General features: G+C 36.0%; 13 protein-coding genes and 1 long non-coding RNA gene across 23 annotated transcripts in view; 5 read left to right on the top strand and 9 right to left on the bottom strand.

The window, feature by feature from the left end:
- LOC140795664 (uncharacterized) overlaps positions 1–5621 on the bottom strand; it is a 7446-nt gene extending 1825 nt beyond the window's left edge. The window contains exons 1-4 of the mRNA XM_073148357.1: positions 5239–5621; positions 3666–3877; positions 2648–2929; positions 2182–2304 (exon numbers count right to left, since the gene is read on the bottom strand). Coding sequence (XP_073004458.1) covers positions 2182–2304; positions 2648–2929; positions 3666–3877; positions 5239–5569 — 948 coding nt within the window. The 5' untranslated portion in view covers positions 5570–5621. The remainder of the gene's footprint in view (positions 1–2181; positions 2305–2647; positions 2930–3665; positions 3878–5238) is intronic.
- Positions 5622–25085: 19464 nt separating this feature from the next.
- LOC140795752 (putative receptor protein kinase ZmPK1) lies at positions 25086–28113 on the top strand. Its single transcript, XM_073148508.1, has one exon. It carries the CDS (start codon positions 25555–25557, stop codon positions 27961–27963), a length of 2409 nt encoding a protein of 802 aa, XP_073004609.1. The 5' UTR covers positions 25086–25554; the 3' UTR covers positions 27964–28113.
- Positions 28114–29555: 1442 nt separating this feature from the next.
- On the bottom strand, positions 29556–32790 carry LOC140795745 (uncharacterized). The gene is made up of 2 exons (XR_012110348.1): positions 31821–32790; positions 29556–29832 (listed from the first exon to the last, which is right to left on the bottom strand). It is a non-coding gene; the product is annotated as an uncharacterized lncRNA (long non-coding RNA).
- Positions 32791–39200: 6410 nt separating this feature from the next.
- Positions 39201–40501, bottom strand: LOC140795053 (galactolipase DONGLE, chloroplastic-like). The gene has a single exon (XM_073147412.1). It carries the CDS (start codon positions 40499–40501, stop codon positions 39284–39286), a length of 1218 nt encoding a protein of 405 aa, XP_073003513.1. The 3' UTR covers positions 39201–39283.
- A 6473-nt stretch (positions 40502–46974) lies between these two features.
- LOC140795725 (DNA repair protein recA homolog 3, mitochondrial) lies at positions 46975–56393 on the bottom strand. The gene is made up of 8 exons (XM_073148462.1): positions 56099–56393; positions 54055–54112; positions 51948–52165; positions 51423–51510; positions 50198–50370; positions 49517–49663; positions 48302–48436; positions 46975–47723 (listed from the first exon to the last, which is right to left on the bottom strand). Exons 1-8 carry the CDS (start codon positions 56150–56152, stop codon positions 47334–47336), a joined length of 1263 nt encoding a protein of 420 aa, XP_073004563.1. The 5' UTR covers positions 56153–56393; the 3' UTR covers positions 46975–47333.
- Positions 56394–59924: 3531 nt separating this feature from the next.
- Positions 59925–64547, top strand: LOC140795719 (probable adenylate kinase 7, mitochondrial). The gene is made up of 4 exons (XM_073148446.1): positions 59925–60456; positions 61298–61438; positions 61677–61928; positions 64108–64547. The coding sequence occupies exons 1-4, from the start codon at positions 60103–60105 to the stop codon at positions 64258–64260; spliced, it is 900 nt and encodes a 299-aa protein (XP_073004547.1). The 5' UTR covers positions 59925–60102; the 3' UTR covers positions 64261–64547.
- A 1734-nt stretch (positions 64548–66281) lies between these two features.
- On the top strand, positions 66282–70363 carry LOC140794598 (uncharacterized). 2 transcript variants are annotated; one of them, XM_073146692.1, is made up of 4 exons: positions 66282–66861; positions 67633–68070; positions 68155–68455; positions 69772–70363. In XM_073146692.1, the coding sequence occupies exons 1-4, from the start codon at positions 66427–66429 to the stop codon at positions 69909–69911; spliced, it is 1314 nt and encodes a 437-aa protein (XP_073002793.1). In that variant the 5' UTR covers positions 66282–66426; the 3' UTR covers positions 69912–70363. The 2 variants fall into 2 exon arrangements, with proteins under 2 accessions (XP_073002793.1, XP_073002794.1); XM_073146693.1 differs by having other exon boundaries at positions 66283–66861; positions 67633–68061.
- Positions 70364–73217: 2854 nt separating this feature from the next.
- LOC140795579 (uncharacterized) lies at positions 73218–81919 on the top strand. The gene is made up of 11 exons (XM_073148251.1): positions 73218–73565; positions 76570–76652; positions 76778–76913; positions 77025–77518; positions 77687–77734; positions 78265–78439; positions 80045–80157; positions 80254–80350; positions 80437–80656; positions 80892–81054; positions 81162–81919. Exons 1-11 carry the CDS (start codon positions 73358–73360, stop codon positions 81567–81569), a joined length of 2145 nt encoding a protein of 714 aa, XP_073004352.1. The 5' UTR covers positions 73218–73357; the 3' UTR covers positions 81570–81919.
- A 499-nt stretch (positions 81920–82418) lies between these two features.
- On the bottom strand, positions 82419–93919 carry LOC140795108 (uncharacterized). Of its 4 annotated transcripts, none has more exons than XM_073147491.1 (8): positions 93796–93918; positions 93460–93697; positions 91977–92329; positions 91747–91852; positions 91385–91508; positions 90523–91266; positions 86607–88488; positions 82419–83195 (listed from the first exon to the last, which is right to left on the bottom strand). In XM_073147491.1, exons 3-8 carry the CDS (start codon positions 92173–92175, stop codon positions 82726–82728), a joined length of 3525 nt encoding a protein of 1174 aa, XP_073003592.1. In that variant the 5' UTR covers positions 92176–92329; positions 93460–93697; positions 93796–93918; the 3' UTR covers positions 82419–82725. The 4 variants fall into 4 exon arrangements, with proteins under 4 accessions (XP_073003592.1, XP_073003591.1, XP_073003594.1 ...); XM_073147490.1 differs by having other exon boundaries at positions 93460–93728; positions 93796–93894; XM_073147493.1 differs by having other exon boundaries at positions 82419–83192; positions 93460–93919.
- An 8805-nt stretch (positions 93920–102724) lies between these two features.
- Positions 102725–110531, top strand: LOC140795482 (serine/threonine protein phosphatase 2A 57 kDa regulatory subunit B' theta isoform-like). Of its 2 annotated transcripts, XM_073148053.1 has the most exons (4): positions 102725–102880; positions 103093–103263; positions 103357–104744; positions 109723–110531. In XM_073148053.1, exons 3-4 carry the CDS (start codon positions 103542–103544, stop codon positions 110077–110079), a joined length of 1560 nt encoding a protein of 519 aa, XP_073004154.1. In that variant the 5' UTR covers positions 102725–102880; positions 103093–103263; positions 103357–103541; the 3' UTR covers positions 110080–110531. The 2 variants fall into 2 exon arrangements, with proteins under 2 accessions (XP_073004154.1, XP_073004153.1); XM_073148052.1 differs by having other exon boundaries at positions 102729–102993; positions 103093–104744.
- Positions 110532–111713: 1182 nt separating this feature from the next.
- On the bottom strand, positions 111714–124841 carry LOC140795443 (uncharacterized). 4 transcript variants are annotated; one of them, XM_073147995.1, is made up of 12 exons: positions 124371–124841; positions 124104–124232; positions 123250–123444; positions 121816–121863; positions 121601–121729; positions 120703–120827; positions 119085–119195; positions 117212–117320; positions 116935–117053; positions 116602–116755; positions 112230–112374; positions 111714–112060 (listed from the first exon to the last, which is right to left on the bottom strand). In XM_073147995.1, the coding sequence occupies exons 1-12, from the start codon at positions 124482–124484 to the stop codon at positions 111981–111983; spliced, it is 1458 nt and encodes a 485-aa protein (XP_073004096.1). In that variant the 5' UTR covers positions 124485–124841; the 3' UTR covers positions 111714–111980. The 4 variants fall into 4 exon arrangements, 2 of the variants coding, with proteins under 2 accessions (XP_073004096.1, XP_073004097.1); XR_012110298.1 differs by lacking the exon at positions 111714–112060 and adding an exon at positions 113202–113329 and having other exon boundaries at positions 112242–112374; positions 124371–124806; XR_012110299.1 differs by lacking the exon at positions 111714–112060 and adding an exon at positions 113202–113326 and having other exon boundaries at positions 112242–112374; positions 124371–124806.
- Positions 124842–127066: 2225 nt separating this feature from the next.
- On the bottom strand, positions 127067–127855 carry LOC140795052 (uncharacterized). Its single transcript, XM_073147411.1, has one exon. The coding sequence runs from the start codon at positions 127853–127855 to the stop codon at positions 127067–127069; it is 789 nt and encodes a 262-aa protein (XP_073003512.1).
- Positions 127856–131760: 3905 nt separating this feature from the next.
- LOC140795618 (peptidyl serine alpha-galactosyltransferase) lies at positions 131761–140867 on the bottom strand. Of its 2 annotated transcripts, XM_073148297.1 has the most exons (9): positions 140267–140401; positions 139749–140068; positions 139446–139616; positions 137952–138195; positions 137635–137835; positions 137034–137506; positions 135437–135601; positions 135098–135341; positions 131761–132795 (listed from the first exon to the last, which is right to left on the bottom strand). In XM_073148297.1, exons 2-9 carry the CDS (start codon positions 139787–139789, stop codon positions 132133–132135), a joined length of 2202 nt encoding a protein of 733 aa, XP_073004398.1. In that variant the 5' UTR covers positions 139790–140068; positions 140267–140401; the 3' UTR covers positions 131761–132132. The 2 variants fall into 2 exon arrangements, with proteins under 2 accessions (XP_073004398.1, XP_073004397.1); XM_073148296.1 differs by lacking the exon at positions 139749–140068 and having other exon boundaries at positions 140267–140867.
- Positions 140868–142600: 1733 nt separating this feature from the next.
- Positions 142601–143278, bottom strand: LOC140795459 (uncharacterized). Its single transcript, XM_073148014.1, has one exon. It carries the CDS (start codon positions 143226–143228, stop codon positions 142890–142892), a length of 339 nt encoding a protein of 112 aa, XP_073004115.1. The 5' UTR covers positions 143229–143278; the 3' UTR covers positions 142601–142889.
- Positions 143279–144179: the final 901 nt, after the last annotated feature.

The following is a 144179-nucleotide window of genomic DNA, read 5'->3' as shown; positions in this document are numbered from 1 at the left end:
GTGCTAAAGCCAGATCTCACTCCCATGTATACTTACATGAAAAAAGAAATATAGTTAACCACCAAAGAATGTTGATAGTATACATATAGGGAAAGAAATAGCTAGAATACAAGCATTATGTTAAATTCTGGAAAAAAAATATTCAACATAATATCTTTAATTTATTAAACTCTAAAATATGATATAAAGTACACAAATCCTAATTGCTAAAAACAATGGAAGAAAATTATGAAAATTTAAATTACCCAAAGAATGTGGAACATAATATGAAGAGTAAAAATACTCAATATTATCAAAGGCCGAGTAAATATACTAAATAACCCTACTAATTATTGTCGTCATCTCAATGATGGAGAGTGGCATTGGGAATACCACAGGGAGTCTAGGTGAGCGAAATATAGAGAAAAACACAAAAGCAATCATATAAGAGGCACATGATTTTTATGTGGTTCACTCAGTGTGAGCTATGTTCATGAAAATCTTGCCAGTTTCACTATGTAGATCATAAGAAGAGAAAATATAAGGGAGAAATTACTCTCAACCCAACCCAAGAACTAATATTCTCTCTCTTCTCTCTCTACAAAACTCATACCTCTCTATATTTACACCTCAGCCCTCTACAAGGTCCCTCACAAGCTCTTGTAATAATAGGCTGTGTTGTGAGTTGTACATTAAACCCCCTAGCATCCTCTTATATATCTATAGGCTCTCATCAAGAAGGGATGTAGGGGTCCCAATAGAATTAGAACAAACCACATAAGATAGATACTTCATTCCCAAGGATAATCTGCAAAGAAAAATAATACCAATAGGAAAGCCTCCAATTAATAATCCTAATTAAATTAGCATTCCCAAATATTTCTAAGGCCTCTATGAATTAATGATTAGCTTTGGCAAGTCCAAGTCCAATTAGGTCTCCACTCCATAACATTTGGGAGATCCCTTTACTAGAGGAGGTCAACAACAATCTTTGCTAGAGAGGTGATGGAAAGGCACCTCTAGGACAAAAGTGAGTGTAAGTGGTGATAAAAGAAAGATAAAAAAAAGAACAAACAAGCAGAGAGAAAGAGAGAAAGGCGAGAGAGAAGATAGGGAGCCTACCTCACTGAAGAGCACCTCCCAGAGCTTCGCTATGCTTAGTATGCTAATAATTAATGTCCAAAGTTGCATTTGGATCGGATCCAACTAATGATCCAAACACATATCTAGCCCGCATAAAAATAAAATTCAAAATTTTCATTTACCATAATGAATCCCAAATCAGCTGATATGGCTAATACAAGGCCAATAATGAGTGGTTTCGGCTCTTGTTATGGATTGACAATGGTCAATATCGATACATATTAATCAATACTTCAAAACATGCTCCAAGCCTATCTCTTCGAGCTCCATCTTTTCACACCCCGACCAATAAAAGTTTATGCTAATACTACACCAAAATCCTGGGGTTTTTCAAGAACCAAATGGAATAAGGGCATCCAATAGAACTTATTAATTGCAATGGCATGGTATCCACTTCACAAAAGGATGGGCAAATACAACCAATGGACTTCTCAATTTAATCAGACGAAACGACTTGATTCAAGTAGCTTAAGAACCAATTCATTCCAAATAGTTAAAGTGAATGTAAAATAATGGAATTATTAGCCTTTTTGGTTGCTTAATATATAAAAGGGAAATTTATATGAAAATTACCCATCAAGGAGAGTTCAAAATCTGACAAGAAATAAAATTCTATTTCTAGGCTAAGTTTAATTGGAAGTTTCCACAAAAATAGACAAGTAAGAATTTATGGCTTTCCACAGCCTGAAAAGAATTGCTAAAAGAAACTTATTAATTTATTTCACTTCAAAAGGGGCTTTATAGCAAGAACATTCACTGAAGATAAAGCAAAATCTATATCTAGGCTAAGGCATATTGAGAGTTCCCAGGAATGTATAAATAAAGGAGTTTAAGGCTAAAATAGCAAGTCAACAAAGATGGCATGTACCCATAAAATATATCAGAAGAAATATTAATTATAAACTTCAAAAATGTAGCGACAATGCAGCACAAGTTTTAAAAATCAAAATCGTAGAAGTAACATGCTACGAAACTCCACAAAATCATATACCTGGAACTTATGGCTAACCATATATTTCAGATAAAAAGAAGAGAATATCACAAGCTAAAAGGACATACCTCCATTGCTCGGATTGATACCCCAATTAGTGATAGAGGATAACTCACAATTTTAAATCCAATCTCCTCAAGTTCAACAGGGTTCAATATGGGCGTCTTTCCCCCACCTTCAAGCATGTTGGCCTACAAGAACAATCACAAAGCTCTGACTGAGATTTAATGAGGGCATTATTACTAAAATTGTAAAATAGGCAAGTGACATTGCATAAAACAAGTGGACATTATCTGTGAAAATTGCAACCACATTTATTTCAGATGTGTAGTCAGAATATAAATATAGGAGTAAGTTGCAAAAGACTTGAATCAATTCCTATATGATTGTGAGGCAGTGCTAAACAAGGAGAAAGAGATAAATCACATTACTTACTATACAATCTGCTGCCACAAGAGCAAGAGAATCATATAAATTGATAGGAAATTACCAATTTCATCCATTACCCGAAAAATGGAGAATGAAAAGCATTACCATTTTTGGAAGCAAAGGAGAAATGTCACATAAGGCCTTCATTTCTTCTCTAGAAGCAAGAGCATCAATAAATAGAACATCGGCTCCAGCATCAGCAAAGGCTCGCGATCTCCCTAGGGATTCCTCTAGGGACACAGCTTGACGAGAATCAGTTCTTGCTATGATCACAATGTCAGAGCCACTCTCCATTCGTGCATCTATAGCTGCTTTAATACTCATGACTGCCTCCTCTCTTGGGACCACTTTTCTCCCACGAGTATGGCCACAGGCTTTTGGTGAGACCTTTAAGGAGAAATGCTAAAACCATGAAAAATTTCTAAGGAGAAATAAAGAATCTGACTTTAATAAAACACCAGTTTCTTTTTCATGAACTTGTTGATGTCAGCATCACAGGTGCATGAAGAATGTGCAGAAAATCTTTTACTTGCAAACTGATAAATATAGAAAGTTAAACCTACCAATGGGTAGAAAAATTACAGCGAAATAAACCTGAGCAATTCAATCTGAGATATGATGTTGAACATTGCCGAACAACTGAGTATGTCTATTTCTGAAGTCACATCGATAAAGAGTGAGAGGCTGCTCAAAGCGAGCTATGGTTCTCAAATACTCATCAGTTTTAGACAGTTAAATATTAATAACAAGCTTCCTGAGCAAGAAACCATAAACCTCAGCCAAATCAACCTGAGCAATTCAATCTGATATCCTGATATACGATGTGAACATTGCCCAATAACCTATTCTGAAGTCACCTCAGTCTGGATCCGCAGAGACTGCTCAAAGCAAGCTATGGTTCTCAAGTACTCATCAGTTTTAGACTGTTAAATGGTAATAATAAGCCTCCTGGGAAAGAACCGTAAAGCTTAGGACTTGAAAATATAAAGTATAAATTTCATTATCTAGACAGGTTCCAAATTCAAGTAAAAGAAGTGTTTGGATCAGTGATTTTCAACACCCAATGATGCAAAGTTTACCTAATAGAAGTTGTTGCTATCAACTCTGCAATTCATGGACATACCTGATCTTCAAGAATTATCCCAGCAAAACCAGCTTTTATAAAACCTTTTACTGTCCTCTTGACATTCATGGGATTCCCATATCCATTGTCTGCATCACCAATAACGGGAATGGATACAGCTTGAGTAATTTGTTGACCTTGATCTACCATTTCTCCATATGAAATAAAACCGACATCTGGCAACCCCAGCCGAGCAGCTGAAATAGAGAACCCTGAAGATGACCAATTTTGATTAAAATTTGATAAGATACATCATTTTTTTTCCAGATACAAGATGAATAGCAGTCACCCACATGCATCAATCTCATTTCCGAGGTCTGAGATAAGTTATATTCTAAAATCTATTTCTATGTTAAGTTTATCATAAGATTGGAGAGTAAAAAATATTTAGTTGACACCAAAACGATGGTGCATTCTATAGAATGAAGTACTTTCTGGTTTTAAATGCCAAACAAGAGTCACTGCTGGAACTTTCTTTGATGAACAAGAGGAACAAAAATACTTAGTAAAAACATATTACAAATATCATGTAAATGAGCTAAACCCAAAATAAAATTCTTACTCAACCATTACCATGACATTAGGCAATGTTAGCACATGTCAACCATGTTGACCCCACTTTTCTCAATATGTTACATGCTGGCATGCCGACATGAAAGAGGCTCCTATTGGGAGCATACAACTATGCTTCCTCTCCTTACACCCAGGCATGGCCTTGTCATGCACAAGCCACCGGACTAAGTACAAAGTTATACTTTCATTTTCTATTTGAATTAACAGATTATTGATGGTTGGAGACGTTATTGAGATACAGACCAATGTCTCAAAAGAGCCAAGTAAAAGGAGTTATATACACTTCTCTACTCAAAATAAACTGAAGTACAATTAGCAGTTAGAAACAGCTGAATGATCATGTATTTGTAAAAGAAGAGCATTTACCATAACAGGGCTGCAAGAACAAGTAACCTAAGAAATCAAAAGGAAAAGAGGGCCCACATTAACAGCCTATTTGGAAACCCAAATCCATGGAATTTAGTTGATTTTGAATTCTAGCTTTCCGAATCCGTTGTTCAGAACCATTAACACCCTGTTTGGAAACTCCAAATCCATGGAATTCAATTGATTTGGAATTCTATTTTCTCCAAATCCACTCTTTCAAGTTCCAATTGTTTTTAGTGGATTTGGATGGACTTCAGTAAGTGTAATAGAATTCGAAGATTTGAGGTCGGATTTGGACATAATTCATTTGCCACTTAAGTTAAGTTATCCAAATTTCAAAACTGACCTTGTTTTGTTATATCCTTATCGATGCCCAAGGATAAAATAGGAAAATGAAACACAATAAAATGAATTCCTACCTCATTCCAAACAAAGTTTAGATGGATTTCATTTCAATTCCATTATATTCCAAACAGCGTAATTCGTTCCCAAATGAAATCAATTGAAATCCATCTGAAATCGGTTCCAAACAAACCCAATCTACAGAAAGATCATCATTTACTTGCTTATCAATCCGTTTTCCTCGTTCCAGTTATCCAAAACTATTTACTGAGACCAGAGAACAAACACCTACCGCTCGTGAAGCAGAACTCGAACCCGGCCCTCTCCACCAGCCTAGCACTCAGCGCGTCAAAGCAGGCGGGTCCCTGGTGGATCCCAGGAGAGCCCAGAATCCTCCGGAGCTGCTTCGCCGGCGACTCCCCGGCTGAAGCACGAGCACCATGAACGGGGTAGCTCTTCGGGTAGTTAATCTTGATGGGTCTAGGGATCGTAGAGGTGGCGGGGAAGGCGAAGCGCTGGGTTTGGGATATCAAAAGCGAGGAGGAGTGTTTTGAGATCGGGAAGGAGAGGGCGGGGGAGAGGAGAGCGTTGTTACGGGGGTGGAGTTGCATGGCGAAACCCATCAGCTTTATGTTCGACTTTTTGCCTCATAGAAGTGTGAGGGAGATATAAAAGAGCCTGGATTAAATTTTCTTGAAGGCGTTAAACACAAACGATGCGGGTTTGGATCTACAATTAGACCCGTTTAGAGAACCAGCTGGGTTTCGGAGATTTGAGCAATCAAGCTGCCCGCATCCGAACCATACATACATAATGTTATAAACAAACACACAGTCACACACATATAGAACAATTGACAAGTTTAGTATATAGTGAATGTTGATTAAAAGTTTTTTTTTTTTTCAAATAAAGATGGATTGCCTTAGAAACCAATTTGGTTTTTTATTTCTTTCTTTTAACATCCATACCAATTTTAAATTAAAAATAAATATGGCCCTTTTTAATTTATTTAGAATCTTTTGTTTAAAAGAAAAAATTTTCCTTGATCAATTGCCACGATTACAAAAAGTTCCACTAACATCGAAACACAATCGACCCAAAAGCTAGGAAGAGACGACTCCAACCTAAGTACACAGTAACTCAAAATCTTATCCATATTGACAAGATAATCAATAGCTTTGTTGGCTTTTTGATATACTCGGTTGATTTTATAATTGTGAAATTTTTGTAAGAGATGAAAGGTGTTGTCCAAGGTGGTTTGTGAATCCTATTAAAGAATTTATCTAGTAATAAAGAGTTTGTTTCAATCCAAACATTTTGGACTAGGTAATTCTTCAAAGTTAGCAGCCCTTCTCTATAGCCATAGGTAGGGGTGTAAACGAGCCGAGCCTGGGTGAGCTAGTTGCTCAGGCTCGGCTAGAAATTAATTTCGAGCCTCTTTATTGGGCTCAGGCTCGGCTCGCCTCAGCTCGAGCTGAGCCTGAAATGAGCTTATTATTAAGCCTCATTCAAACCGAGCTGGACCGAGCCAATTCGAGCCCAAGCCGAGCCACAACCTATTTAAAAGAAAAGCTGAGATTGAATAACAAATTTAATATGTAAATAAAATAAAAGCCAACCAAATTGACTATAAATTTTAAAGTTAATCAGTGATTAGCAATCACACCAATTTCAAAAATTTTACCAGTAAATATAACAAAAGCTAACCAAATGAACTTAACTTAAATTATACAAAACTTTACTAAAGACAACCAAATTATCACACCAATTGTAAAATATTAACATAGCACCGTTCATCAAAATTTGGCTCAAAACAATCACCCGAATTTCAAAAATTTTACTAGTAAATATAACAAAAGCCAACCAAATGAACTTAACTTAAATAATACAAAATTTTACTAAAGCCAACCAAATTATCACACCAATTGCAAAATATTAACATAGTACCATTCATCAAAATTTGGCTCAAAGCAATCACACCAATTTCAAAATTTTTACCGGTAAATATAACAGAAGCCAACCAAATGAACTTAACTTAAATTATACAAAACTTTACTAAAGCCAACTAAATTATCACACCAATTTCAAAATATTAACATAGTACCATTCATCAAAATTTGGCTCAAAGCAATCACACCAATTTCAAAATTTTTACCGGTAAATATAACAAAAGCCAACCAAATGAATTTAACTTAAATTATACAAAACTTTACTAAAACCAACCAAATTATCACACCAATTGCAAAATATTAACATAGTACTATTCATCAAAATTTGGCTCAAAGCAAATCCAAATTTTGACATCCAAATCATAAGTCTATCACTTGCTAAATATTACAATATAAAGTACTTAACTTATATCTTGCCAAATATTACAATAAAATATGATAGCATGTCAAATATTACAACTAAATTTATTTGGCACTCTCAAGTCTCAACACCAAAAAGAAGCTTCATCCTATAACTGCAAAAAAAAAAGAGGAAACAAATTAATTGCAGCTTAAACATCATTGCAACCAGTATAAACAAATAATGATGGGAAAATTCAAAAAATTTAGTTGTTAATTAACTTAAACATCATTGCTCTCAATTCAAAATATTTTTAATATATCCTTGCCTCTTCTATCATCTATGCAAATGAAAATGCTATACAAATATAAAAGACATACAATGTATGATACCTAAATATCAAACTACATTTGGAATCTTCACAAACACATTTTCCATCGCCGATACCTAAAGAAAATAAGATTATAAAAAAGAAGTTAGCAATAGTTTATAAAAGCATAAAATGAGAAAATTTTATTATGAGAAGTATAGTACACATACCCTACAGGAGCTAATTTGTTTTTTTTTTTTTATGATTCTCTAATCCAATTCCCTCCACATATCAAAGCCTCCACTGTCTCTGAAGATAAAGAGCTTCGAAAATCATTTAAAGCCCTACCACTAGCGCTAAAAACTTATTTAGATGCAACAGTAGTAACAGGAACCGAAAGGATATCTTGAGCCATCTTGGAAAGAATAGGGAATTTCAACATGTTTAGTCTCCACCATTCTAGAGCATCAAACTTATCAATCAAACTTGTAGTCTGCCCCTCTAAATATATTTCTAATTCAAATTTCAGAGGTTCAACTGCATTTGTTGATTCCAAAAAAATTTTAAACTCTGCTTGACCTTCTGATTCTTTAGCACTAATCAAGTCATCACTCTTATCAAGTTGAGATCTATCATTCATTCCATTATTTTCGCCTGATGCATTCTCAAGTTTATATGATTCAAAAATAGTATATAACACTATGTGGACCCTTTGTATGTTTATTTGAGCTTCTGCAAAGCAATATATTTTTAGAAAACAAAAATTAATAAGCTTTATTTTGTATTAGGGATCTAATACTTTTGCAGATTCATATACTTTCATAACATCACTTCTCATTATGTTTCTAGAAATTCGTTCATAACATGGATTAAGAACCTTCAGAAGAATATTTTACCATGTATGCTCAACCATATTAAAAGGATACTCATGTACCATCATCATTTTTGCCATTATTTCTCTCACCATATTTTGGTTGTATCCTAATAAAATAGTTTTGAGATAATTTTATTCTATAGTTAAAGCCCCAGTAACAATAGATACAGAAGCAAAAGAAATTTTTTTTGTCCTTTGCCTACCAAACTAGTGTAAAATTTCACGTCTTTTTATGTGTGAAATAGTGCCTTGCTTAGGAACATTAAATAATGACGGGTAATTATTACACCGATACTTTTCTACCTCTTCTTCATTTTCTTTCACCTTAACTTGCTTGACATACAACCATACATCAGAAGTTCTTCTCCTCCCTTTCTTTTGACTATTACTTTCTTCTTCCTTGTTAGTTTCATTATCCTCTTCACCAATATCAATTTCAATAGGTTCATTTTCACTAACAGTATTAGAAAGATTCTTAGTTTCTGACTCTGACATCTACATATAAAAACAAAAAACAAAAACAAAAGTACTACTTAAATTTTATAATACTTAATTAGTACAAAACAAAAATAGATATGACAGATACAACAATGGACAATTAATAGAATAAAATAAATTACTACCTTGATGTTCATAATTGGAAGACTTAGGAGTAGCAAAGCAATTTAATAGGCAGTTGTAAACTCTATTCTAACAAACTTGACAAATTAAAGTCACTGTTCTACAAATTAAAGCCACTGTTCTACCATAGACCATGTTCAATAAGTGGGAAAAAAAATCGGAAAAAGGATCTGGACCCTATTTTTTGTATCTTAGATATTATCTGGTTCAAATCAATGATTGTAAATAAAAAAAAGTCAATAAGTAGGGATTCATCCAATATATCTGAACCCACGAATCTAGAGCTGTTTGGCGTTCAAGCTCAGGCACAGCAGCATTTTGATACCACTAGAAACAGAAAAAAAAACTCTAAGGAATAAATGGACTGATGGAGAAGGACGATAGAGGATACCTCTTACCGGCCGATGGAGGAGGATGACGCGGCGGCGGCGGCTTGGAGAAGGAAGGTGAGGCGGAGCTTAGAGGACAAGGCAGCACCGTGGGTCCGTAGCAGCTTGACGAGGTGCAACTCGAGGAGACAGAGGGGGGCATGCACTTAATTACCGATTGCCGAAGGAGGAGGAAGAGGCGACGGCAACTCGAGGGGATGAGCACGAGGATATTAGATTTGGGGTAGGAGGCGGGGAGGGGATGTGGGACTGGGATATTAGATTTGGGGATTATAGTTTTATAATTTAGTTTTATACCGAGCCTATCAAGCCGAGTTTGAGCGAGCCGGCTTCAGCTCAGGCTCGGCTCGATATTGATTTCGAGCCTCTTTCAGCGGCTCGAGCTCAGCTCAACTCTGATCGAGCCGAGCCGGACTCGAGCTCCAATCGAGTTGAGCCCGAGCCGCTTGTCAAGTTTGACGCCCTAGCCATAGCCCTCCACAGCAATGATTGAATGTAGTCTCTCATACTGGCACTCTGTAAATATAGGAGCTTCATTAGACTCTTAGGCTGTCAGGCCACAAAACCTAACCCTGCCACCTATACTGGCCCAGTGAAAGAGCCATCCGAATTTAGTTTTATCAACCCAAGTGGTGGGCATGCACTTAATTATTTAGAATTTAACTTTCATACTTCACTAAACAGTTTTATCTTTTAGCATTTTTCTGTCACATATCTTATTATAAGACTACCTAGTCAGTTTTTGATCAAAAGTCACCTCTTGAATTCCTTATATTAAGAGTCCAAAAATTGTCATCTCTCATTTGAAAGTTTTGTGCAATCAAATTGGTTATTTTGTTATTCAACAGTTCATATCCCGTGATGTACCTTTTGTTGAGCATTAGCTCTATTTGACTCAATCTCTTGATGACACTAGCTTCCATTACTATGCCTCAGGGGAGTGTTATATGTCTTCAAATGCCAAGGAAACATTGCTTGAGCATGACCAGAATTTATTTGTCCAAGAAGGTGCTGATAATGTTGATCTTTTTGTATCACATACCTATGGCTCCAACCTTTTTTTTAGATCCTAATTTTTAAAAAAAAAAAGTCCATAGACTATCATCTTGCAAATTGTAACAACTTGATACAAAAATATAAAAAAGGGAAATAGAACATTTTTAACAAGCCCTACACTTGGCTGACAAGCAGACTAACCAAACAAGTAGGCACATTATCAAGCTTTGAACATAACACAAGCAATTTTGTAGGAAAACAGAGGACATAGGACATCCGTCCTGGAAATAAGCCTCTCACTTGACCAAATTCAAGCAGCACCATGACTAGGAGCATCAAGAAGCTTAGGAGAAGGCGCAGGTATAAGCGATTTAGCATCATATGGTGTAATTAATAGCACAATAGAGCTGAAAGAGCAATTTGCATACCAAACTAAAACCCTAAAAATAAAAGAGGAGCTCGATTGCATAATAGATCCAGCCTCTCACAACTGTAGAAAACCCACAACAAGCATAGCTTAAATAGAAACATGCAGAAAATGTAAAAGGAGGCAAATAGAGCCTAGCTTGATAAAAAAAGAGAGAATACCAAAACGTCACCGACAACAGCTGCTGTCACTAGCGTCCCCAATGGTGGGCCTGGCAAGAGTTCTGCACTGACAAAGTCAACGAGGCTGAAGGAGTAGCAGCGGTGCGAAGTGGCGGTAGTCGAGCGCGCAGCGCACGAATCAAGGGCTGGGTGCAGTGGGGAGTGGATCCGTAGTGGGGGTGTGTGGCAATTGATGAGGAACAATGACGACGATGGTCAGAGGGATGGCGGCGCCAAGAGTTGAGGATGCAACAACAGTTGAGCTAGTTGAAACTGAGGGTGGGCTGCGTCGAGGAGTAAGCTAGCTTGGTCGTGGATAGGAGTGGTCTAGGGGAGTGGAGAGGCGGAGGTGTGGTCAATGCACGACGGTAATGAGGGGGAGCAAAGAGATAGCTATGGAGAGCAGCCATGGAGCTACAAAAAAACAATAGATTTTAGGGGGATAAGAAGGGAAAGAGAGAGGGAAAAGGAAAGGGAAAGGGAAAGGGGATTTGCTCCCCTCCCCTAGTCCATGGCTAGGGTATGGACTAGGGGAGGGGAGGAGAAGATCTTGTCGACAACGTGAGGAGGATAATCCCTCTTAGAGGGAGGGAAGAGCCCCTGCGCCAAACCCTAGCAGAGCGTCAACGCAATCAAGCATAGAGTCCTATGGCTCCTAAAAATCTTAGACAAATCTATTTGTCAATCGCCACCACTAGCTAGATTTTAGGACTTTTACACTTATCGTAAAACCATATAGCCCATACAAAACTATGTGTTCTATCCTCATTTGACTGTTTTTTGAGCTCTATCTCTAATGTCAAAGAACCTACCACCTTTTAAGAAGCTAATTCTACAATCTGGAAACAAGTTATGAATGAAAAACTTTTTTCTCTTAAAAAAAATTACTCTTGGGACATTGTTAGACTACCTAAAGGGAAAAGAACTATAGGATACGAGTGGATTTATAAAGTCGAACATCACAGTAATAGAACAACAAAAATATATAAAGTTAAACTTCTTTTTAAAAAAATTTACTTAGATTTATGGAATAGATTATAAAAAAAAACTTTTGCTCTGATAGCAAAAATAAACACATTTAAAGTACTTTTGTCGATAGTTGTCAATTATAAATGTCTTTTATTTCAAATGGATAATAAAAGATACTTTCTTGCATAGGGATTTAGAAGAGGAAGCATATATGGATCTACCCACTAGGATATCCTAAAGAATCTGCCAAGAGCTTAGTTTGCAAATTAGAAAAGGCTTTCTATGGATTCAAACAATCTCTTTGTAACTTGATATGCAAAACTTATCTCAACACTAATCATAGGCGTGTTCAATGAATTGTAACTGTCGTTCTTATTTATGTCAATGACATTATTATTAAAGAAAATGATAGTAGAGAAATCAGTAAATTTAAGACTATATAAAGGCTTGGTATCAAAGATTTGGAAATTTTAAAATATTTCCTTGGGATAGAAGCTGTTCATTAAAAAAAAATTGTTTATAAGTCAAAGAAAGTATGCACTTGATCTATTGAATGAAACTAGAAAGGTATGTGCGAAGTAGATCTACTAGAGCTCCAACATATGACCTATGGAAAGCAAGCAAAGAAGGAGAGCCTTATTTATTTGATATCTAAAGACTTTTTTAACTATTACAAGACCTTATATCATATATGTAGTTGGCCTAGCTAGCTAATTTGTGAATGCTCTTGAGACTGTACATACAAATGGTGTTAATAGAATTCTTCAATAATATTTAAAATCTTCTCTAGGATATAGTCTATGGATGAGAAAGAATGGTCACGCTAGAATCAAAGGTTTTTCAGATGCAAATTAGAGCCAAAAGTTTACTTGATAGAGGGTTGACCATAAGTTATTGCACATTTGTTGGAGGTAACTTAACCAATGGAAGAGCAAAAAAAGTAAAATGTAGTGCCACATTCAAGTGCTGAAAATGAATATAGAACTATGGCCTCGACATGTTGGAAAATATTTCATTTCGAGTCCTTGTGGTTGCATAGATTGTTTGCTCTCCTGTCTGTTGTATCTAATATACCTATTTATGCTCTCATGGCTAAGAAGCATGAATGAGAAGACATTCTCTCCTATTCCCCTGGATGTTGGATATAGGCATAGCCAACCACGTTAAATCATATCTATCTTGGTTCTTAATTTTGACAATGTAGCGTTACCCAATCTCTTAGTCCTTTTAACTTATTTCGATTTAAACTTTCTTTGAGGACTTTTAACATTTAATTAGCCCATTTATTATGGTTCTTAATTTTGCTATCCAGTAATGAGAATCTGGACCATAATTAGTAGTCTTAAAATAGAATGTATCTGTGGATTCTCACTGTTCTTATATCATTCTGCAAATGGATGGTATTTCTTACGAATTTCTCTGTGTTTGTAAATTAAGCAAAAATAAATATGGATCCGTAGAAATATTTTTTGGATTATGAAAAATTATCGATGGACTATGTAAAATCATAGATAGATCTATTACGAAAATGTTATATATAAAAATATTTGTGGGTCGTGCAAAACTATATTTGAAGGTACTATAAAATATATATTCAAAACATGCAATGAATGATTGTTTCAAATTAGAACACAACAGAAAATGTGCTTGATTTTTTCCCTATTAATTATTTTTCTTTCATGGAAGCATATATTGTTGTTTAGTGATCGACTAGCTTCATTCTTTTTTCACTTTAAGATGGGAGTTTCTTTTAGAGAAAAAAAGAGGGTAATGGAATCTTCTTCCATTAATTTAAAACCTCCACATTACTCATAGTTACCTTGGGATGGTTTATGAGAATAAAGATAAAACATGGAGCTCGAGGATGTAGGGTGTACACCATAAGTTTGCAAAAATGTCAGGCACAAAATGTAGTTTTTTTTTCCTAAATAATATCTTGGTAAACCCAGTTTCTTGTAGATGTGATACCGTAAGTAATGTTTTTGATGTAATTTTTTTTTTTCATCCAAGCAACCTTGTAATTTGTGTTCCAAATCCAAAAACCGAGTTCCAGAAGTCCCTTAGGGCTTTCGAAAAGATTGAAGTGTGTTGCAGTTCTAGAAGAAAACAATTAAAGAAAGGTTGACAATAATTAACTATGGAGTTTCTTTGGTCCATTACATTTAATGCATACTAAAGAAATTCGATAAATGCATTGAGATGTCTTGACTCATCTTTTCTCCAGTAATTGAACGTATGAATTTGACAAAATATATACTCCTTAATATTATAATAATTATGTTAAAAATATGGAAGTAGCTAGCAATCTACACAGACATTAGGAAGCCTCTCTATCTTCACTTGAACTTTGATTTCTACATCATTCGTGTAAAACATGTCAAGTATTCCATAATTTAGGCCCACTAAGTACTGTAATAATGGTTTTTGTTTTCAAACAAAAGAAGAAGAAGAAGTAGAAATTGTGGTAGATCGAGAATAATGGTTGATTTAAAACTTGCACCATTTTGTGTAAGTGCCAATTTTAAGGATGAAATCGAGATTTTGTAATTTCTTTGGAGCAAAACCTTGCAAATTCTACAATCATACAGTGTGGATTAGCTACCAATCTTTGGTAACATCATTTGTAGCCACCCTATACATGTAGCTTCACAAATATTAATTCCATAACAACCACTTAATTATCAATTATATATAACTCCTTAACTCAGTTTATTATTTATGTAATCCCTGCCATGCCTTTCTATCCTCAGAAGTTCTGAAAGAAACATTCAGTAGTGTCTCATGCCACGAAACCCAAATTTATATTTCAGAAATATAAAGCTGCAGGTGCAAAGAGCATTCTTTTAGAAAGAGAATAAAGGAAAATACATGCAGAGAAAAGTCGATTGATAAGAAAGTGTTAAACAAAGTCCATAAGAAAGTTGTTGAACAAACTCGTCGCAGAAACTGACTAATCAGTATATTAACATTACTGCCAGAAAGACTTATACTAGGTTAGTGATCAAACTTGATTCTGCAACCTCTTTGGAATGAAACGTCGAGCCCATAAGTGCCTTCCTTTCGTCATGAATTTTACTCTTCGATTCCCATCAAGGACTTGAAGGACTGTCTCTAATGAGTAGAAGGAGACGTGAGCAAAGAGTGGTGCCCTGTCTGTCATCGGTTTCTCAACAGTTATGAGCTCCACATCTCCGTAATGCCTGTTATATTGAGGGGTTGCATAACATTCGTGTGTATATTCTATTAGAAAAGATATAATTATAACAATACTAGATGTGTCTAAACTGCAGAAGTACGCAAATTTTTTGTTGAATCGTTATTCTATCTTTACAGGAGAAACTGGGAACTACATCTGACTAATTAAGGAGCTAAGTATATTGTCACATTAATTTCTGCAATGCCTAGATGTGGCCTTATCTGGTTGGGAAGCATAGATACTATTAACCTTAAACCAAGAGGTTAGCTTTTCATAAGAAGTAAGATAAGCAAAAGAACGACGAAACCCTAAGAATATCTGATAGGCTAGAGTTTAACTGCAATGAAAAAGGTACAATAGTCGACTTCCTATACTTCCATAACTCGTGCATCAAGAATTTTCAACCGAAATTTTTAAATGAAATTAGCATTCTCAATGATGAGAATGATACACATTTTGTATCTTAGATTAATTACGATATAAGGAAATAAGAACATGGGAGATATAAATCACCACTAGATCGAAAAGCATGTAAGAAATTTTGCTTCTAAATGATTAAACTTACACAAAGTTATCCTGAAGCATATTCTTAGTATGCTTATAACTCTAATTCTATGTGATTGAACGAATGAAAGATAGCTTAGTTTTTCGTGTTTAATCATAACTTTCATGTATTTTTGAGAATAAATCATAACTTTCATGTTTACTCCTATATGTATGTTATTGTCTTCCTATTTATGGTAGATATAAATGTAAATGTAACTACTTATGACATATGATAGAAAGAGTTAGTGGTACAGTAAAAGCTTTACTCATCTTTCTCGGGTCAAACTTTCCTTCATGAAGCACAAACGCATAAGAATTCTTGTTAAGAACTATACGCATGAAAATGTAACTACACAGTTCTTTATAGTATCCCAAGTCAATTATATCAACAATCTCAGACATGAGGATTAAATATACGTTACTGTTTTGTCTGTTCATTTATTTAACACTAAACGGAGGTAATAAACGAAACTATGAAGTGCATTACCGCCTAGGGGTGGCACAGGAAGTTTGTCTACTTTCTTCTACCTTGTCATTTGGATGGGATAGAATAATAAAATATAAAATGCTTGACATCTATATTTGCAGTGAATATTGAAACATTTGAAAAATAGAGGAAATCAGCAATACTTATGGTCATGAGTCTTAGTGGTATGCATTATCAAATAAACTATGAAAAACTCTTTTCTTTTTCACGATATTCCTATTATATAATTATATACTAGAACATATAGCAGATATTAATACCTAGACAAAAGGATGAACAAAAAGAAGATCTGAATTTTCTTTTTATCTTTTTTCTTTGTTATTCACAAATTGATAGGTATTGACAGTTTTTATTTCATTAAACCAATTAAAATCACGTAATGTCTTCTCATCGTCTTATAGCTAAATATATATATATATATATATATATATATATATTCTAGATATAACTTATAAGAAGGTCTGCCATATTTTCCACCTTAAGAAGATAAAGATATTTACCATATAACAAATAGTGATAAATTTGATACATAATTACATGAAAGTTCCACAATCTAGTTGACACAAGTTCCCATTGCTGGGACAAAAACGGAGATGGATAAGGTAAGTAAGTTCCGAAGTGGAAAATTAGCAATGTTTATGCTTTAATTTGCAAAAGATAATAATAATACTATAAAGAACTACTACCTTTCTCTTACTAATAATCAGTAAGGAAAAGAAGTGGAAAAGAGCAGAATTAAGAAAACTCCAAATTAATTAAGATATTTTTGTTTCGTTATCTTGTTGCCTTCTATATTTTTTTATAAGTTCTTTTAGCAAGTCCTTTTATTCTATAATTCTATTATAGCAGTTACTTTCATAATTTAATTATATTAACTAGACAAAAATGCAACAATAATACAAAAACTAAGGAAAAAATTGCGATCATTTCACGTTGTTAGTAACCTAGAGAAACTACCAAAATGTCTAAATATTTAGCGCTACACTTCATGATGTGAAAAACACTATGTAGGCTAAAGGATTATATAGTGGCGTTTCCCGTTACAACTTTATAATAAGTACTTAAAATAAATTAGGATATAATCTATATAATTGCATTATATCATAGTTCTCATCCTCACATTGGAAGTCAATAGTTACTATACTTAGTAATTCGAATGATGATATAAAAATAAAACACATGCACTATCCTATGATTAATTGTTACTGAGACTGGTTGGTTGCTTATTCAAGGGATAAATATATATAATTTCTTCAAACAAGTTTTGAAACACATGCTCTCTTAGAAAAATAAAACCCCATTTACTGTTTTCTTCATGTACATATAATCAAACCCTAGCATCTTTTGAACAATTCTAAATGTCATATAATTGCTAACAAAAAGAACAACAAATTGAATCTATAGATACATAATTAAGTTACATTTGCCTTTATTTCTAAACATAATCAAAGACATATATATAATTATCCCATTTTTCCACAGTACAATAAAGATAACCTAGTGAATTCTATTCTAGTTTCAAACATTTGCACTCTAAATCATTACATGACAACTATAACCTCTATAAATTAGCAATCACAAAATAATTTGCAACCCATGCCAGTATATATCTTGATTTGAATTACAAAACCAACTGCTTTAGCACAAGAAGAAGCTAACTCTCTACATCTTGCCGTCCGTGTGGTAGAGTCTCTTGCACATTGACACCTTTTCTCTAAATCTCTCATAAGAAAAGGTTATTCTCTAGTACTAAGTGAATCTATCGATTCATTAACTACTAATTTTTCAAACTTCTATTAATTTAGCAATTTATGCAAATAGTGTTTGAAAATTAGTATAGATGATAACTCAAAGTAGTCATTAGACGATAATCATGTTTTTGGCCCAAGTTTTATATATTTGATATTTAAGGGCAAGCTATAAAATTTTGAATTTCCTAATTGATTTGTACTAGAGGAGAAAAACAATATCAAAATTTAATCTTAAAATTTCTGGAGATTCTTCACTCTACTATTTCAAGAAGGGATGAAGATGATATTCTATCCTTTAATGCAACATCTATCAATTAAAATATGCCTATTCCTTCACTCAACCATATAATAGTTTACCCAGATTCAATACAGCTATGCTTAATAATTTTGACAACTTAGCTAAGATTGGTTACTTATCAAATACAACATATATTGACAAATTAGAGATGAGCATTGTTATATATCATGCTAAACATGCTATTAACTTTGTCTATTATGAACATATTTACCATGTCAAATACTCTTGAAGTATGTCTTATCTTAGATGCTGCCTTCCAAGTTAATGAACTTTTTCCATTTGAAATTTTAATTATAGTTGTTAAAAGTTATAGTTGTTAAACAATTTCTTTTATTTATATCAAATCTTGCTCATCTTTTTCAAAGTTAATAGACATCCTCCCTTTCAAATGTGAATCAAGTCATTACAATAAACAACTTATATTGAATTATGCAAAGAGAAAGAACATACCTCATGAAAAATTCATATAGTTCTTCCTCAGTTAACGGGTAGCCGTTAGAGAAGGTAACGAATAATGTCCTTTCGTCCCGTGGAATGTTGCCACGTGGGAGGAGTTGTGGTAGCGGTGGCGGTGGCGGACAAAGACTAGAATTTATGTCAGATCTCAGCAAATAATTTTGTAAAAGAGTGTTGCCTCCTACTGTCAGATGATCATTTAGGATAGCCCTTTGATTAGGATGTTCCTCCACATTAGCAATGCTAGCCCTATATAACATTGGCACATCAACACTAGACAGAGGTTGTGACATGCCCATATTTTTCAATAAACCCCTCAGGGGATAGATAGATTCCAGTGCATGCGCTACTTCCATCATGTTTGGAATCCTCCTGCTGGTATTCCTACTAGTACCCTCCCCATGGGGTACATAGGATTGAATAGAAGCAGTTCTTGTCAAGCGAGAGGTATGTTCTCCAATTGAAGGTATCTCTTGGAGGTTAAGCATGTTATCTCTATGAGAATTGACTGATGTATTACCAGCTTGGTGTAGCCCCAATCTAACACTATTTAGAGTAGCTCTACTCACATTCATGTAGTCTAGGTAAGCTTGACTCATCTGATGAACAAGCGTCTCCACTTCACGATTTTGTGCCTCCGCCTCCGCCTTTGCTCGGATGTCATCAAAGGCCTTGAGGCAGACATTGTTGAGGTAGTAACTGATCCCGTGTATCGCTGCTTGACGGAAGTGATTGTTGGAATTTGATTCAGTAGAGGGTTGATCATCGAGGCTTGGCAAGGGGTTGAGATGAAGGGACTCTATGAAGTTCTGGCCAACAGTAGCGATGGCTAGAACAACATCATCGTCGAAGGAGCTTATGCGGCGGATGATGTCAGCATGCCCGTTCTCTTCAAGCCATAACCAGAAGGCGATAATTAGCATGGAACGAGATGGATCGATTCCGAGGGCAAACACCATGCGAGCAAAGAGCTGGCGCTCCTTAGCGTGGTAGGAATGGACAATGTTAATAGGGGTAGAGATGTCCATGGATGAGTAGGGTAGGGTTGAGGGGAGAGGGGTACAGGAAGGCAGGAGGAGAAGCTTGCTTTGCTATTCTTGGAACACAAGAGAGTAGAAGAGGACACCATACAAGTGTATACAAGGAAATGCATTAAAGCATGACACTCACTAGGTGGGCATCCGACCAAGTGCAATGCCTGGCAACTGTTCAATGGTAACGACGAGATAGAGTTGCGGGTAGTGCAATGAAATGTTGAGCCACTCATTTATTACAGACACATTATACACGCACTAATCAAATTTTTAAAAATTAATTCAAGTTTTGTCTTGCTCGTAATCATTTTGAATTTGAATTAGTTTCTTTTTGGGAAAGAGACACTCTCTTTTGTCATCATATATAACAGACAAAGTTCATACTGTATATATGTATGAATACGCATAAACCTATACATATATTCATGTATCTGGAATAAGATACGTGAATATTCATCTACTCTGAACATATATGTCTATAAGTAATATATATCCATGATATCTGTATTTTCCAACATTCTTTTTTCATATATTTACGTAACACAACACCCTATTTCGGCGAGGACATGTCCAAACACTTTGTTGTATGTCTTGTTCCTCTTTCTTTGACCAAGGATCGAATGTGTGCTTCTTAAATATGGAAGTACTACAAGAGTAATTTAGAATATTCTTGGTTTACAACCATTACTGATGACTTGATTAGTTTTGTATTGTATCAATTGTCATACAAGGCTACCTATGTATGGCAGTATATACTAAGCTATTTAGAGTGCAAAATATAAACACATATCTATATAATAATATCGGAACAATCTTTGTTTTGAGAAAGACGATGTTGCAATAATAGTTAAGAATAATTAGTTCAGGAATATGTAAGGATGGCCATAGTTTAAAAACAAGTCTAGTTGGTCCTACAAACATGCAGTTCAATTTTGCCTTTCTTTGAAGCAAATTGTGTGATGAATAAAATGTGCAAATTAATATAGATTGCATTACAAATACGCATGTAATGAGTCATGTCAATGATATATCACTGCAGACCATTGCATTGACTTTCACATGTTCCACACTCTTGAATCAAATTATTTTTTTTTTCTTTGGGCACTACTACTCTCTCATGAATGCATGGATCAAATGATACAATGCTCATAGCCCATGATTCCTATAAATTCCAACAAGAAATATTCATTCAGGTCAGATGGAGTACGAGTATATATTTGCTATAAAATTGATGGACTCCATTAATTGCAGACAAGAAAGACAAAATTAACTCGTTTTAGCAAAGAAAGATTCTTAAACCATGAGAACTACATTCTACCAGTCTCAGAGAAGCATACTATATAGGAATATTTTTCATTGACATGTATGGGAGATGTCCATTGCATGGGCTGACGTAGTGTTGAGTGCTGCCTAGGCATTTTGTTTTAGGGTTTGATAAAGTTATAATAACAATCATTCGACTACGCTCGGTTAATTTATCTAGTAAGAAGTATATATGTTAAAGATGCTAACGGCCACAAAATAACGAACTAGGGAGGTTTTGCTAGTAAGTTGAGCATAGGATTAATAACACTTAGGCCCCTAAATTATCACCATTTTTATACGCCTCATCTTTAACTTTTTTATGACAGACTTTCTCTATTAAAAATCTCTAAAATACCCCCTTACATTAAGTTCCCTTTATGTTCTCTATCCATAAAGTTATCATATGACATATTTACTCTTATATTTTAGAAAAAAAAAAAAGAAATTATAATTTATAAAATCTCTTACATTCTTATGCGAATACTTTCGTCTTTTTAACTTTTCCATCTACGACACCAAGAGAAGAGGAGATATTTTCAGTAGTTCGGGGCCCGAGTCTATGCCTCACAAAAAATATTCAAATGAGGTATGTAAAAAATAGTGATCGTTCACGAGGATCTGAGTGTAATTACCTCTAGGATATATATACAAAAATATACCTACTGAGAATCACTGAAAAAGGGGAAAGAGAATCAAAGAGTTGTATTTTATAAAAAAAAATTACATGTATACCTCTCTAGAATCCCTTTTTTATGTATATATCCTTCTAAAGTTGTTATTTATATGTATACTTTCCTTGAAATTTTGTATAGATACTTATGAAAATTAGTCGACAATTAAATCTTGATATATTTGGATATATTGTTCTCAAATAAGAGCATCATTGTTATTTTATCTATTAAATTCTTCGGATTTGAATGTATTGGTGTCTTAAAATTTATCCATACAAAAACAATAGGTTTTGAAGGGCTCACATAAATACAAAATTTAGATAGGTATACAAGCAAATAAGGAGCTTTTGAGGGGTATACATGTAAAAACCCCTAAATAGTTTATGTTAGGTTTTTTGTACAGGTAATTTGCGTACAAAAAAACTTATTTGGATGTATTTAGGATATTATGTAAGAACATGACTATAGAAGAGGTTTGATTTTTATGTAGCACATACTTTATAAGATTTGAAATGAGTTAAAGATGTCTTCTAGATAAGTGGAAGGTTGTTCCAAAGACCTGTTAGGCGAACAAACACTCGGTGTTTGAATGCTTAAGATGAGAAAGTTGAGTTCTAGTCCAACCTAAATTAGTTTTTAAAATCTTTTTCTCTATACTTTATATCAAACAACCCTAGGTTGAGAGTTAACATTGATTGAAGATATTTGGAGCACCAGAAGAGTCATGAGATTTTAGAGAGATGGGATTCATTGGAGATTTATGATTGTTACTATTGCATCCTTCCTTGGAGTGGGTTGTTTGTCTTGAGGATCACCCAGATAGGACATGTCATATCAAGGAATATTGAGATCGGTTGATCAACTACTTGAATCAATTCATCGTTGCAACATTATTACTAATTGATTTGATCCTAGAAAAAGGATATGTAATTATTACTCGTGGGTTTGTATTTCTTTGTTTTTCTAGTTATTTTTATATATTTGTATTTCCGCATTAGGCTGTCGTTATGTCATAGATTAGGATTATCATTAAATTTGAATTCAAAATTTAATTAGTGGTTAATTTTCTTAGATATCTATGTAAAAACAAATGTTTCAAGGTACCCATGCAAAAAATCAAAGTGTTTTAGAGGGATATATAAATAAGAGAATATTAGAGGGATATACATGAACAATAAAATAAGAAAATAAAAAACCTTGACTTTCTAATTATTTGTGAGCTGGAATGTTTGTTTGATATGCAAGGCTTGTTGAATGAGCCAGAAAAGAAATGGCATATTGTTGTGTATATAGATAATGAGGATGATTTGATGTGAGTTGGAGATGATCCTTGGCATTTGTTATGCATCAATGATCGATGCTGCCATCATCGATCACTGATTCAAGATTAATTCTGATGTTTCTGCAGGCACTTTAGCAACATATATATGCCTCAAAAGTACTCATAATTAAACGCAGGACGAAGAGGATAATGTCTATGGTTAAATAGTTAGATGAATGTAACCTGCGAGCATCTTATGACCAAAACCAAACTAATATCATGTATCAGACTTTGTTGATTGCTTCAATAGCAACTTGCATTCCTCTATCACTACTGGAGCATGTGAGAAATTATTTCCTCAGTAAATAGCAACAAAATTCGTCTAGAAATTAGTAATAAATTCATGACCGAATCAGCCCGGCAATTATTTTAGGGTTCGGATCGAAGTTTTTTTTTTTTTTTTTTTAACCTAATGGTCCAAGAAGTTTAAGCTCGATTGAACTACGGGTCAGGCTTGGGCCGATGATATTTTCATAAACCCGACTTAGACCCTGCTCACTATTATACATTTTTTTATAATATATGTATTTTTATTTATATTAAAATTTAATTATATGTTGTCTAAACATTTATAATAGAGTTTTATAAAGCTTATTTAATCTCATTAGTTCTTTCTTGAACTCAGTTGTTTGCATAGGTTTAGTTTTAGGAGCCATTTAGTTAGACCTAATGAGAGCCATATTCCATATTAAACCTCCTTTATTTCGGAATAAAGATCCCAAACAGTGAATAAGATTTTGGAATAGGAAAATAAAATAAACCTCAAAGTTTGGAATATTTCTATTATATGTTTTGGTTGTAATAGAGTTATTCTAAAATTTTGGAATAACTTCACCTCCTCTCAAATAGCACATTTGTCCCCATTTCAATTTAACAAATTTTGAATAACTTCACCTAATCTCAAAAATACACTTTTTTATGATTTTATATTTTGCTAATTTATGAAAGTTAAATTATTTTTTTGGCCAAGAATTATAAAAATAATCATGAGAAGATAATACAATAGTTGTAAAATAAAATTATAAATAATTCTTTGAGTAATTCATCCACTTATTCCAAAACTCAAATAACTCATTCGCCATCTTAGTAATATATTATTTGTGATTTAGATTCATGTTGAATAATATGGCATGACTATAATATATTTAGAGTGAGAAAATATTATAATATGGGATGTCCATTTGTGATGTTGCTTCTAATAGTATTCATATTCTATAAATTAGGATAAATTAAGTTAATTTTTTTTCGCCAAGAATTGTTAAAAAATCATGAAAATATAATATAAAAGTTGTAAAACAAAATTACACTATCTTCCTCAAAAGAAATAATAATAATAATAATAATAACAAATGCCTATTTATATTCAACTAGGAAAAAGATAATAAGGTCAACTTAGATCACTTTTATTCCTTATTCAAACTATCACAACCAAACACCATCTTACACCCCATATATTTATTTCAACACTTACCATTTTTTACATCGAAACTCAAAAATTAGAATTAAAATACTCTTTTACTCCAATAAATCCTCTTGTTATTCTAATTCTAATTTTAAAACCCACCAAACAGGCATTAAAAAGTTTGCCATGCCCCAATCTATACACCACGTTAAATAACAATGGGAATTTGCTGGCGGACTTGACCACAGAATTCTGAATCTGGGGTCAAAACCCGTTCGCCAAATCAGCATACAGTCAACTGTGATAGATAAATAATTTTAAAAGTATAAATAATTACAGACCGTCACGTCAGTACTCTTAAATTATAAAATAAAATAAAAATCTCACAAGCGAATCATTTTACCCTCAACTTTGTGCGTTCTTTTCTCTAAAATGTAAATAAGTTTTAATCAAAAAATATAACAAATAACTAAGAGAGAGAGAGAGAGAGAGAGAGAGAGAGAGTTAAATATGTCATGAAAAATAAATAACGAGCTTTAAGTGTAATTATGTCAGAAAAATTATTTATGTAAAGCCAATTGCATTCTTCCAATTCCTGCAATCAATTGCCCAAATACCTACCATTCAAACCTTTTTCTTTCTTTTTCTTGTCTTTCTTCTTTTCTCCTACTTCGTAGTCGTTCAATTTCCACAATTGCATGGCGACTAAGTCCGTGATGCACGCACAACCACCCAACTTTTGACGAAGGCATCCTTATCGAATCATTGACGAAGCAAGAGAGAGATAGGATTTGTATATCTTATCTAAAATTCGCCTCTTGAAGCAGGCCCCTAGTGCGAGAAATTCCTGCATTTGGGTACTTGGCAGCCTTTGCTTAGCTGCCAGATTCGTTGGCGGGTAAGACTGCAGCAAGTTCCTGCAATTGCGGCTGCAGATGATCTGGTCACCGTTTTGTTTCCTTTTCATCTTGGACGGGCATGAGGCGTCCTATGATTGAGTTCCTACTGATCGGAAATACGGATAAAATCAGAAGCATTGGAGAAGAAATCCGGAAAACCAATACACCCACCAAGATATATCTCTGTTTGTGGCCTTAATTTAGAGATGAGGAGCTCATTTCTCTCTTTAATCCTTATCTCCTTCTTCCTATGCTCCTCTGCAGCATCTCAAGCCACTTTGAGAAGGGGCTCATCCCTGAGGGTAGAACAACATGATCAGGATTTCCTCATCTCACCAGACAAGACCTTCTCTTGTGGATTCTACCAGGTCGGCACAAACGCCTACAGCTTCTCCATCTGGTTCACAAATGCCACGGATAAAGCTGTCGTCTGGACTGCAAACCGTGACTCACTGGTGAACGGCCGTGCCTCAGAGATCTCACTGCTCAAAGATGGCAACTTGGTCCTCACTGACGTCGATGGATCGCCTGTCTGGAATGCAAACACTAGCTCGACCAGTGTCTCTATGGCAGAGCTCCTCAACACCGGAAACCTCGTATTGAAGGACAGAGGTGGTAAAATAGTATGGGAGAGTTTTGCCTCACTGACAGACACATTGCTCCCTTCCCAGCCACTAACCAAAGGTAAGAGACTGATCTCGCCGATCGACAAGGGTGCTCTTGGGTCGGGCTACTATAGCCTTTACTTCGACAATGATAATATCCTCCGACTTATGTATGATGGTCCTGAGATCTCAAGCATCTACTGGCCTAGCACAGATTACAATGTGTACCAGAATGGTCGGACCAATTACAACAGCACCAGGATCGCAGTTCTCGATGACACTGGCCGGTTTCTCTCAAGTGACGGACTGGATGTTCGAGCTTCTGATTCAGGTTCCAGGATCAAACGGAGGCTGACCATGGATTATGACGGCATCCTCAGAATGTATAGCTTGAATGAGTCAAATGGAAGCTGGATCATTACCTGGGAAGCTATAATACAACAGTGTAACGTGCATGGGATTTGCGGTAGAAATGGTATCTGTGAGTACTCGCCACAGCTCAGGTGTTCTTGTCCTCCGGGCTATGAGATGAGCAATCCTGGTGATTGGAGCAAAGGTTGCAAGCCTAACTTCACCACCAGTTGCAACCAACCACCAGAGCAATCAAAGTTCATAGAGCTCCCTCAAACAGATTTCTATGGGTTTGATTTGGCTTTCGCCTCGCCTATTTCATTTGAATCATGTAAAAAGCTTTGCTTACAGAACTGCTCATGCATGGGTTTTGGGTATCGGTTGACAGGAACCGGTGTCTGCTACCCAAAGGGCTCACTATTCAATGGCTACAAGTCCCCAAATTTCCCAGGAAGCACTTATCTTAGACTACCCAATCATGTCAATGTCTCAGCATCGTCCTTGGTCTCCACACAATCTGGCCTCACCTGCAGCCATGTTAGTTCTGAAATTGTAGTAGGATCAGTGGATTTGTATGGGAAGAACAGAAACACCACAAAGTGGCCATACCTCTATGTGTTTGCATCAGTGCTGGGAGGTCTGGAGCTGCTCTTTATCATAACAGGCTGGTGGTTCCTTTTCAGGAAGAATAGCACACCCAAGTCGGTGGAAGAAGGATACAAGATGATATCAAATCAATTTAGAAGGTTTACGTATAGAGAGCTAAAGGAAGCAACAGCAAAGTTCAAGGAAGAGCTTGGAAGAGGTGGCTCTGGTGCTGTTTATAGGGGAGTATTGGAGGACAAGAAAGTGGTGGCAGTGAAGAAGCTTACAGATGTGACGCAAGGAGAGGAAGAATTCTGGGCAGAAGTGAGTGTGATTGGTAATATCAACCACATGAATTTGGTTAGAATGTGGGGATTTTGCTCAGAAGGTCAGCACAGGCTCTTGGTCTATGAGTACGTGGAAAACCAGTCATTGGACAAGTACCTCTTTGATAGCAACAATAATGATAGATCACTTGGATGGCAGCAAAGGTTCAGTATTGCACTGGGCACAGCAAAAGGACTGGCTTATCTCCATCATGAATGCCTTGAGTGGGTCATTCACTGTGATATAAAGCCTGAGAACATACTCCTGACCAGAGATTTCGAAGCCAAGATAGCAGATTTTGGACTGGCAAAACTATCCAAAAGAGATGGTTCGGGTTTTAACTTCTCTAAAATAAGAGGAACAATGGGATACATGGCTCCAGAATGGGCACTAAACTTGCCAATCACTGCAAAGGTAGATGTCTATAGTTACGGAGTTGTGCTCCTAGAGATAGTGACCGGAAGAAGGATTTTCAGCTGGATGACAGAGAATGGAAAACAGACGGATATCAGGGGTTTTATCAAGGAGGTAAAGCAAGTATTTTCCAGCGGAGAGATCTCGTCGATGACAGATATTGTAGATGTCAGACTACGGGGACAGATCAATCACAAGCAAGCAGAGGCAATGGTAAGGATATCAATCTCCTGTCTAGAAGAAGAAAGAAGCAATAGGCCATCGATGGATGAAATAGTCAAAGCTCTTATGGCATGTGAGGAACAAGATCACCATCCAGCCTATTCAATGTGATCTGCACATGAATCAAAGATGTTAGCTTATGTAGGCGACTACAAGTTTGTTGTCCACCTTATCAATGCAAGAAAAATATGAATAATTAGACTTCCTCATTTGTGCAAATGTAAGCCTGTATATGAATAATTAAAAATATTGTTTTTCTCATACCGAATGTATGAAAGTTGAGCCATGAACTCGGCAGAGACCAGAATGTGCAAAGTTATGTTCTGAAAGCATGAAAATCTAGGGCATAATGAAATAATCAATTACGATCTAAAGATACACACCATGACAGTTAGAAATCTCTACTCATTACAAGAAGTTACAATAAAACATTGAAGCTCCAGTAACTCGATTCCTGTAACAGCACTCAGGACATGTGTCGCTTTTCCGAATAGTAATTTCACCACCGCTAGCACCATACAAGTATGTCATATTTCGAATTTCTCCATTAAGATGTTGATGGTCTATTGCTATAACAAGGAATTCTTAAGAAAGAATTAGAATATTAGTAAACCTACAGATCGTAAACATGCTCGACCACCAGTCCTAAATTAATGAATTAAGAACACGAGCATCTAATAAAGTTACTGCTCACAGTATTTGGCAATTTAAAAGAAGGATAGGTAGACATCATTTCTACGAAGTGATAAAAGATTCTAGGGATAAATGCAGCAATGTCTACTTCTAGTGAGGCATCTGAATGAGGGGTTGTCCGAGTTTACGCCTCTTTCCGCCATTTACCACCGGAGAGGACGTCGTCGTAGCCGCCTTTGTATCGGAGGAAGGCATGGGAGAGTAAGAAAGGAAGAAACCCAGACCGAGCGCAAGTTGAAGGAAGGGTTGACGACGAAATGATCCAGAGAGAAGAGGGTATTTTTGCATGTATACCCCTCAAAAGGTCCTCATTTGCTTTTATACCCTCTAAATGTCCTATTTACGTGAATACCATTACAAACCCGTTGTTTTTGCATAAACACCCTTCTAGCTACTTTCTGATGGATATTAAGTTAGATAAAAAGTAACAACTATGTCCTTTTTTTAATTAAAATATATCTAAAGCAAATTAAGGTACTTAAAAAAAGTTACTTTTGTCCTTTTTCTTATAAGCTTTATCTTTGTTGATAGTGGAGATTTTAAGATGGAGTTAATTTCTGTAATTTTTCTCACATATTGAAGGATTTTTCATGTAAAATTTATTGTCTCTTAATTACAATTTATTTTAATTGATTATTATTGTGTTTAATTTCATTAAAAAAGAAGAAGTTAATTATTTTGATTTTGAGTTCTGTCTTAAAAAAATAGCGAATCATCCTCAAAATGTATCCCAACCTTATCTTTCAAGGACGATTCTGAAAACTTTAAATAGACTTAGATTTGGGCCATTAATGGATAATCTAAGTATAGTCTTTCTTAAAAGACTAGATTCAAATTGTACCTCCAATGGTACATTTCTGATCAAAAGTATATTTGGGATATCTCTAAGTTCTTCAGAAAAGAAAGGGCAGTGGAGTTATTGTATACTATAAAGTTTATTCTAATATCTGATACATTTTAACTTACTAACATCCTTTTATGCACTTATGATGGATGAGAAACACTTGGAATGAGAAGTATAAAAATTTGAAGCACCATTTAATGAAAGAAATTAACTCTCACAAAAACCAAACTAGAACACATAAAAAGATGTATATGGTCATCTGCTTAGAATCTTAACCCAAATATCTAAAGCCTCCAATTTAGATGGCTGATAAAGATAATTAAGCTGAAGACTGGAGCAATATATTGGAGCCAATTTAGACAATTCTCTGCCACTGGAGAGGTAGATGAAGCAATTTGCTTGAGCTCCAGGTTGACCTTGCAAATTTCTCACAGCCACCAATTCTACAAACCAAATTGGAAAAGGAGAGGAGTCAATATGCAAATCAATCCATCATCATATAGTAATAGAACTGTAGGTATAGTGTACTAAGTGCAAAGCATCTATAAAAGATGGCAAGTGATCACCAAACCAAGGAAATGAACCACTAGAAAGGGAAAAGGAGAACCAAAGAGAGTTCTACTAGGCACCAGAAAGAATAATGAACAAGTACATCTAACAGCATGAAAAAAGAAAGGTTGCTAAAAAAGAAAGATACTTTCACATACCTGCATGCAATAGAAACCAGTAATCACATAAAAAGGCTGGGGTTAGAAAGATGGAAAAAGAGGGGCACTTAATTATCATTTGTATACAGGAAAAACAATTTGCCACAGTCTGATGGTTCTGACTGAAGGACAATGAAACATTTCAAACAATCTTTTTCTTGCGCTAGTCAAACACATAGTAATATTGGCCATCTCGACTTAGATAATTCAAGAACATAGAGAATGAATTACATATACTTGTATGTACTTAGGTAGAAGCACTTAAAGTACTCAGTAAAACGGGAGTTATATCAGTATGAAACACCTATGTATGATCTATTGATACTTCATGGGCAAGCATCAGTACTTTCTAGAATTAATGAATACATATTAGTTGGTGCTAGATACATCGATGGAAATAGTTAACTGCATCATAATGTTGGCAGTATCATGAAGAGGTGGGATGTTTTGTCCATTTATCAAGAAATATCATGATAAGAAGCTCATAATCCTTTGATATTGCTATTTTACTCTCATTCACAATTACTCACATAATTATTGTGACTTACTCGCTTTAGAGTTTACCATTACTATGCTACTAAAACCACCCCTTCCCCCAAGGAGTGAGGACAGATAAAACATTGAAAGAATTCATAACCCAAAAATCCAATGGAGTTCTAATTGCTCCAGGGCTGAATCGATTCTGGCTACCTCTCCTATTTTGGCACCCCTAGGCTGGAGCAGGGATGAGAGCATCTATCACCTCGTAGAAAGATTGCATCCATAGGAGACCACTCAGCATTATTAACATACTCAAACAAGGTAAAAGATGCATAACATAAATGAGTACATCCAGATTTTGGGCAATTCTGGAAGGGTAAATTGGATGTGTTTATAGGCACTATGTCATTGTTGCCTGATTAACCACAAAATTTAGTACGAGAGAGGGTGAAAGATTATTGTTTAAAAAATTAAAAAATAAAAACTTCCACCTTACAGCCTAGCCACCAGCCTTTGACAGAATATACTTGGGCTCTGATTAAGTCCCTCCTAGTTAACCACCTTTGTATCTTGTCTCATGTTTTAGGCTTTTAGCATGTAGGTTGATCTTGAAATTAAAATCGCAGTAGATGTCGATAAACTTTTGGATACAAATAGCTTTGTATGGTTCTTAACAGAAACGAGTTATTCAGTTTTTAGATTGTATGTATTAATTTTAATTTTTCTCTAACTATTGTTTATCTAATTTGTTTATTTTTCAACTGTCTCAAATTCTGGGCACTGACCTAAGCACCTGTCTAGCACCTATCCGTTCTATGATCCCTTGTCCGCTGTCTACCGCCTACATTCTTCTAAAACGTCGTAGTAGATGCATCTGGAGCTTATACAGCCTAAAGAATGGTTAACTACTTCAGCATTATTATAACAAAAAGGGGAAAAGAAAAACACTCAAGGCTTCACATCACAATTCATAGAGAAAGAAAATTAAGAAATAAATCAAAGAGCAAGAAGACCTGATCCTCAACACAACAGTAAAAAGCCAGAGAGCACAATGAGATGCAAATGAAAGCGATGCAGCAGTTACCAAAGTATAACTATATTCAATTTATATCATCTAAACACCACAAGACATCAACTGGACTACAACACACAAGTTTGCAGTAAAGATAGAGCATTTAACCAAACATAATGCAATGCTCTATAGCAGCAAAGATAAATCTTTCCAAGGAAATAAAAGTAACCACCTCAGATCTTGATGATCTTAGCAGCTCTAACAACAGGGTTGTTCTTGGCAATCTCCTCCCTACCATAAGCCTTGTAATCGAAGGAGCAATCGTGGGTCTCGGAATATCGGTGGAGGGCGCAGAAGAGCTCCCCGCACCTGCATCGGAAGCCGGTGAGCCCAACCCTTTTCCTGCAACTACAGCATCTATTAATGAATCTAACTGGAGGTTGGGATTCTTCATTGTGCTCCGGGGTGCGGGCAACATCGGCGGCAGCTTCGGCTGCTGGAGTCTCCGGTCTCTGAGCTGAGAATTCGTGGGACGCGTTAAGGAAAAGAGAAGGTGGAGTCGTTGACGATGATGGAGGAGGAGGAGGAGAAGGAGAAGAAGTAGGGGGAGGAGGAGGAGGAGAAGGAGAAGAAGAGGTAGGAGGAGGAGGAGGATTAGAAGAAGAGGGTTTGAGGATCTCAGCCTCATCTTTGTCAAGGTTGCACCTTTCCCCTGCCATCTTTTTGATCTATGAACAACTACAAGGAACAACGCAAAGATCTAAAATTTCTAAAATCCAACAAAAATAGAAGGAAATTAATAGATTGCAGACAACAGAACAATCCTGGAAGCCAACAAAAATAAAAATAGATTTATTAAAAGAGAAAAAATTAGAAGAAAAAATTGAAGGGAAGTCTAAGAATCGAGAAAGCTGAGATTTTTCTCCATGAAATCGAACGAAAGCAAAAACCCCCCAAGGATTTGACTCACGGATTCGAAGGATGTGATCATTATGTGACGAGAAACCTAATCAAGATCGATCGGACAAAACCCAACGCTGGAGGATGAGAAATTCGTTGGATTTCACAGGAAATCACAGAGGCTCCCTCCGATTTCGACCGATCTAGATCGCGGAATCGAAGGGAAAGGCGTGGTAATTGGAGAAATGGAAGAGGAGAAGGGGAAAGGTGCAGAGGACTTTGGGAGGTGGTGGAAAGAATATAATAAAAAGGAGCAATAAATAAGATAAATTAAAATAATGGCGAAAAAGAAATGGTACATGGAACAAGAGAAATCTATGGTACATATGAGTTCATGTTACATGTGGTGATGGTACAGTGACGACATGAGCGCTTGATGAAAGATCTAACGGTTGGGATTCGGTGAACACTTAACGTAGCCATCAGACAAAACAAAAAGTAAAAGAAGATCAATTCAACGGTAAATTGCAAGTAATTTTGTGTAAATTCAAACTACTCCTAAACTTCCGTTTGTATTAATCTGCCGCATTATGAATCAGACTTATATATTTTTAAAAAAAAAACTTTAAGTTATTTAGAGTAAATTTTCTCACCACAATAAATATTCAAATATCAGAATTGTTGTTCTCATTCCATTCAATTTACCAATTGCATTCTATTCTTCAAATTTAAGATAAAATACATTTTTAACCTCTTTTATCTTCTCCAATTTAATATTACAACTCTCAAATTTTAGTTATTATTTAATTATCACAATATACATCCCTTTAAGTATATAATCATAGAATAAAAAACTACTGTCAGTCTTAAAATATGGGTAGAAGTTTCATATTTACTCAAATAAATGAAATTGTTAATATCATAGAAGTATTATGATAATTTATATTTTCTCTATTAAGTTTCAATTGAGTTTCCGCCGTTGCGGCTTCACTTCAGTGGTGGTGCCTGCAGCACCGTTCGCAGCCACCAGAGGTTGACGAGACCGTCGAAGACCCATCGTGGCCGCCCATGCAACAAGTTTAGCCCCAGTTCGGCCACTACGAGGACCTATCGGACAACGACCGCCATCTGCTAAGGACCTTGCCCGGCCGCCATGGAAGCTACAATGGCCTGTGGTAGTGCCATTATGTGGAAACACATTTTCAACCTTAAAGTTAGGATAATTCTATGGAGGAGACAAAGTGCACAAATCTCAAGGTAGGTTGAATCCTCATGAATTGGTTCGACCACCTCGTGCAAGTCAGTTCTCGACTCATGAGCACGATGTAGGGCTCGAGTACGAGCCTGAGGATGACTAATTAATTAATTATGCTTATTACTTTTAATTTTAAATTAAAGCGGATAAATCTGTAGATTAAGCTCAATATGGCATATTGGATCTAACTCACTATAACTCTACTCCTATAAATAAGAGGGTTCATAGTTTTTTATTGTCGCGGTATGAATATCGAGTTAAGTTAATTTTATTATCTTTCTTTTATCTTTAATCGTAGCCATTTATTTTCTATAAGTAGATCTAATCTAAAATCCTAATCCTTCTTCCAAATCTTAGCCGTCATCTTCCTCCACGAGCCACTCATACGGCCAACCTCTACCCTTCGACGACCATCACAACATCGGTATTTCTAGTTTTGTCTAGTAAGCTTATTCTAGAACAAGCCTCCTTATTATAGTGTAGTAACTAAACAAACACTTATATTATTATGGTATAGTAATTTAAAATTCTCTCTCATCTTATTACATACAACTTTAAAAAATAATTTAATAATAATTCATAATTACTATTTTGCTCTTAGATTAGACAACACATAATTATACATCATCTCAGCTACACTTAAGATTCTCTCTTATCTATCTCTTATCTTAAATACCAATCCTCTCAGCTACAATTTAGATTTTTTTTCTCTCTCTTCTCTATCTCTTCTTTTAAATATTGGTCATATCACTTATCGGTGAGATTCCATTTTTTCTTTTTACTAGTGAATTCTGCAAAAATAAATATTAAGCTAGCACTCTTTTCCCACAGTGTGGGCTTATGACCCCACATTACCCCGCAATGCATGGTTTTTTTTGCATAAAGTGCGAGACTTTTTCATAGTGCGAGCTTAAACCTTATATTACCCCCACAATGCATAATTATTTTATATAGAGTGGAGGGTTATTTTCTAATAGTGTAGGATTATAACCCCATATTACCTAACCCCGCATTTGCCCTGTCTGGTTATTTTGTATAAAGTGTGGGGTTTTCTTCATATTGCGAGCTTAAACCTTACATTACCCCGTAATGTATGATTATTTTATATAGAGTGGAGGGTTATTTTTTCGTAGTGCGGAGTTATAACCCTACATTATCTCATAGTGCCTCTTATTTTCTTGTAGTGCATAATTATTTTATATGGAGTGTAGAGTTATTTCCCAATAGTGTGGGCGTATAATACCACATTATCCCACAGTGCATGATTTTTTTATACATAGTGCAGGATTATTCCAATATGTGGGCTTAAACTCTATGCTATCCCGTAGTGCATAATTATTTTACATAGAGTATGAGATTATTTCTTTATAATGCGGGCTTATAACTTCGTAGTGCCTCTTTTTATTTTCTTATGGTGCATGATTATTTTACATATAATGCAGGATTATTTTCTCACACTGCGAGCTTATAACCCTACATTATTCTATAGTGTATGATTATTTTCTCATAGAATGATATATAGAGTATTTTAAATTTGTAGTTATAATAAAAGATATTATAATTTTAAATAAATATATATTAGTGCTGCTACTTTATATCCGATCGATAGTATCTTTATCATTTGGTATAAAACAACACTAATTCAGTACAAATTTATTATTTTCTAATACTTTAATATCAACTTTATGTCACATTAAATATAATTACTATTCCTTATACTAATATTGAACTAGACATTAGAAGAACTTATACTAATATTAGTTTTATTCTTCTCCTATTCAAAATTAGAATAATAATACTATTCTAATCTTATTCCATAAGTGAATACAAATCAGGAAAGATAATCATATTATAGGAATATTTGGATGTAGTATTTTTGTTTAAATTTTATAACTTGATATTCAATTTTAGTGGAGCTTTTCGTAAGGTGGTGACTACCTTACAAATTTTAGTTTTTTTTTTTTTTTTTTTTTTTTTTTTGCTTTAAGAAAAACTTCATGATCTATCTAATGGGCTTTGTACTTTTCTTTTTCTTTTTAATTAAAAGAATACTTAGTCTATCTGAAAATCTTCTCCACAATATTTTAGTTATGATGTAACATTATCCTCTTAATTAATGGAAAGTTATCTAATAAACAAATATTATAAAATTATTTGTTAGATATTTAATGTAAGCGATGTAGAAAATATTCTATGTGACAAACTCATAACCGACTATATAACTTAATTAATAATCATCATTATATATTATACATAGTACCCACAGTCTTTTGATGTATTATATTTTTACTCATGTCACATAGTACATCCTATAAATCTATATCATTCAATTATTATCAACTTTGGTCCTATGGTGTACAAAGACAATTTAAAATAAGGAAACTCCGAAGTAATATATGAAAATGAGGAATCAATTAACAAGGACATTAGTTGATTTGAGGTAATCTTCAATTATTAAGAAGTTGCATCCCAATAAATGGTATATTATAAGAAAACTTAGGAAAGGGAAGAGCATTGTGCCCACCAAATTAAAGTTGCATTGAATTAAAAGTATCAAATAAGTGATAGTGATGACATCCACGAAGCCTTCTCTTTTGGAAAGATTCAAACAATAAAGCATTTGCCTCCACCTGTCTCAGTGTGTAATTAGTGTTAGTTTAGGAGAGTAGAAGAGAATTATTAGATCCTGCTCGAGGTTGGATGCTTGGATGTAGATACGCAGGACAGATGGCTAGAGATACTGGAATTAAAGCTTTGTTGATTCTTTTAACAAGGAATTGTAGGAACTATTATATGTAAGTTTATCCTAGTGGAATAAATCTTCATGGCCTAACTGTAAGAGAGAAACTAGTTCTTCTATTTTGTTAGATATAAATTGACTTTAATACTATGTTAGATCACAAGTTAACTAAATATCTAAGTTGTTAGGTAACAGACCATGGAGATGTAACACAAATCTTGTAATCTAAAATTCAACTAAAAAACGTAAGCCCAAAAGATTAAGTGATTGCAACTTCCTTTCTATTGCCTATGTTGATATTGAAAAGCATTTCCTAAGAAATTATTTCCATAAGAAATGACTCATTCCGAAGGGAAAAAGAAAACCTCATCTACTTTTATTTAATTTGGTCAAAAACCTTGTATTAGTTTCATGGCATGCATGCTATTTCCATGCTTGACATATGACAAGATTATGTTTAGAATAATAATTTCTTCTCTACTTGACCAGTTCATAGTAATCTAATTCATCAACTCCATTCAAACATCTTGTAGTTTACCAAAGTATTACGTTTAAACAATTTGAGAAAGATCTTTCTTCTTTCTCCTTCCTCCTTTCTATGTACAATATAATCTTAGAAAATAATCTCAAATTTGGATGAGAAGGATATGGAAGCCAGCAGTCAGGTCTTAGTCTTAGATATATAGTCAACCTTTGTATCATATTATTTAACATTATCTTCTTTTTTTTAAAAGCTTAGGATCTTTGAAGTAGTAGCACAAGATATACACATCACATAAATTGATATAAAATTTATAACCGACTAAAACAAGATACCTTCTCATCACCAGCCTTAACACAGCTTGGAACTCATTAAATCATTTCCAAAAATTTAGCCTTGAAGACTTATATTTGCTTACTTTCCCACTATTATTAATTCATACTGGAAGCAATTGACACAAGAGATGCAATAATTTGCTTCCTTTCCCACTACCAATATAAATATATATTAAAAATATGAGTAATGCTATGCTCGTAAATACTTTATACACATTCCATAAATAAAATGATCATAGTTATTAACTTACTTTTTCCCAATTAGATGTTAGTATATATTTATGAGTCAAAGTGATGCGATCATTTTTTTTTTAAGGGATAGCACATAGGCGACAGCACTTCATTAATTTTCATAAATTTTATTGGTGCAAAGAGCCTCGGGTCAACTTGTGCTTCCGTCACAATCAATAGTCTCACATATAATCTCATAAAATTTCAAAGACTAGAAGATGAAAGAGATTACCAACTAAAATTAAAAAATAAATACCAAACAATACACAAACTGTACGACGACTAAATAAAGAAATTCAAAGTAAAAATTTTGATGCGAACCGATCTGACCCAATTACGCACACAGTTAAGACCATGATATGTGTTGTTGATCGATGGAAACGGCGCCGAATTCACACCTGTGTCCTTAGTAACTACATGCCCACTAGCTTACAAACTTTGTGATCATATTCTACATATTTTTCTACAACCTCATGTTCCAGTTAGCCATATCAAGCATCATATCTTCAGGGGGAGGGCCCACGTATTTAGACCTAATCCCCCAGAAGACACGTGTCGCGACGAGCGCCATCGAATGCGACGAGGCCAGTGTCGACCACCGTCACACGAATCGTACGGCTGACATTTAATCCCGCTCGCATCGACGGCCGATGCGAGCCCTTTAGCCCGCGTATGAAAACGATATTAACTGACTCAATTTCCGAGGAACAGAGAAAGTATGGCGCGAAAGGATGAGGAATTTTTGCAAATAAACCCATTCAAAATCCCTTATTTATTTACGTGTGTCGGTGTGTGTGTGTGTGTGTGTGTGTGTGTGTGTGTGTGTGTGTGTGTGTGTGTGTGTGTGTGTGTGTTTATATATGTATATTTATATTCCTCTAGCAACTATAAATTAAAATCTGAACCGTTTAACAGTTAAAAAGTCAATATATACCCCCCCTCCCCCCAACCCAAAAAAAAAAAAAAAAAAGAAGAAGAACTTCTAGAGATTAGTTTAATTTCTATTGCTTTCTGGTTGATTTAATTTATTCTTCTAACTTTTTATGGTCCTTGAAACTTAGCAGCAAAATAAATTGCAAGCAGCCAAAAAAGTGGGATGGAACCCAACCAACCCATTTAATTTATAGCCCAAAAGCAATAATCTTTGGTCAATCTTTGGCCAACCATTGCCATCTTATAAGCCACATAAAATGTTGCAATATTAGTCTCCATCAACGTATGTCTTTGTGTTGACTTCAAATTAATGTCTCCCACCAACCTTTCCACCCTACTAACATGTCCATATTTTTCCATACACACTTCCTTTCTCTATCCACTCCACCTCCCTTTTTGCCTCTTAATTCCTCCTACCATCTCATTCTTAAATCACCCTGCATTTTCTTGCTACAGATAACATATATAATTAATTTAAGATCAATAATAATTAGACAAAGACCACTGTTTTATGTTGCTATATATTTGTTTTATTTTTCTTTTCTTTTCGGAGAACTATATTTTACACTACTCTCTTCTTTTGTTTTTGTTGTTATTTACACCTTTTCCATTCGGACAATAGAGTTCTCCAAATAAGAATAAGAATTGTTCTTCTACATATATATATATATATCGGTGAAGAAAGAAAGAATAATTCAATTAATCTCGTGTAAAAGAATAATTCAATTAATCTCGTGTATCTGTCTACAATTACAAATATTACAAAACCGTTAAGCCTCAAGAAATATACAAGGATTAATGGTTCATCTTCTTTGTATCATCAAAATCCAAGAGACTGCACCATGCTACCAACTTGCATTGCAGCATCCTGCCATGGCCATGCATCAAACTTATTCTTGCCAAGAAATCCTCTTCTATCCTTTTGATGAGCTTGTAGTAGTACCCCTTCTTGAGGGCACTTAAGTAGTCTTATATAAGTCTCCAAGTCATGAACACAAGCAGGATCTTTCATGTTAAAGAAGTCCAGAGGCAGCTCCACCCCAACATGAGCATACCCGTACCTCCCTCCCAGAATCCTAAAGCTCTCGTTCAGCAAAACCCCGGGGAGCTTCGTCACCGGATCCCGGGCGTTGGCGACTCGCAGGACCTTCACGCCGAGCTCCTCACACCGCACCTTGAACCCAGCGTTCCCGACCCTCGGGCCGCCGAATGAGTACACCGTCACCGGGGTCTTCCCGGAATTCCGGCGCCGGGAGACGTTGAGCCCGAGTTCGGCGACGTCGTATGCAAGTAAGAGGGCAAGAGCACTCCCCATGCTGTGTCCGGCCAATGTGATGCTCATCTCTTCATTCGTGTACTTCTTTATAATCCTCGACAGCTCCTTGAGAAGTTGATCTCGGCAACTCCTTTGGCTAAATTTAGAGGTGGTATCGTAGGAGGTGTAGAGGTTTAGGAATCCGGACTCGACCTTCACGTCGGGGCGGGGATCGCTCGGGTCGAGCCTCGCCGGGGTTAGTGAGCTCATGAGGTTTGCGATCCACTCGGCGGCCGTCGCCGTCCCACGGAACGTGACGACAACGTCCCGCCGCCCGAGATGCCGGGCCTCCTCGTCGGACGCCACCGCCACATAGCCGATCCACCGTGGCCCGGCAATGCCCGCCGGGAAGGGGACGTCCGGCGTCGCGTAGATGTACTTGGTCACGTCGTAGCCGCAGCTGCCGATGCCGGCCGCCGTTAGGATCGTCGCCTTGCCATACTTGCAGCTCAGGTGGCGCTTCGAGGTCACGTCGAGGTCGAAAGCGTCGTAGCAGGCGGCGACGAACTCGCCGTATCGGACGAGCTCCGACCGGAGGAGAGGGTTTAACGGGTCGATCAGGCCGCGCCAGTCATCCGAGCCTTGGATTTCCCGCCACGTGGAAGGTAGAGAAGAAGAAGAAGAAGTAGCTGCCACCGCCGTCCGACGAGCAAATGGCAGCGGACGGCGAAGCCGCCTTTTCGTTAAGAGAGGTTGGTTTAGTAGTGAAATGGAAGAAGCCATTAAATCTCAAAAATCTTACTAAGTTGATAGAGAGGGAGAGTGCATGCATGAAGAATATATAGAGAGAGGCAGTGAGTAAGTTTGGCGAGGGATTGACCATAGACCCTCACTCTTTTGGAAGATTGATTAATGCGTAAATTTGGTTGGTTTCATCCCACTTCCTAGGCTGCTACTTAGTTAATTGCAATTATAAAATTATCTAATCCATAAGGAGAAAAGACCAAGAGGAAAGAGATGTAATTAGGAGAAGGAGATCGTTACGAACGCCGACATTTGCCTCTTTCCTCGTGATGGAGTTCGTAGTTCGTAGTTCGTAGTTCGTTAGATTTGTTATCTGACGTCAACGCGCCTGAGGATGGCTTCGTATCGGCCGTCGATGGTACCGGCATTAAATTAGGGCCGTCCGATTTAGGTGACGGTGGCGTCGAACCCCAAAAGGCGCGCGTTGCTATCGATCCAACTGGATTTTGGTACGGATGTCAAATCTCCGACAGGGGGAGCGGGACAAGAGCGGCTCCCGGAGGTCGACACGTGTGCCTTTTGGTTCGTGTGTATGTGGCTTGGTGATGCACCACATAGATATTAGGTGTAACATAGAAAGGATTACTACCACCAGGCCAGTGATATGTGTTAGTTCTCCGTTGGCTGAGTTCACGCAAGTGTTAAATTATTTTATAAGAAGAATTTGTATCCATAGGTGTGCAAATCTATCTATGACCTCTTGCACTACTATCATGTACTGTAGTGGTGGTCATAGCTAGCCTCACAGTACTGTTTGAGTTTGCTTGTTAGAGGAGTGCTCGGTCTTTCAAAACTCAGGATGTTTTCGGCCTAGAGCTTGTCCATTGGCTAAGGCGGAGGCCTTGCTCTAGATCTCCTCTATTTTATTATACTTGAGTGTTTGTTTAGATACATGCTTTAATTATTAGTTAAGTTTAAGGCTTCTTCGTAGGGTTCTTACCCTATTCTTTTTTTTCTTCTCTTATCTCACTTTGTAATTAATTATTTGAAATGAATAAAAAAGTGCTTGTTGTAACGAAAATGAATAGTTCTATTTTTACGCATATAAGCATATAACCTACGTTAAATTTTATATAATAGTCTCTTATGCAATTATTATCTTACACCTTGTGAAATATTGTCCGTTTTCACTGACACCCATAAACTATTTTGTTTCTTACAACGCCATCCTAATAGGTTTAATAGATTTAAGTGAAAGCTATAACAACATTGGAGAAAAAGGCCTGGTTACTACTATACCCCACTTATGAAAGTGCCACCTCATTATGTTCTAGAATGAGTTGATAAAAAATATAAAACTGGCATGGAGGAAGATATATAAAAGAAGTTAATGTGGGAGTGTGAGATTGAGTAAGGGCATAATCCATTTATTGATATGACATAATTTTTATAGGTTGTAGGAATACTTTACAAGCTGGAATGTATAGCATCCTGTAGTTTTGACCTTGGAAGGGAGATGCATGGGCTCCAGTGGTATTTGAGACAGGAAGCAATCCTGTTCCCCAGATTGGCCCACTGTTTCCTCTATATAATATGTATTAATCCTAAAGCTTCTCTTCCTCTTGTACTACTTTGAAGGTTCAAAGCTTATAAAGTATGTTAAATATATATGATTACAAAAAGGAAGAGCATTAACTGGCTTCCATATTATTCAAGATTCAGATTGTTTTCCAGTGTATTTTATTCAGAAAATAGATAAGAGTAGATCAAGTTCTTCATGAGGTACCACTGAATTGAATGAAGAGATTAACATCTAACACCGTTTAGCAGATTACAATGACTGAAATGCTCTTATCTTCCTCTTCCGACTTATTAGGATGATAAATGCAAATCAAATCCTATTATTATCCTAATAATCTTGTTGGCAAGAACGGCAATTACTAATTTAATTTTGATTGCTTTACCGTGAAAGATGGCAAGGTTTTCCATAGATCTCTGATTCTTTTTCTACTCATTTGTTTGTTGTTATGTATTGCCACTGGAGATCTAATTCAATGTTCTCTATCAATCTATCTACTTGTGGATATATGGCTGCAGTTATCCATCATACAAGTAAGGATGTCAATGCTTACTCTTCTTAGGTTCATAAAATTATCCAATTTCGGCTACTTTACCAATTAAATAATAAGCTTCCATGCTACTGATGAGTAATATTGATAACAACCAAGCTCGATCAGCCTCTCTATTTCTCAGCACCCATAAAAATAATCACTTCCTGCAGTGACAGACAAGGAAAGACAGCTTGAAGTTGCTATGTAACATTATTTTAATCGCTGTTTGTTACTGCTATCATGAATAGAGAGCCGATATTTTGGGCTTTTTTATCTCTCTCTCTCTCTCTCTCTCTTATGCTCTCTTGTTTTGAGGCTGAGTTTGTGCATGAGCAACGTGTGAAGAGATATCTTATTGCATGATATTTAGTGTTGGTTTATTGTTTAAAAGCTTAAGCAGTTGGTGAGTCGATATATTTTGATCTATGTTAATATATTTATAAATGTAGACAGTCAGAAAAACTTCTTTAAGAAGTAGCTAGCGAGTCAAATGCAATTTAGTCTTTCTACTCAACGATTTGATACATACTAGAATTGCTAAAATAAAACTTATATTCCCTAGATCTATTAGGAGATAAAACTGTCATTTTGTATATATATATCACTTGTAATTTAGTCCCAAAACTTGAGCGACGATCATTTCATTGGATATCTTGAAGATAAAAGAAGTTTGGTTAGGTTGTTTTAATCTATGAACCAAGTAAGAGGTAAGAAAAGAGAATAAAGAGACTAATTTACTCTTAAAAAGTGAAAGCCATATTCTTCCAGTCAATTTTGTAGAACATCATATAATTTCAACCATTAGATGAAGACAGAGAAATTAGACGTCAAATCAGACCCTTTTTTAATATTATTATAATAAAAAAATTATAGTTTTACTAGTGGGTATAAATAATTTGTAAATTTTGGTTTCTTTCTACCCAGGTATGAGAGACAACAAAGCATCGTGGCAATTCTAATTATAAAAGCTGAAACTTTTAGCATCTTTATAGATGTTGAAAGTTGAAAAACTTTTATAGTTTCTTTAAGTATCTATACCATATAAAAATGTCGTAACTTTTATAAGTACTTCGAAAACAAACACACTAAAAGAAACATTAAAAGTTACAGCGTTTTAAATACATACGTCCGAAAAGAAAAACCTAAAATTTATAATACATTAAACTCACTTTTAGAAATATATTCTTCTATGAAAATTATATTAAATCCAACAAAAAAAAAAAGAACATCAAAGCGTTTGTCTTTCTACAAATGCAAGCAAACAAATAGGGCAGTAATACTCGTAAATAAAAAAGAAAAAGAAAAGGAAAAATGCATGCCTGAAACCCACCAAAAAGCTACTAATAAAAATACAAATGCTGTCTTCCATGATCTCTCTCTTATCCCAAGCAGCCCTTGTCTAACTTCTACCTTTAATTTACTCTAATATTTTGCCATCCTCTTTCTCCATTAAGAGCAGTCAAGCAGCCATGAATTAGGCCGGTTTGAGTCCTCCACTACATCTAGTCCAGGATTCAATTGCTCTGGTCTTCACCAGACTGCTTTAATTACTGACCTATGAATGTGTCATTATCCAAGCGTGCAATATAAATTCTTTTGAACCCCACTAACTAAACCCTTTTTTAATTAAGTCATGGCCCACATTAATTCATCCAACCAAATCAGAAACATCTTCCTAGATCTAATCACTTTACAATACCCCCAATAAAGGGTAATTTAAATATTTTAGAAATTATATTTAGTATTCTAACTAAATACTCCTTGTTTGATACTCTTTCATTTGAAAATGATTGAATTAATTAAGTCAGGGTGTCGTATGAAAATTAAAGAGCAAAAAGAGAGGTCGGATTATACTCCTCAAATAATAATGTTAATAAAATAATATATAGAGTGTTATTTAAGAATTTATTTTTATTTATTTATTTATTTCAGTGAATGCAAGCATGGGGTATATTAGAAGGGCAGTAGAAGAGTTCAAAGAAGGATTGAGGATGTCTTTAAGCATATATATGTCATTTTTTGTCTATTGACTGCAATTTTTGTTGTTGTTGTAACTGGCTATTCCTTCTTACGATATAAATGTTAAGATATATTTAATGAATCCCTATTTATTGACTTTTTTTAGTAGAAACTTTTAAAGTTACAAAGAGGATGACTTTGTTGTACCAAAGAAATCGTGACTCATGAGTCATGAACTTTTGTCGTGGAAATGAGATCTTTTATAAGGCTCTATAGATGAGTTTTGACCGATCTACCGGTCTTTTATATTTTATTTATTCAAATAAATTATACATCAAGTTTAATATTAAAATGGGTCTATTCTATTATACTCTTAAATAAAATACTGATAAGTTTAATATTTTATTTTAGATAAAAATACTAAAAACACTATTTTATAAAATGCTAAACTTTTACGTTTTCGAAACACTAAAAAATTAGGCATTTTATCATTTTCTAAAATAAAAAATATATTTTTACAATTATGAGCACAGTTGGCTGCGAAATGATTACATTATTCTTTTTTATATCTTCACATCGATATATTTTATGACTAAAATAGATAACTGAGACAAAATTCTCATTTGAGATCTAAATAAGCTTTGATCAATAATATTATATTTAATAAATTTATTTTTATAACGATATATCATATTTCCAAAATGGACTATGAGTTAGAAAGTTATGATATGTGTAGATAAGCAGCTCAGCTTCTTAGTTTAGTGTTTTTAATAATAAAATATTTAATTATTCGACATTTTATGTGTATCATCTTTCATTAGTAAAGCGCTAAATTTTTTAGCATTTTTTTTCTTTTAATTAAAATGCTGATTATATTAAAATGCTTAAGTGTTGGGTGTAACCTATTTCGACAAATGAAATTTAAAAAAGGTCTAGTTTGATCAAAAACTCCTCTATTAATTGCCCTTGCCCTTTTCATAACCCTAATTTTTTCCCTATAGTCTAGAAGATGAGGGTGATACTTAGGTTTGATAACTAGGCAAAACCATCCGATAACTCCAATCACAGCTGAATCAAAGCAAGAAAAAAAAAATTTCATGTCATTTCAGATATTTGAAATTCTTTCTAGCAAGAAAATTCTCCTCACGTCATTTCTGATATTTAAAATTCTCTCTTATGATAGTGGTTGAGCCTAAACTCTGCATTGATATAAACAAATGCAAACATATTTTAGCTAATTAGGTCCATTTTCCAAATCCATTGGCAAATCTTTGACGGCGAATATGATATTTTAAAGAATACAACAAAATTTGACCCTTTAATAGAACATGGGAAGGGGTGAGAGCTCGAAAAAAATTGAACTCAACTCAAGCTTAAGCTCAATTCGAGCGGGAAAGGTTGAGCTCGGCTCCGCTCGATGAGGCTCGAGCTGTGCTCTATGGCTCGTGGGCTTAATAGGCTCACATGAGCTGGCCTATAACTTAGATAAAAAAATCAGTCTTATATGGGAAAAATAGCAAATAAATAGTGAAGGATAAGATTCAAATCTAGGTTGGTTAGGTTAATAGAAGCTGTTTTAACTAACCATACTATATAACATCTTTATATTTATTTTGTATGTCTATATATATAATATCATCTGACATATTATATATTGAGCCTATTCAAACCGAGCCGACTCTAGCTTGGCTCGGCTCGATTAACATTTCGAGCTTAAAAATCTAATTCAGCTCTGCTCATTAGAGCTCAGGCCAAATTTCGTAAAAGTTTGTTCATCTCATCGCTAGTCCAGCTAGCCTAGAACTCCTTTGAGTTCGTATACCCCAGTTGATATTCTTAATTTTCAGTGCCAATTAATATAAAAAAATCAAAACTTCAAATAATGTTGAATGTCTGATAGGCAGATATGATTGACAATCTAATTCTTCAATTGGTGTACAGTTTTTCTATCGATCACAAGGCCAGACAAAGTGCTAGACAAAGTGATTAACTATATAAATAGGACAATTAAATCAACCCTCCAAATCCCAACCATGCATGTATAGGTACTCTAATAAAAAAAATCCATCAAAATATCAACCCCTATATCCACAAAGGGAATCCAACTCATAATCTCCATAAGGTTGATAATACCAAAACACTAAGATACAGTGATAACTTAAATTAGTGTACATTACCGGCTTATCACAAAGAAGCTATAAAAGTAGTCCAGTACAATAACAACAGAAGCACTGGCTTTGCATATAAGCCAATAAGGATCACCTGCATAACTGCTTGGTATTTGGTCAAAGTGAAGTAAAACTACAGATAGAAAGCTTCTTTAAAGACTTTCTTGTATTTGTCATCAAGTAGCAGATTTCAGTGGAAACACAAAGTATAGATCATAAGCAGACCAATGTTGAGGTTTATCCGTTTATGCAATAAATATATAACTATTGAGAATTATAACTTGAATAGTGCTGCATTATATTGTCAGAATTTAAAACAGCTGACTGACCTATTAAGGATTCTCATTTCCCAAATCACTCGGGTAAAAGCCGAGATCAAACTCATCACTGATCATATGTCGTCGACTATAGACACAATGTACATGCACCAAAAAGGATTGCTGAAAAGTAAATAATCCAAGATCAGCCAGCCACTACTGGTATTGCCACCAGGTTGAATACTGTTGTTGCAATCCTCTACCCAAAATCTTCGAACTGGAAGGCCACATTTTGGAATTCAATTTCCTGAAGCCATAATTAGTGTGACCTGTAACTTCTTCAATGAGTTATATCACAGAAGCACTCGATGATGCATCATGCCTCAACTGCAGCAACCATCTCCTCATCCGTTGCGTCAGATGTGACGATCTCTTCAGGATCATCTGGTGTTTCTCTTTCTTGTTGATGTTTTTTATCTATATCATTGTGCATCAATTTTTCCTTCAGTTTCATCATCAGTTCTTCCCTGATACCTTCATTCTCAGCAAAATAGCGTTTAATGGCATCTTTGCCACGAAAGCTCTGACCATTCAAACTGTAAAAAGCACCTCCCCCTTTTGTAATGAACTTGTGCTTACATCCTAGGTCTATTATCTCTGAATCACGGCATATTCCCTTGCCAAACTCAAGCTCAAACTGTGCAGTCTTGAATGGTGGGGCATGCTTATTCTTTACTATCTTCACTAGAACTTGGCTACCTACAGTCTGCAAACAAAAAAAAAATTGTTATGGTTACCGTTATGGTTATCAAGAACAAGTAAAGAATTAGCTGAATGTGGATCAACTGACACTCCCATAAGGTGATTGACTGAGATAGCAGATTGTTTCTAGCATGCAAAGGAAAAGAGCTAGACAAACATTTAAAAATTTCTGGCACATGACTAGAAAATTACTGATATAAGCATAAGTGAGCATTCATTATTAATCCCATGATGCCTCATAGAAAATTTAAATAGTATGGGGATTAACTTTAGCAGTGTCTAGTCATAGTTCACGTATATGGATTACTTTTCTATGGTCTTCAAACAGGAACATGTAAAATGATACATAAACAAGTGTTTTCTTTAGGGGAACACAAAAAATAAGTGGTTTCTTTAGGGGGACACACCAATAAGTAAACATGCTCTAAATGTTACTAGATGCTTATGTTTCTATACTTTTCAGCACATTGCACTTGGCATATACTTCATTCTACGAGGTTCATCGGTAATTATCATGCACCACTTACATCTCAAAGAGGCTTCGTTAAAGAAACAGTAAACACATAGATTATTTTTATTTACCTCTTCACCCTTTTTTACCAATCCAATTCGTTTGATATTCAAGCGGACAGAGGAATAAAACTTCAAGGCATTACCCCCAGAGGTAACTTCAGTTGGTCCCCCAAATCCTCCAAATGTGCTTAGCTTTGATCTCACCTACAAACACGTGCATACCAGATGCTGCATTAGGATTTAGGACAAATTAATTTGATGAATTCTATTGCCAACTATTAAAAAATTGCCATAGGAATGGTCTGGCAAGATATCAGGTAGATGCAGCATAAAAATGGATTTCCGCATATACAAGAAATTTTAGATGTTCATGTCCCTAAAACCAATTGTTAGTATTCCTTTATTTTACTAGCATTAATTAATATGTAGAAATCTGAAAGCAGCATTCTCATTCAAGCACAAACAAGTGTGTGTATGTATAACAAATATGCATGACAGCATGACATAATGCATCGTTCCATAGAAATAGTATTAATATTCAGAAAGGAAATTGCTAGAAGAACTGAGGAAAAGATCAAGAGGCTCGTCAATAGGCTCTAATAAGTGTAAAATATATAAGTTAGGGATTTTACATAATTGCCACAAAAAAAAGCTTCTAAATTATCATATTTACCACATTCTTCAAAATATCATAATTGCCACTGAAATCATTGCACTCTTTCAAAAATGCTATTCCGTTAGCTAAATCCAACTAATCACCATTAGAACCAAACTTAGATTCAGAAAGACCATTTTGCCCTTGTATAAATTGTTTAAGATGGTTCAAAAACTATCCTGTTAACCAAATATCATAGTACAAGAAAAAAGAAATTTCATGGTCTTGTAACAGCAGCAAAACTAATATATAAGAAATATCCATCTGGATTAGTACAGTACAGTGGACTGTGGGGAAGGATATGGTGTGAAAATGTGAAAATAAAGAAATCAAACAATGACACAATGTGAGATATTTGTATCTAAAAGAGTGCAGCATTCTAGACAAGAAATCCTTCATGAGATCTCAAAGAAACAAAATTATTTCTATGCAGAAGACCAAGAAAATAGTTGGGAAAAATCATTTGTGCAGATGTTGATATGTTTGTCTAATTTCAATATTTCAGATACATCAACATAATAAGATCAGATGATCTAATGGAATCCATAAAGCACCATAAACTAGGTTAAGGTTTATATAATCCAGAACTCTGTAAATTGTATCTCAAAAAGATGCTAAATGTTCAATACCTGATTAATGAATAGCAAAATAGTCTGGGAAAGAGAGAGAGAATGGCTCAGCTTGCGAAGAGCCTGGCTCATCAACCTTGCCTGGAGGGCCATATGTGCATCTCCCATTTCACCATCCAGTTCACTTTTAGGGACAAGTGCTGCAACCTGCATTTCAGAATTCACAATAAAGAAGCATTTTGAATTGTGCATAAAAGTGAGATGCAGACACATATTACAAAGCAGAAAAAAAAAATAGTAGGAAGCAAAGTTATTCATCATGGAAGAGAACATTCCCAACTTTACTACAAAGCACATACTAGAAAAAGGAAAGTAAGAAGAGCAACAGAAGGATGATATGTCAAATTCTTCTCAGATCTATTTAATCCACTATAGTTGAGATTTGATGATTTTGCAATTATGTGGTTGCTATTTAATATGTACAAATTGCCAATATGATCAGTTCTACTTCAATCATAAAATAATTGAACATAAATGAGGCCAGGTACTTGTATGCTTGCCGCAATTGTTTGACAGAGCAGTTTATAACAACCTAAATGGTACATTACATATAATCCTTTGAAGTAAATACAGAACCATTGAAAAGGAAAACACATATACACACACACTCATATATATATAATATACAGCATGTGTGTGTCAGGTGCACAGGGAAAAAGAGATAAGGTATAAGGGATTTACACTGTCTACAACCACAACATCAATAGAACCACTTCGAATCAGGGTGTCAACAAGGCTAAGTGCCTGCTCACCACAATCTGGCTGAGAAAGAAGCAAATTATCAGTTTTTACACCAATAGACTCCGCCAGTGCTGGATCCAGAGCATGCTCAGCATCTACAAAGGCACAGTAACCTAGGAAAATAAGAGGAAAAAAAATGTTAACAAGTTAAGAATGAAATTATGAAAATTTTGTGAAAATATAGAAGATAAAAGTCTCCCAAAGGACAATTAGAAAGTAAAATGAAGTATACTTTCTGTTTCTCAAGAAAAGTTTAAAGGATTACTACTACTGACCAACATTTTAAGGGTTGTGGGCAATATATGGGCAGCCAAGAGGCCCACCTAATACCAAGGTGTTAAGAAGGTACATACCCAGACTCCTAAAATCCAAGGCGGTTTATAAATAAACATATGATGGACTAATAGTAGAACAAAAGATTAACTCATAAAATTAACAAAATAAATTATTGCCCTTCTACTGAGATCCATAATGAGCCATTCAAATCAACAAACCTAATGACATCTACTATGTTTTTGAATTTCAAGGTCAACCTACATACTAAGACACTGTTAAAAAAAACTAACACGGACACCTTGACAGACCTAAGGTAGAGCCTAGGCATACTCCATCTGTGGCAGGTGCCTAAGTAATTTTTAAATAGTGCTAGTGACATGAACTGAAATTGCACTAACAAGACATACTACCCTAACTGCCAGATAGAGTACAAGTTTCATGTGAAGTTCTGTCTTGCTAAACTTTTCCCTATCAAGGACTTACCTAAGTTAACATCAAATAAAAACATTGTAATAACTAGTTAGAGTTTTGTCTTCTTCTGTGGAGCATTCTCAGTTACGAGTGTAATCTAGTTGACCAAGTATGAAAACCATGGGAGGACTACAAGCATCACAAATTTAGAAGAGAAACACTAAATAATTTTACGAAAAAAAGGTCACCTGGTTCCTGTATCACATTGGAAAGCTGTTACAGAGTACATAACATCATCATTCATATGCATCTCATTTCTTTTTTATCATGTCATCAATTTCTCTGCTCTTAGTTTCTAAAATGAATTATTCTCCAAATATGTAACTTTCATCTGGATCATCTTGTTCCTACTTATTAATATAGAGGATGGAATGGATGTAGGGAAACGGAAATGAACAAAAAAAATCCTCAATATTACCTCCACTTTTTTGTGCTTCAGCAATAACATGAAGAGCAAGTGTAGTTTTTCCTGAAGCCTCTGGTCCATATATCTCCACAACACGTCCCTGGCAAAGTCATAACCTCATTTATATAACAATTCCAAATTAAGTAGATAAAGTCTCAAAATATAGAGTAATTATCTATGAAAATCACCAAAATAGGCAATTGAGGACAAGGAGATGCAATAGTACATGAGTTCCTAACTCAGAGGTGAACTAAACTAGGGTGGAGGATACAAAGAATTTAAGGACATAATTTGCAATAAGAAGCATTTGGTTCCAGTTCATTAAATCTCGTTCAAAAGAAACACAGTTTACAAATGCAGCATGTAGTAAGATGGTAATAGAGCACGCATCTCTGATGGCTTAAAGTTTCAAGATGTCACAATTCATTACCCTAGAACACGATGTATTACATAAAAGCATGTCTTAGCATCAAGGGGAATTCAATGGAGAAGAATGCCATGTCCAAAACGCAATTAAAGATCAACATAATCAATTACCTTTGGTAGTCCACCAATTCCAAGTGCCAAGTCTAAAGAGAACGAACCCGTTGACACAACAGGAACTTCTCTAGGCCCATTAGAGCGACCAAGCCACATTATTGCCCCCTTTCCAAATGACGCTGTAATTTGTTCCAGGGCTTGGTGTAGAGCCAAGTCTTTCTTAGAGAGGTTCTCCTCACTAGAGTCGGTTTCATCTGACCTTGACTTTCTTCTCCCTAACATGACCAGATTCACAAGATAGTTCACTCAGCCATATGTAATATTTTTGTACTTATGCACAAAAAGAAATCAAGCATCCAGAGAGGTCTTGCTGATTATTATTCATCTAACTTGTAAAAAAGATGGGTACCCCTTGTCGCGTAAAGAGGAAGAACAAAACCTCAAAATAACCTCCGCCTATATCTGAGGTGGTGCATCTAAATAGAAGCTAATGAAGTCAATAAAGATCACCTCTTAATTTCTGTCTCATAAGGAATTATGAAAACCCTGCCATCAAAAGGAAGGCTCGTTGTACATAATATAAGTTAGGATGTTGCAGATAACTTTTACAACTGAAAGATAATAATATGTGATGATTGGTTTAAATTAAGGAAGCTCAAAATTACCAAAAGCAAAAGATATCCAGCAGTTTTTTTGAGTAAACTGATTAAAAGGTTTCCTCGCATAAGATGAAACCTTGGATTTCAGAAACACAGAAAAAAGTAAGATCAAAGTAAAAAAGGGAATTGAAGAAAAATTATGATGAAGGATGTGGGACTTGCAACAACCAGTGTGATCACTTCTATACCCAGATCATGATGAAGGATTTGGGTCTTCCCCAGTTTTCTTGGTTTGGCTATAAATCTGATCCAACTAATGGCTCATATCTCATCCCATTAGTAGTTAGATACTGGGATCATATGTCAGAGAGAGAGATCCACCTACTATGGGTGGTAGAGAGAGAGAGAGAGAGAGAGAGAGGTTAAATGAAAGATTGACAGAGAGAAGAAAGGAATATGATTCAGGATTTGGAATTTAGGATTTAGAAATTTTTTTTCCTTAGTGGATATGGGTACCTAACTTAAGGCATCATAAAGGGATGCATGATTTGATCAAATCTAATATGCAACAAATCGTGGATAAAATGCATAAATGAACATGTAGCAAACTGCAAATTGCCAAAACCAAGCCATGAATGGAGTAGCTAAGATGTAGCTCCTTTGGTAATCTAAAGACTGCATATTGACATGCAATCTAAGTGGCATCAGCACCTATGCAACCATATACTCCACTTTTTCAGAACACTGATCATGATGCATTTGTCGGCACACATAACATGAGTATGATATATACTAGATCAAGAGTCATATTTATAGTATGATATACTAGTTAAGAACCTTCTTTAGAAGGGAAGAAGGGTGCCTTGCCCCTTACCCTACCTTGTAGGAGTCTTATTTCATTCTCCAGTTCGTTTTTATCATGCTCCAGTTCATTTTTATCATGAGCAAAGAGGCATAAGTAAGATCATGCCTACATCCTCCACTAGGTTAAGATTATATTAAGTGAGGACAACTCTTATCCTCAAGTAGCATGCCCTCTTGGTATTTTCTGCAACTGAAAATCAACTATGTCTACTTATATTTGATTACATGTATAAGACTTTATGGCATATATAAGTAAGAATTTGTATATCAGCATCCGCATCATAGCATAAAGTCAAGCTTAGGCAAATCAACATTGTGAGACAAATAGATGCACAACAATCCTCAACTCAACAAACAGGTGTGCCTATGAGTCTATAGATATAGATGTATAGGATCCTTGATCTGTAGAACTACCAGACAACTAGCCATGAATGGAAAAGGATAACAAAAACGCAAAGTAACTCAACCACTTATCTTCGGAGGAATTATTGAGATCCATTAGGGTCACTCCAACTGCTGATGTTTCAAAATGCAAATTGTGTTCCATGACATTCTAGCATGATATAGATCGCAAAATCTTGCTAAAGTCTAAAAACGTATAGTTCGAACTTATTAATGACTGGAGAAATTAGTTTACTTAGCCAACTTCTAATGTTTTCAAATAAAAAGATCAGGAGTATTGGAGAAGGAAATTTAATCACCTTTAGCTGAGAAGGTGCGAAAATGAAAAGCAGAACCACCAATCCCATGCCTGCAACCCTGCAAATAAAAGCATTTGTAAGGACATGTCATTCAGATAAAGACAAATGTTCTATCTTTCAGAAGTTGTTATTTATCAGTGTGAAAGTGTAGAGGGATTATATGTAAAAGGTGCTTCTATAAGAGTATGAAATGTATTAGGATTCAGGATTCTTGCATAAAAGTCTATCAGTGCAATCTTTCTTAATAATATTGATCATGACTTTTTTTGCAATATTATATAAGAGAATCCAAATTCACACCTAATCCCCTAAAGATTACAAAAACATGCCAAACCAAGAAAATTAATTTGCTAAAAAAAAAATTCAGCTTCTCTCCAAATAAGAGAGCTCCAATCAAGTCAATAAGATTTTCCCATTGACATTAATAACATCAGGCACCTAAGATTTGCACCACATGGTAAGAGTTAGTTATCAAATAGAAATGAGGGATATGGAGCTTGGTTCTCTATCAAGTATCCTCACGCAGTGGCGAGGTCCTTGTTGTCGATGATTGACACAAGCGACACTAATCCAATAATGTTGAGGATGTCCATTACCCTCCCCTACGCTCCTCTGGATCCACTACCTCCTTATTCTCCTGACAAAAAGCACTGGAAACAACACTAAGCTTGATGTTACGCATAACCAACCTTAAGTACCATTTTTCTTGCCTCAAGGCCTTCCCTAGGAGACCATTAGGAAGAGCGAATGAGTCCCTTTGCAGTTTCAACAACTCCACTCTGTCAAGCAAGTTTTCTACTGACCTTGGTGTCATTGCGACCTCCCTCTAGAACAATTTCTCAACCTTCTTTAGTGTTTTCTAATCTCGAGAAGTTACCACCTAGAGTCCCTTCCAGTCCAACTTTGCTAGCACATCATATATGCTCAACTCTATAACCTAGCTACCCTTGATGAAAGGCAGCAAGTACAAACCCAAATCCCAAAAGATAAACGCTACCTTCACATAATCATGTCGCTATCTCAGGCATATTCCAAAACTAGGATGATTTTGCTGCCTTGCAGCTCAATTAAAATTAGGTGTTGGGGAGGATAAGGTACACATTGTCAGAAGGTCAACAGAGAATCGCTAGTTCAAGGAGTTAGGCTCTCTCATACTCTTGATTCCTTACCTTATCTCATGATCTTGTAACATGGAACAAATTCCAACAGCATGATCTAATTAACAATACTCGGAAGCATCCTATTTTAGTTGATTGGAGACTCTGAAGCTTCTTATTAGCCTTTCACTAGACTAATCTACTGACAAGTCAAAGTGGTACTTTGCCCCACAGATAGCCATATTTTACTAAATGTAAAGCAAGTTCAAATTTTTTTTTAATTGCAGCTTTCTCAATCATCATATCCAGCTAGCATTATTTTCCTATGAAAACATGATATAAGGAAAGGTGGTAGATTAATTACATCTTTAGCACTAATTCATGGAATATTTCTCCATTAGCACGGTGTATTTAAATCTAGTGTTGAACTTGCATAAACACATCAATATCAAGTTCGGTATGCAATTATATAAAAGAAAAGCAACCAAAATAATGGAAAAGTTAAGAGTCTATGCAAATTCCGATCGCAAGCTTACCTCGATTAAGATTACTATCATAAACGAGGACGTAAATCTGATATACCCATAAAGAAGCATAAAGAAACAGTAAACAAATCACCAAGCGGACGGTCTAACTTAAGACCATGTCTAGCTAAACCTTTTAAACCATCTATACCATATCGCGTAAAGCTTGTTTTAACAAAATCAAAACATTTACAACACAAACGAATGGTTAATTCAGAAAGTTATTTTGGTCACATCAGCATCTATTTATTCCTTGGTATTAATCACTCGTACGCTATAAAAACCCTCAACTTGGTCAATCAACAAAGCAGCCTTTTTAACCAAGACACCATTTTTACAATCCTACTGCAGAAATCGGGTCTTCCGAGCTAAGAGATAGACATGGAGAAGCTCAAGAAGTATAAAGAGAGCTCGGTCAAGGACCTCGTGCAAGAAAAGAGCTCGCTTCAGAGAAGCGCTCCGGAGGAGCCTAGCCATGGCTTCCGAGGTCGAAGCAGCCTCCTCCTCTGCGAAGCCTCGTCGCTGATAGAGAAGAGAAGAGAAGAGAAAAGGGAGGAAGAGAAGGCGGGCTCAAAGGAGGAGCTTCAGATCACCGCATGTCTCTGGTTCTAGGGTTTAGGGATTTGGGAGTTTTGTCCCGCCTTTTCCTTGGGCTTCCTCCTCGCGTCGGGAAGGGGGTGGCAATCGGTCGGATTAGCCGGGTCGGGTCGGGTCGGGCAAAAGGTAATACGAACACCGATCCGTTCCTTTTATTAAATCGGTCGAAATTTTTAAGTATGAATTCCACCTATTTATTAAACGGATGACACAAATTATTTAAATATTTAGATATAAATTAATTCATTTAGGTTATAAATAGATTTTTTGTATTATAATAAGATTATTTTAGTGATAAAAAACAAATATCACATTATAAACAAATTAGCATGGTCGAGTAAAAGATTGTAGTAATAGATATGAACACAATCCATTTGATAATTAAATTAGATGGGTCAATCTATTTAGATAAATACAAATATTATTTAATCCTACCATTAAATAACCTAATTAGAACCAAATTATTTATCTAAGAGATCTTAGAGAGAACCCAAAATAGGATCAATAAAGCATCCAAAGCACTATAAAATCACATTTAAAATTGAATTCTCTAGAATTAGTGGATTCAAAGCTAATATTTTTTTATTTCAAATATCATATTAGATAATTGATATTAAGAGTTTTTTTTTATGAAAAGAGATATATTTTACAGTTATTTTATTATTTAGGTGCATATTAATTTTAATTTAACTCCAAGGGTTTATGGGGCATTTGCATAAAAAGTCAGTTTTCTTTTCAAAATAGTAAAATTAGGCTCTACATTTATGTGTATTTTTTGTGTAAATTATACGCATTTTATTATAAAATATATTTAGTATAAGAAAATAAATACGTTCAATTTCAAAAGCCTATTCTTGTTATTACTAAAACTTATAAACTATTCTAGTATCGGTGGTTATTCGATATTCTTTAGCAAATAAGAGGTTTATTTATAAAGAATAAAAATATATAATTTTATTTATAATGTAGTCAAAATATACGATATTATTCATACTTTATTTAACAATTTTTACTTGCAATATAATTGGACTCTATATTCATATTATAGAACATATAAATATAGATTAAAAGTATAGGAATAATTACTCTACGACTCCGTGAACAATTGCTCATTCTCACATGCACCATCTCATCTTTTTCTTTTTATATATATATATATATATATATATATATATATTAACTTTTTTAGTCGTGGAAAATCTCTCAATCTCTTGATAGTAAAAACAAAAGGTTTCAAATTATCATTTTATCCTCGACTTCTTTTTCCTCTGTTTTTCATCTTAAATAAGGGTAAAATAATTCCGAGATAACCTAACATTAATTGATCACATAATACATATTCTTTTAACAGAAATAAAGGAAGAGACATTTAGAAGATTTTTCATAGTTAAATGTCAATATATCACGAGAAAAAGAAAGCCTACATATAAATGAATAATAAATCATAGGGGTGTAGATATAATTATTTCTAAAATAAATAGTATTATTTAGAATCTAAGGCTAATTTGTCTTCACACACCACACTTATTTTTTATGACTAGCTTATTTGTATAAATAATATATTTTATTTTTTATGATTTAGTGTGAGCCTAAGTGTGTGTTAGCTTCAATTGTCTTTAAAAGGGAACATATGGTCTATAAGATTTGAACAAGTGTAATTTGAGCCATCAGATACATACTATCGATATATTAATATATATTTGAGGGTGTACTTCGATCAACCCGTATAGGGAGCATTATTGAATCCAACCCAATTTTTTAATTGTAGTATCATAATATGTAAATCATTATACCAAGTGCACACTTTTTTATTTATATATTTGTATATCTTTTTTAAAATGATATTTTAGTGGTGTCCTAATTAAATCGATATTATTAGAATTCGAACCCAAAAATATTCAGAACAATTTGAATCATTTAAACAAACTAAGCCTTAGAATAGAAGTAACATGAGTTCCTGACTTCCTATACATATTTATTCATATAATTATAAAATAGAATTAATCTAAAATCTATCTACAGTGCAATATATAATCTTTCTAAAACATTAATTCTCTTTTGAAATGTATAAAAGATAATTTAAGTTCTATTACATAACTAAAATTATTATAATGTGAATGGTAAATGCTATTGATTTGTAACTATCTTTATTCTTTGTTAATCCTATGAATTCCTATTTCATCCTAAATATACGTAAATATATAACTATATATATATATGTATGTATGTATTAACGGTGAATTGTATATATGTTCTATCAAAACCCAAAGTTTTATATATTTCTATTGGTAACATTAAATTATGTGCATTTTATTATAACAAAATATGTATCAACTACAATTGAATCATTGAAGCGCAAAATCCTTTCTCTTGTAAATTAAAAGTCTAGATCTCTTCTTTCACTAGGCTTTCAAAAGAAAGGAAAAAAAATAATATTATGTGATTACCCTATGTGTGACCAAAAGCATATAAACCTTTCCATCCACACCACTCAAAATCATCAGTCTAGCAATTGATATGCCAACCTACCATGCAACCCATCCATACTCCATCCATATCACACTCTATAACCATAAGTTCTTCCCCTCTTATCTAATTTCTTTTCTAAAGGAAAACAAAAATTTTGGATTAGTTAATTGCCATGAACATTAAAAAAATCCAAAAAAACCCTTCATTAGGAGCACAAAAACTGAAAAAAAAATTTCCAATAGAAGGCAATTTTAGATATAAATAAACCAAAATTCGAAGTAACTTTCGAATTAACAAGTCAATCTACAACTCAATTAGCTTTCTTAAATACATGGGAATCAAGGAAACCCAAGGTAATAATATGCATCTTATTCGCTTGTCGTATGTTTTATATTTGGCATCTAATGCGGAACATTTTGTTTCATATTTGGTATGTAATGCATAACAAATATTTGAGAAGATTATACACCTCATAACTATTTGTTACACAACAATATTATTTACGCGCAACAAAGAAAATAAAAAACTTATATATATATATATATTTAATAAAACTCATAAATTGTTAATCACTTCTAATCATCCATCTACTGCACCATTGTAGAATATCTAATCCAATGTAAAAGAATCATCCACTATTTATTATTCCACCTAGCATTTGAAATAAATTTATAAAAGCTCAAACCTTACTTGATTTCTTCTATTTCTACTTAAAATCCAATCATTCTTTGATATCCATATCCACCCACAACTATAACCAAAGTTTTTTTTTTCTCGTTGCATTTCATTTTTATGGAATTTGTAGAGAATCAGATGTTTCAAGTAATAAATTATTTTATTTTTTATAGCATAGATACATTGGACATGATATCCACGTAACATAATTTTAGTTCGATCGGTAACTATTCGATTCAATCATATGGCGTATCAGCAGATGTGTATCAACGCATGAATCGTAACAATATTTAAAATTAATAATTTTTACCGTCCAATACCTACACGTGTCACCAATTTCGCACGTGCGGTGAATAACAATGTAGGATTAAAATAGAAATTTCCGAATAGTGACCGTTATAACGGTAGTTTTAACGGTCAGTCAGACTCTCGAGCCCTTCTTTTAACGGTCCCAACCGTAAAACCCTATAAAAACCACCGCACCTCACCCAGTCCCATCCTCGTAATTACTTCAAAGACAAGGGGTATTTGCAGAATTTTTCAACCCAACCCCAGAACCCTTCTTCCTCTTTTTGGCAGCTGCCTCCCTTCGAATAGTGGAAGAGCAGAGAAACCAAAACCAAAGCCCCTTCTCGATCGCCGCAATATTCGAATCCGAAACTCGAAACCCTGCCTTTCTCGGCGCCATGGCAGGACTTTTCCGGAGCTCCGTCGCCCGATCCCTAGCTCGCCGGATCTCCGGCGCGCCGCGGAGCCGGCACTTCGCCGCCGCCGCGGCTGTGGTTGAGGAGGAGGAGGTGGAGTACTGGACCGAGTGGGAGGAGGATGAGGCGGCGGGGCGCCGCCAAGTAGGATCGGCGGCGGAGGATACGTGGGAAAAGAGGGAGGGGAGGGGTCCGCAGTGGGTGTTCATGGGGAGCCCCGGGGCGCAGAAGCACGTGTATGCCACGCGCGTCGCGGAGCTACTCGAGGTCCCTTACATCTCCATGGGGACGCTAGTTCGTCAGGAGCTTAATCCTAGATCATCTCTCTACAAGAAGGTTACTCTCTCTTTCTCTCTCTGTATCTCTCTCCCCTCTTCTTCTTCTCTCTTTGTTGCTCTGATCTTGAGCCGTTTTCCTTTTGTTTGAATTCTCGGGAGGTTTAATCGATTACAATGGCACTAAAATGGACGAATTCTTATTAATTTTAAGCGGATCGAGCTTTTTCTGTATTTTGGTGTATTTTTCGCCAAAATTTGTTTCTAGGATGCCTTTTTCTGGTTAAAAGTTTCCTTTTTTTCTTTCCTAATCGTTTTTCTAGCTTCATTGGAGTATAAAAGTTTTGATAAGTTTTGATTTTTAGCAGTTCCACTCGTTAATTTATGGCATCTCCCGAATATTCAACGGTGGCTATGGCAGTGGCTGTGGCTGTGGCTGTGGCTGGGATGGTTGTTCTTAGAAATGGGCACATTTGAATGTGGCTATCACGAGTCCAGGGTTATTTCAGGAAATTCCCTGATGCTAGGGTTTGTGATTGTGGAACTTTCCATCACAAGCATCCTACTCTGGAATCACGTGGGGTCCATGGCGGCTTTGTCTCGTTGTTTCCGTTTTTGCCCCTGAAATTTCCTGCAATATCGGATTTATTCTTTTTTGTTTTCGAGAGCTGACTCCAGAGAATATGACCAGCCTGTCACTGGTTAATTTATAAGTATAGAGAAATGAGAGATTTTATTTTGTTATTGCCAAACACACCACGTAATTTTGCAGAAATGGTCATTGTGCAGTCTGTAGAATATGTTTTACTCTCAGACTTGTGAGCCTAGCTCCACTTGTGGAGATACATTATGTAGATTTGTTTGTTCTACTAAAATTTTTCTTGGTTTTGGTGTTGTTAAAGATTTCGAATGCTGTGAATGATGGAAAGCTTGTTCCGGAAGATATCATATTTGGTCTGTTGTCAAAACGGTTGGAGGAGGGATATCATAGGGGTGAAACTGGCTTTATTCTCGATGGAATCCCACGAACTCGGATTCAAGCTGTAAGTCTAAGCTGTAACTTCTTTCTCTGAGATATGGTTGTTTTTAATGCACTTCATATTGTAATGCTAGGAAGTTAGGAAAGTGATACTTTAAACTGGTTTGCTCTAGTAATGTACCCAATTTTCTAGTAGAACTACCATAGCAGCTGGGATTGTATCTGATTATTCATTGAGAAGTATGTCATTTGGATTGCATTGGTGCTGCGGTCTGTCTAATTTCTTCTTTGGTTTATTTCAGGAAATTCTTGATCAGATAGCAGAGATTGACTTGGTAGTGAATTTCAAGTGCATGGATGATTGTTTGGTGAACCAAAGGTTTAAAACTGATATATGTTCCCACTGCGGAAGGACCTTCAATGCAACCAGTTCGGAGTCTACTAGCCTCAATCCATGTTTAGCTACACGAACTCGGCATGCTTTGCTAAAACCTTCTGCTGCAGTGGATTTGGATGATGGTCATGTTGAGAAATTTCGAGCTTATTCTGAGCAGGTACTTTTTAAAAAATATTATCGATAAAGTTCTAGAAGATCCTTGAGCTTTTTATGCACTGATGTTAGCATGGTTTAGCAGTCTGATAGGTTTGTATTCCTTTATCAACCAAATGACAATGAAGATAAAGAAAGATAACCAATAGAGGGATATTAAGATAGAGGAGAGGGAGAGCATTTTTAACAGGGGAAGACCCTCTGGCTCTAAGAAGGTGTGTAGCTATGTGCTTTGGCTACCTCTAGTGGTTTCCAAGGTCATAGGGTGCATCCTGGGCCAAAATCAGCTTTAGTTCTTACTGTATTAGACGTTGACAGGTTGCTGTCATATGCTTTTGTGGGTCTTTTTTTCATAGGTTGGTGTTTCTTCTCTTGTGCTATCTAGATAATGTTATTTTTAATACATGAAATTTACTTTAAGATTGTACTTTGTCCGCCGAGGGATTAACGATTATACTTTCACAATATATGATGTTTAGTAATTTAAGTTAAAATATATTTTAAAAACTTGATTTAGTCTCATGGCACCAGCTCCCACAGAGAACTATAACTGTCATACACCTGCCAAACACATTTTGTAATATTGGTGCTTGCTAAATGATAGATGGGAAAGTGTAGAGAAAAGAAAAGATCAACATATGATACTTACTGACTTAGAAAAATCACACGGCAGTTATTTTCGAATGAATTTGTTGGATTTAGAGAAGATTGGGGAGCCATTAAAACATTGATATCATTAGCATGTGGGTAATGGATGGAGAGAGAATGCTCTACAAGAAGTATCTAAGAGGGTTCTTTTAGTATCTTGAGTTTATAGTTCTGATGAGGGTATTGCACATAGAGTTAGGGAGGAATGCATCTAATGTGTTGTGATATCAGCATATACACCTCAATCTAAAAGGAACTTTTTACAACAAGTCTCAGATTAAAATTGAATTATGAATCAGAATGATCTGTAACTAGGAAATACTATATGCATAAGTTGAGTATTGCCAAGATGAGTAACTCCTTTCACCCATAGGGGATAAATTATGTGAGTTCACACTTCACTCATGTTCAAGTATGGAGGAGTGAATTTATTAATGAAGGTTTATTTCTTTAAGAGAGAGGGACCCAAAGTGGCATGAGAGGGAATAGTAAGAAAGGGCATGTAGGATTTGATTTGACAGCCTCTTTGCATGGAGACATGAGTTCATTCAACTAGAAGGTTTTCAGAGAGAGAGAGAGAGAGAGATACCAAAACTGTCGTAGGAGAGCATAGTAAGGAAGACTTAATGGGACTTGATTTGAATGAATCTTTCACTAAATGGAGATGAATTGAGAAAGGTGATTTCTCTAGACATTATTAATCTTCTTGCTTGGGCTAATATGACCTAGAAAAGTTAATCATCTTGCTAGTATGGAATCGACTCAATTAAGGGCTGTTTTGGCTGGCTGCCCTTTGTCATGGTATAAAATGCTTTGGAGGTTTTGACAGCTTTGGTTGTTTTGACAGCTTTTGGTTGTTTCTATACCAATTCCTATTTACAATCTTATTAACTTTAGTGATGTAATCTCTTCTACAAGAAGAGAAGTCTGGAAGCCAAGGCCTAAAGCTCTATATGAATATACCGGAGAGGCAGAGTCATCCTTCAAAGAATTAAGCTTTGAGACCTCCTACCTTCCTTTTCTGTAGAGAAGATTGCTTATATATATACAGGATTTCATACAGGTCTGCGAAAAATCTGAAGAATGTGAAGGATCTATTATCATAGCAAATGTGTTATAAACTTGGTATTGATTTATTGTACCTGGCTGATCTATTTTGACTTTCATCTATGATATCTAATCAATGATGCAAATAAAAATTCTAACTACAGATTTCCCCACTTTCCCAGAAAACATAAAAAGAAGAATGATTCATATAGCCAACCCAAGTTGTATGGGCTAAAGGCTTGATTCTGGTTGTCCCCTCACTCTGAACATTTTGTAACAATTGTGAATTGTAATTACTACAACCTATCTACTTTGCGACAAAGTTATTACAAAGTCTTGTCTTGAGGAAATAGAATTAAATGGCTTGATTGTCAAAGGACCTTCCTATCATTTGTGATTTTCATCAGAGATAGTATTAAAGGACTCGATCCTGAAAGGATTTTCCAAATCCTCACTAACACTTGAGTTTTCTTTTTCTCTTTTTGCAGAGCAAGCTGCTGGAAGAATACTACAGGAAGCAGCAGAAGCTTTTGGACTTTCAAGTATCTGGTGGACCAGGTGAAATCTGGCGAGGCCTCTTAGCTGCATTGCACCTCCAGCATATGGATGCCCCGAATTCACCACAGAAACTCACTGCATGACCTAGTGTCATTGCTACTGGAATTCCGTATCTCTATGCAATTGTTCTAAAATTTGGTCGGAGAACCACAAGGTTCCACAAGTTCTTTCTGGCCTGCGGCATATAAATCATCAACGTTTGTGGGTTTCTAAGAGTTCCATTTTCTGAGTTTTTTGTTAGATAAATGTAACCGGTTTTGCAGACGCGTTAAGTCTGTAACATAGAACTTGAATGAGGGAGAAATGTGAGAAGAATCTTTCTTTCTGGTTTATTTCTTCTATACCAGAGTTGCTGGTTCTTGTTTATGAATTTTGCTGTGCTTTTAGGTTCTATGCATAAAAATTCAGCTGGTAAACATATACCAGCATGATTTCTCGAAAAGAAAAAGTGAGAAAAAAAACATGCCAGCCAGAGCTTACACAGCTGAGCAAATTGTTATTTTTTTAATAGGATTTCTTTTGCATATTGTACTGCCTGTTTTAGCTTTATTATGGAAAACTCTCCTTTTGCTATATTGCATAATCTTTTGCAGTATATTTGCAATAAATCACCTCCTGCCCATTCATAAAGTAATATCTTCAATGGTTTGCACATTTTCTTAAACTAAAATCCCTTTCAGGTAGGGAGAGGGAATAAGATAATTTTAGTCAAAGAAGAAAAGAATATTAGCATATCATACTTTATTAATGATCAGATGTAGGTTTCTTCTTTATGCAAATATACTTGGAGAAATGGAGTAAACTTGACATCATGGGTGCCAGCCTAGAGGCTAGAGAATGCCAGATTTTTTTTTTTTTCTTTCATGTGTTTATCCCTAAAATCTCTTATTTATAAATATACTCATAGTTACCTACTAAATTTCGATGCTGCTGAGATTTAAAAATTTGAACTTGGAAACTCTAATACAAATGAGCATTTTAACCACATGAGCACTATCCCTATACTCATCTAAAGTTGATATTTATTATATATATATATCTCAAAATACTTATGGGTTTTTTTTTTTTTTTGCATGGGTGCTAAGTAAAACTTTTTTTATTTTTTGTATAGATCTCTCCAAATGCTAACTAACAGCTAATTTTGATCTATTTAATAATAAAAAGTTAAAAATACTCTTGTTCGTTTTTGAATACATTGCTATCAAATAAGGGCATATTTATTATTAACAGAAAGTAACTAGAAGGGCAGCCATGCAAAAATAATAGGTTTTGAAGGGTATTCACATAAATACGAAATTAGAGGATATTACAGCCAATAAGAGCTAGGCATGACTCTAAAATATTCGAGACAAATACTTCAAAACCCCTTAAAAATTTATAATATTAATCTAACAGAAGATTTGATTACCTGTCCCTATTTTCTTCCATTAAGATATTTTTCTCTCTTAGATATAATTATAATAGATATAATTATGCCTTAATTAGGAGATATTATTGAATATAAACCATATAAATTTAATTCTTTAGAAATAGACTTCAATTTAAATATGATTGTCTATGTCTATATGTTATTAAATTTAATTTAAATTAATCTTAAACTAATGAGAGATATATGTAAATAATTAAATAGATAAAATTTAATTAAACTTTCATCAAGTTAATTGTAAAAATACATCAATATCATTATTATGACATAATATACTCCTAATTAAGAATATATATGTTTTTATTTGATAAATTATTAAAATAATATAATTACCTATTGAATCAATAATATCTTTTAAATTTATTGCATTCCTATTATATTCTTAAGGATCTTAATTATTAGATCTTTATCAAATTAATTGATAAACAATTACCTCTACGGAAGTCTCAGTATTTAAAGCTTTTAATTGACTATTAAAATTTGCTAAATTTCCTACAACTTTAATATCAGATCCCCCACGTGGCAGGTTTCAATTTGGTTTACCCAGTACAAGTTCGGCTGGAGAGGGTATCAGATCCCGTCGCTTTACACCTAACAGTCTCTTCGACCAGTCAAATCCCTCCACGCGTTAGTCGTTACCATCCAAAACATAAATATAGGAAAAGAAATCCACCGTCCGTTCTCCTTTTCTAGTTCACACGTCGAGACAAATCCCTGAAACTAAGAGAACCCGAATCCCATTTTGACTCCCTTCCTCCTCCATCTCCCGCCTCTTCTTCTCCCATCCTCCCTCCTCCACTTCAAGTTCAATCTCCTCCCCTCGATGGAATCCGACCACCTCGCCGGACACCTAACCCCAACGCCGGACCGTCTTCCTCCTCCTCCCTCTCGATCTTCTCTCCTTCTCCCTCGCGATCTCCCCGTCGACCGCTCCATCCGCCGCCTCGAGTCCGTCCTCGGCCTCCTCGGCTTCCCCCTCTCCTCCGCCCCACTCGATATCTTCCTTTCCGTGGGCGAGTTTCTCGTCCTCGGAGTCGCCTTCCCCTCGGCCGCTGTCTTTCTCCTCTCCAGGTGCGACGGATCTCGGATCGAGCGGTTCGACGTCGTCGTCCTGGTCTCCCAGGGCGTTGCGGCCGCGATCTCGCTCGTCTGTGTTTCTCGGAATCTCCTCAAGTACGGGATCCGACGGTTGCTATTCGTCAGCGAGCGCTACGGGCGGGTGGATAGGTTCCAGAAGGAGTACATTCGCAAGATCCAGGTCAGGGTAACATCTTTTTACCAAGTACCTGTGTGTTGTGCTCGCTTTTAATCATCAATTGCGATTTTTTGCAAGAGTATATCATTGTAAAGGTGGTTGAGAAGTTGTTTTACCTGCTCAAAAATTATATCTTGGTTGAGTGTAACGAGGAACATGCTTAGATTCTGTCACATAGATTCTGTTGCGAGCTTCCCTAAACCAGTTAGAAATTCATCAAGACCATATACCTAGTATAAAAAATTTATGATTACTGTTCTCTATATCTTGTTCTAAGGCAAATTCAGGATACACTTACATTTTTGCACAATTCTTTAACTGTTTTTAACTTATATAAAAGGAAAGTCATCATCAAGGGCTATGATCCCTTTCCTCTACTATGAAACTCACAAAGTAGTTTGTAGATTGATTGAACTGTGCGAAAGGATTTATACTTGAAATTTATTTCGTGACCTGTTGAAGGGAGGTGTCAATGAAATGGCCTTAACAAATCTGATGAGGAAAAGCACATTATGATGAAGGTTTCTAGCCTTTGTGGTTTTACCGTGATCTGTGATATTTTCCTAATAATCCGAACTTTCTTTCTGCATTGAATGTTCTTATTTACTCTTTTTTGTCCTTAAAAGTTAAACAAATATAAATGAATTGCAATGTATTTCCTTTATTTATCAGTCTCACATCTTGAATTACTGAAGCTCTGTGAAGTTTATAACTTTATATCTTCTAAATTATTATCCTTCATATGTAAACTGAGAGTATTCACCATATTCCCAGGACTTCTTCTTACTCTCTTGGTGGATATTGCCATGTTTTCTGGTGAAGACTGCTTGTGAAATTTATCGCTTTATATACATCTCCCATGAGTCAGTATGGAGATCTGTTGCTGCTTCAGTAGCGTCCATTACTTCATGGACTTACTTGACCACAATATATTTATCATCTTGCACTTTTTTCAACTTGATTTGCAATGTACAAATTGTTCACCTTGAGGATTATGGTAAAATATTGGAACAAGATGCAGATACTTTAATGTATGTGGAAGAACATTTACAATTACGCTACAATCTCTCAAAAATCAGTCATAGGTTTCGCATATTTCTTCTACTACTGTTCGTGTCTGTTACAGCAAGTCAATTTGTCATTCTTTTTGAGACTACAGGATATGGTGGGACAATCAATTTCACTATTGCTGGAGATTTAGCTGTAAGTAGGGTATGCATTTTTCTTTCTTGAAGAGAATTCTCATTTATTTTATTCTTTCAGTGACCTTGATAGAATCCTTCTTGACATTGGTAGGCAACTTCTTTTATCCAAGTTGCTGGCGTTGTCCTTTATCTGCATGCAGCTGCTAAAATATCTCACAGAGCACAGGGCATTGCATCATTAGCTAGTAGATGGCATGCATTAGTAACCTGCAGTTCTAGTGATCCTACTCTTACAAGATGCACAAATAGCTCTGAAAATTTGGAGGCCTTTCCAGCAAATCTATTGCGGACAGATTATTCGGAAAGTGATGTGGAATCATTTGATAATTTGATGGTGCATAAGAATTCTCAGTTAGCTTCTTTTTTGCCATATCACAAGAGAAATGCACTTGGTATGTAATTCTAACCAAATCCTACATATGTTATGACCAGATTCATTTTACTTTCTCCCATTCTTCTGATGTTTTTAACAATTGAAAGGTTTGTTAGACTGGTTCACTTGACAACGTTCTTTCTTTGATAGTATTAGGAACTAGGAAGACATGATACCGTGAAACTAGATGGAGTTTATCCAGTTACTAAGAAGTACCACTAGGTTTTCGTAGGGTTGATGAAGTGTTCATTCCCATGTTCTAGCTTCTCCTTCACTTAGCCAATTAACGAATCAAAAAGTGTAACGTTTACTTGAGGCATAGGAAAATCATCTAGAACAACCATGAAGGTAACCTTACATAACCTTACATAACTCCCATCATTGTTAACTAATTTGTAAAATTTATGGTGTGTTGCTTCATGGATTTCCTGCTTAACTCTCAAGGGTTTGTGCATATGCAACTTTAATCCTATATTCCTATCCATCATAATGTTACCTCTAGTTGACTTTCATATTTTTTCCCCTTTTAAAAATGTAAGCATAACAAAACTTGAACACGAGAGACATATAAAGGTTAATGAAGTTTATGAAAGATTTACCTTGAACTTTGTTCAGCAAAACAGACCCCAAAGCATATGAAATTCAAAGTACCAAAATGTACCTCAAATTGAACAATTAATTTAATGTCACGCAGATGTCCATGTTCAAAATGCATGTTATGCTAGATAAGCTATTTAAGATTATGTAACCCATTGAGGATGTTTTTCATGATAGAATCACATAATACATCATTTGACACTTCGACAATAACCTAGCTAGTTAATGGAACTTGTGATAAGGAATGTTAACATTAAGCTGTTTTAGATTAGATGTTTTTTTCACGATGGAATCACATAATAGATAATTTGACACTTTGGCATTAATTTAGCTGGTTGAGTAAATGTAACTTGTGATAAGGAATGCCAACTTTAATCTGCATAAGATAACAACTTATATCTACACATAGAAATATATATGCAGATAAGATGAAGACTAAGAACTAATTGTAATATGCAGTGGTCTATATAATATTCTCTTTTCAAGTTCCTCTTTTTGTAGCTTTTTCTAATTCTTTTGATTTTCTATATATATATATATAGTACAAATACATATACAGCAGAATTGTCCGAGGCTATATTGCTTTCTAAGATCATCTAGTTCTGCATGACCACTCCCACCATCCACATTAATCCTGTAATGCACTCTGCTTTATATATATTGTTAAAGAGTTCTTTGTGCTACATCTTAACTCATGAATATCTCATCTTTCTTCCATTTATGGTTCTGGCTTTGCAGTTATGTACTTGATGTCTAACCCTGGTGGAATAACTATTTTCGGGTTGATGGTTGGCCGTGCGTTAGTTAGCACAATATTCTCCCTTGAGCTCACTCTCGTGCTTTTTGTTCTTGGTGAAACCATGAGTGTTTCCTCCTAAATGAGCAGTACTTTTCATCAGATTTTGTTGATAGAAAGCGATCAATCCACTAATGCAAAAGTCAAGAAGCTCACATGATCTTGTATCTGACTATTCCAATCCTCATGTTTGACATCACGGTGGACATTGAGCATTTCAGTGAGAAATGCTAATTGCAGAAGACCACCAGAGATCGCTCCTAAAATGAAACTTGTGGAGATAAGCAACCACGCTATTTCAAGAAGGTGAACTTTCTAAGCTTGACGCCATTTAACAGAATTAATACCACGCTAACTTCATGCATGGAAAGTTCTTTTGTCCGGTGTGTATATGATCAATATCAGGTTGTCATCATTTAAATTTGTTCTTGTTTCTTCAATCAGAGCTAATGGTTTTTTTTTTGTTGTACCTTGATAGTTTCTAACTAATGAGGGCTGGCAGGTAACATCAAAGGTCTTGCTGTTGCCTTCTCATACTGTATTCTTGATTTCTTCTGCATTTTTTTTTTCGTAGTTTAATGTCGTGCATCTTTTGCTGCCCCTTTATGAGCAGTTTTATCTGTTTCTTTTTGTTAAATTTCTGAATATATATATATATATGATATGCGAAACTCATGGTCCAAAAGATAAATTGCATATATGTACAACTTTGCGATTTGTACGCTTGCTGCTGTATCTCTAAACAGGCAGCCTCATACTCAGATAAAAGAAGTATTTTACATTGCCCAGCAACAGTCATCAGTCGTAAAACTTCTGTCAAAAAGGCACCTTTACGCTCAACAAACTCAATACACGTAGGAAAAAGGTGATGGCCAACAACGTAATAATGGATTTCGAACTATCGCCGTCACTTGTATAATTGAAAGAAAAAATAAAAAATAAAAAAACACAAGTTGTCTGGAGATCATAATAAATTGATGTGATCCTAGTTTTATCAGCAACCAAAAGACAAAACTTTCCCCATCTTAGTCGGGGCTTTCTAATCCATATTGATTCAAAAGCATGAGTTTACTATATTTCAACTTTCACATGGTTGCAATAATTTACAAGTTCACTGACTCATTGAATGAACAAATAAATATTGAAACCTACATTCAAATGTATCCTTTCTTTCCTTGGTTTCTTTGCTTTAGCCCTTCTTCCTAATACATAACCTACATTCTCACTTACACAGGTATAATTGCCTTAATAAGTGAATAGATAACTACATGCAAGTTAACAAAGATATATACACATAATATGATACGCAACAAAATAAGTGACTTAACTATCTCACATGCATCATGTCGACTAGTATGACATAGCTCCCATTAAATTATTGCTAGCGCAACACTCCCCTAAGTAATTATGCTTATATGCTTGAAGTCATGTAAGAGAGGATGCACTATATCTCTACTTATTTGTAAAATTTAAGCCCCTTATAATTATCAAAATGTAAGTCCTGTTGGAGGTTAGTCTCAATCAATTATTAATATGTATTCCAGTGAAACAATATATAAAGTAATATCTAATATGTACTAAGATATCAACTATCTATGGATTAGGCTCCCACTGTCTCACAATATATGATGCCTATAAGTCAAAATACGAAGTCCTAAGAATGAACACGTGAAATATTAATAACAATACTGAATACCCTAAAATGTAAGACATAATCATAAATCTAAATTTCTCCCGTCCATATCGCTAAGAATCTCTATTGTCTCTACAAAACTCAATGCTAATATATCAATAGTGCTTGACTCCTCTGGATAACACAAGTAAATAATAAGTTAACACATTTAAAATAATAAGTTAAGTAAAAGTAATTATATTATAAATTAAAAAGAGACCTAATCTAACACCTTACTCTTATTTAGATAGGCCCATTAGCTATATTTTTACACTTATGACTATGTTAGTTATGCTCTTACCCATAGAGGCCGCACAAGTTCTTTTTGCAAGTTTCTGCTCATTCATATTGTTGACATTTTTGGTCTCTTCGCAATTACCCCATTTGTAGCTAGATAAGGTAGTAATGTTGGATCACCATAATCTGATCATTAATCTTTATCATGAAGAGGATGAAAGCTAAGCTCCCATGTACTTAAGTATGTGTACACAATGTACATTATTCATCCCGCTAATCTAAGTTCTGAGTTTTGCATGCAACAAGTATATATGTGTATAGGCTTTGTATTATTGCATTTTGTCGCACATGCAACTGTAGCTATTTAATTCAACGGATTGATATTATTCATGTCCTAAGGTGCTCAAATTAGAGCATGCCTGGCATCCCAAGCCTTGTTTGCTTTGAGTTTAGGGACCATCTTTGAACTGATTCAAGAACTATTAAATTTGTTTAGTAACTAAATATTTTTTTATCTTTTTCATATCTAATATAGTTTACTTTTCAAAAAATCAAGATTAAAAAATGAGACTAACTAATCGAGTTTGAGCTTAGTCTCGAACTAAACAAGACTCCAAAAACACTGCAACGATGATTAGATTAATAGATTATATGTAATCTAGAATTTTCGTTGAAACTAGCCATAATAGCAATAATAGGAGTATATTTTTGATACTTGGGTATTGTTTCATCTGCCAATTTTTATGAAGTATATGAAAGGCCACATCTAGATAAAATGATCTTTCTACCAAAAACTTTATTGGCAAGCCATGAGCACCTTGCATTATTTTGTTAATATTTTTAAAAGATTAATAATAGTGATCCCGATGACCCTGGTAATGAGCTAGAGATCATTTTTCTAGCGAAATATTATCAAACCATTTTTTTTTTTTTTTGCATTTAGAATATTATCAAACCATTAACTCACATGGAAGTTAAACTTTAGAATATAATTTTGCAGAGTAGTCGTGTTAAATATAGTTATTTAAGCTTATATCCTAGAATATCTTAATGAAGTTGCTAACTATATGTTAAACACAAAAATGGTGGTAGGCTAATGGCTTATTCCATCAATTTACTTTAGTATTGATTGCTGTTATAAGTCTAGCGTAACAATCCGAAGCCAAACATATGTCTTCTCTCTAAAGTATAACCCTAAAGCAAGCAAATGAGTAGTAGGAGAGGTTGTTTTTAGAATAAATTTAATCAAAGTAAGAGTAAAATTATACTTGGGCTCATAGGTGAAATAATTTAATAGCAAGAAGTGGACTTTTGAAACTATGCTTATTTTTAATACTATATGCATATATATATATTTTTATATATATAATAGAGTGCTCATAATTAAGGGTAAGATGCGTATAAGATTTTTTTTTTACTCCCAATATCTTTTTCGCCACTCACGTCCAAGACCGGAGAAGCCACCTGCGTCTCGGATCCCAAAACGAATTCAAAACTCAACCCAACCCAATAGCCTTAACTTACCAGTTACCCCCTCTCCTCCTCCCCCTCCCCCTCTCCCATACGTGGAACCGCCGATTCCGAGTGCAATCGGCTCGATCGACTTCTCCGTGGAGGCCATGAGGACAGCGGCGGCGGCAGCGGCAGCGGTCGGATTCAATCGGCTGACAGCGGGGCTCCTTCGCCGTCCCTGTGCGAGAGGTGACATCACCGTCTTCCCCTTCTCATCGTGTGCCGCCTCCGGCGGCGGAGTGCCGCACGTGCCGGTCTTGATCGTTGGGGCCGGGCCCGTGGGCCTCGTCCTCTCCTTTCTCCTCACCAAAATGGGTAGTTCCTCTTTGCTCTTCTTTGTTTCTTGATGCTTAAATTTCCGATTACTCTTTTTGCTCCGGAATGCTTCGTAGTACTTAATTCGTCGATTTGATTGTAGGAAATCTAGAGCTTAATAGTCTTTGAATTCTGATGTGAGTAGATGTTCAGTTCTTAGTTCTTCTTTTTGGTGTCGACAAAGTGGTGTGCATATTGAATTTCGTTGTTTTTGATGAGTCCATGTTCGGAATGGAAAAAAGAAACAAAAACTACTGTTTGTAATATTTGGAAGCCGGGAAGAACCAAAGAAGCATTTTTCTCGGGTTCAATTAGAGCTCTATTTGGATAGATTTGTGGGAATCTAAGTGGCATATGTTGTTAGTGTCGAGCTACCTTTCATGGTTAATTCTTTGTCTCATTGGAGTACGAAGCATGATTTTGTTACAGCCACATTGTTCTTTTGTGTACTACTTGTGCTCAAGAGCAGTCAGTTGATTTTCTGATGAAGGTAATTTGAGTGAATCCTGTATAGTTTAGGAGACTTTTGTTTGTTATTTACTTATTTTGTATGAAATAAGTTCCATCATTCATAATCTTCCTAAGAAACATTTAAAACATTCTTTGCACATTTTCCTGTGTGATTGGTTGTCTCAAGGTTTTCAATTTTTTTTTTTACTAAAAGGCTGCAGCCCTATTTCATTGAAACTTAAAACATAGTACCTGGGATTACCCATAACACCAGACAGCAAATCGACCCAACATAACAAGATATCATCCTCCACCTCCCAAAATTACATAGGGCCGAAAACAAGAAAAACATCGCAAAATTTTAGGGCAGACCTACCCGTACAAAATAACAATTCTACCAAATATACCAATTACATCATAACTACCAGGTCCATAGTCAAGAACAACAAAATTAAAAGAATTGCAGACACGTCTCAGCAGTCATCCATTATCTTTGCTTTCTTAGCTGCATTTTCTCCTTGAATTCTTGCCCAACAAAAGAAAAAGAAAAATAATTCTATAAGAAAGCTCCTTCCATGATCCGTGTTTCTGCTGAAATATTCTATTATTTTTTTAAGCTAGATACTCCAAATCATAGCCGATAACCAGATTTTTCCCAATTACTGTTCTCCTTATCACCTTTCTTCCAAGTCTCAAAAAATTAGTCTCTTGCGTACTTTGATTTCATCTGAAACCCAGTAAACCTGGTCTTCTCTTTCAAAATTTTCTTGGCATAAGCACATCTAAGGAAAATATGATCAACCGACTCCTCTTTATTACACAACACACATTGAGCACTCTCAGACCAACCTCTCTTCAATAAATTGTCTCTAGTTAGAATACAATTGTGATAAACAAGACATAAAAAAGGTCTCACCTTTAGAGGAATTTTCATCTTCTGCAACTTAGGTAAAGTTCTAGAGATCACAACTCCATTGTTCAAGAATCGATAAAGGGATCTCACCGTAAAAATCCCGTCAGAAGTAAATCTTCACTTGGCACGGTCTGAAACAATACCATATTTAAAACCATTACTTGTTATATAATTCCTAGCTATTATTCTTCAAGTTTTAGACTTTAGTGTGTCAGACAACCTCCTCCTATATTGGAAGTTCCACTCCCGCCGATTCCACACCTCAGACAATAACACAGATTTATCTTAAACAATGTCAAACAAAGCAGGGAATCTAGTTGCTAAAATACAGTCCCCAACCAAATGTCAATCCAAGTACTCGATCAAAGTGTTTGTTTAGTTTCAAGTACTTGATCTAACCAAAATATGTGGATGTTGGGTGTGTTTTAAGATCTTAGCCCTAGTATATGTTATCTTTATAAAACCTTGTCGTTACTCTGGCAGATTAGGGAAGAAAAGAAGATACCGTCGCGATTGAGTTTCTTGTTGGTAAATCGCATCTCGTGTTGAGTTTACCATGAGTTTCTTTACGTACTAGTTAAACCTTATGACTTTGTTATTTATATTTTTATATTAATAGCTATTCACAAGTATTAGGTGATTGAGGCTTTTGACTTTCATGGGCTAAGATATATTGGTTCTTGGCCTATGCCTCTAAATTGAGGTTTAGTAATACATTAATGTGGAATACAAGCAAGTGTAACTACTAGGCCTATGATTATTCATTTCTTTTTTTAAAGTTCCATTGTGCTGACTGTACATAGAGCAATTGAGTGACACTAGTACTTAGGAAGTTCAAGAGCAGACAGTTTGGATTTTCAAGTTCTATAGTGTGATACACTTCAGTTGAATATATGATGTCTACTTTTCATAATTTCATTGTAATTTAACGAAGGGGTTTATACAAATCACATCCTACATTTTACCTATTTTGTGATTCGTATCCCGTTTTTGAGAATTTTATAACCCGCCCCCTCATTTTTTACCTATAATTTTTATTTAACACTCTGACATTATTTTGACTAACTAATATTGATCAAATTACCAAAATACCCCTATCATTCCCTCTCATTTTTTATATCTCTCCACTAGCTTCTCCACTTATCTCCTCCATCATCGTCGCCGCCATCACCTTTTCTCATTTTCTCCTCTCCCTCTCCACCTCCTCATTTTCTTCTTCTTCTTCTTCTTCTTCTTCTTCTTCTTCTTCTTCTTCTTCTTCTTCTTCTTTTTTGGGAAGAGAAAAATAAGATAAAGAAGACATGGATAATTTAGGTATTTATAAACTATTTTATATATTATAACGAAATATTCCTTTTATAGTACTGTCTAAATTAACTCAGAGTGTTAAATAAAAATTATAAGAAAAAATGAGGGGTCGTATTACAAAATCCTCAAAGACGGGATGTGAATCACAATATAGGTAAAATATAGGGTGTGATTTGTAAAAATCTCTTTAATGAATCATGTGGATTTATAATTTTGAGACAACGTTATTGATTTTGAAAGTGGTTTGGTCTAGGAGGATCTAGGTTAGCTTTTACTGTTGGTCCATGGTATATGGAAAAAGTTTAAAGAAATTTCTGTCCCGTAATCTTGCAGGGATCACTTGTGCAGTTCTAGAAAAGAGCACGACCTTTTCTCAGCATCCGCAAGCTCACTTCATTAACAATCGAACGATGGAGGTTATTTACTTTCTTTATCCCTCGACTTTTACTATTGACTCAAATATTAGCAACAAAACTTCCAAAAAGAATTAGTTTAAGATTTAAGTTTTGAGACTTTGTTTTGATTAGAGAATCTTTAGCAGCTATTCCGCAAATTGGATGGTTTAGCGCAGAACATTGAGAGTTTGCAACCCCCTATGGACTTTTGGAGGAAGTTCATATATTGCACTTCCCTATCAGGTTCCATTCTTGGTTCAGTAGATCACATGCAATCCCAAGGTTTGTTCTTTGTATGCAATATTCTTCCTCTTTACACAAATGTCCATCTTTTCTAGCTGCTTGCCAACTGATATTTTCCAATCATAAGACCTTTAAACATTGCGAGTACAGATTTTGACAAGATCATAAGCCCTGTATCTGTTGCTCACTTCTCACAGTATAAGTTGGTCAACTTGCTACTTGAGAAGCTGGAAAATATTGGCGTTCATGTATATTCTCCTGATGGGATTGAAGGCTTGACCCAAGGTGAGCCATTGGGAAAGAAAATCCTAATGGGCCATGAATGTACTTCCATCCAGTCAACTGATGAAGGTGTGATGGTGGGAGCTTCCTTTTCCAATCAAGGGAAAATGGAAGAGAGGAAATACCATTGCAGCATTCTTGTTGGCTCAGATGGTGCAAAGAGTACTGTACGGAAACTGGTTGGGATATCTATGAAAGGAGAAAGTGACCTGCAGAAACTTATCAGTGTGCATTTCTTCAGCAGAGATCTTGCACAATACTTATTAGATCAAAGACCTGGAATGCTCTTCTTTATTTTCAATCCAGAGGCTATAGGTGTCCTTGTTGCACATGACCTTAATCAAGGGGAATTTGTGCTGCAGGTAGTACAATTAAGCAAATCATAGATAGTCAGTTTGATTTGATGATGTTGTAACTAAGGAAAATGTGTCAGTGATTTAATGCATCATTTAATTTTAGTTTCCAAGTTAAAATTTCATATGTTCTATGATCAAAACACTGGCTTACCTTTTCTTCTTTTTCCTTTTTAGATTCCATATTATCCGCCTCAGCAGAACTTTGAGGATTTCACGTCCAAGGTAACTCAGGATTGAACTCTTTTGTAATAATTATTATGTCCGTTTCATATCTTCTGATACCCGACACCCACAATAGATTTTCTTCAATCAGATGATGTCTCTACTGGCTAATAGGGTCTTGTGTTGACCATTTGTTAACCTAATTTCATAATTCTGCAGACAGTTCTCCAGATATGTGCATTCTTGTGCTTTAGCCTGTGTGTGCTATGTGATTGAATACTCTTTCAAACAGTATTCCTGAGAAAATAATAATCTTTCTTTATGGATTTCCTAGACTATGCAAATTGAAACTTTGGTATTTTATTTTTGTACTTTGCGCTTTTGTCAGCCTGGCATGCTTTTAGTGACTATCAGTAATGCATTGCTTCTCTTTGATGAAAGAATATTTGGTATTTAGACTTTGCTGCAACATCTTTCAAATTTATTTCAAATTTACGTGCAAATGTCCTCGAAGTCGCAACAACAATTTGATGTTTCTTATATCAGTAAAATCTTAGCAGGTTCTATTAAAGATATCGAACTTATTGTAGGTATGTGAACACATTATTTTCAAGTTGGCCGGTTGGGATCTTACGGACGTTCAAATTGTGGACATAAAGCCATGGGTAATGCATGCAGAAGTTGCTGAGAAGTATGTTTCATTCAATAACCGTGTTATACTTGTTGGTGATGCTGCTCATCGCTTTCCTCCTGCTGGTGGTTTTGGTACGTGGCTTTTTGACCAATCCTTTCCTTTCTGCATCTGGTTTCTTTCAATATGATGTTTGAAGACCTACACAAAATCACTAGTGGGTAAGATCACGAGGTGGTCATTCAGAAATGTGGTAGTCTGGTGGACTAGACCTTTTAACCACATCAAATAATTAACCCAATGTTGTGGAGAGCGAATGGAAATTTTTAAGCAACTGCAAAGTGCATATGGGGCATGTCAGCAGGCAGGCGCCTATGTGGTCTAGCAAAATTTTTTTAAAAATATTATTTGTACAGTGTTTAGGCTAAGTACATAAGATTTTATGTCAGTAACTAATAAATAGTTAAAAAATAGCTATATATAATATGGAGAGTTATCTCCACCGAATCTTATCCACGAAAGATGATAATATGATAATCATATAATTACTTTAGTAAGCCAGTCAGTAAATACATGATTAGTTCAAGAGTACCAACAGTAATCAACAAAAAACTTAATAAATATGGATATATAAAATTATACAACTTATAGCTATCATATGCATATGAGAGCACATGCATTTGTGACGCATTGGCTGTTCATATACAGGTGCATATGTATATCCAGTCCACATATGGTTCTATATTTGGTCCAACTACATATGAAGGTGACATAATATGTATAGACGGCGTTTTACCCACCACCAAAGCCTATGCAGTCCGCAAAAAAATAATTATTCTAATATGGATATAGATTTTTATAAGGAGAAGAAAGGGTAGAAAGGTTCATTCTTTTGGTGCAATATATGACCATGAGAGTAGGAATACACGAGTTTGGTGGTCGCCCTTTCTTTCTTTATTGATGCATTTGTCGTAGAAAGGCTAGAGAGAAGACATAGGTTCCCTTCAGAAAAAGTCGTGGCAGGGAAGTCATTAAGGTTTACAAAAGTGCACAAAGATGTCAGATTATGCAACTATGGTGGTTGAAGAAGCACCTTGAACATAGTGGGTTATATTACAAGGTGTGATCCAAAGTAGGTAGTACTAGAGGACCTGGATCAGGGAGTCAGGGAAAAGATTGAAAGATCTAGGGTGCTAGTAGACCAGCATCTTCACCTCAGTTTTTTGACCTTGAGGTGGTTCTAATACTGTATTACCTCTTTGTTGTCATGTCTTTTTGGGTGAAATGGAACAAAAGGAAGTAGGGTTCTGGGGTTAGTAAATTTTTTGGTCTTAGCACTTATCATATTATCTATTTGCTCTAAAAAGATCATTTCTTGGAAGTCCCGGAAACTGGGAACAGCACATAAAGAGTCGAACCCAACTTTCTGTATAGTCTTGGCCTACGTGAGTTGATTATGGGTAGTTTCTCATTATTAGTCATTTGGTTTTTATGCTTTGTACTAGAGTTGAACCCAGAGATAGATGGTCTATCTGGACTTCATTGTTGAAATTTAGAAAGCTGCATGTGCAGATATATAACTGCATTGACTTAATTAAGATTTTTATTTCTTTTGATTTCTACTGTCAAAGGTTGGTTTAGATAGTTTTTTGCATGTTCCTTTTTGAACTGAAACCTGAAGGTGAAGTCCTTCCTTCTTATATCTAATTGCTATGGTTATTCATGAGCATTTTTCACAGGAATGAATACTGGCATTCAGGATGCACATAATTTGGCCTGGAAGATATGCTTTTTACTGAATGATATTGCTTCACCATCTATAATTCAAACTTATGATTTGGAGCGTCGGCCTGTATGACTCCTTTCACATGCTTTCTGTTGCTTCCTCTAGTCATCCCTTTTGTATTCTGAGACAAAGAAACATGACATGTACTTTTGTTGATCTCAGATTGCATTCTCTAATACAGCATTAAGTGTGGAAAACTTTAAAGCAGCAATGTCTGTTCCTGCTGCTCTTGGCCTTGACCCTACTGTTGCAAACTCTGGTAAATAGCATGCCCACACAAATAGCAATCACCTCTTTGACTATTACTTGTAACATTATGTCTTCATTTTGCACCTACTATGGCAGTGCATCAAGTAATAAATGGCAGCTTGGGATCCATTATGCCAAGAAGCCTGCAGAAGGTTGTGTTGGAAGGCATCTTGTCTGTTGGTCGGGCCCAACTCTCAGATTATGTTTTGAATGAGAAGAACCCGCTAGGATCTTTGAGGCTAGCAAGACTCAAAAGTATTTTTGATGAGGGGAAGAGCCTTCAGCTTCAGTTTCCTGCTGAGGATCTTGGTTTCTGGTTAGCTTATCTATATATAGCATCAATTAATTGGAGATTGCTTTCAAATTTTAAGGCTGTCCATTGTTCGTACTAATTATCCTTGATGGATTTGTTCTTGGATGGCAATTGTGGAAATATGTTAAATAGGATGATGATGGTTTAAACCACTACTGTAGTCTAATCACATTGTTGATGCTAGTTTCTTCAATTTATGCAGCGTTTATTCTGTTAAGCTAACTTCAGTACTTGTCAGCTATCAAGAAGGGGCTCTAGTTGCTGACTTTGGCAATGACATTCGAGAAACAGAAGCAACTGACAGCTATAGAAGGGCTTCAAAGGAGTATGTACCCTCTGCTAAACCAGGATCACGGCTACCCCATATGCAAGTGAGAGCACTGGGAGCATCATCTATTGAGGTTTGCCCATTTCTGCAACCTTGTTTGCATGTCACAAAACCTTTTTATTTTTTGTTTATTTTCTCTCTGGTAACTGGAGGTTTGAAGTTTGAACTGACTTTAAGCAGGATACCTTCTCTACTTTGGATCTGGTACCTGGAGATAAGCTCGAATTCCTTCTCATTATAGCACCACTGAAAGAGTCTTACGACATTGCATGTGCTATGCTTAAGATGGCAGAAATATTTAAAACATCCCTTAAAGTATGTATTATATGGCCTCATGGTACATTCAATAAGGAGACAACTTCCAGTGGAATCGAGTTAGCTTCGTGGACAAACTTTATAGACGTCGAGGAAGTTAGGAGTCCACCAATGAACTCATGGTGGGAGATGTGTCATATGACAAGCAGGGGCATCCTTCTGGTTAGACCTGATGAGCACATAGCATGGAGAGCAGAATCCAATACTGTGAAGGATGCTGCTGCCGAAGCTAGAAGAGTCTTCTCTCTAATATTGGGTGTGAAAAAAATTTGAGACATATGCATGTCATATTTGCTCATGGGCAAGATGGAATCTGAGCAACTTCTCTACCTGCTATTTCCTAGTCTTGCCATCGGAAACAAGTTCCTGTCTGCAGCTAGTACTTTCAAATGGTAGCAAAGTACCTGATTCTGTTGGTTTCTCTTCTCCATTGTACAGCATGGATGCGAGAAAATAGTGTATTCTTGTGTTGTATTGACAACTAGAAAAGCTAAGCTCATGTAGGTCATCAATTACGTACGTTCTTTTCTCTTGTACTTGTATAAAATAAGCAATTGATTATGACAGTGTTCTAAACCACGACGAATGGGAAAATAAATCTGTTCATTCTTTCTTGCAGTTAAGATTACACTTCTTTTACTTCCCTCAGCCCTCCAAAAGATTATTGCCGTAGTAAAGATATATGCACCTTGATCACTCTCTCTTTATTGATTTATTTACATTGACAACTAATATTTTTAGAAGTTTGTCATCCAATTTTTTTTTTTAATTTATGCACATCCTTAACTTTCTTCGATCTTGTTGTTGCAAAAAGTGTGGAAAAGTAGAAAATAAGACCTCTTTCAAGATTGAAATGTACAGAGGATCGTCGTGACAACCTTTCTTCTGTGTCATACTTAGTAACCTACATTGATGTCTGCTTCGGAATTAATGTGTCTATTACATCAGTATGATGAAAATAAGTACCAAAAAGCCATCTCCATCTACATGCGAATAATATTAACTCAAAGATGAAGCGAACTGAAGAGGACACTAGCACCTGGAAATAGTGTAGAACTACTGAAAATGAGAATGCACCTTGGCATGTCACATGATCATCATATTCATCATAGGGAAGAAGTGTTTGATGATAAGAATCATCCATCTTGATAAGAATGTAAATATGCCAAAGTGGTACACAAATTACAGAGTCATACCTGCGATGTTCTGATGCTAAATACAAGACTTCAAAGATAAAAACATAGAATACCTACAAAATCTGTTTCTAAGGAAACCTAAAACCAAAATGTGGTAATTACATAACTATATCACCAGTTTCCATACAAATAAATCGAAAAGGAGCACAGTACTAATACCGCCCGCAGAAAAAAAAAATTACATATCTCTACAACTGATGTCACAGTCGTGCTGTAAATAAAAAATGAAACTCCTACATTATAGTACAGTTGCACTTTGACTCCAACTTCGGTGGTTTTGGAGTATCAACTTTGTTTGGGATCTCAGAATCTAGTTGGGTTGCTTCTTGGGGTTTTACATTGTTTTCCAAACCCATGGATGAGACAACGACATTATCTTCTGACTTTTTCCATTTAGCCTTCTTGGATTTTGGAGTGCGTTTGATGTGCAACATTTGTGATCCCTTCGCTGCAGAAACAGATGCTCCTGCCACTGTAACTACTGGGAGAGGAACATCAGTGAGCATCAACTCCTTTTGCATCCCTATAGTCGCAGCTTTAAAGACTAGATCATGAACAATAGAGCTACAGAAGAGTATTGTATCGGTTGCTTCTTCCAATGTTAAACTTCTTGACATATTGCTTCTTGAGTTCTGAATTGTAACCACAGTTGAGTCTTCTGTATGGCCTCTTTGTTCATCCACTTTGAGTGAAGTCGATTCTTCTGTCAGATAAAGGAGTTGTCACAACTTAGATTCAAACAACACTAAAGAAGCAGTTAAACAATCCGTTAAAATATGGATATTCAAGCATGTTACAGATGATTTGCAACTTCGAAATTTCTTACTATCTGGTAGAGACTATACATCAAGAAATAACTGTGAACTCTGATTAAATGTATTACTTGCAACTGCTGCATTGACTGACATCTCTGGAAGTGAATCAGACATAGTCCAAATAAAAACGACAAGATGATTTTTTGTATTCATGCATCAAAAACATGAGATTATTTATCTAATTGAAAGGTGATAACAAAGAGTATTTTCCATTTTAAAGTACAAAGTTTACAACAAAATGAGATTATCTGCGGGGCTATTTCTTCTTGTTGGATCATTATCGGAGAGCTTATCATCCTTGGAAACATTTCCAGGCTCATAGACTACCAGAACCAAGTGCAGGGGAGGACTAGAAGGTTACTTAGTTTCTGGATGAAAAGATGTTTAACGTGAAAATTGATCCACGTAAAACTTACATTCCCAACAAATCTCAGACTTCATCTTATTGGCTGGAAAGGGTAGAAACCAATAAATTTGCACTATAAGATACATATGGACAAACATTAACGAACATAAACTAATATTTGGGGTACAGTTGGGTAAAATGAATTTCCGTAATTCCTTATTAGTAGTTTCAGAAACACAATAAGGCTTAAATAAATGAAACAATCAATGAAAGAGAGTTCATGTGTATTTTAATGAGCAATACCATATGAATTCCTATGAATTTTTAGGGTGAATAAAGCTCAAATTAAGGAAAAAGATTCACCTCTAGTTAACTTCAAGATAGAGAAATTCAAATGTCAATAATTGGTTTTCATTGAAGGGTTTAACTTGTGGATCTGCCCTATAATATGCATCCCATACAATTTTGATAATAAATTTCGGGTAAACTTCAATTGCCACTGTACAGGCTGAACAACAAGTGCGTGTGAATGGAAAAATAAGCAATGATACCATAGACCATGTACTCTAATGTACAATGCTTCAATCAAAAAGAAAAAGAAAAATACCATCAGATATAAATCTAAAGGGCATTCCAAATCAAAGATTGAAGTACAAGAACAGAAGACACTTGTTGTGCCAATACCCAGCTGGCACACCATCACGTGCAAGTACCAGATTTATCATTTATATACCTCAAACTAGCTTTTAAGGTGTAAAAAAAATAATAGATAAATAAAATTTTCTTTCGATGACATTTGAAAAAGAAATCTTGAATTCGCCCCTAATCTTCTCTATTTCCCCTCTTTTTTCTTCTTGCTTCAACCTTTTTTAGTAAAATGTCGAAGAGAGACCTTAATGACTAGCCTTTCATGGATTATTGGGTTTCGGGTGACAGCCGATCGGCACAAGTGTCGGTTCACCATGCACCTATGTTGGCTGCTGATTCTTTATTGACACAGTAAATGCAGGTTGGCATAGGGCATGGATCGGCATGGCCATCCTCATTCCAAATCCTATTCTAAGGTATGCCGCATTGTGATAAGATGCCAAAGGTAGAACAACTATAATGTATTGGCATGCATATCCATGGGCAACATAACGTTGGAAAGTTGATAACAAATTAATGAATAAAAAATCCAAATAGAATTTGATATTCACAGGTTAAAAGAAACTCTAATCAACACATAATGATTCTAAACCTTTTAAACCATGGAGCGCAATATTGGTCGATCCCGATCCCAACCCGAGACGTAGCATGAGAGAGAGAGAGAGCTTCTCTCTCTTTCATTTCTTTATCATTCTTTCTTTCTCTCTCAAGCCATCTGACGCAGATCCATCCTCGGTCGACATGCGGTGAGCTCTTCTAACAAAGATCCAGCTCCCTCAACCTTCGACGAGCTCGAGTATATTTTTCTTTCTATTTTTTGCTTTTTTCCTTTTTCTCTCTTTTTTATCCGACTCCTCCCTTCCCTTTCTCTCTCTCTCTAGCCTCTCCTATCTTTCTTATGTTCTCTTCCTCCCTCCCCCATCTCTCTCTTTCTCTGAGTCTGTAACTGCAGCAATCTTTTTGCTACAAAAAAAGTGAGCAAAAAAAGGGAAGGAAGAGAGAGGGACTGTTTTGAGAGAGAGGGAGGAAGATAGAGAGAAGAGGAAAGGCAAGAGAGTGAACAGAGGGTGTGAGTACGAGGAAAAAAAGAGATGGGAGAGAAACGCGACAAGAGGGAGAGAGAGAGTGTGTGTGATTAAGAGAGGAAAAAGAATGAGATGGAAGAGAGACGTGACAAAAGGGAGTGTGAAAGAGAGAATTATTTTATTTGTGTGAAAGAGAGAGTGAGTAGAAAAGATGGAGAGATTAGTACTTTTTATAATTTTAGATTTTATATGAAAGATATTTATATTTATCTATTATTAATTTCTAAATTTAGAATTTTCTATATTTTATAATATTTTTTAGAATGTTATGTAATTAAAAAATAGTCCGATACTAAAATCTAATATTGGCGGCCGAAACACCGATACAGTCAATACATGTCATTTTTTCAGGCAATTAATTTCGATTCTGAGTCCCGATCCCAATATTAACCTTGTTTTGAACCTGTTAAAATGACTAATAAATTTTTTCAGAAAAAAATAATGAATGGCCATGTCAAACATAGCTTGTGAATGCTTTTTAGATAATATATGAGTATCCGGATCCTACTTCATATCGAGTACCCAGCAAAGCCAATTAGGGTGATTCATCACAAGTATCATTCGAAGCAGGTATAGACACCCTCTAATTCAGACAAATTCCAGAAGAAAAAAACTTAAAGATATCAAGAAGCAAATACTCGATTAATATTGGCAGAATCACTAAATTTTAGAAAATACAATGGTCCTCATGATGAAAAGACTTTATATGAAGCATACATTATGGTCTAGACCTATGTTGTTCTGAATTATCCAGCAAGATCAAAACTGTTCAAGGAAAGAAATTTACTTGTCAAGGAATTATGACCACTGGGTGAAAAATGTGAAATAACCTAGTAATAAATTTATAGGAAATAAGGAAGAATTTTGACCAAGTAAGAGAATATCAGACAATAATTATAGAGTATGGATTTCATCACATGAATTCTGCAAAAGGGAAATGGTAATATTAGCTACACTGCAAGATAGTTAATAATACTAGATGTGTGCAATGAGCAAATGATATCTCAAAGAATCTTGGGTATTTGGCAGAGAATCAGATCTTGCAGGGTTTTAATCTTCACATAGAAAGATAATCCAAGATTATACTGTAAATTTGTAATAAAGTGCAAAAGTTGCAGTATGATAACCAATCATAAAAAAAATACAAGGAAAAAGAGATTAATTAAAAAGTTGTTAGCAGATTACTAAGAAGCTAAGAATATCAAGAAGGAGATACATACCATAGCTACTGCAAGCATGATCCATAATAATAGATTCAATCACACAAGCCAAGCCATCCTTCGTTGATTCAATGGAAATAGAGTTTTCATTACTTGCCCCCAAGTAACTCACATTTTGTGAAGCTGCAGACTCAGTTTGTGAGCATTGTAAGCTATCACAATCATTTTGTAGGTCCATTATTATGTCTGAAGAGCTATCTGTGGAAACATCAGAATTTTCCATTTCACAGACACCACATGTAGATAAATAATCTTCTTGAATTAGAGAGAAGTCAGGGATATTTGAATCTGCAATGTTGCAGTCTTTGTCTTGGAAAGTTTCAGGACTCAGACATGAAGAAGGGTCTGCTTCATTGGAACAATCTGCCAGTGGGTTATCAAAGGAGCAATTAGCTTGTGGAGTTTCAGCATCCAATTCCCTGCAGACATTAGCATGAAGTGACGCATCTCTGTCAGGGAAAACTTGCCCACTAGATGAGGACAGTCCTGCAATATTTCCTGTACTTTCCATAGCCTTGTTGTTATCTTCATTTACTACTATTGTTTCTCTTGAGGCCTCATAGTCCAGATTTTGAGAACTATCAAAACTTCCTTCAGACTCTATCTTGATACATGACAAATCCTCAGTGGGTTTAACCAATATACAGGAGACTGACAATGCAGTATCTTCAATCTTCACACCATAATTGTTTATCAAGCTATCCATCTCACCTTTCTCGATGCTTTGTTGCCGTTGATGATGACTTTCTATCCGTCTATATGGACCCAGATCGATTGAAGATGTTGAAGCACTATCCTTTCCAATGCTGCATCTCAAGGAACTAGTTTTATCTCTGACATAAGAAGGGTCTGAGCAAAGTATACTAGCAGCAGATAAAGCCCTGCCTTGCACAACAGGCCACTTACTGCTGCTTGACCTTTGCAGTAGAACTACTGATATTCCTGTGCCTTCAGGACTGTCAATCCGGAGGCTCTGATGAGAACTTTGCTCTTCTTGTTTATTGTCACTGTCAGATTGGAGAGCATCTACCTCTTGCTTGCCATCTAACTTTTGGCTGGAAAGACGTCTCTTTAACTCATCCATCACTCCCTGAAGAGGATGATATTCTGAACTACAATATGGACCCTGTTCAGAGTTCACCAGAGACTGATATTCTGAACTGCAATATGAACCCTCTTCCAAGTTCCTTATAATCTGATTGGGCATTTCATTCTTTTCAGATAATTCACCTACATGTGTCTCAAGCTGCAGTTCACTATGCTGATAAGCTGCAGAAGCAAGCTCTGAGTGGGTTTTTTCTTTCAGAGTCATAGGTGGATCAGTCAGTGATGCTTCTCTAGCAATATAATGCCCCTTAGCACATTCTTTACAAATATCGGTGTTCTGACCAGCCTCTTTGGTACGGAAGACTTTTCCACATTTCAAACAAGTTACTTCTGTCCTACAGTTATTATCCTCAGAATCATCGCCCACAAATAAGTGTGAAGATTCAGGAGCTACAACTGTCGCTGGGTCAGTGTCAATCTTTGTGGACACAACTCCATCAGATAAGCCGTAGTTATATTCAAGTTTACCAGCGGAGGTTCCACTTACTTCATCCTTCTCATCCACCTTATCAAAGAGAAATACCTCATCTTGGTTGCCAGGATCTTCCATATTTCTTAGACCAGTCATCAGATCATTTTGGTCATGGTCATTATCATTAAAATCAGGAGCAACAGTTGTACCATGCTCAGAGCTAGCATTACTACTAGTTGTGAGTGAAGAGTTCCTTGAGAAAATAGGACGACGCATATAGCTTGCTTTCGCAGTGGAGAAAGTTGTTGCAGGGACACTTGATAAAAGTGGCCTAAACATATTTTGTGGAGTTTTGCCATAATCCTGCAAGCATTAATTTACAATTGTTAAAATAGGAGATTGTGGTAACATTTCAATGTTTCTAATCAGAGTATCTTTCTAACTTAACTATACCAGAACCAAATGAACAGATTAGAAAAGAAAAAGAAGAAATATAATCAACCCGGTATCTGGTGGACACCAATCGGAGAACTAATATGATAGGCTATAACATGAACTTACTCATACCTACAGAGTTGACGTTAGTTCTTCCCCACAAAAAAACCATGATTACTTTTGTCCTTACAACTAATACTGGAAGATGAAAAACAAAAGTAACTGGCAGACTATCAACTTGGTAATAAAATGAAATTATATTGAAGTATTCATGGCTTATGCAATGGTGGTTGCCATGGCGGTTTATACCCATCCCACTGCATCCAAACTTAAGCAGGAATCATCCTGACCCAGAGTGAGCTACTCTGTGTTATCTCAGAATAAGCAAATTGCCATACTTCCTAGGTAAGAAACTAGAAGAAGTGCATAGCAAAAGCTGAAGCGAGTACTTTGTTTGATTGAGAACTGAAGAAAAAAAAAGATTGTAAAACTTGAAGAATATAACGCCATAGCACCAAAAGTATACAGAGGTAAGAAACAATAAGGAGTTACATTGACAAGGCTAACTAACTCCTTCATAAGATTTTGGAAGTAATAGATCATTGAAAACAGAGCCCAACTGTGGTAGCAGAACGATTAACTCAAAACTGAAATAAAATCCCCTTTTGAGTCTTTTACCAAACTGAGCCTCCTCAGAAAATAATTTACCCAAATAGTTCACCTCCTAAACTTAATACAAAAAATGGTATGTTTTGAACAAGTCAACTGTCACCCCATTGTCCCGCTAGAAAAATACTAAATTTATTAACATTTTACATAAGTAGTAATGATATTGAAGTATTCATGGCTTTTGCAATGTTTTATTCTAAACATAAAACATTGATTTCATCGGCATTTTACTCCTATAAAGGATATGTATAGAGAATGAGAAGATTATTCTTTGATTTATATTTATCCATTAATTGGATAGACTAGAGAGATTTATTATGTTACAATTGTATAAACTAGAGAAAAATATTAGATTCACAACTGGATAAGATGAATACAAATTAAATCTTCTCACTCTCCTCATTTCCCCACAAATCCTCATATTTATACATAATTCTCATATGATGAAAACAGCATTTTATATTTGGGATAAAACGTTGAAAAGATCAGGTTTCTACATCTTACATAGAATGCTGATAAATTATTTTCTGCTATGCCCATGTGGTGGCAGCTGATATGTCTACAACTCTTTTAAGTAATAAGTTTGGAAGTTGGATCTTTTAAGTAAATAAGTTTGTGATGACGCCTAGTTTGGTCAATACTCCCCATTTTGATGGACAAAAGAACAAAGGGTCATGCCAACAATGAGAATTGCAGAAATGACCTATAAGAGCATTGCAGAAAATATGTAGAAAATCCTATGGTCCAATTCTAAGATAGAAAATGGAAGTTGCCTCCTAAGGATGAATACAAGACGAGAGCAAGAAAAAGAATATATTGCATGGATTTGAGCTAACCTAATAACTAAAGAAGGCCATTTCACCAGGAATAGTTAAAGAAAACTGTACCAAATAGAGGAATAAAATATCTAAAATAACAAGCAAGATGCCACTTTTACTTAACCATCAATGAGGACCAAACCAATTAAAGCCACATTTAAATACATACACATGTTGAGAGACATCCTTATTCCTTAGTTTTTTTCTCAAATCTCTTAATACAATCAGAGAGATATCTGGACTCTAATAGAAAAAACTAGCTAATTCCTTAATTTATTTCTAATGGTCAAAGAGATTATGATCTGGACTCCAATAGAACAAAAATAGCTAAAACTGAGTTTTGCACAATAAGAAGCAAAGTAAGCCTGAGATAAAAATAGCCCAAGAAAAACAGTAAAGAACAACTCTTTCTACATTTAAAAGTGATTTCTGTTCATTGTGCAGTAAAATTATCATATTATCCATGGAATCGTACCGTAGTTCGAAGGCCAGAATCAAAGGATCGTTTTGGGGCAGAACTTGCAGACAGTGTCCTGGATGGTCTCTTAGAGCATGACATATCTCTGCTCTTACCTGTCACTTTGTAATTTCTTCCACCCGGGCTGACAGAGATACGAGCCGTGGAATGTATGGAGTCCACATCATCATCACCTGATGATACTAAAGAACCCTTGCTACAGGAACTAAATCGCTCTTGCTCATTACTATGTGTTAAAGTTCTACTTCTGCATGGATTGGGTGATATTGACTGCCTTCCAGTTTTTGATGATGAAATCTCTCTTCCATTTTTGGATGCTGGCGAAAAGCCCCTTACATGTGTTGTTGGACGATCTGATAGAGAAGTTCGAAGGTTTGGAGGTGCATCAGATAAGAAACCAGGGAGATTTGCCTGCCATGCTTGTAGTTTTGGGGAGGCTGAATTTCCACGAGTTGTTTTTGAATTTGCAGGTGATATACCCTTCCTTCCAGAAGAGGATATCTGCCCACTTGAACCAGAGCTTGTCCTCCGCAGCACCGGAGTTGAAGATCTTGGAGTAGGCGAGATGGGTCTATTTGGAGTAGAAGATCTTTGTGAAGGTGTTGTTGGCCGAATAATAGGGGATGGGCTTGAAGACGATGGCCTTCCTCTGCCTTGATTGGCACTACAACTTGATCGAGGTGATGGGCTTAACCTATGAGGACTTGCACTGCTTCTGCTGCTTCTGCGCATAGTCTCAGTCTGCGATCATATTTCATAAGTCAATCATGAAGAAATTTCTACAAAGAAGAGCTTATCTGATGAGGTGATATTCTTGTCCTTTGTAAAATAACTTGGTAATAGAAAGTTGATCACGTACCATTGATGATCTTATAATTGGAATTGGTTGACTTCGCAGCCTGCCTCTAGAGGGCAACTCGACTGATTGAGGCTCATCGTCATCCAAGGTACGGAAAAGAGGAGTATCAGGTGGAGTTAATAGCCTGTTAGAAATTACAATAGCAGTTGATTGAAGACTAGTTATCGTAGATATTAGGCAAATGCACAGTGTACAAATCATTAATGAACCATTATTGAGCTGCTTTCATTTCTTTCAATATTTAGCATTCAGTAGCAAAATGATGCATGGGCTAAGAGATGATCGTGCAAGTACATTCTCTTCAGTTAATTATATTGGGTTGAGATGAGGGCATAAATACTTGGTCTCCATAAGCAACTTACCAATCATAGTCATTTTTATCTGCATCTGCACCTAGAAGATCACCTCCTTCCCCTTGAGGTTTAATGTTGGCACCAAGCTTGAAGTCTGGGTAGCATCTTAATTTTGCTAAAGATAGACAATTCACAATAAAAAGAGACATCTAATTTAAAAATATTTATTGCAATACTATTTGTAAAATGTGATTAAAAAAGAAGAAAGAAGAAATAACAGTGAAAAGACAGAGAATTACTAATAGAGTCTTCAAAATCATCAGAAGTGTGTAGCAAAAAGTTATCCCTCTCCCTGTTTTGCATGTCAGTAAATAGGACAAGGTCATCATCTGTAGCTTGAAAAGGCGACCTGCTTTCAATACTGCGACCCCTTTTATGATTATTTACCACTCTATGCTCCCTCCCAGGAGAGCGCCTCAAGACTGGTGATGGTGGCATCTTTCACCACTCTAACAAAACCTCTCAAAGAGAAAAGATTGTTTCATTCCCACATGGATCACACTCATGTTGCCCATAAACTGAAAAGGCATTCTGTGTACTCATCATGAAGAGAGAAGCAGTGTTCCAACTCAGTTGTACGGTCTTACTCAATCTGTAATTCATAAGAAGTATTTTAGTTTATAAGCTGGGAAAGAGATTTACAGTCAAACGGAAAAGATATACATCTTTGCAATTTAAAAATTCTACAAGGTAGTGCACATTAAGTATAAGACCAAAGTCCTACACACCAAATGAAACAATGCAAAAGCTAGCAAGATTTACCGAGAGGTTCTAAATTCCAAGAAAAATTACAGACCAGATCAAGAAGATCCAAGTTCATCAATTAAAATGAGCTAGAAAATGATTGCAGATGACTTCCTAAAAAGAATTTACTTTTAACAAAAATCTAGAGTTTCTGAAGAAAAACAACTCGAATAAATAAAATTAAATTATCGCCCACTTTTGAATTAGTCCAACAAAAAAAATTGAAATGCAATTTGTGAAAAGATTAAATGATTTAGCAGAACTGCATAAAAGAATGGTAGATTTTTACATTTCAAAAGAATTATGCAACAGAACAAGTTAATCAAATCCTAAGAACAGCGGAGTTGCGAAACACAAAAAGATTTAAAAAAAACTAAAATTCAATTGATATTTCAAATCAACCAATCTTAGCTAGCAATGACACTAAGAATATTAAAATTTCACAAGAAAATTATGCAATGTGAATGACAATTGATCATCAGGTTGAGACTTTAACAATGAGCTCAATGGTAAATCAAATAATCATAGAAAATAGAGGATGTCTAAAAATTATATGTTAGAAATAAAATATCAACTTACCCAGAGAGAATGTTAACCTCACAACTTATGAAAGAAAAATCCAGCAAGATCAACAAAAGCTAACAGATAAAAACAAGTTCAAAATAAACAACAATTGATTTACAATGTCATAATAGAATCAAGTCCCAACATTTCATTGATCTTGGTACTCCCAAAGCAGTACAAAGAAAACGTATAACCGTAAGATCCCAAGGAAAAAAAAACCGGGCACTATCAGCTAAAAATATAAAAAGGATATAAGCAAAAAGAATTGGAATTTACAACAAATTAACGCAATTTTGCAGGCTTGAGTCATCATCAATGACCAAAAATATACTCAAAATTACCAAAAAGAGAAATGAAGGAAAAAAAGTAACAACATAAACAAAGGAAAATAAAAACAAAACAAAATTTACTCACTGAGAGCGCTTCAAAGCATCCAATTTCTTCCAAAAATCCCACCAAGATAGCAGCTTTAACGCATTCCCTCCATACGACTTCAAACCCCTTCAACCCAATTCCTCTCCTGCTAAGTTCGCAGAGCTTCCGTCCGAACTACCATGGAATACCGTCGCGTTACTCGGATCCCATGTGAAGGATCGGGCTACAGATCGAGATGCATTGAGAGGGAGAGACCAACAGATCGAGTTGGGGAACCCTAATTGCGTAAGAATTCGGTGGATCGAGGGCTTCAAGATGAAGGAAGAGATTAAAGAATGGTGCTAGAAAAGATTGGAGTAGAAGGAGCCAACCTACCTTTTTCGAGGGTTATTTATTCCGCACTCTATTCTCCACTGTAGCGAAAGAAAAGCTCTCGCTCTCGCTCTCACTGTCACAAGCTACTCTGGATTCTTTTTTTTTTTTTTTTTCTTATTCTCCATTTTTTTCTCCAGGAGGAAATTAAAAAGAAAAAGAACTTTTCTCATTTCCCACCCTGATGTTTTCTTATTGCGTTTTTACATACAACCTTTTGGTTATTTTTAATTTAACCCCTATAATTTTCATTAATCAATGGAACTGAGGATTTAAGGAAGGAAATTTTCAAATAACGTCTTATCTTTAAGTGATTTAACACACAGTCTTTTGAGTTATTTGCAATCTGATCCCCTCTTCTAGGAGGTTTTTTTTTCTCACTATTCTAGCTATGCTCATCAAATATTGTAATCGTAAACGAGTTCCAAACTTATTTATAGGACTAGATCACTTCTAATTCATGTGGATTTGATGTAAGTATGCAAAGAAAATCACTTTCTCATATTATCTTCAAACTTTAAATGAATGTGACATAGCTATCCAGTTTGATCGGATTCAGACGGGACAAATTTAGAGCTGTATAGATTTGACTCGAGCCATTTCTTGTGGGTTTGATGCATGCTAGTACATCAATCATACTCATTCGACTATTTTAATCGTACTTGGAATTGGATACAAGAAGTTCGTGTTCTTAAAATTGAGTCTATGAGATATGCATGATCGATGTGTCAATATATATTCATCCTAGACCGACATGGATGAGCTAACCTGCACTAATTCTCGATTCTTTTTTTTGTTGATTGTAAATAAAAAAGAAATCAAATCAAACAAACCATACTCTAATTATAGGGTTTGATGAAAATGTTAGGGCTGTTATCTTAGTTTGTTGACGATATCCTCGTTATTACTGGAGTCGATTCTATTTTTTTTGGGAAAAATACATGACTCCATCTAGTTTGATCGTATTAATTGGGATACATGTCTAATACTCTTGTGAAGGGATGAAGGAAGGGTTGGGGATTAGAAATCTTAAGAATTCCAAAATCAATTTGGTTGGCCTTAAAGCCATGGACTTGCTTAATGAGTTTGATAAATTAGGTGTCAATCTCATAAAATATAAGTATAGTAAATGGAATCTATAGTGGCCTATTTGGGCTAAGTCTAACAAGCATGTTAGTTTTTGACACATGGTTAACTCTATAATTGTTATTACAACCGAGCATCCATTCTACTAATGTGATACATGATCCTTGTATACAGCGGTGTAGTTGAGCTTAACTTGATTGAGTCGGGTTTTGATCAAGCTTGAATTATTAAAATTTATTTCGAGCATATATTCTAATTAAGCTTGAATTGAAATCAATTCAATTTGTGTCAATTTCAAGCTCAAGCCTAAACAAAGCCGATCAATAAACAATTTCAAGCTTTTATCACTTTAAGCCAAATTTCGAGCCTAATCAAGCTTGAATTAAATTAAGATTGACTTAGGCTTAAATTAAGATTAAAATAAAGGCCTAGTTAAAAATTATAAACTAATATAATCAAAATTTTGAACTAAACTATATAAGATCAGAGCACATAACAATCCACTGAAGTAAATCTTAGAATATGCGAGACCTATTAGTATAGTATAAAAAATATTACTCATACTATATATATATATAATTATTATTATTATTATTTCGAGCTTTATCAAGCTTATTTGATCGAGCTGGCTCATGATCAAGCCTATTTTGAAGACCAAGCTTAGTTCAACTCATTTTCAACCGAGCTTAATTGAGTCTTATTGAGCCGAGTTCGAGCCAGCTTGACTATTTTGACAACCCTACTTGGATTTTCATTTACTCCCTTTGTTTGTATGATTTTCTTTATCAAACATACTTCTTATATGCATTATAAAAAGGTTTCTTAGTTCATTCAAATCATATTTAGAACAACCAAAAGAGGTATGTTCTATTTTGATCAAATTCTAAGTAGCAATATATGTCATTCTTATTCCTACTTTCTCTGTTGAGACTTGAGAACTTTTAAATTTGAAATCTCAGTCCTGTGAATAAACCCACGATATCTTCAATTAGTCACTTTCTAGTGAATTCTATGACTCATAATATAATTGCCAAGGATGGATGACCAATACTTAAGAGGTTGCCGCTTGTTCCTAAAATTAAAATATTAGGTTAACCCCCTTGTATTTATACCAAAAAATCACTTTACCTCATTTTCAAAATTAGTTATTTCTTTAATTTTTTTTATATTTTATGGACCAAAATACCTTCGTCTTCTTCCTTACCCCCAAATAATGACAATAAAGAAGAAAAATTCTTCTTCTTTCTCACCTCTCTCCGGTCTCCTTTCTTCTCACCACCTTCCTCCTTTCTACTTCCTCCTTCCTCCCTCTAAACGGAGAGAAGGAATATGATGGAGAGAGAATGGTGTAGAGAATAAGAGAAGTTGAAGTAAGGTGAGTTAAAGGTATTTTGGTAATTTATATATTTTCAGTTAAATTAGATGGGAAAGTGAATGATTTCACTTTAATCATAATATATGAATTAGTGTAAGACTTTTTTAGTACAAGGGGTAAAATTTTTTTTGGCATAAATACAATGGTATAAAATATATTTAACCCTAAAACATTCATTTAGAAAATTGTTTGAAATCGGCTCCCAACAAATGTTAGGTTGCATAATTTTAATTTGACTATCATGATACTTGCTTTGTGTGTAACATGAGAATAAATTTCTTAGTTACCTTTATTTTTCTAATATAAGGCTAACGAGCTATGCGTAACCTTGGAAGAACAATTAGACATTAATTTTTTACTTTCAAGAGACTTGAGGCAAAAAAGTCCCTTAACACCAACAAGGAGGTCACAATCTTAATAAGCTATATGTTCAATCAAGAAATATGACAACTATGAAAGAATCGAAAAAAGCTCGTCTTCCAACAAAAAGAATGACTCTCAATCAAATCTTTGACAAAATGATGGCTCCAGCCTTTAAATTTTTTGGAGTAATTGGAAGCCAAAGCTCCCTCCAAGCCTAGTCCTAACGTCAAGTGGAAGGCATTTATAGATGACATACTGAATACCTCTTTTTGGAGCATAGCTGGGCCAAGGATGATCGTCAAAATCAACACTGATGGCTCCTTTTCTCAATAATATGCCAAGGCTGGGGTAGGGTATATAGCTCGAACTTATACTACCTGCTCTCTATTTGCTAAGGTTACGCTCATCTTTGCTTTGACCGTTGATATTGCGGAAGCAAGCTCTTAAGTTAACTCTTCACAAAGCTCAGAATTCTCACTTGAATTAGACTATTTTAGAGTCTAACTTGAAAGGGCTCATCAACATTCTTTGCCATCGGTCTCGTATACCATGGCGCCCCAAGCACATTTTTTAAAATATTTTTCATCTATTATCTTATTTCACTAAAGCCTATGTTACCCATTATTATAGGAAGATTAATTATCCTGCAAATTGATTAGCCGACCTAGGTAGGGAATAAGATTTTACTTCGATTTGGCTGAATATAATTTTCTCTAATTTAGACCCCTTACTGTATAGGGATGCGTTAGATATCTAAACATATAATATTTCATTATTGCCGTTTTGAGATAATACTACACATTTTCTTATAAATAAAAACTATAGTCACAAAGTATTACACTAATCAAACCGTTTAGTTTCCTATGTCCAGAGATATTTGTGTATAAATATAATGTATATATTTGTGGCTGTTGTATTTTAGAATTTTAAACATAATAATATCTAGTTAGTTGTATATTGTTGTTATTTTTATTAAAAAATTTATATATAGTTGAGAGAGAGAGAGAGAACCTATGGGTTTCTTTATAAATATGATTTATATTAGATTAAATTACTTATATTTTTAACACTATGGACACTGCTTAAACCAAAAGGCCCTCAAATGTGTAGGTCTTGAGGAAGACAACTAATTAATGAGAGTGATTTAATTGGGTAATGTTTGCATCTGCTAATTTTTGTTTTGTTGTCAATATGATCAAATTGGCAAACATCACATCAATTCATTTATTATCTCCTGCCCAATCAAGTGAAACTACATCACCACAAATCTTCAACCTAATTAATATGAGGTACCAAGCTGTGGGATGCTAATTTGACAATCCTAGAGAGACTCAGAGAGGAATAGGATATGGATATAAACAAACTATTAATTTTTTTTAATTTAAAATGCACTATGTTCTATTTACTATTATAATTATTCATGTTCTATATTTATCTATTTATTAATGCCTCGATAACTTTTACAATTGACGGAATAAAAAATTAAGATTATTTTATATCAATTAAGAATAAAATTTCCTATTCAACCTTACATTCTTAGAGAGCTACAATTAATTCTATTATAAATGAGGAAGATATATCAATTTGTAGGTAGGGTTCAGGAGGTTTCACGAGATATTGGAAGATAATTTAATGATTAAGACAAGTAATTAAAGAGGCTTAAAAGCTTATTAATGACCACTTCCTATCATCATTATTTGTCTTGAGTGACCCTAGTCAACCACTTTTGGATAAATTAAGTCCCTCCTATTAGGGATTAGCCTTACTGGAATGGTTTAATCTTAAATTGGATAAGAGAGAGGAGAGACTAACCATCTTTATTTACTATAAGATCAAAAGAAGTATATATATGCTATAAATTTATATGTTTGTGTGTGAATTTACTAACGATAAAATTATATGTAGATCAACTAGTTATCTAATATAATGTTAGAGTTAGTAGAATATTAAAAGCTAATTTTAGTTTTTAAGTCAACCGGCTATCTAACACATAAATCTTGAGTAGAAAATTTCTTTGTAAAATTGAGATTTAATGGCTTAAGAAAAGGAAAAGGAATAGAGAGAAAAAAAAAGAAAAAAGAACACAAATCCTTATGAACTAAATAGGGTTCCAATCACCAAGTCAACCCAAGCAAGAAAGTAGTGGTCCCAATTTTAATGGGCATTTGATATCTCTAGTAGCCATCACAATCTAAAAGAGCAGCTCATGCTTAACAAGGAACTGGCTGGTGATGGAGCCCACACCAAGTAACTTTTGGCAACTAGGTGTTTGAGGATTAGATTAAACAAAGAGAACCCTAATCATGGGTGAATTATTATAGATGATAGTTGAGGTAAATAAAAAAGGTTAATGTTTGATCCAAATAATTAAATTTCAGTGTTGTTCTGTCCTCATTCTATATAGCAATGCATAATTCAAATGTTCTTATATTTGATCCCGGAATTATTTTATGTAAATACTATTGAATGCTTGATTTGCCCTCTTTTTTTTAATCTAAATAATGATATAAAAAAAGAAGAAGAGCATAGGTCTATTTTTTGATTCAAAGATGTGATCCAAGACATCAAGTTGGTTTGACAATCACTTTTCTCTTTATGGTGAAGACAATGATCCACCCAAACCTTAGGCACGTACATGTATACTATCTATAGCACATAAGATAGCTACAGGTACCACCCCACAATAAGAACCAGATTTATCTTTTAGAAAAATAAAGACGACTTGCCTTAGAGAATTACATAACTAATGACTTACATGATTTAACTAGACTTGCCTTAAGTGCTTACGTAAGAGATAAACAACCTAGAGATAAATATGACTTAGTTAAATTAGCCTTTCTTATTTTTCTTGGATTGATTCTTTATTTTGTCATAGATAAAGTCTGAATCTGGAGAGACCTTGAATACTAAAGTTGTAGATCAGGATGTCTTCGATCTTCTCTAAGTAGTTTCATAATATTTGGTCATTTGTGGAATATCCTTTGAATATTTTTCCAAAACTGCGCATAGTTGAATTAGTTAACTAATAAATTCTAACATAATAAGACTCTAATTAAAGCAAATATGCATATAAGATAACTAGACTCAATCCATTGAGCCCAATCTCCCATTGATGTGATCCGATCTGACCCAATTTTCATCAAAATTGTTATTTATTTGCAAGCGGATTTAATAGCTTAGCTTGGCTAAGTAGTTTAGTTTGGGCTCGGTAGCTTAGTAGTGTAGTGGTTTGGAAGATCAGTTCAGCAAAGTGGCTGCTTGAACCATTGGCTTAATGATATTTTATCTTAGAAGTCTGATTTAGCGACATAGCATAGCTTAGTGCTAGACATGATCATTAGGCCCAACTCGTCCAATCCCGGGTCGAACCCACCCGATTTTAACCAGGCTAAGCTCGGCCCAAACCCAATTTGGGCCCTGCCCGACTCGAGCCCGAGATGGTAGTAGGCGGCATGGGCTAAGCCTCTGCCCGCCCGACCCGGCTCGAAAGCCCGATCCACTACTTTCATCTATAAACCAACCCATAATGCATGTATATTCCTATAATTTTTTAGCCCACATTGAGTATTTAGTAAACTATATATCAACATATAAGTATGTTTCTATGAAAGATAACTAAAATATTTTTATATAAGCCCATTAAACTCGGCCTAATAAAATATAATATTTTTTTATATTTAACCCATTGTGTTAGAGCCGTTATATCTAATCCAAACTCAATATCTAATGGGCTAGTGGGTAGTAACGGGCTAGAATATTCTAGCCCGGCCCAAGTGATTGGTGGGTTGGGTCGTGAGCAAATATTTAAGTCCAGTTGGCCCAAAAAGTCTGATCGAAACGCGACCCGACCAGTTCGATGATCACATCTACTTAGTGCAGTAGCAACTTGGTGAGATGGATGACCCTTGTGTGGCTTGCTTTATAAAATGGTGGGCATAGCTGTCCAGCTCATTATTTTATATGCTCCGAGGTCTAAGTGACTCTATAACCGGGGTGGATTGTATCTAGCCTTGGGGTCGTGAATTATGTATATATATATACAAAATTATCAAAATTATACAATACATATAGTGTCACAATAATATATCTATAAAACAATGCACACTCAAAATACTTTAAAAACGATATTACATTGTTAGGATGGAATATATCACATTATTATATAGTATGACATCATTTAAGGATATATATAACGGGAAGAGTTCGTAGTACATTCATCAAGAAAGATTGATTTTTCTTTTGAAGGTAAGGATAAATGAAGATAGCAATTCAAGATGTTTAGCATTAATTATAATTCAACAAGATAATAATTGCTGTAGAAATAAATAGATAAAGAAAATAATTTATTACAACCTTCTTGTATGCTGTTATTTTTTATAATTATTTTCTATGAGTCCATTGCGAGAGAATCGATCATTCTTTTGTTTAGAAGGAGTGGATATTAGAATGAGCCTCAAACACATATACCATATTAGATAACCGATTAATTCGAAAATTTAACTCGTCTAACACCAATAAACATATTGTATCTTTAACATGTGGCGTTGCAAACTTTGTACCCGAGTTAATTTTATGCATCAAATATTTGAGATTATTTCTAGCATTGCTTTTATTTGGGAGAGAAAATAGAGGGAAATAATTTAGACCACTCTTTTATAAGCCCATGTATGAAGGAGAACTAACTATCAAGCCCAAGCCCAAGCCCAAGCCCATCTATAAACGCTGCGCTGCTACCGAATCTTGCTGCTTTTCTTTTCTTTTTCTTTTTTTTTTAAAAAAAATTCATATTATTATATGAATTCACGCATTATATCTTAAAATTTAATGGTACCTTTACTATAATATATATATATATAACACAAACAATATTCAAGAAGTAAGCACTGATGAACTATTTTCATTGTAGAGAGTTTTCCCAGGAGAGCTTGTGCTTTTGCTTCTGCTTATGCTTCTTCTTCTCTTCCTCCTTAAAATTTTACCTTATTCTATACGACTTCCTCATTTTCTCGTTGCTGCAATGCCTTGTTTGGACAAGGAGCTCATCTAACGCTTCACTGATCTTCTCTCTTGGGGGAAAGATAGAGGAAGAAGTCCATGATTAACTTAACGATCATAGGCCCTAAGTAGAGGGTGTAAACTAATTGAGCTGATCTCAGATCAAGAGCTGAATTCTCTAGATTCGAGCTTAATTCGAGTTGGAAAGCTCAACTCTGCTCGACTCGATGGGCTTAATGGGCTAAGCCTAATAGATATATAACAAAATAAGTTCTAAAAGCTAAATATTTTAAAATATATAAATTCTATATAAAATTAGCACATACAGTAATACAAAAAATAGAAAATAATTAACATAAGAATTTTAATTACTCACATGAATATATTATAATGCATTCAACTTAGATTAATATATATATACATATCGAGCCTAATCGAGCAAGCCTCGGCTTAGCTCGATTATAGTTTCGAGCCCTAAAAGATTAGCTTGGCTGGACTTATTTTAGAGAGACAAGCCCACGGATTTATTTTGACTGCGGTATCCCTCCCTATGCCCACTGATTGGTTTACCTTTCAATGAGTCAAAAGATCTCCGCCCAGTCCACGTAACACTCAGTTTTTCGATTGATTGAAGCCTTATATTTGAATTAAATTAGTTGCATAATTAGTTTTCATAAAAAAAGAGCTATGGTACTGACTCTTTTAACTCTCAAGTGCTGTCTTTAAATATTATTATTATTTAAAAAAAAACTATCAAATGGGGTCGACCAAAATTTGGGAAAAAGGTTGTTCTCTGACTACAGCCTACGTATAAAAATCAAATATTAATCTTAGAATTATTGATATAATTTTTGCCCAATTTGAGGTGATAATAGACCTTTTTCTTAATAAAAAAATGTTGTACCATTATTAATTAGACATAGTAAGTTTTGAAGGCTTTTGTAATTTAATTTAATTTAGCCTTTTAATTTATAATAATAATTTTATTATTATAAAATTAATTATAAAATCCAAAGATTTGAATGGAGAAAAGTTTGGGCATCGATAGGCACTTTTTATTTAACAATAGTATCCTCATGACTATTATATATTATACATATAACCGAGAGAGAGAGAGAGAGAGAGAGAGAGAGAGAGACTTTTCCTTGGTTCGAGCACTCTCTCTTGCTAACTGCTGAAGGAGACATCTTCTTCATCCCTCTCTTCCTTTACCCAATCGCCAAACTGCGACTCTCCATGGAGGAGGAAGGGGGAGAGCGCGATTCCAAGGTATCAAAATCCGAGCTTTTCCTTTCTAATTAGCGATGTGGGTTTCTTCCCCGGTAGGAAAAGAAAGGCTCTTCTTTTGATCATTCTTTGGCTTTTGCGCGGCTTTGACTTTGGTGGGCTGCCTTCTTCTTTTTTTATCTTTTTTTTTTTTAATCTTTCTTGGCGTTTCTTTCCTAAAGATGTTATTGTTGCCTGTCCGGATCGTTTGCCAGGTTGTTTTGGTTTCTGGGTTCGGCTCCGCAGCTGTTGATTTGGGGGCGTAGAGGAGGAGTGGATTCTTCTGGTAGATTTTGTTTCTTGAGTAGCCTCGTTGGTTTCTAGAGGAGAGAGGGAAGAGCGTACAGATCATTCCTTATCCAATTTCTTTGATCCAGTCTCTCTAGGTATGAGTAGAACAAGTTGCCCTTGAATGGATAGGATCGTTTAGCTTTTATGCTCTGCGTGGAATCACTTAATTGGATGTAGATATTTCTCAGCAACATCGATCTGCAATAAAATGGAATAACATACGATACATCTGGAGCTCAAGTCTCTGGTTAGTAGTGGAGATACTTGTTCTTTAGTTGGAGCATGGAAGGGCATTGAAAGGCTTGATCTTTGTATAAATATTGGAGCATTTTAAGTGGTTGGTGACAGTAATTTAGGTAATCTACAGTGTAACATGATTAAGCAAATATTAGGACGGCTCCCACGGAAGCCGTCAAAATCGGCCGATAAGGATGTGTTACGGGGGTCGAGCCCTTCATTACCAAATTTTTCTTCCAATTCAAGAAATGGCGATTCTCAGAGTAGCAGGGTCATGAATCCGAATAGTCAGCCAACCGTTCTCACAAGTGGCTTGGATTATGTCAGTGACTACACTGCAAATGCTAACTCAAAGTTGAACAGTAACTTGGTCTTTCCTGTTTATGAAGCACTGCCAAGCTTTAAGGATGTCCCAAACTCTGAAAAGCAGATGTTGCTCATCAGGAAGGTGAACTTGTGCTGCATTGTGTTTGACTTCATCGATCCCATGAAGAATTTAAAAGAAAAGGACATAAAGCGGCAGACGTTGCTAGAGCTTGTTGATTATGTGACTTCAGCCAGTGGAAAATTTCCTGAAAATGTAATGCAGGAGATCACCAAACTGGTGTCCATTAACTTATTTAGAAATCTTACCTCCCCACCTCGAGAGAATAAGCTTTTGGAAGGCATTGATCTCGAAGAGGAGGAGCCCGTGATGGACCCAGCATGGTCACATTTGCAGATTGTGTATGAGTTATTTTTAAGGTTTGTTTCATCTCCTGAGACTGATGCCAAATTGGCAAAAAGATATATAGATCATTCCTTTGTCCTTAGGCTACTTGATCTCTTTGACTCTGAAGACCCAAGAGAAAGGGAATACTTGAAGAGTTTACTTCACCGTATCTATGGAAAGTTCATGGTGCACAGGCCATTTGTCAGGAAAGCTATTAACAACATTTTCTACCAGTTTATCTTTGAAACAGAAAAGCACAATGGAATTGCAGAACTCTTAGAAATTCTGGGCAGTATAATCAATGGGTTTGCTTTACCACTTAAGGAAGAGCACAAGTTGTTCCTTGTGCGGGCCTTGATCCCACTTCACAAGCCAAAGTGTGCAGCTATGTATCACCAGCAGTTGTCTTATTGCATAACTCAATTTGTTGAGAAAGACTGCAAGCTTGCGGATACTGTTATAAGGGGTTTGTTGAAATACTGGCCCATCACAAATAGCTCGAAAGAAGTGATGTTCTTGGGTGAGCTAGAGGAGATCTTGGAGGCAACTCAGCCTGCTGAGTTCCAGAAATGTATGGATCCACTTTTCCGCCAGATTTCTCGTTGTTTGAACAGCTCTCACTTTCAGGTAAAATGAATTGCACAATTTTAGCTTGTATTGGAGCACTAGTTTAATTATTTCTCTCTTGAAAACACCATGATAATTTATTGCTTTCTTGAAAACACATTGATGGCTTATATTGGAGCAGTAGTATAATTAAGTGCCATAGCTGCATCATATCATGGATTTTTCTTTTTGAATCATTTTCTTTTGTTGCTTATTAGTCATCATGTTATGCTATAAGAACATAGACATGTATCGCCTTGATTATAAAATGCATAGCCAAACCTGAGAATTCATATCTCTAGGAAGTTGTAAAATTTTAAAGCAATGCACTTGTTAGTTTTGTAGTTTTACAACTGACATATAGTTTTACTCTTTCAATATGTCAGTTTTACTATTAAAAACATTGTCTCATCATATAAAATATGTCTTGTTTTCTTTTGCTTTTCTTGAAATATTGGATCCCTAGTGTCACATAGTAGAGGTATATTATTGTGCATTTTTTCTATGGTTGAGTTCTTGTTCTTCAAAAGTTATGGTAATCTAGTTTATATTTTGCTTTCTATTAAGTTTAGGAGGGCCATAAAAATTGCTTCTTTGTTGTGAAAGGTTAAAATCAAGGTTCGAAAGTTGGAATCAAGATCGGTCTTCCGGAAAAACAATACGTACTGGCCGTATCAGTTGCTTGGATTGGATTGGACTTTTTTAATTACGTAAAATTTAAATATTATTTAAAAATACAGTTTTTTTAAAATTAAGAAAAAATGATAAAAAATAATAAAAAAAGAAAAACTATAATACAGTGAAAACTGAAAACAAGAAGAGATTAGAAAGAGAATGAGTGGAAGAAAACCAAACAAAAGAAAGAAAAACTATGGTGTAGTGAAGAAGAAGAAGAAGAAAAGAGAAGAAAAGAAGATAGAGAGTGGAAGAAATAAAAAAACTGAGAGAGAAATAAAGAAATAAAATTAAAAAATTACATATCAGAATTCACTAGAGTTTGTCTGAGTTAGATCTCTTCGTAAGAAAAACAATGGCTATATGGTAAAGAGAGAAAAAAAGAAAGAAAGAGTGAGGGAGTGAGAGAGAGAGAAAGAGAGGGAGAGTGAGAAGAAAGAGAGAGAGAGAGAGAGAGAGAGAGAGAGAGAGAGAGAGAGAGAGGGAGAGAGAGAGAGAGAGTTCAAAATGGGATCGGCTGATCCAACAAACCATGGTTGAAATCGCAAATAAAAAAAATGTGGATCCTCAAATTACTATTTTAATGTTCTAAAATTTCATTTTAGAACCTTTTCTAGCAAAGCCTTTACTCACCAACTTTGGGCCTGCATTTAGTTGACAACAACTTGTGATAGAAATAGTTCCTCGTTCTACATTTTTTATAGCACGTCGAAAATTGGTTTGGTTATGCCTTTTGTAACGGTAGATTGGTATCTAAAATTATAGGAGCATACATGTTTTATAGTACAGACAAAAAACCATAAAGACAAATATAAACATATCTTCATCCATGTTTATTTATGCTGGTTGCATCTGGATTGTTGGTTATCTAGGTTATTTATCAAAGATTTTTTGATCCTTGGGGTAAATTTTAGGTGCAGAAACTGTCACCTTGCTTGTATTTCCTGGCATAGGGTTATATTCCTCTTAACCTACTAATAAAATAAGACCATCCAAGAAATTATTATGTTGAATGAAGTGTAGCAAGAACAAGAACAAGAACATTGACATTGGTATGTAAATTGGAAGGATATGATAATGAATCTTATCATGTTTAGCAGTCACTTTGTGCATCCACTTGGAGTATGATTTGTTCAAGGGCTAGAAAAGGTAAAGTTATGTAGCTAAGTGGATTTTCATTTTCTGACAAGTTCTGATCCCATTTTGTGGAGAGTTGAACATCAAGCTGATTGCTAAAGAAAAAAGAAAAAAAGAGTTAAGATATCCCAGGAGTCATCTTGAAGTCGAAGTTTGAGAAATAATTTTATGATTTCATCCATTCTATTCCCACCCATTTGATCAGTTTGATCTTTGGGTGTTGCACATTTGAGGACTTACTAATTTCTATAGTTCTGTCTAATTGTTAACTTTTATAGATGCTAGCATGGAAACAAACCTATTTTAAATCAGACTAGTTTCCATGCATGCTAGAGTTCTGCTGTACTGGAGTTGGGTCAAAATTTTTAAAGGGAATAAATGATTGACAAAGTGACAAAGAGTTTGTGCTCTAGTATCAGTGGGATGAAAGAAATATTGGCAAGCATCACTAGGTCTACTTGGACATGCATAGATAAAAATAAAAGATCATTATGGCTTCTATGGACTGTTGATAGGTGAAGTACGTAGATTTTATTTGGTGTATCAGTGGGATGAAAGAAATATCGGCAAGCATCACTATGTCTACTTGGACATGCATAGATAAAAATAAAAGATCATTATGGCTTCTATGGACTGTTGATAGGTGAAGTATGTAGATTTTATTTGGTGAACAATTTCTCAACATGTGCAAGTTTCTGAGAAATAGTTTCCTTCCCTTTCTTAGATGCAAGTTGACTTCTAAGAACAACGAATTTGGGACAAGGATTTGGCTACTGTTAGATAGTGAAATGTCTTGGTTATTTATATTTTGAAATAAGATATTTTACTTTGAGGGCCTATAAGTTCCTGGGGGTAACTTTTCTTCTATTTCATCAAAACAATGTTTGCACAACTTCATGACAATATTAAGATTGAAGTGTCTTATTGAGTTATTTCGCTAGTTTAAGAATTATTACAAAAAAAAAACTTAAGGAAATGAAAGCATTTTGAGGGGTACTAATTGTTTTTGGCCGGGAATCAAGGAATGGAAACATACTAGCGTCTGGACTTCCTTTTTCCATGATTTTGAGTACTATTCCCATACCAACAATGTCTCCTCTAAGAGGATTTTAATCTACTTTGTCTCCTGAATGACAGCCTATTCTTTTGTTAGTCTTTCTCCACTCGTTGTGCACTGCTTTTTGGCATGCTGCTACCTTTATCTATATTACCTACCTAATTCATATCAAGTGTGGGGTCTAGAAAATGATAATATACATTTCTCAAAGTAATCTACAACTTTGGATTCCTTACAAGGTACTTAATAGGATTTATGAGCTGATAGCATGGATCCCAATATCGGTCGATCCCGATTTGGATAGGGATAATCGATCCTGATATGGCCCCGAAACTAGTCTAATGACTGATTTCCTTCTAGGATTGGCTGATTTCGGTCGTATTGGCCGTTTCGGTAGTCTCAGTTGAAACTTAGCCAAAACTATATTTTTTTAAGATTAAGTTCGAATCTAAATTATATCTAACCTATAATTGATACCTTCAGTTGTATTCTTTCCAATTTTTACTCTCTATTTTTTACACACACTCCTCACACTTTATCGAGCTCATCTAATGGCCAATCTGGTGAGCCCCTCGAGCTACTCCCCACTCTGGTAAATTCAGGTGAGTATTTTTTCTTATTTCTCTTTCTCTTCCTCACCTATTCTTTAACTTCTCTTTTCTTATTGCTATAAAACAATGGTGAAGAGAGATCTCTCTCTCTTCACTGTTGTTCTATAATAGTAATTTGTGAGTATAAAAATTTGTTAAATTCAAGTTAGAATTTATCATAGTTTTTTAGTAAGTTTTCTATTTAATTTTTAGGCTTCATACGTGACTAATTTTATTTTATTTTTATTTTTTCTGTTCTTTTTTCTAAATTTTTATAATTTTTTTTTATTTTTAAATAATATTTAGAATTTTACGTAATTACAAATAACATGATTCGATATAGGTTGTCGATATGACGAAACAACCGATATGCTCGATAAGTATCGCTTTTTTTTCTAACGCCCAATTCTGATCCTAATACCGAATTTCAGAACCTTGGCTGATAGTATATCATGTTGTACAAAGATGGGAAACCGAGATGTCGTGTTCATAGTAACATTGCAGGATCTCCAGATCGAGGATACAACAAATTGATCTTCTAAGCGTATAAAGAAGCATAACTTATTATGTTTCATATATTTTCAAGATCTCATATATGCACAAGAGAAATTTTCTTCTAAGCGTATAAAGAAGCGGAACTTATTTTATTTCATCTAGTTTCAAGATCTCATGTATGCACAAGAGAAATTTGCAACTTTGCTCGAGGTTGTAGCTGAAAATGCAATGCGAAGGTAGATAAGTTTCAACCATCAACTGGCTTATTAAAGTTTATGTCAAACTTCACTCTCTACTGGTTTGGCTGTGACCAATGAACTAGATACCAACTTCGGAGAGTCACCATAGGTCATAACTAATTTCTTTATATTTTTCATGGAGCTTCTCAACTGTGCTTTTAGCTTTAGATAACTCCATACTTTTGGAAAGGGCTGTCAGGCTTGTAGATTACTTTGAGCTATCTTGATTACATCTGCAAAACACTTGACCTATATTAATCTAACTGGATATAAGCCTTGTATTAGTCATGTGTAACTTAAAAGGGCGTTTATCAATTTCAAGCGAAACATCCAGAGATATAAAAGAAATGGAACATTTTAATACAAGTGATCTATCGAATTGGTTTATTTTGCAATCTTGAGAACATGTAATTTTCATATCCATCAAACTCAAAAGAGCAGTGGCAAATTTTAGTACCAATATCATGATAATGTTTGACCATTACATCAGTCAGCTGATCCACTATTATCAAGTGGTAAGACGGATACTGCATGAAGACTGAGCTAGAATGTATATTAGTATTTAGAATCTATGTTATTAATATTTCGTGAGGTTAGCCAAATAAGGATGGTCAAACTAAATATTTGTATCTAATAAATGTGATGGAAGTGCTTAGTATTGTTATTCAAAACTGCACAAATTCTTGGACTAATTTATAGAACTATGGGTTTAATACCTTTGAGCATAAAGTCTACTTGTTCATCCACATATATTTGAAGCACTTTGTGGCTACAGTCATAGATATTCTCCTGCTTTTCTTTTACAGGTGGCTGAGAGAGCATTATTTTTATGGAACAACGATCATATTGAGAGCTTAATTAGACAAAACTATAAGGTGTTATTACCTATAATCTTCCCTGCATTGGAGAGAAATACAAGTGACCATTGGAACAAAGCTGTTCAAAGTCTCACACAGAATGTCCGTAAGCTATTCTCTGAACATGACCCTGAACTGTTTATGGAGTGCATGAAGAAGTTTGAAGAAGATGAAGCCAAAGAAAATGAGATCAAATCTAAACAGGAGGCCATGTGGAAGCGCCTAGAAGAAATTGCCTCTTCAAAAGCTACAAGTAGTGCGTCTGTGCTTCTTCCTCACATGATACTTGGGCAAACTTCTGCATAAAAATTATCTATTTGGTAACTCACTCTACGTAATTCTATGATGAGATCGATACTATGAATGCTGATAACTTTCTCTGCTCACCTCTACAACCTTGGGGATTCATGAACATTGTACAGGATTGACTGTATATAGGAGGTATGAAGCATGCGAAGGGCCAAATGTCTAAGAATCTTATGAGAGTACACATACTAGTTTCCAAAATCCATATAAGAACAGAAGCAGAGACCTTATCATTTTCAGCAATTTTTGGTTGACATGCTAAAGGTTGATGTAATCCAACTCTGCAATTAATTCCTTCATGCATTTTCCTTTTCTTTGATTGGTTTTTTTTTTTCTTTCGAGAGTATCTAATGAAGCAATCTTCATTTGTTGATGGTTGGCTTTGAACAAACAGTTAATGCTTTTCGAATCTGAACTTTGATAGGGTGATTCTTGAATGAATTTATTTGTCATCTCATGTGTCTGGTGATTTTAATCATTTGAACATATACTCTGAATGGGAACTTTGAACAATGGCACATATGATTACTGTGTCAAAACCACTTGTTTCTGGTTAGTTACAGTTAGTCAGTATATATTACCTGTTGTGGTAATTCGGCCTTAATTCTACAGCAACTTGCTTCAGTGATCTATTAAGATTGCCGAGACTGTACTTTTAAGAGTTTTCATTATGTTCTTGTGCTGTTAAAGCTAGTATTTGGGACAAGTTTGTATAGTTTCCTGAGAACAAAGTTTGAATGTGCCCTGCGCTGTGTTTAAACAATGGGAGGAATCCTACCTGTGCATTGTTGAAGCGAATGATACAGTGAACTCTCCCCTGTTATCAGTCGAGAAATGTACCAAAAATGATATATGTATTATATTTGCCGACCTCTTATGGATATAACCTATAGCATTTGTTCCTTTTTCTTGTTTTTGAAAAATTATGGAGTTTTTGACGAAACTAGACCAATTATATATATAACTTTTTTTACTGAAATAGACTGTTATTTAAATTTATTACCAAATAAAGTCTAATTTACTATAGTCTTAACAAAAATGCTTATTAATTCAGCATTTTTATCATCAGGCAATTTTTTGCCTTAATTACTAAAATATTAAGTTAAAGATATATATATATATATATATATATATATATATATATATATATATATATATCGGTTTAACATTTTTATTAGGGTTATAGTGAATTAGATCCTAAATGATAATAACTTTAAGGGGCACAATCTATTTGGATAAAAAGAATATGGGCAAAAACTCAAAATTGTGGGGAACTTTTGGTGACTCCATAAAATCACAAACCGTCAAAACTCCTGACCCTAGATTATATTGTCATGCATTACTCATCTTGGAAGATATCCTTCTTCCATATCTATCTACTTGGGCTACGAATTTAGTTCGTCATTGAGAAAATTTCACCCACTTACCACGAAGAATTGGAGGAAGATCATGCACAAGAATACATTAGAGAAAGACTGGTTCCTCTCTGTTTGGTTCTTGCAGCTTATCTCTCAGCTTTCTGGGGATTTCTCTTTCACTGAACTACTTAACATCTGATATTATATTCATTATCTTATGCAAGTTTAAACTTAGGATTTATCCGGTTCTTCAAAAAGGGGAAGAAAAAGAAGAAGTTTGCTTGCAAAAGAAAATGCTCTTGCAACTGAGGTTATACATCATATTTGAACATAAAAACGATCAGAAATAATATGTACCATGAATTACAAAGAGCCAGAAAGATCCTGTGAATATGTACCATGAATTACAAAATGCCGTTTCAGGTGTACAAAAAGATTAAATTTGTTGCAAATACCATATGTAACATGAGAAGTCCCGCAAATTTTCTGTTCAATGAATAGAAATTCGAGCAGCTGCAGGATCGTAGTATGAATTCTATAAGTTTATATTCTTTGATATTCATATTCCTTCCTTCCAAATGTTCTTCTAAAAAAGCCACGTCTGCGTGCTTTCATATCCTCGACTGGAAGACAACAAAAAAATCAAGGTTAAATAGTCTGAGTTTTGTGATAGCTTTTGGAGGTATATAACATGCAAGGATCACTTTCTGTATGCTATATACAACACAGAAATCAGTGCAGTTGAGATCCATGATTGAGGATAATGTAAGTGATGATGACAGGCAAGAATACCTTTTAGTCTTCCAGCCCTGTACAAAGCTTCCTCAGCAATAGGCCTCCACTGCTCTGCACAAGAATAATTAATACCCAATCCGACGCTGAGACCTCGCAACAGCTGCATTGTTCGAAGAATACAAAATAGCTCCTCTGGGAAATTCTATAAGACAAAGATGGAACTAAAGTAAGAACTAAAGTAAGAACTCACAATAGTAAGAGGGAAAAAGTCCTGCAATCAGAATGGTATGATGACAAACAAGAAACCAGACATAAATCAAAAACAAAAAGGTAAACTAAAATTTTAACTAATGCATGTGCCATTGTGTATCTGCTGGTCTGTTTGAGTGGTGAGTTTATCCAACAAAAGGTACTGTACTTGGCTCATAGAATGGAGAGATGTAATGCTTGGCTCCTCTACTGCCACATGCATATGTTCTTATTTGACAGGATGATCCTATATATCACAGCATCAAACAGCGTAGTATTCAGTAAAAGGATATGTATATTGATTCTTACAAAGTAATTGCTTGCCTCTCAGGCATATCCAATGACCATGCCTAGCATTAACTTCTTTTTTCTGAGAGTTGAGATACTGAAGAGCTTCATGGTCAAAGTATAGCATGAATTCGTGCAGAAGCAAATAATGATGCCAATTGCACGAAGTTTAAATAACCGCATAGAACTCTTTGTTACATGTAGAATAGTTTTTTCTTTATTCATTTAGTTTCTTGCGAAAATTGACAACATGATTGGTGTTCTTGGCTAATGATGCCACTTATTCCAATCTCGAAGGTGTCACACTCCACCTCAGATATCTCTTAAAAGTCTGGAAGGCGCATTCACAAGGGCTTCCATCATCCTTTCCTTGACTTCCTTAAATGCTCTAGTGGTAGACCATGTTAGATCAGGATGTTAGATTTATGAGTTACTTATGGAAGGCTTTATAGGCACATGATAGCCACGAAATTGAAGTTCTCGATAGCTTACCATCATCCGATTGATTGTTGTACCTTTGAAAATCTTTTACAATTTTCAGTGGGGGAACATAACAAAGGAAATTGAGATTCCATCATTCTTATAGCTCAGTTAAATACAATAATTCCATCGGAAAGCTTCTACAACATGAAAAAGTACATTATTAGTTCAACTAAACCATATTAAGAAAGAAAGAACAAACAATCTCTTCTTACACATTCATGCTTCATAGAGAGAAAACCGCGAATAATGGATCTATAAGTACTCTGTTCAAAATTTTTATATTTTATCCATTTGATATTTCCAACAAACACGATTCATTCATGTAATATATAAATATTAACATTCTTCAAAACACAGATAGGTAAACGCATTAGGATATCTGTCACATAACAGATATTAGTTAAAGAAACAAAAGAACCATGTAGCATATCCATCATACAGATGCTCATTCATTTGGAAGTTTACAGAAATGCTCTTTCCTAGTTGCAGTTAAGTGCCTCATTTCTCAGACTGAAGTTATTACCAAATCACCACTATGACATGAAACAACTAGAATAAACACATCAACAGCAAGAAATAGTTGCAGCAACTTTAGTGAATTGGAATACAAATTCTTCGCAGCAGAGATACCAACAGTTGAAACTTATTAGAATCCAAACTCTATTAATATAAGAACACACCAAATCTTCAAGATCCAAAATATTATTTTCTTCCAGAAATGGGTTCATCTTTTTCATTCAAACCAGCAAATCAGAAAGATCCAAAGTTATTCAGTAAAAGAATCCATTTATTTTTTTCGCACTTAGACGACTACTCATAAATACACTTTAACACCATATTCCTATGGAAAAAAAAATCTGATTTTCTACCCGTTACCAGATTTATCCAGGTGATGAAGGAATCTGGTTGTGAGGTGGTAATGATTGTTGTGCTAAAGGGAGGGTAATGCTTGGGGGGAAGATTAAGGAGTTGAACTTAGATCTCGTGCCCGAGAACTTATCGATCCATTGACGGGACTCATCGGTGAAGCTGAAGGTGTGATCTTCGAGGAGCTCTGCCTTGAGCCAATGGTAGACGTTGTGGGGTGGCTGCCGATGAAGAGGGAGAAAGACGAAGGCAGTGGCACATGAAAAGGGAGAGAGATGGAGGCTGCCATTCCAATTTTTGATTGAATGGGGAGAGAGGTGGAGGTTAGGGTTTAGCTAGGTAAGGTATATGTGTATAAGATATCCCGATCCAGATCCGACCAACTAATGTATAACTGTATCTGGATCTGAATCCAGATTCGGATATTTTTTAAAACTTCTATCCATATTTGGATACGGGATCAGGTCAGATTAATTTGACCCGTTTTCATCCCTACATATGACACAGTACTCCTCCATATATATCTGGTTTTGACCTTAACAATTTCCCTTTTCTACCCACACACTGAAAAGACAGATACTATTTTGGATAAACAAATAATATCTATTACTAAAGGAGGAGCTCACAGTTTCCTAATCCAATGGAGAGATCATCTAGATTATGATAGCATGTGAATTACTCGTGATAAGCTATAATAAATTGATCAAAATTTATAGGAATACTATCAGAGCCGTCCATCGTCCCACTCGATCGAGTCAAGTTTGTCCTACTCTTAGAGAGTTAGTGCGAGCACAAATCCCAAATCATCAATTAGACACGTGTATAGTCGCAAGTATAGGAAGCCTTGGTTGGGTGAAAGATTATGAGAGAGAGAGAGAGAGTTTTATGTTTTATTTGTTGGATACTTTGGTCTTGTTTTGTGAAGATATTTTAGTTTATTTCTTTTTAGTTGTTGCCTATATAAAGGCTTGTAAGGCTTTGCTAAAGGGTAATGAATAGTTATTAATTTTAAGAGCTTCCTCTTATTTTCTTTTGTCGATAGATTCTAACACCCCATTAGTAGATTTCACGAGTTCAGTTACCATCGTTTAGTGGACTCTGGACACCCCATTGGTAGATTCTTATGGTTTGCATCATCTGGAACATTGTTTTGCATTACTCAACTTGCCTTATTGAACCTTAAAGATAGTAGGTAACCTCTCAAAGTCCGTCAAAGAATCAACGGTTCATGAACCATTTCAATTCTCACTTAGATAAGGTCGGATCTCTTGGCAACCTAACTTTCCTCTTTCAGTTGAAGGGAAGTCCGACTTGAACCAAGACTCTCGCTACCTAAACTCGAGACTTTTCGACTACTGACCAGGGATTACTACTCTTTTCCCAAAACCTCTAGTCTTGAATTACAGATCTTTACCAACCTACCGATCCACTAGCTGACATGTTCTTGCTTCCACTAATCATCCTTTCTTTTCCACCACCTATCTCTTTGTTTTTTCTTCCTCTTCCTTCCTAATAAATTTGACTTTAGCTGATTTGCTTTCTCTTCATCCAGGTTATTGTAGAACACATCATGGATGACCGTGCCGTAAGAGAGGGAGAGAAAAAGAGAAGGGAGACTAGTAGCGCTTCATTGTCGTCGCCGCCGATAGCGAGCGACTGCGACGACGACGAAGAGTCTTTAGTGAAGTGCTGCTAGGAAAGATGCCGTGCAGCATCTCTCGTGCGGTCGTGTCACATGCCAGTCGGCATGGTCATTGTTGGTACACATTACTCTACTCCAAATCAGCTCGATATGAAGCCAGAAATAACACCATCAGTATACATGTCTGAAATCACATTTAACCCTCCGGATCCAAAAGCCAATGTTTAGGCATTCAAAGCAGAACACTGGATTGGGGCCTTAGGAATGTTTTAACTCGAAGCTTCCATGGAACCAACAAAAGTTTAAAGATGTTTACCAATTCTTCAAAACATAAAAACTTGGAGAATAATGGATCCATCATTGCTATTCAACATTTGCAGTTTTGCATAATTAATGGGTTTCAACTTTCAAGATGGCATTTCATTTTCTTTTAAAGTAAGAAGAGAACCAATAATCAACAGAAAAAAATTCTTACATAGTAGTTGCTCTAGTATACCAAGTTCCCCAGCCACCCTGCCATTGCTCTCCCACTCCCCCATTTCTTCTACAACCTCTTACCTATGTTTTGCCATCTCTTTTATACTCTTCTTCCTCCAGCACAAGAAGCTATGCACCCCATTTCCCCTTCCTCTTTAATCAAATAACCAAGATCCTAGCCATTCTTAGTCTTAATTTTATACATAAAGGTTTCCTATAATCTCAATGCTAAATGCCATAGGTACAATGACTGAAATCAACAAGCAATTAGGACAGCATAAATTTTTTTAAAAAAAAAGGACTAGCTAAATTGTAACTGCAATAGTTCCAAGGTAGTTGCAACTTGCAAGTTACTTCTGAATGGATGTACCACAAAATGCTAACAATACACCATTAATTGTCTTAATCATTACTAGTATATACCTGAACGGCCACTTTGTTTAGTGAAGAATCTTCTGAGAACGGTGACATAACAGTTACCCCAGGAGGAAGTTTAGTATCAAACATCCTTAGGGCTAAAGTAAGCAGTTCTTCTTGTCCATTAGCACATGTGCTCAAGGTCTCTATACCAAGCTCCCTGTTAGATAATATAAGACATAAGGATTTAACTCATATATATTTATCTGATGGTGAACCTTTTTACTTGATTGTTATGACCCAGGCAAGACATGGAATGATTTTTTAAACGTTTTCTTGATACACCCATTAGCATATTCGACATGCAATTATACAATTAGGGAAGGGAAGGTATGATACTTGTAACTTTGTGCAGCTCTTGATGAGTCTTTGTCAGCAATTGCAAGAACAAGATTTGCATATCCAAGCCGTAAGTTGTCAGATAGTTGCTTCACTTGACCATAATCGAGCAAGGCAACCTGATGGGAAAGGCAATAGGAGGAAAAAAAAAATTCCATGGGACCTTAAGAGCTAGAAATCTGCAAAGGCTTTAATGAGTGCAGAATACAACTGCAAGTAATAAACAAGAGGCTGAAGGTAAATAGATACTCCAAATTCATCACAGTGAAGAACTTGCCTCTGAGTCCTTGCATACAAGGATGTTTCCAGGATGTGGATCTGCATGAAAAAAACCATCCTTCAAAATCATTTGTCCATAAGCAAGTGCCAGGTTTTTCAAAATTTTCCTGCATTAAAACAAACTTCGCAAAATGAAATCAGGTATTTGTTCTTATTAATTTTGAAAAAATCTAGCTTGTAAAAGATTTCATCATCTCAGAATATTGTTTAATTAGGAAAAAGAATGTTAGCTAATATTCTTTAGAAATTTAATAACTATGCAGATACCTGAATACTGTAATGTGGGACACAATTGGCTATCTTCAGTTTTACCAGCAAGAATAAAGCTATACAACCTATTGTTGCCAATTATATAACTCAGATCCTCAGATATGAGAACAAGCTAATACCCTCAGTAATTTTGAAAATATTTGACCAATTTAGATAGCTCAACTCAAATGGTTTAAAATCCTAAAAGAAATATACAGACTAGTGTTGTTCAAATATATACTCATTTATGAAACCATAATTAGATTACTTTTTAATTAAAGTCCATATCCTTCTCATATTATTTTATTTTGGCACAACACAAGAATTTCTCAAGAGGATTTAGCTTCAATTGGGAACTGAAACTGACTCAGCTTGTCCCCATCATGTTGCCCTCAATTGATCTTGACAGCTCTCTCATTTTGTAGATTCATTTGCCACATGTTTAATCAACAATCTAGGTGGTACTAGTACTATGTTCTTTTCAATCTGAAAACAAGTATATAGTTGCACATTCCATCATTGTTTACAAGACTGCTATGTCATCTAGCATCAGAAATCTCTAATTACAATTGTAGTCTAAAGTCTAAACCACAATCACATCCCCATTATGTTAGTTTCTATGTACTTTAGGACAACCTTAATATTCTTGTTAATCAAACTATACTTCGCACAAGTTTTAACTCTCCATGAGAGACCTCCATACTACCTTGTTGGCAAGAGCCACGAGACACGTAGCAGTGCACATACCATGCCATAACTCAGCCCAATGGGCACAACCAATGACACAGACCAAGCTCTAATATGGATTGAAGTTTTGACCATCCCAACCGGGATCGGCCGAAACTGATTTGGCTGATCTTGATCCAAATTGTCTAAAAAGGATTGGCCTATGAGACCATACATACTAATTTTTTGGATGGCATATCCTAATCCCCAAACCGATACTTAGAACCTTGCAAAGTTGTAATAACATAGATTTCCATGCTTAGCATGGGGCTTCAATATTGTCACATGCTTTGAAGATCTTTTAGAGATGTACACAAGTTTAAGTAACTACCTATACTTAATTATTTATTATTTTATGCTAGTCACAGATTAAGTCTTTTCTTTATGACATAATATCCACTGACGACTTCATTAAAAGGATAGCTAGCTAGCATTAATCTCATATCCAATGACCTGCCTTGATTAAACCATTTGAGCCCAAGCATCTTAGGAAGAATCCTAACCTAAAGTGCACCTTAATCATTATAAACACAAATCTGAACTTCATTACCTTTAAAAAATGTCTTATTTAAGTGATAACTTCTCCAAACTTGTATTTAAAACTTACAGCAGGGGAATCGTAGGTACCACAAAAAGCAAAAGAGGTAAAAACTGTCTGCGACAAACTGGCCACAGTAGAACACATATTCCACATGATCAACAAACTAGAAACAAAATAAAGAACTTGTATAGTCAACTTTAAAAACCTTTTAATTAATATTTACGGAGTTACTAATCTGAAGCACATATTTATCAGATCTTACTATCACTATAGCAATATTTTATAGTTAAATTATCCATAGTAGCACAGATAAAGAAAATGAGAAAACACTCTGTAGAATGATATAGGGGCTTACTGTTTTGCCATTGCTGCAATTTTACCACCAGGATCTATGCCCCTTTTAGCTATTTCATGGCCAAGATTCATTATTGGGGTCCCATGTATAAACTCCATTATTAAGACCTTCCTAACCAAGTGATCCAAAATGTAGAAATTATATGGTTGCAAACTTGAAATAGTTAAGAAATTTAGTGAAGCAAGTTGATAAGGATTCTGTGTTCAACTATAAAGAACAGTAATTAATGAAGCAAGTTGATAAAGGAAATTCTCATTACAGCAACTCTGAGTATCCATCAAAATATCCTTATCTATTAGGCTACAGATATAGCATTACAACATTTAATACCTTAACAGCATAAGACAACATAACCATAAACTAAGAACTAATTAAAGAGGATTGCATGTCCTAAAAGGCTAAAAGTTGTAAAACAGAATGTGGGAAACAAATAAAAATGAGGCAAGCCATATGAGACAATGAAGATTATATCAACTGACTTTGGATTCTTGACAGGAAAAATTCCACCTACTGGTTCAAAATTCCATGGGAGAGTAAGGGTCTTTCTGTAAGCAACACTCAAAACCATACTGAGGATGAATATGAGAAAGTTTGTTCTTGGATGCGACCCAAGGAAAGCTCAGAGTAGATGTATGTGCCTATGTTTCTTGGATGATTTCTCATATGCATAAGGAGGTTCAAATGTTATATTATCCAGAAGTTTACTTATAGGTTTAATTGATTACCTTTTCAAAATAAATCTTCTTATATCCCACTACCTCTTGTTATCACATATACAGAGCATTAGCCAGAGTATCTATTAATGGATCCCATAATAGGCAAATCAAGGACGAGTTATTTTATGATCCTGTCCTCTGCTTTGCGGTTAAGTGAGAGTGAAGAAAATGTATCACATGAATTGATGGTTCTCAAATTGTGTGCTTATGCCTTTCTATACATGAATTAATGGTTCTTGGATGCTTTTCAGTTTTCGCATTCATAACAAAACATAAGTAGGTGATCTGAGTTGGTTATCACTTGTAGCAATTGTATCTTGCTTTCCACCTTCAAGGCTTCAATTATTTCTAATGAAAAAGTAAGATTTTGAAAAATATTTAACATATATGCTTTGTAAGATTTGTCTTTCTTGATCAAGTAGCTTCAACATTTTCTTGCAGCACAGATATGTTAAAAAGTGCTTATTATCCATCAAAACAAAAAAATCCAACAGAATCATCAAATCTTGTTTATCCATGTATGATATTTAGTGACTCTCTTGAAATTTGGATGATAAATAAATTATGTTTGGAAATCACATTAAATGAAATGTTCATAACAGCATGATAGTCCTAGCTGCACAAGAGCTTTTTATTGGATATCATTCATGGATAACTGGTCTTATTGAAGTCAAGGACTAAGAATTGAACATAATATATACAGCATACATGCAGATGATCATCTTGTATCTTCTGGACAGTTTTCCAAAATCTTGGAAATTAGGCAAAAGAATATCTGTATATCTCTCACTGTGTCATATACATGTATCATGTGCTTATCTGACACATGTTTTAGGTTAGAAAGAAAATGGCTAATGATTTATCACTTGCTCTAGTCTTTAGTAGCAGTTGTTACACCATACCTGGTCACCATGCCAGGAATCACTCGGGGCACCAAAACAGGAACTTTCTTGTTGTTAGCATTAAAGATAAGTCTTATTCTTTCCATAGCCTCAGCTTCTCGCAGAAAATCAAATTCATATCCAACCTTTTGCAGGCATACAAGATTCAACAAGAATAAGAAGCGATGGACAATTAGTAGCAATCTAATTCATTATAATTAAATGATATGGTAGGAACCATAAGATAATGTGTGTGCACTTTGCAAGCAACAACAAGATTTTGGAAAGAGTGCAGTGAGCCAACTAGGAAGTAAGAAAGCATCTTCTAAGCACTTAAAAATGTAAGGAAGAAATGTACTTGTTTAGAAGCTTGTTCACCACTTACAATTGAAATCTACAGAGCCAGTTTTTTTGGAGATCATATATCCAAACCTAGTTAAGCCATGTTTAACCCCTATCTCCCATTACCTAGAGTAATGTTGTGTAGAGGGCCCCATGACAATTGCATTTTACAGCATCAGCTTAGGGCACTTAGAGTTGCAATCAAAATGATTTGTCTAGAATTTTGAACATAGCTGTAAAGATTGGCATTGTCTTGACTCTTGAGCACACGGAAGTGTAATGATTGGCATTGTCTTGAATGTCACTGCTGTAAAGATTGGCAATGTGAAGCCAGAATTTCTTTATGCATGTCAGAAGGTTATTGCGACATCTTAGCTGTAATGGATTTTTTTTTTTTTTTTTTGCAGTTGCAACTGTGCAATGTTGTTAACAAAAAAATATGAAAGAGCAATGTTGTTAACAATCAACTAAGATCTTTATTTTGCCAGAACTTGGCAAGAACTGTCTCAAGCAAAAAAAAATGACAATAAGAAATAGGAAAGAAGTTTAAGAAGCATTAAACAAAATAGTGATATACCTGCTTCTCAATCTCTTTGGTGATCGAAAACAGATCAAACTTGATATCTGTCTTTTGCAAAAACAAGACAAACGCTTGCACATTCTGGATATCTATCATCATTAAATGATGAACTCCTGGATGTTGCACCTAGAACGTTTTGTGGACGTTAATACCTATATATAAAATTGAACATGGAAGAAATTGTATAACTGAACCTTTCTATTGGTCCTCACCTTGACAGCAACATCAGTCTTTGTACATTTAAGTCTTGCACGATGAACCTAGGATAAGATATAATTATTGTATAATATGAAAAAAAAAATGTTACCATTCTATGATATAACATATTGAACAATGTAAATTTTCCACATCCCATTCAGCATACTGTTATATGTACAGGGTGTAAAAGAGGAGGGCTGGTGAGCTGAGGTAGGCTCAGGATTAGATCAAAAACTATTAGAGCTAAGATCGAGCCTAGCTAGGCTCATTTCAATACTGAGCCAAGTTCAAGCTTATTTTGTGCCTTGATTCAACTATTCCAACCTGATGGGTTGACATCGATGAATAGTAACTAAAATAAAAGAAATAGATATGACACCAATATTAGAAGATTCAGACATGTTCAAGCATTTGATGCCAAAAATAAAAAAAATTGAAATAAGGGATCACTTCCAGAAAAGTATTTTTTTTATCCTAATCCAAATAAAAGATACTAGTACATAACATATTTCAGACATAGCTATCCAACAACAAATTGCTCTGCTTCATTCGCTTTCTCTTTAGTCATCCCTGGAGACGCTAGTCAGGTGTACGTATTTAGTTCACGGGCGATTTGCATTAGCTGACTGAACATAGCATCAAGGTGGTCACTTCCGGAAAAGTAATTTTTTATCCTAATCCAAATAAAAGATACTAATACATAACGTATTTTAGACATAGTATCACCACTTTGAAATTGCTTAAATACTAAATAGCTAGCAATTTCCTAATTCAAATTCTCAAATTCTTTTGTTGAATGAACTGATCACCTAGTACCATTATGAAACCAAAAAGATGATACACTATCACTCCACAGAGTGATATTAGAAGTTCACTTTGGTCCAACATTTATAGAACAGAAGAATTGACAGGAAAAGAAAAAGAATAGACTCCATGTGATACATCTCAAAAGTTGCAGCACAAATTATCTTCCTGAATAATACACATAATTTTCATATCCATCCTCAATATGCAGAGGATCCTCTGCTCTCTTCCAAAGGATCTTTATCAGCCTAGGAAATAGAGTTAAGATTGTGTAAGATCTCTTCTTAAGTTTTCCTATTGTAATTCAGAAGATCTTGGTAATCTTCTAAATTGGCAGTATTGTAATCATCATCCAAGCCATCTCAACATTATGAGGGTGGGAAGAGCAAGACACAGAGAGGACAAGTGCACCATCTTGGTAGTTTAATACAATTGTGAAATATGCAAATGGTTTAGACAAGAGTTCCCCTTTCACCTTTGTTGCAACTTTCCAAGTCAAAGTATAATAAAAACTACAAGTGAAGTTTAATCTCAATTAATAGATTCATAAACGAAAATTTAGCGAGGAAACTAACAAAGATGGTCATTATGGCGTATGGTCAGTCTCAACTTATCTTGTGAAGATCGTGAAAGTTATGACAAACCTGTGCAATTGAAGCAGATCCAACAGGGTCAGCATCAAAACGTTCGAAGACTTCGCCAAAACCCTTTCCTAACTCCTCCTCCAGTATTTGCTGAACCACTTCGATTGAGGTGGCAGGAGCCTTGTCACACAATGTGACGAGTCTTCTCACCCAAGCTGCAGGGGCCAAGTCAGGCTTACCCAGAATTTGAGCACCCTGATTATAATTCAATGGTATGAAATATCAAAATCAACCCTTCAGCGTTACAAAGATATGCAATTAAAATAAGGACATACATCACCAAATTGTTCCACATGCTGAAATTATTCAAAAATAACAAGACAGCTGTTATCTCTGACTTAAAAATTGGTGCATAAAATGATCACGGAAGGATTCCTTCCAATTAAAGTAAAAAAAACGAGTTTCAGAAGACAACATTAGTAAGTTCCCAAAGAGATATTTTCTACATCTAATATAAGATGCTATTTAGGGGATGCAAATCAAGTTTGAGAAGAGAGGAAGCAAATTAAATTTATTTCCTCAGACAATAATAGATCTTCCGAACATTGGTCATTTTCTGTTACAGAAACTACAAAACACCGACAGCATGAACAGAAGATAGCCAAATGAGCAACCATTGGATAAGTTTTCTAATGCTTCAAAAGTTACTCCTTAATCCCTCACACCCTCGGAGAAGCAACCAGGGAACAAGGTAAAACCAAAAAGTTCATGTCTTGAACCATACTATCCAATAACTCTTCCAAAATATAAACCAAAACATCACATACTATACCAAAAAATAGAGCTTTTTGATCCAAATAAATAACAAATCATCCCATAAACCAAACAGATCAAGAAAGGCACCAACTTGGTACCTTTAGAAAGAGCCCGCCAAGCTCAGAGCAAAGAGAATACATCTTCTCGGCCGCAAGCTCGTGCTGCCTCTCCCACATTGCCTCTCTCTTCTCCTCATCCTTTACGAACCCAGTTCGCAACTGACAAATCTAAACAACATCCAACCAAACCAGTTCAAGAATCTCAAATAAAACCAGTCTACAGTAAAAAAGAACAGAGACATATATACATATATAATATATGGAGACAGAAAGTGAGAGAGAGAGAGATAGAGAGAGAGATAGAACCTTATAGCCTGTATAGATATCAACTGCCCGAACCCAAAACTGGAATGAGCGATTCCAAGGCGTGATGCGTGTGGCGATCCTTTCTTGGAACTCTTGGATGCTAGGAGAAGGCATGGCGAAGCGAAGGACTGGAGTGCCTCTCTACTGTTTGATGCTATGTGTCAAAAGAAAGAGATATAGAGAGATTAACTCGCATGTGGTTGAGAAAGACGAGGAGTGGCCAAGTAGGAGAGGATTTGGATTTTGGAGAAAGCAAAGCATTGCCCATAAATTTTTGCACAGAAAATTACAATCTTTTTCCACACTTGGAGTTCGCTTCTTTCATTTGTTCTTTTGGTAAAAAACGTTCCGTATCTTCTTCGTATATTTGGGTTTCTAGGTACAGAGAATTTAGAGAGAGAGAGAGAGAGAGAGAGAGAGAGGACCACTGTATGATAGGAAAAAGGCAAGAAACAAGCACCTCAGATCGTCAAAGAAACAACACCAGTGGTATGTTTTTTTTAAGAATACCCCTCCAAAGTTTTCTTATTTACATATATACTCTTCTAAAGTTTATATTTGCACATGTATACCCTTCTAAAATTTATATTTGCACATGAATTATGACTCGGTATCACTTATATCGTTACTTGGAGAAGAAAAGATTTGATAGAGGTTGAGAGGGAGAGAGATTAGAATAGATTGAGAGAAAGAAGAGAAAAGTAAAATTATAAGCAATATCACCATTAAATTAAGATTGGGTTGAGATTAGGATAGAAAGATGTGGGGATGGAAACAAGGAGAGAAATTGAGAGAGAGTGGTAGTTGGAGAGAATTTAAGAGGAAGGAAGAAATGTTGAGAGAAGAGGAGAAGTGACTTATTCTAGTATAGTGAGATCTATATTAGTTTAGTAATTAAATAGTAACTTATCTTAATATTAGTTTACTAATGCATATTTCTCAATAAAATTATTTTATAACCATCAGCTTATATCAATTTAATAAGAAAATTGAATTACAATTTGCCCTTGATGGATATTACTTCAATTAATTATAACTTTAATACTACTTTCCCTCTCTGTCTCTCTTCTCACAATTTTTTTCTAATAAATAAATAATTTTACCTTTGAAAGTATATCATTGCTATCATCCTCTCACTCTCTCTCCTCACAAGTCTTTTTTAATAAAATATTTTCTAAACTTTTTTTTTGAAATAGGAGCTAGATTCAGCTGGCCTATCCCCCTAGTTGGGTTAAAGGGATCAAAAGACAAGCAATTACAAAAATTTGGGGTATAGGTTCGTTCTGACCCAACAAAAGAGCTTAAGACGCAGTCTTACCCTATTTGGCCATCCAGTCCACCGCACGGTTTTCTTCTCTAAATACATACAAAAGACAATAATTTGAAAAAGATCTGAGAAACATTTTGCACTCAGCAACTCGACTTCAGAGTTTCCACGGACAATCGATCTCCACCTTTATGATCTGCACAAGTTCGAGCGAGTCGGTCTCAACTTCCACCAAGTTGAGTCCCTTTGCTAGAACCGGCCCAAGCTGGAGGGCCTAGCTTTCAGCCAACAACATGGAGTCCCTAGCGTAGGCTCCAAGGCCACTTTCAGAAGAGCGCCTTCCTTCGACCGACCGAAGCACGCCTCCAACTCTCCCTTGGTAGTCACCCTCCGAGAATGCACCGTCCATGTTCACCTTGACCAATCTTGAGAACGGGGCCATCCATCTACACCCCCTCCTAGGCTTAGCCGACTTGCTCCCCGAATCGAGTGGCTTGGCATAATCCTGAGTGAGCTCCGCTGCTTTATGCACCACCGTTCTCGGTTGTTCATTGTCTCTGAGAAAGACTCTAGCATTCTGCTACTTCCAAACCATCCATAGAGTTGCTCCAATGAGCACCTTACGAGCGACATCCTTAGCCTAATCCCGATGCCACTCCATGCAAAGCCAGTTGAAGTCTACATTGCACCCTCCATCGGATTCCCATCCCTGATCTGTAGCCAACTAGGCCCACACCTCCAGGATATATCTGCATGAGAAAAAAAGGTGTTCCATGGTCTCCAGACGAATGCCACATAAGGCACAATTATCGTCAAGTCCAATTTGGATCTCATACAGATTGGCCCGAGTGGGCAATTTGCCTCAATAGAGTTTCCATGTAAATAGTCGAAGTCTCATTGCCATCGAAAGCTACCATAGGATTTTCTACCCTCCCAGCTAGGTTGGCGGCAAGGAAGAAGGTGTAGAAATATTTTCTAAACTCTTTTTTTTTTTTTTGAGTGCAAAGAGCTGAGGTTAGCTATTTATTGAATTTTGCCGCCACGTGTCAGTGTCGGCAGTTAAAAGCTTACATAGTTCCGGTGGAGCGTTGCTTAGACGCTCCACTTGGCAGTAACCCGATGCCACACTGGCCCTCGCTGCTGCCCAGTCAGTGACCGAGTTGGCTTCTCTCCCCACATGGGATAACCGGACCTCACCAACGCCATTGGCGAGCTCCGCACATTCGCGCGCCAGGTTACGGACGCGCCATGGCCCGAGCTCGGGCTGCTGCAAGCATCTGATGGCCTCGGTGCAGTCCGACTCTATCTCGAGTCGAGAGCCTCTTCTCGCCATCTTCAACGCCAGTCTAATGGCCCAGAGTTCCGTTTGGAGCGCCGAGGTACCCGGGCACGGCTCCCATCCCGCCTGAAGAAACTCTCCGTCGGCATTTCAAAATATGGCCGCTGCTCCGCCTTGGGGCGCGCCTGCTTTTAGTGCTCCGTCAGTGTTGGCTTTGCTCCAGCCCGGCTCCGGCGGTTCCCAGGGCTTCCTTATCTTCCTTGGCTTCGGGTTCTTCTTTTTGTTTACGCACCGGTACTCCGCCATTTTGACCGCGGCCCGGACCACGGCTAGTTCCGGCGACCGCTTTCCTCTAAACACAACTCTGTTTCTGCTCTTCCACAGTGACCACAGCGTGCATGCTATTAAACCTTTTGCCCGTCCATCCTCCTCTGCGCTTGCGTTCCACGCTTTGGTGATCCATTCTTGATCGATCTCCGCAGTCTCCAGCCTCTCTCTGGTGCCCAGGGTTTTCCATACCTCCTTGCTGTATCTGCACGAGAACAGGAGGTGCTCACTTGTCTCACTGAACAGACCGCACATGGCACAAGGATCCTCGGGGCCAACGTGCAAGTAGTGGAGGTACGCTCGCGTTGGGAGCCTACCCCACAGGAGCTTCCAGCAGAATACTCTGATCCTCGGAGCCACCTGCAGTTGCCAGAGGTTACTCCACCCTGCCCAGAGTTGGTCACTCTGAGGAAGCAGGGACTGGTATATCGCCTTAACCGAAGGCGTCCCCCTTGGGTGCGGCCACCAGATCCATCTGTCCTCACTGGTGGCGGCACCTATGGGGAAGGTTGCGATCTCGAAGGCCAGCTCCATTCCTGCCTCTCTGACCAAAATCCCCAGATTCCTTTGGTGTTCGCAGGTGAGGTCTGCCACACTCAGGTTTTCTTCCATTAGCCTAGGTGCCAGGACCCTTGGCAGTCTGGACCACGGGACCTCATGCAGCCATGGATCGAAAGTGGCGAGTGCCTTTGCCGTTCCCTATCATCACTCGGCATCCCATTCTTAGCTGAGAAGCTGTTTTGGTGAGAGCTCGCCACATCCATAATGGTTGGTGGGTCTTCGTTATCTCCCACGGGTGCAGTCTCCCGTATTTGGCCTGCATTATGTTAATCCATGGCGCCTGTTCCCTGTTTAGCATTTTGAACACCAGCTTACCCAGGTGGGCAGTTCTGGCTTATCTAAGTCGCCGGACACCGAGACCACCCTGGCGCTTGGCCTGCGTCACCTGCGCCCAGTTCATCAGGTGGAGGCCGTGGCCATCCTGGTTTCTCCAAAGGAAGTGACGGGCTTTTTTTTCTATCTCCTCCAGTACCCCATCCGGCACCCACGTGCTGCCAAGCCAGTAAGACGGGATCGCTAGCAATGCCGCCTTGATCAGGGTAAGCTTGCCAGCCTGGGAGAGGAGCGTCCCTTTCCAGCCCGCTAGCCTCTTGTCAATCCTCTCCACCAGCTCCAGATGCTCTTTCACCTTCACTCGCCTCCCCGAGATGAGCACCCCGAGGTATTTGAACGGCATGCCAGCCACCTTCAGCCCTAGCTGAACACTAAGCTGGCTGCCATCTTCAGCTCCGATCCGATTGGACAGATACAGCTCCGACTTGTTGTAGTTCACCCTCTGGTTTGTGATGATCTCATATTGGCTCAGGCTCTCGAGGATGCAGTTGGCGTTCTCCGGCGAGGCTTCCAACATGAGTAGCAGATCATCTGCATAGAGCAGGTGGGACAGCTGCACATCTCGGACCCGATAACCTCGCAGAAGGCCTCGCGCCGCCTGCTCGTTGATGAGACCCGATAGCACTTGCGTGACGATGATGAAGAGGTAGGGGGATATCGGATCGCCTTGTCGCAGGCCACTCCTAGGGGTGATCCAGGTGGTCGGGCACTCGTTTATCAGCAAGGCGAACCTGGGGGACGCTATGCACGCCTGCACCCAATTGCACCACCGAGTTGGGAAACCCATCTGCCGTAGCGCACCCACCACAGCCGGCCAACTGACCCTATCATAAGCCTTCTCCATGTCCATTTTGATCATCATAATGGGTTGTCCGCTTTTGTCCGTGGCCATGGAGTGTGCCACCTCCTGGGCAGCCAGCGTGTTGTCTTCTAGGCTTCGGCCGGCGACAAAAGCCGCCTGCTCCGGGCCGATAATTTTGGCCAGCACCACCTTAAGTCTATTTACCATGACCTTCGCGATAACCTTGTAAATGACATTACAGAGTGCGATCGGTCTATAATCCGCCACCTTGAGGGGGTGCTCCTTCTTCGGGATCAATGTTATGAAGGTATCACCCCATGCTTTTGGCATGGCCTCGCTGATGAAGAAATGGCCGACGGCTCGGCAGAGGTCTTCACCCATGGTGTTCCAGTACTTGATGTATACTTCGGCTTGCATTCCGTCTGGGCCGGGGGCCTTCCCTCTCGGCAGGCTCCACGCCGCTTCCTTAATTTCCTCAGCCGTCACCGGCCTCACTAGGTCTGACGCTTCCTCTGTCGAAATGGTAGGGAGTGTTGGCCATTCCATCCTTCGGGGGTCTGCCTCTTCCGCTTCTCCCCAGAGCCGTTGGTAGAAGGATTTGAAACAGTGGATCACTTCGGCTTGCTCCTGAACCCAGCACCCATCGTCACTCTGGATGCCTGCAATCATGTTGCGACGGCGTCGCAAGGTAGCCGAGATGTGGAAGAATTTCGTGTTTCTGTCACCTTCCTCCGTCCACCTTAACCGGGATCTTTGCAACCATTTGATGTTGAGCTGCCTGTTTAGGGCTATCTTGCAGTTGTAGAAGCTCCTCAGGCTCTGCTGGCCCGCCTCCGGCAGCATGCCGTTGGCGTCTAGCTCCTCGAGGTCAGCCAGCTTCTGGTTTGTGACCTTTAGCCGTCTCTCCACGCTCCCCACTGTCGTGCGATTCCAGTTGCTCAGGCTTCTTCTCAACTCACTCAGTCTGTGAGTGAAAGCTTGCATTGGGTTGCCGCCGGCTCGCCGCTTCCAGGAGTCTTGGATGATGTTCTGGCACTCCTCATACTCCATCCAGAGGAGCTCGAACCGGAATGGTCGTTGGCTCCTCGTCGTTCCTGCCGGCACCGTGAGGAGCAGCGGCGCATGATCTGAAGCTCCCCGGTCTAGATGCTGGACTTTGCACTCCGGATGGTCACTGACCCATTCAGTGTTGGCCAGGGCTCTGTCGAGCCGAATCCAGATGCGGCGCGAGCCTTGTTGGTTGTTACACCAGGTGTATGGAATACCCTCGTAGCCAAGGTCGCACAGCCCCGTCTCGTCCACAAACCGCGCAAAGGCCTTCCCTTTAGGCCCGAGGGCGACCACCCCGCTGCTTCTCTTCTCCTGTACAGACAGGAACGCGTTGAAGTCTCCCATGATCGCCCACGGCATGTTGATGGACGCTATGTTCTTCAGCTCCTCCCAGAGTTCCTGCTGCCCTTCCAGAGCGGTGCTAGCATACACGGTGGTCCAGATCCAGGTTTGTCCGGTCGTAAGGGTGATCGTGAGGTGGGCAGCATACCTTGATACCGCTGCCACATCAACCCACCCTAGATCCTTGTTCCATATGACCAGTATGTCCTTGTTCTAGAAAACATGACCATTCTTTATATCAAATCAAGCATGCAATGCAGCATGTCCATCTCTTTTGCAAACCTCCTCATGGTTTTCTTTTGAAAGGATTTCTTGGAGGCTTGTGTTTTCTCTAATCACCATATATTAACACTGAATTTTAGCTTAATATTAGAATATATCTAGACAGTGATAAGAAATTAAATGCTATAGCCATGGTCCATACAAATACAAACTTGGGTTTGTTTGTTTTTACATAATTGCCACTGAAAACTTAAAAAAAAAGGGATAATTGCTATTACTTCTTTAAGAAACATTTAATGAAGTAGCATGATTGATATTGGGTAATGCTAGATAGTTTTAAAACTATTGCAAATAATGCATATAAGGGCAAAATAGTCTTTTCTCAATCAGTTTTTTTTTAATTTTAACTATGATTAGTTATATTTAACCGACAGAATGATATTATTGAAAGAGCTCTATAATTTTAGTGACATTATGATATTTTGAAGAATGCCCAATTGTGATATTTGGAAAGTTTGTCCTAATAATTATGTTTTTACCAAATTGGCCCTCCTCATAAATTTATTTACTCAAATAATTTCCTCTCAAACTTTAATATAAAAAAAGGAAAGGAGTCTATTTTAAACACTTCAGCTGCCACTTCATATTTCTAATGGAAAAAAAAATACTTTTACATGAGTTGTAATGTAAAGCATTGAAAAATTCCATTGAAAAATTCAATGCTACTCTCTTTGATGTTTTACTCCTAATAGAGATTAGTATAGAAAGTGAGAACCTATACAAATTCCTTTTTAAATGGATGTATATGTTTTAGTTCGTTTAAGGCCGAGTCTAAGTCCTCTCTAGTGCTGATAAACTAAGGTAAACAGGAGAAGTTTATCATATTACAATTGGTTAGGCTAAGAAAAATATTAAATTTAAATTTAGATAAGATAAATACAAGTCAAATCTCCGTATTTTTATATTTCTCACTGATAAGATTATATTTTATATTTGTAATAAAACACTTAGAAAAGATCAGCAAACGTTAAGAGTTCAACATTTTTCTATTGGACCTATTTATTTGCAGTTGACATGCCAAAAACTAGATCTTTTCTAAGTAATTAGTTTGAGAGATGGATCTACTGGGTAAATAAGTTTGTGAGGAGGCCTAGTTTTTGTCAAAAAGCCACTCCCAACAAGAGAAGGAATATGCACTATGCTCACATTTCTCACAAAACAACAAAATTCTCAATATAATAAGAGAGCACGGTCAGTTTGATTACATCTGTAAAAAGTTCTATGGATTGACGAGAAGTGGAGATACCTCAATGATATAATAACTTCCAAAAGGATCAATTTCCCCCAAAAAGATAAGACATCATGTATGACAATGATATTCAAGTTAGCAACCATCTACCAAACAAACTTCTGAGAAGGGCATCTATGATGAAGTTAATATTATTCCACCTTAGTGATCCTTTCACCTTCTTGAACTTGTTGGTCCATTTTACCGTCAGCCACCTGCGTCATTTACAATATCCGGCACTGGCTCGGCATGAGAAAATTGCACATGTGAAAAGATAATGTTTACAATATTTCAAGCTTTCGAAGCTATATCAACATCATAATCATCCTTATCGTAAAATTTGTTGTTTCCACTGGTAGGTAGAACTCTAGTGTGTGTTCTCTTACTTCTACTAGACTTTGCTCTTGAACCCTCTCCTTTATTGCTAGAGAGGCCCATGGAGATCACAATCAGGAAGCCTAACACTAGAAGAGCCCAAAGTGCAACAATCCGAAACCTCAAGGATCTGAACACTCGGCTTGATTGAGGAAATGATGACACATTAGATGCAAAACTGGAAATAGGGCTTTTCCTTGTGACATGCAAGTTCTCACTGTTCCTTTCATCTATTGACATAAATGTTCCTGCACCTTTTTCAAAATGAGTTGGGCAGTTCCTCTGCTGATGATGTAGATATAGAGCTTCATTCAAAGTTTTTGCACATTCAATACTTAGGAGATCCCTCTTCCGACTGTTTTCGTCATCTGTGGAGACAGTAGATAGATCAGGTGGTTCAGGAAACTTAGCCCAGCATGTGTTAACTATGTCAGCGTCTCTCCAATCAGCCTTGTCGAAGCTCCAGTTACCAACGGAAAACCTCAGACCATAATGGAACACCTTGTAACTGGCTCCAGGTTCAGGGACATACCCTGGATATATCAGTATGTCCCTCTTTATGATGTGACTGAGATTCAACTGCATGTGGAGAACATTGGAGAATGTCACTCAGAAGATCTAAATTGGTTTTGAGACAACATTCAACTATAAAAACAGCAGGGAAGCCTTGTTCCGTCATTAATTGGAATTTGCTGTATGGGTCCTGATTCCTGAGAGTACTCATATGCAATGAATAATACAAATGAATGCATTGATCAAGGAAGTACCCCATAGTCTGTCTTTGGATTCTACATAGGTTCAAGATTGTGACCTTCAAGTCCTCCCACTTTATGTCACCTCAGGATGAGCATTTGAAAATCTCTAGGTGTATTCAATAGCTAACAAAATGTGAAATCTTTTACATAATATTTAAGATAATTTTGGTACACATGCACACAGAAACAGAGGAGAAACATGTATGCAGATCAGTGTACGATACAAAAGGGTGTAAACTGAGCTTACAAATAGCTTGATGTCAAGGAATTTAGTCTCATTTCTTATGTGTAAATAATATCATAATAATCTATCATTTTACAGTACAGTTTACTCAAGATGATCCTATGTGAAGGTTACGTGGAATCTATGAAATATATATGCCCAATATCCTTGTGTGTATCTGTACTGGGTAACTATTGGTACTAAACCTATTACAACATGGATATACACAATATACTTCTTTGAAGTATAAAAAAAATGAAAGATGTGGATACAGTTTAGATATATGTCGGTATTAGCCCTTTAAGGAAAAAGGGCGTACAGTATTTATTTTGTGAAGCATTGTCAATATGATCATTAAAAGGGTAACTTGAAGAGAGATTTCCAAATCTAATATTGCAGAGCAAAGAGGAACATATAAATATTGTGTCTAATTATAGAAACTAAGACAGACATATAGATGACAAAACTTGGACATGGTACTATAGCAGAAATCAAATTAACAAAAGGATACTGCGTAACTTATTTCTTGTATGTAATACTTTTAGTTTGCACCACTTCATCTAGGGCTGTCAAAAAGGCTTGTCAGCTTGCAAGCTGCTCGAGCTCAGTTTGCACTTGCAGTATGACTTGAGCTCACTCACTTGCTAAATGAGACGAATTTCACTCGAGCTCAGCTCAGTTTAGCTTGAACATATGCATTAGTAATAGTGTAATACACTATATATATATATAGTTGTTTATTTCTCACTCTGCATCCTCTAGCGAAGTTGGTAGAGCACTTTTTAAGGTGCTGAAGGGTTCAATTTTCGAATCCATAGTAGTGCAACTGCTTTTAGTTTCTTCTATTATATTTGATTTTCTGTTTAGTCCCATATCAGAAGTTCTGTCCCACAATTCTCACAATGTTCTTATTAGATTTAGAGCTTCCTGGCAGTTGGTGGAACAGAGAAGTGGGTCGCTCAAGCTGGATTTTTGTAATCCAAGCTGATTGAGCCTATTCGAAATTGAAATTTGAGCCAATAGAACCAATCTTAATCCGGCTATTTGCCGGCTCGAGCAGTGGTAGATATTAGCTTCCAGCTATTTCAAGTCAAGCTGAGTTGAGCCTACTCAGCTCACTCAAGCTCAGCTCGTTTAAATCCCTGCTTCCGTTCTTTCTTAATAAGTAAGAGATGCTTCATTATCTTTTATCAGAAAAAGTACGCTACTTGTAATATGATATAAAACCTAAATCCAAAATATCAACTCCTAAACCATACTATTGTTGACTGTGTATCTACAGACAACAATTATATAGATGTAACTTTTTTTTATCATCTCTCCCCGCCCATTGTGTCCCCCTTTTGACAAGGTTCATGTCTCAGCTATCATATCTATCCATATATTGTACAAAAACTACAAATGGGCTTACCAATAAGGCAATAAATAGGTTATCATGATATCATCACAATATGCACCTCCATTAGAGGAAAACCATTTCAAAGATGAAGCAGTTAATGAACAATTTCATTCATTACTTGAGAACTAATTTTAAATGAGAGGTACTAGGGAAGAGATAGGTAAAATATAGAATTACAACTATTAATGTTTGTTCAAGTAGACTGTCATCAAGAAGAAATATCAAGGAAGCTAAAGGACAAACTAAACCTGCTAATTCAGATGTTGCATGCAGCAGATGGGATGGTTATTGTTATAGAAATTTTACAAGATTGAAGAATCTGTGATAAGTCTAGAGGACTATTGCTAATAAAGTTCTTCGAGGGTAGACATCTCTGGTATAAGGGCAAGCAAGAAGTCATAATCATGTTCATGATGAATTCAGATGTAAACTAGATGGCTAGACCTATTCAAATTTAAAAGAGAAAAATAAAATGCAGTATTGATAATGAAAAATGAAACATACCTCAGCTGCACCAAATGAGTAACCATACATCTCACTTATCCAACCAGCTCCGTATATATCCCCAGTAATATTCGTTGCATAGTGAGCTTTGTCAGCCCGAACCTCCTCTGTCTTGTGCAACCACAGTAAGGCAAACTTCCGTAGATCATCTATGTGCATGATGATGACACCACCAACCTTGTCACACGCTGCAGGATTGCGAGTATGAATCTTTGCAAGAATATTATCGCAACCGATAAGGTATCTGAGACATGAAAAGGACAATTCCATGAGAACATATAAACAGTTTAGTGGCATGTTATGTTTAATTGTTTATCTCTATCAATGTGACGCACTCACTCATAGGGAGTTGAAACTGGATGGCCACGTTTTGCACCATAATCCCATGGTGTAATTGGACCTCTCATTATCATATCAGCATCCAGAATAACTATGAACTCTGCATCAGTCCGCACATGGTTAAGCCAATGGAGAACTGCTGCTGGCTTATTGATAGCTGGGTACCTAACAAGAAGAAATAAATTATTATTATTATTATTATTATTATTATTATTATTATTATTATTATTATTATGTATGTATGTATGTATGTATATTTTCCCTCACAGCATATGTTCATGACCAAACAAGTGTTAACCATTATGTATGATTGTTAAAGTTTGTTGATTTGAACATCCACAGAACTTAAGCATAACTTCATGAATTTTTAACTAATATAACACACACAATACAAGTAGGGATATAGCTTAGGATAACTGCAGCAGGAATTGACTGAGAAGAGACAAAGTAAGATATAGAAGAAATCGTCCAAGTACTCCCTTACATTGAGTAAAATCAAAAGTAGGTGCAAGCATCACCATGTCTCGAGGGAACAACTTAATGTCAAATGACTAGAGGGAATTCAAAAATTAAGAAGTTGATTGCCAAGTGTCCAGATAGAATAAACTCAGAATTAACTTTTGAGCCCCTATAAGGGAAACAGGTGAGATCATCTTTCTACAACCTTAGGAACAACGATAGCCGTGCCACAGACACGGACCATGCGGACCGCCGTAAGAAAAGGAGAGAAAAAGGTAACACCTTCGCCATCGCCGTAGCCTGAGCTCGTGTCGGGTGCCCTAGCCCGAGGGAAGGGAAGAGAGAGAGAGAGAGAGAGAGAGAGAGAGAGAGGATCCGGATCCGCAACTTAAGTTTTATCAGTTAAAACTTAAGTTGCGGATCCGGATACTCTCTCTCTCTCTCTCTCTCCTCCCTCGAGCTAGGGCACCCGACGCGAGCTCGGGCGATGGCAAAGGCGAGCGGCGACAACAATAGCGAAGGCTAGCAGTGAGCGGCAACGGCGACGGTGAGCTCGACGACAAGATCGATGGCCAAGTTATTAGGAGGGGTGCCGCTCGTGCCACGTGCCGGTACGCTGCCGGCATGGCCATCCATGCTAAGGACTCAATTCCCATGCAGCCTATGGAGTGTGGACAAAATGGGGTACCATACAAAAAGCATAAAGCACCAAAAATGTAGAGGATGTAAGGTCAAAATTCAACTTATTGAATCTAACGCACACATGCACATGTGTGTGTATCATATATATACATCAGCACTGTCCCTATATCTATGTTAGACTATCTTTCAGAAAGGAATTGTATGCATATTTTGAATACATGGATGTATACACGATACATGTCTATATGTACATATCAAGCCATGAACTGTGACAGTGCAGCGAAAGTGAATATAGTCTTATAATGGTAAGGAGTTATTATTTGATCCACAAACTCGTCCGACCTTTATCTTCAAAAAATATGTTAATGGGAAGGTCAACATGAAGCTAGAGTATTCACATTTAGATGGATGCATTACAGCATTACACGCGCAAAAGGATGCACAGGAACAAACTATTTCTGGCCAAAATATATAAATTGAGCTAAAGATAGATTACCAGTCTCCAGTCAGTGGATGTTCGGTCATTGATGGAACATAATGTGTGGGGGCAAGATCATGGCCCTTGTATTTCTTCAAGTCTTCATCAGTACAACTAAGCAGCCGTGTAATATTACCAGGTTGGCCGCTTAAATGAAAGCTATGCATAAGCCCAACTGTTTGCCAATCAAAATATGTTGAACATTCTGTTGAAAAAAGAGTGTGTATTTTAGGATGCGCCTTTTCTGATTCATCAGAGATCAATTTTTCCTTAGACAGTTGATCACCCATCTGATGAGGTTTTAGGTATTTTGGCCTGGTAAGCTCTGAAAATCTCCTACTTTTCAAAAAACTCAAGTATTTTGACCACTGTGGTTTGGGACACCCCATTGATGCGTGATGTAACAGAAGTCCTTCATTCAAAGTGTTAATGCATTCTAAGCTTAGAAATAAGCCTCGACGTGCATTTCGATCAACTTCCATCATCTCGACCTGCATACCCAAAACAACCAGAAATCATACTATGGTGTTTTGTAGTACATCCGAGTACCTGACTATCTACTGGGGAAAGTTCAACAGACAGATTAAATGTTGCAATATGATTAACTGTGCCTTTTTACCTCTCTAGGAAATGGTGGTGCAGGGAAAAGACGATTGCAATCATAAGCAATGCTATCTTCATGATGGTCTAATTTACTAAAAGACCAGTTCCCAACTTTAAATGGCAAACCATAGTGCAGGAGAATAGGCTCGGCATGCACTCTTGGAATATAACCTGGATATAACATCAAGTCATCATTTATCTTGTGGCGAAGGCCTGCCTGTCGAAGATAATACAATGAACACAAAGGAAATTGTCAAAGAAAACATATTGTCGTAATGAGGCAAAAGTGCAAAGCAGCTACAGAATTTGTTGGAGAACACGAATTCTGCTTACTTCAGCTGCACCAAATGAGTATCCGTACATCTCACTTATCCAACCCTGGCCATAAATGTCACCAGTAATATTTGTTCCCCAATGGGCCCGATCTTCTCGGACTTCCTCTGTCTTTGAAAGCCACAATGGTGCCAAAGCCCTCAAGTCATCAATATGCATAGCTAGAAGTCCACCAACCTTGTCACATAATTCTGGATGCCTCGTGTGCAGACGTGCAAGTATATTATTACAGCCCCTTAAGTATCTAAATCAAAGAACACATAAGCTGGATAAATATTGGAAAAGGGTCAATAACAGAAAATACTCAAATAGTAGATACTAGATAGAAGCTTAATGTATATCAAAAGTAATAAAATAAACAAAACTTTCAGTGTCTTCAACATAGAGGAATCAAATCTATGGCTGACAATATATGTGCCACAGCATGACAATCTTTACTTTTAAGAAATACCAAAACCACAAGTGCTTATAAGGGGGTCCTTATTTCAAAGCAGGAAAACCGGTTTGATCCAATCCACATTACCATTAATTCAGCTGATGAGAACTATGATAAATGTTCTATTTCAAAGTCTAACCTTGATTGGTTATGACATCCAACTTTGAAATTTTATTATATGAAACAAGATATAATTCATCTTGTACATGCTGGGATGATTATGATTTTCAAATTATTGTAAAAACTATTTCTGAAGGAATTTATTAATATGATTCTGTAGAATTCCAATCATGAACTTTACAATATTTGAAAGCTTTAATTTGCCACTTATTCTTTTGAAACAAAACTCCACATGTCTATGGATCCCCTAAAACAAAGTAAAGCCCGATCAAATTTCAGATTAAAATATATATATATATTAGAATCTAGACTCACAATTATACAATCGATTTTGTAATCTATCCACTTTACTTCCTTATACTGTGAAAATGTTGAACACAATGCAACTTCGTAATAGGTGCAGAGAACCCAAGCTAGTGATAGAAGTGGTCCTGTGCAGTACTTGAAGCCTTGGCAATCTTCCTATACTTCATCGATTGTATATGTTTCCACTCAGAATTCATGCATATTCCTCTAAACTTCCAAACCTCCATCTATATTCTGTATATATAAATGGATGACATATCCATCTAGAAGGGCAAATGTACCATTGTAATAATTTCAGCAGAATATATGCAAAATAGCATTCTTTGAGGGATAGGTGTGCAAAAGAATACTAAATATTTAGTTATAAATGCATGAATAAAATATTTTATGATATAATCAGGAGAAAAATAAGGAAAAGAACAATTGCGCTCAAGAATCGATTAAAGCTGAAGTTGCATACAAACCATAGCATTCATCTTCCTAGACTTAATAAGCTTAGATGCAGTTATAAACTTATAAACTTGTAACTTGTGATAAGTTTAAGAAAGAACAAAGGAATCAAAGTCTTATCCTTTTCCATGGTTTAGCTAAACCAGGGAGAAAAAAAAAAACTTATCAGGGAATATCAATACCCATAGAATGCAGCAACAGGCCGGCCTTTTTCTGCGCCAAGTTCCCAAGGAATTATTGGACTTCGAATAATCATATCAGCATCTAAAATTACAACCCAGTCAACATTTTTTGCATCTTTACTATGCTTTAGCCAATGGACAACACCTGCAGGTTTATTAATAGCAGGGTACCTGAGAATAAGAAGATAGGGAGAAGAAAGTGATAATCAATCCACACATTTTTCGCTCTCTCCAGACACTAGAATATTGGCAATGTTATAACATTGTAGTTAAAGAAAAATTAAAGAAAATTTCAGAACATACCTATGAAGAATGAAAGATAAAGAAAATCTTATTTTATTCATTTTGTGAGATACTAAGATTTAATGGCTTCATTGGCCTCCGAATACTTCCTCTCCCCCACCCAAATAAGTGAATTCCAGAGATACCATCGCAATATGAGCAAGACTTAGCAGTCCACATAGACTAGCATCTTACTTCATTTTATAGCACAGGAAACAAGCCTCACATACCTTTCCCAATAAAGAAGGAGCAAGTCGTCCAATATTTATCACAAATGTAGAACATCCTTTACCTTGAGAACCATCAAACTAAGTGGAACCCAACAAAGTCAACTTGCATACCTATTCAGCAAGTCACATGTGTTATCTTGTTTGACTCAATTCTCGAAATTTCATCTCAAAAGGCAAACTTTATTACCAACTGAACTCTAACAAGCTCTAATTTTGAACGTCATACCGTGTAATCTCAAAATTTTCACAATCCAAAGACAGATAAACTCAATGCAACTAACAAATACCAACCAAACAATGAGAATTTACCAATCTCCTGTCCGGGGGTGGCGGCTCATGGAAGGGACCTCGAAGGTGGGCGCGAGGTCCATCCCCCGATAATGGCGGCGCTCCTCGTCGGTGCAGCTAAGGAGGCGGGTGATGGGCCCCGGCTGCCGCGCCTTGCGGTAGCTATGAACCAGCCCCACTGTTTGCCAATCGAAGTAATCCTGGCATTCCACCGAGAACAACGTGTGGATCCTCCATGGCGCCTTCTGCTCCTCCACCGTCGCCGCCGTCGCCGCCGCCGCCAAGACAATTAGCAACAACATCAGAAAAAACCCAATTCTTGCCATCATAACTGAGATGGGTTTCAAGCCAGAAATCCAATCTTCATGGCCTCTGAGGACTTTTATCGAACGCGTCGTCAGCGACAGATCTTGTCACGGGATAAAAGAAATTGGGCAAATGTCGAACGAGATCCCAAGACTCCCTCCCTGAATCGTACCCTTTCCTGTATATTGCACCAGGAGGAATTGCCAATCGCATCCCTTCGCGCATTTGATTTCTACTGGGCATTTCTAGATTTCGATTACTATCATTTGTCTCCTTCTAAGCTTTTTTTTTTTTTTTTTTCTCTGTTGGCGTTTGATTGATGTGACTCGTGTGAGAATTTCTATCATAGTAAGGTCTCGATTTTACTAAGCAAAATGGTCTTTTTAATTTTAAAAATATATTTAGAATTAAAAATATTCTGTTATTATTGTAAACATCATAGAATATTCTATGGATATTTATTATTCAACCCTACATTTTACTTTAGATATCACAAACATACTCTGGTTTAATTTTACCCTAACAATCATTAATAAAGAATATTTTATTATTTTCAAAAGTAGAAAAACTAAAATTACATTTCATTTGACTTTTAAAATTATATTAGATCCATGCTTAATTGTCCTAAAATCTTAAACTATTAGGTAACTGACAAATAATATATCTATTTTTAAGATAATATATACTTTTTCTATAAAGAAAAATGTATATCAAATTGAGGTATAAATTTGATACCTCTCGCTCTAGTACCATATTAACTATATATATATATATAGACACACGTTCTTTCTTAGACTTTAGTATAGATATATTATAGTGCGAATTTATGCAGCCTAAAAATAAAAATTGCAGATATATATATACAGAGAGAATTTTAAGTCCATAATTGGATGAATTATTACTTGTTACCTATGTTTGATGCAATGCAAACTATTTTCTCTCTCTTTCCCTCCAATAAAATGCATATTTAGTCAGAAAAAAAAAGTGATGTAGGCAAGAAATGATAGATTTTTGGTACAAATTATATCTAGAAAAGGGTGTTAGGAGGCTTCTATCTATGTGGAGAGGAGATTTTTTTTATAATTTTAGGAAAATTTTCATATAATACTCTGCATTTTAATAAAATTATAGTTTATACTTTACTATTTATAAGTCGAGCTATATAATTTAATCAATATATGTAAAAAATACCCTCCGTTAGAATTGAACTAAAACTATCATGACAGATGGAAATATTCCATCAAATTTATTTTTTTTAAAAATAAATAACTAAAATACCTATAGTATATATTGGGTAATTATAACATAGCTGATGATATTTTATAATTTTTTTAGTATAGTTAGCTTAACCTAGGGTTGTGGTTAAATTTGGCTAACGGATTTAATAGCAGAGTTTTTTTTTATAAATATTCATTAAATTATAGGGCATAATTTATAAATAGTAAAAATATGTATATGATGTAAACAATAATTTCGTTATACGACGGCCGTGTCCAAGTAAAAAATTTATTAAAAAGTTGAAGCTCAAAATAAGATAATAACTAAATCCAATTGGCATCTTGGTTTGTTGCTTCACGAAGAACATAATTTAAAGAAAAAGTTTCAAAAAATGAGGAGATAAGAGAGGAAGAGGCTTCCAGGTATCGCTTTTCTTTAGATTAACGTAAAACTAATCCAGGGTCATAATAACATATCCCTCCACATCCGATATATAATAGAGTGCTCGGAGCCCTTAAGATCTAAAAGTATTTCTGCTCTTCGATATATAATAGAATACAAAGGATTTTGCTCTTTGGTGATCTCGATGTAGCCAATCTCCATTAATGGAGTTCTATCATTGGAAGGCAATCTATCCTGCATGAGTTTTCAGACAAAGAAACGAAGTTTGAAACGATTTTAACAAATGGCAGCCCCTTGGGGCACGTCTTGCAATCAAACCCAGGAGTCCAAGAGAGAAAGTGGGAAGATATATATTTGCAACCTAAGCTATCTAAAGATTGAACAACTAAGATAGTTTCTCTCTCCATCAAACATTTCATTATTCAAATGTGAAATAATTAAGTCAAATAGATATAAAATAGTTAGTTAATAATGATCATACATTACTTTCTATGTTGACCCTTGAGACAAAGGGAAACATTCACACGAGAGATCTGTCTTAAATTCTCACCTCATCCTCATCTCGGGGAAGTCCAAAACAATACTAGAATATGAATGAACAGTTCACGTACATAGTCTCCATTCGAGATATAACAAAGAGAGCTCCACGTATTTCCAAGCATATTAATTAAGAAGATCAAGAATAGACCCTCTCACAACACCCCCTAAGAGCTAACGATCAGAAGACGAAGATGCTCGCGGCGGCAGCGGCGGCGGCCGCGGTGGTTGCCCCGACGGGAGAAGCACCGTTCCCGGAGGGCGGTGGCGAGTATCCGGCGGCGCCGCTGTCGTCCTCAGGCTTGGTCGCGGTGGTCCCGAGAGGGGCTCCAGCAGGCGCAGCGTCGTCGGTGTCCAAGTAATCGGCCGACGGCACTTCGGCCGATCCATAGTCCGACACCGGCGTTATCGCAACCGGCGTCAGGATGCTCGAGTCGGAGTCGTCAGCCGACGCGGCGGCGAGGACGGCTAGGAGGACGACGACGGTGGCGGCGATGAGGAAGGGCCGGGCTCCGGCCATGGTGGAGGTGACGAGGAAATTTTAGAGAGAGAGAGAGAGAGATTAAAAGGGAGGTGAGAGAGGATGGAAGAGGAGGAGAAGGGGGTGGATGCGTTTATATAGGGAGGGAGGAGGGAATGGTGGAGAATGGAGATTGTTAATTTTGGTTAAAAACAGTTGATATCCCATGACCGTCCTCTGTTGTCCCACAAAAGAAGGGAAGATATAAAACTACGCACATACCAAAGTAGGAATAGGCATGCATGCATGCATGCAAAGAGGAGATTAATTGCACTTAAAAATATGTTATATGTGCATTTAATTAGATTTTCATTAGTTTTTAAACCAAGGGAAAAATATATATATATATATTTTTAATGGAAAATTACCAAAACGCATGTGTTTTATTTTTATTATCATTCATACCCTACCGTATGGATACTAAAGTGCCTTAAAAATACGTTAAAAATACGTTGAGTTAGTTAGAGACTAAATTGCACCTTGATCTCCCGAATTATGATCTAGTATCACTACAAATAGACCTCTTAAAGAAAATGTGATACTATCTCGGATACTTCGGAAATAAGGTTAATTTTAGAATATGTATTGCTCTTTATTATTTTCAAAATAAGATATTTATTTTAGAAATAACTATTCTTATGTTTATATATATTTTAAAATAAATATATAATAATTATCTTTGATGTGATATAAAGTAAAGTAGAGATAGAATTTTTTTTTTATTTTTTATAAAATTATCATGAATGTTTTTTTATTTGATATAAAGTGAATTTATGAGATAAATATCAAGGATAAATTAATAATTGGGTTAGTATGTGATATAAAATATAATTTTAATAAATAGTGTTTGTATTATAGAATGAGGTTATTATAATATTTAATTATTATTCTAAAATAAGGAGTCGTATTTTGGATTAAGAAAAAAGTTATTCCAAAAATGAACAGAATAAC

This window comes from Typha latifolia, chromosome 9 (genome assembly GCF_019914945.1).
Source record: "Typha latifolia isolate L0001 chromosome 9, TyphaL0001v2, whole genome shotgun sequence".
Lineage (NCBI taxonomy): Eukaryota > Viridiplantae > Streptophyta > Magnoliopsida > Poales > Typhaceae > Typha > Typha latifolia.
The sequence above is the reverse complement of the archived record's forward strand: the minus strand, read 5'-3'. Positions and strand labels throughout refer to the sequence as shown.

Bases quoted from the DNA above. Each gene is read 5' to 3' on its own strand.
- LOC140795752 (XM_073148508.1), top strand. From the start codon at position 25,555: ATGAGGAGCTCATTTCTCTCTTTAATCCTTATCTCCTTCTTCCTATGC.
- LOC140795053 (XM_073147412.1), bottom strand. From the start codon at position 40,501: ATGGCTTCTTCCATTTCACTACTAAACCAACCTCTCTTAACGAAAAGG.
- LOC140795725 (XM_073148462.1), bottom strand. From the start codon at position 56,152: ATGGCTAGGCTCCTCCGGAGCGCTTCTCTGAAGCGAGCTCTTTTCTTG. The intron at 52,166-54,054 runs GTGATTAAATTT...TGGTCATGTTAG, and splicing joins TCGCACCTTCTCAGCTAAAG to GGAGAAGAAAGTCAAGGTCA. The intron at 47,724-48,301 runs GTAAATAAAAAT...TTTTGTTTGCAG, and splicing joins TGGTAAAAAAGGGTGAAGAG to ACTGTAGGTAGCCAAGTTCT.
- LOC140795719 (XM_073148446.1), top strand. From the start codon at position 60,103: ATGGCAGGACTTTTCCGGAGCTCCGTCGCCCGATCCCTAGCTCGCCGG. The intron at 60,457-61,297 runs GTTACTCTCTCT...GTGTTGTTAAAG, and splicing joins GATCATCTCTCTACAAGAAG to ATTTCGAATGCTGTGAATGA. The intron at 61,439-61,676 runs GTAAGTCTAAGC...GGTTTATTTCAG, and splicing joins CACGAACTCGGATTCAAGCT to GAAATTCTTGATCAGATAGC.
- LOC140794598 (XM_073146692.1), top strand. From the start codon at position 66,427: ATGGAATCCGACCACCTCGCCGGACACCTAACCCCAACGCCGGACCGT. The intron at 66,862-67,632 runs GTCAGGGTAACA...CCATATTCCCAG, and splicing joins AGTACATTCGCAAGATCCAG to GACTTCTTCTTACTCTCTTG. The intron at 68,456-69,771 runs GTATGTAATTCT...CTGGCTTTGCAG, and splicing joins TCACAAGAGAAATGCACTTG to TTATGTACTTGATGTCTAAC.
- LOC140795579 (XM_073148251.1), top strand. From the start codon at position 73,358: ATGAGGACAGCGGCGGCGGCAGCGGCAGCGGTCGGATTCAATCGGCTG. The intron at 76,653-76,777 runs GTTATTTACTTT...AATCTTTAGCAG, and splicing joins TTAACAATCGAACGATGGAG to CTATTCCGCAAATTGGATGG. The intron at 77,735-78,264 runs GTAACTCAGGAT...AACTTATTGTAG, and splicing joins TTGAGGATTTCACGTCCAAG to GTATGTGAACACATTATTTT.
- LOC140795108 (XM_073147491.1), bottom strand. From the start codon at position 92,175: ATGCCACCATCACCAGTCTTGAGGCGCTCTCCTGGGAGGGAGCATAGA. The intron at 91,853-91,976 runs GTAATTCTCTGT...GTCTATCTTTAG, and splicing joins TGATTTTGAAGACTCTATTA to CAAAATTAAGATGCTACCCA. The intron at 83,196-86,606 runs GTATGTATCTCC...TTTATCTGACAG, and splicing joins TCATGCTTGCAGTAGCTATG to AAGAATCGACTTCACTCAAA.
- LOC140795482 (XM_073148053.1), top strand. From the start codon at position 103,542: ATGATTAAGCAAATATTAGGACGGCTCCCACGGAAGCCGTCAAAATCG. The intron at 104,745-109,722 runs GTAAAATGAATT...TTTCTTTTACAG, and splicing joins TGAACAGCTCTCACTTTCAG to GTGGCTGAGAGAGCATTATT.
- LOC140795443 (XM_073147995.1), bottom strand. From the start codon at position 124,484: ATGCCTTCTCCTAGCATCCAAGAGTTCCAAGAAAGGATCGCCACACGC. The intron at 123,445-124,103 runs GTACCAAGTTGG...AATTATAATCAG, and splicing joins TTGGCGGGCTCTTTCTAAAG to GGTGCTCAAATTCTGGGTAA. The intron at 119,196-120,702 runs GTATGGTGTAAC...TCACTTGGTTAG, and splicing joins ATTCCTGGCATGGTGACCAG to GAAGGTCTTAATAATGGAGT.
- LOC140795052 (XM_073147411.1), bottom strand. From the start codon at position 127,855: ATGGAAGAAAACCTGAGTGTGGCAGACCTCACCTGCGAACACCAAAGG.
- LOC140795618 (XM_073148296.1), bottom strand. From the start codon at position 140,574: ATGATGGCAAGAATTGGGTTTTTTCTGATGTTGTTGCTAATTGTCTTG. The intron at 137,836-137,951 runs GTAAGCAGAATT...TATCTTCGACAG, and splicing joins ACTCATTTGGTGCAGCTGAA to GCAGGCCTTCGCCACAAGAT. The intron at 135,602-137,033 runs GTAATCTATCTT...TCTTCTTGTTAG, and splicing joins CATCCACTGACTGGAGACTG to GTACCCAGCTATCAATAAGC.
- LOC140795459 (XM_073148014.1), bottom strand. From the start codon at position 143,228: ATGGCCGGAGCCCGGCCCTTCCTCATCGCCGCCACCGTCGTCGTCCTC.